At 42.1% G+C, this 122,679-nt stretch overlaps 5 protein-coding genes across 6 annotated transcripts; 1 reads left to right on the forward strand and 4 right to left on the reverse strand.

Annotated features, from left to right (window-relative positions):
- Window positions 1–4,699: 4,699 nt before the first annotated feature.
- Window positions 4,700–17,475, reverse strand: LOC111153854 (sperm autoantigenic protein 17). Its single transcript, XM_022513122.1, has 5 exons — window positions 17,368–17,475; window positions 16,065–16,245; window positions 10,462–10,532; window positions 8,063–8,149; window positions 4,700–4,864 (listed from the first exon to the last, which is right to left on the reverse strand). Exons 2-5 carry the CDS (start codon window positions 16,216–16,218, stop codon window positions 4,730–4,732), a joined length of 447 nt encoding a protein of 148 aa, XP_022368830.1. The 5' UTR covers window positions 16,219–16,245; window positions 17,368–17,475; the 3' UTR covers window positions 4,700–4,729.
- A 148-nt stretch (window positions 17,476–17,623) lies between these two features.
- Window positions 17,624–56,885, forward strand: LOC111153910 (sialic acid acetylesterase). Its single transcript, XM_022513219.1, has 10 exons — window positions 17,624–17,726; window positions 21,676–21,837; window positions 29,930–30,105; window positions 39,584–39,722; window positions 43,287–43,464; window positions 44,870–44,979; window positions 45,529–45,662; window positions 52,746–52,900; window positions 54,108–54,297; window positions 55,705–56,885. Exons 1-10 carry the CDS (start codon window positions 17,660–17,662, stop codon window positions 55,954–55,956), a joined length of 1,563 nt encoding a protein of 520 aa, XP_022368927.1. The 5' UTR covers window positions 17,624–17,659; the 3' UTR covers window positions 55,957–56,885.
- Window positions 56,886–58,603: 1,718 nt separating this feature from the next.
- Window positions 58,604–70,198, reverse strand: LOC111153867 (transforming growth factor beta regulator 1). Of its 2 annotated transcripts, none has more exons than XR_002641046.1 (9): window positions 69,852–70,198; window positions 68,013–68,083; window positions 67,130–67,362; window positions 66,381–66,517; window positions 65,942–66,088; window positions 61,607–61,704; window positions 61,252–61,362; window positions 60,730–60,958; window positions 58,604–59,997 (listed from the first exon to the last, which is right to left on the reverse strand). XR_002641046.1 is itself a non-coding variant. In XM_022513141.1 (9 exons), exons 1-9 carry the CDS (start codon window positions 69,999–70,001, stop codon window positions 59,852–59,854), a joined length of 1,236 nt encoding a protein of 411 aa, XP_022368849.1. In that variant the 5' UTR covers window positions 70,002–70,198; the 3' UTR covers window positions 58,604–59,851. The 2 variants fall into 2 exon arrangements, 1 of the variants encoding a protein (XP_022368849.1); XM_022513141.1 differs by having other exon boundaries at window positions 60,730–60,872.
- A 3,576-nt stretch (window positions 70,199–73,774) lies between these two features.
- On the reverse strand, window positions 73,775–80,154 carry LOC111154032 (pannexin 3). Its single transcript, XM_022513385.1, has 4 exons — window positions 79,974–80,154; window positions 78,626–78,768; window positions 75,952–76,166; window positions 73,775–74,414 (listed from the first exon to the last, which is right to left on the reverse strand). Exons 1-4 carry the CDS (start codon window positions 80,152–80,154, stop codon window positions 73,775–73,777), a joined length of 1,179 nt encoding a protein of 392 aa, XP_022369093.1.
- Window positions 80,155–110,931: 30,777 nt separating this feature from the next.
- Window positions 110,932–111,898, reverse strand: LOC111153858 (olfactory receptor 8A1). Its single transcript, XM_022513126.1, has one exon. The coding sequence runs from the start codon at window positions 111,859–111,861 to the stop codon at window positions 110,932–110,934; it is 930 nt and encodes a 309-aa protein (XP_022368834.1). The 5' UTR covers window positions 111,862–111,898.
- Between the last annotated feature and the right edge of the window lie 10,781 nt (window positions 111,899–122,679).

Consider the following 122,679-nt stretch of genomic DNA (forward strand, 5'->3'; position numbering starts at 1 on the left):
TTAAAAAACAATAACAACAACAACTTTGTAGACTCTTTTTTTTTTTTAAGATTTTATTTATTTATTTGAAACAGAGAGAGAGAGAGATCACAAGTAGGCAGAGAGGCAGGCATAGAGAGAGAGGGAAGCAGGCTCCCCGCTGAGCAGAGAGCCCGATGCGGGCCTCGATCCCAGGACCCCGAGATCACGACCCGAGCCGAAGGCAGAGGCTCAACCCACTGAGCCACCCAGGCGCCCAACTTTGTAGACTCTTATGGAGACTTTAGCTTTTACTCTGAGTGAGATGAGAAGTCATTGGAAATTTCAAGCAGAGGAATGACAAGGTATGTCTTAAACTACCATAGGACGTTCTGGCTGTTGTGTTGAAAAGGGAAAATGGGGGAAGTAGGGAGACTGATGGTTGTGACAGTTATGAGGCTTTAGTGTATTGATATATTGGTTCCAATTCTGCACTCCTTTTAATATAATTAAATCTAGAGGCAGGGGAGGCATATCTTGAAAGAAATTATAGGTTCAGCTTTTGGGGGCTTCTGAAGTTGATTAGAGTCAAACACAAAAAACTTGCAAAAAGTTTTTAAGAAAAGTCTACTGGCAAAAGTATTTCCAACAACTAAAGGAGATAACGATGTGCAAGATGTGAACAGAAATTTGGGCTCTCAATTTTCTACAAGCAGGAATCAGGTTCAGAAATTCACTTATTGGGGTGCCTGGGTGGCTCAGTGGGTTAAAGCCTCTGCTTTTGGCTCAGGTCATGATCCCAGGGTCCTGGGATCGAGCCCCACATTGGGCTCTCTGCTCAGCAGGGAGCCTGCTTCCTCCTCTCTCTCTGCCTGCTTCTCTGCCTATTTGTGATCTCTGTCTGTCAAATAAATAAATAAAATCTTAGGAGAAAAAAAAAAAGAAAAGAAATTCACTTATCCACCAAGAAAGACGTATTTGCCAATGCCCTTTACCAGTGACTAAGGAAGATGATGGGAAAAGGATAATTTTCTAGACTAAAGAACCAAGAGTTATGGTGAATAGACTGGAAAGTTATTCTTGAAGAGGAGAACCTGTGCTTAATCATGGACCATTATCCCCTTTTCCCAAATATAGGAACCTGACAATCTTCACTCAATGGGATTTCATAATTGTTATGGACCAGTGACTCCTCTTCGCTCCCATTGTTTTATTTTTATTTATTTTTTTTCCATTGTTTTATTTTTTGACTAAGAGTATTTTTTTGTGGTTGTATTGTCTCTGCCCATCATTTGTTGCATGCTGGGTGTATGAGAAGAAGAAACTTGCTTTTTTTTTTTTTTTTTTTTTTTGTCAGAGAGAGTGAGCACAGGCAGACAGAGTGGCAGGCAGAAGCAGAGGGAGAAGCAGGCTTCCTGCTGAGCAAGGACCCCGATGTGGGACTCGATTCCAGGACGCCGGGATCATGACCTGAGCCGAAGGCAGCTGCTTAACGAACTGAGCCACTCAGGCATCCCAGAAACTTGCTTTTTTAATCCATAGGCTCAAGAACAGGCATATTTGGACCTGATATAGATCCAGAATTTCAAGAATTTGTTGGCTCTTTTAGAGGTCTTGGGAATAGGAGTGAATTATTTTGTGTATATTTGACAAGGATGTGAATAGTTATAACCAAGAGAGCAGACTGTGGTAGATTAAATTATTGGTTCTTCACAGTTCTTCATTACCCTGTAGTGGTGTTATGGATATATGAGGACTTTGCTACGGTTGCGTGGTGAGCAGTGTATTTTCTCACCTCTTGACTTTGGGCTTGGTCAAGTGGTTTTCTTTGGTCAGTGGGATGTCAGGGGAAGTAATATGGGCAAAAGCTTGAACTATTCTATGTTGGCTTTTCCTGCTTGGGCTTCTGTGACTGCCACAAGAAGAGCATGCCTTTGGTAGCATTTTTAGTATGGGCTCTGAATAGGACACATGAAGCAGAGGTCCTGCACTTGACTCCTGTTCTTACAGCCTGAAGCAAACCTTCCCCAATCAACCCATGAACCTTCAGCATACAGCCGATCTGAACCTAATCTCCAGCCTACCTTCAGCCTACCTCAACTAATGATCCACAGACTCATGAGAAAAAAATAATTGTTTTAAATCTCTGACTTTGGGATGGGTTATGAGGCGTTAATGTGGTAATGACTGAGCACTAAGGAGGTAATTGCAATGATTCATGAGAGAGAAGGAGAGGATGGGAACTAGGACGAGGGTGGTCACAGTAGAAGTAGTCAGATTCTAGATGTATTTATACATAGAACCCACAGGTTTAGCTGATTATAAATAGAGTGTGAAAGAAAGAGAGACATTGAGGATGAAGTCTAGGCTCTTGACTTGAGCAAACAGGAGAATGGAATGGTCATTTTCTGGGATGGAAAAAACAGAGGGACTTGAAGACTTGGCATAATATTAAGAGAGATTGTCAGGAGCAGTAACATGGTATTGGCTGTGTTAAGTTTGAGTTGCCTCTAGACATCTATAGGGATGCTAAGCTGGCCATTGAATATACAAGTCTGGAGTTGGAGAAAGTGTATACAGGTATACAGTGTATACAGGTGCACATCTGAGAGTAGCTAGTCTGTAGATGGCTTCTAAAGCCATGAGACTGGGTAAGATCAGTAAGTGTGATCACTTGAAAAGGGGGCCAGTGACTGAGCCTGGGGACACTTTAGAGTTTCATGGTTGGGGAGTTGAAGTTACCAGCGAAGGAATTTGAGAAGGATCAAGCAGAGAGATAAGAGGAAAACCAGTTAAATGATAGTAAAGTGTTATTAATATGTGTTGTTATATGACATCTATTCTTCCCTACTCTCTTCTCTTTTCTTCCTTCTTCTTCCTTCACCAAAAATGTCACCACCACTAGATTTGTGTATGTGTGTGTGGATATGTGTGGAAAGCACAGTGTTAATCACTTTATATATAGAACAGAATTATTAAAACGTTAACAGGTATATATTTTTCTTTTTTTCTTGCTATATACTCGCTAGGGGGAAAATCAAATCTCCTTTTTTTCTTCTGGATTTCTTTCCAGGATGGAGAAGCTAAGTCTTTGTATTAATTCTGGGACCCCTTCATAATCCTGCAAGCAGGATGGCTTTGAAGAGCAAGTAGATTGGAGGCTGATGCTTTGAAAGGAATAGGGGAATGAGCAGCTGGGATGCTGGAGGAAGGTTGATTAATTTTTTTCTCCTTAAGCCTGGGAGGCAGAGGGCTGGGGGTTCGGCTAGGAGGAAGAGGTCCAATGGGCATTAGAGACTTGTGTTTAGCTAGCATGCAGCTCCCTAGTGGCAGTCAGACCTTGGAAGGGGGGATGGGTCTCCGGAGGTGAGTGGAGATTGGAGATTGAATGCCACAACCTTGAAATTGTTTTCACAAGTCATCTGATTTGAGTGGAGAAGATCACTTGGGTGAACTTCTGTTGTACAGCCTGATAAGGGCTCAGGGATGGTGGTGGGGGGAAATGGGGCACCTGAAATAAAAGTGTTTTGCAGAAAGAGAATGTCTGAGCTTGAGACAAGGATCTAAGTGTTGGCAGGTGTACTCTTGTTACGCATAACATGGGGCTGGTTTTAGAAGCTCCTCAAGCCAGAGCCAGACATTTTACTGAGCTTTGGGGAACAATGGCTGTGTGACTGTGAACTTAGAGAGGTGTCGTCCTAGAGCCAAAGCTTGGGACACCCAGTGTGTGCAGACAGGAGTCTGAACCAGCCAGGACGTTACCATGTATCGCTCATTGCTGTAGAAGGTAACAGCATTGGTTAAACAAGACTCCACCTCCTCTGTTTTGTTTTGGGAAGAGAACTGCATCTTCTGGTCTAAGTCATGAACCTCACGGTGTCTTAAGATATTCAAGGATGAGAAGGTCTAAAAAAGGAGAGACTAAACTTTCTAAAAGGGGCTTGAATGATTCACTGGAAAAAAAAAAAGACATAAGGCCTCTGAGTTTATGACACAGGTATTTACTATTCATGCTTTGGGGAAAACTTGGGAAGTTCTAGTATTTATGGGAGAGTATTTATGATGTTATGATGGCTTCTGTTTCTTTTTTTTTTCCCAAATATGTATTTGTCTTATTCTGTGTGGTTCTGGAGAGCAAGATAATAAAAAAGTTTTAGCGGCATGGGTGTAGGAACAGATATTCCCTACCAAATCCCAGCACATGTTTTGGGCTCAATACGTTTTTCAGTAAATGACTCCATGCCTGCCTGCATGACAAATGAAAACATATGGATGAAACTTACAGGGAGACAGATTTTGGATTCAGCTTATCTTTTTAATAATTTGAGTTATTCATAAATTAAATGGACTATGTGGGAAAGGCAATAAAATTCTCTATTACTGGGAGTGAAACAGGAGCAGAAAGACCATTTTTCAGGGAGGTGATAGAGGATTTATTTGTTAGATAATGGTTAGACCACATAAGCACTGAGAGTCCTAAAAACTCAGATATGCCAGTTCTAAAACTTTAAATCCAGGGGTCTTCATACAGAATCTTGGGAGAAGTATAAATAAGACTCATGAACTCAGAGAAATCTTTAAGAGGCATGTGTTCAATGGCATGTTTATTAAACAAATGCTCATGACAGATTTTCACAACAGCAACAAATGTTATTTCACTACATCGAATCTCCCTTACTAAGAAAAAAAACAACAATCACAGCGAGGTTGATGGATCTGGATGTTTTTTTCATGTTTTTTTCTGGGGAGCGGGGGAGTAAAACCAGTCTTCTCACTCGTTTTCTTCTCTTTTCCCTTCTTGAGCCTTACCCGATTTCATTTTCTTCACCTCCTCTCTGGCTAAGTATCCCCGGAAGGCTGCTTGGATTTTGAGAGCAGCGTTCTCTCTTTCTTCTTCAGAAGTTTCCTTCATGGAAAGGAGAAAAAGTAAGAGACTTCTTAAATATCCAGTATTTTTTTTTAAATTAACATACAATGTATTATTAGTCCCAGGGGTCCAGGTCTGTGAATCGCCAGGTTTATACACTTCACAGCACTCACCATAGCACATACCCTCCCCAATGTCCATAATTAAATATCCAATATTTTGATGCCATAAAAATAAGTGCAAAAATGTAATCAATATAGGGATGTAACAGTCGAGATCTGTTGCTTCCTAAGGGAATTTTATATACTGTCATGTTGTGTATGTTCCAAACGGTGAGTGCCAAAATAGCAGGAATTTTGTTTTCTCATTCTTTAATATGCCTCTGCAATAAATGATCAGTGCCAACTTCCCCCCTCAAAATAGCTCCTATTTAACAGTTTCCTAAGTAATGACATTTTTTTTGGGAAAATAAGTAAGAATCCTTGAAGCAGGGTAAAAACGTCAAGAATAGTAAATGTGCTGTTTCAAAATAATGATTACATGAAATTAATTTCTTAATTTTTCAATGATTAGCTAATCAGAATCATACATGTAAAGTGGACTGCCAAAGAAATCCTTTTAGTCCAATAATGTCAGTTTTAAGGTGGTTGGCTGAACATCTTCATATAGTTTTTGTTTTTGTTTTGTTTTTTTAAAATTTAGGTATGGGGTGCCTGGGTTGCTCAGTCCCTTGAGCACATGGCTCTTGATTTTGGTTCAGGTCCTGATTTCAAGGTCCTGGGATCAAGCCCTGTATTGGGCGTCATGCTCATCAAGGAGTCTGCCTGTCTCTGTCTTTCTCTGTCTCCCTGCTCTCTCCTCTCAAATAAACAAATAAATAAACAAAACCTTTCAAAAAAAATAAAATTTAGGTATTATTTACCTACATTATAATAAGTGAGACACACAGATCTTAAGTGTCTAATTCAAAAGATATATAGTTTTTTAAAAATTATTTATTTATTTATTTATTTATTTGTCAGAGAGAGAGAGTACACAAGCAGGGGTTTGGGGGCAGCAGGCAGAGGCAGAGGGAGAAGCAGGCTTCCCATGGAGCAAGGAGCCCCATGTGGGAATCAATCCCAGGGCCCCAGGATCATGACCCAAGCCAAAGGCAGATGCTTAACCGACTGAGCCACCTAGGTGTCCGATATTTAGTAGTTGTTGTTGTTTTTTTTAAGATTTTATTTATTTGGCAGACAGAGATCACAAGTAGGTAGAGCAGCAGGCAGAGATAGAAGGAGAAGCAGGCTCTATGCTGAGTAGAGAGCCCAATGCAGGGCTCGATCCCAGGACCCTGGGATCATGACCTGAGCCGAAGGCAGAGGCTTTAACCCACTGAGCCACCCAGGCGCCCCTGATACATAGTTTTTAATATATAGTTTTAAATTATAACAGTGATACATATACACTTAAAAATTTAAACATCAGGGAGCCTGGGTAGCTCAGTAGGTTAAGCGTCTGCCTTCTGCTCAGGTCATGATCCCAGAGTCCTGGGATTGAGCCCCATGTCTGGCTCTCTGCTCCGCAGGAGACTGTTTCTCCCTCTCCTTGCCACTCCCCCTGCTTGTACTCTCTCTCTCTGTGTCAAATAAATAAACAAAATCTTAAGAAATAAATAAATACTTAAATGTCACTCATAGTGGAAGTTTTCTCCCCCTTTCCAAATCTACTCCTAAGATGTAACCATTACTATGGGTTGAGTATATACAACTTTCCAAAATTTCTCTATATAAAAAGTATTCATATGGGTATATACATGGCTTTTTATTTTAAAAATGAGATCATACTAATTACAGTGTTCCCAATTACTTTTTCCTCATAACTATATATCTTGGTTCTCTTCTCTTTATTATTATTCAGTAGGTAACTGCCCATTCTTCTTCTTTTTTAATGACACCATGTATTACATGTACTAAGCAACTTGATTTATTTACTCAGTCTCCTGTTGATGGACCTTCAGGTTGTTTACACCCCTCACCCCATTAAAAAAACAATGAGGCAAATGTAGATCTCAAACTTCTGAATGCAAACAGAATGGTATTAAATCCTTTGAGATGATGCCCCAGTACGAGCAAATGAATTATAATGAAGCTGGAAATCAATAGGATCTCAATTCAAAGTCATGAAATGCTGATTAAGGGCAACTACTAAAGATATAAGGAAATGACTCCCTTTCTTCCCTGACCTCCCATTGCATCTTATGGCAATGTTAGGCCGATTGGGTTGTGTTGATATAATTCTGGAATAATTTATAAAGGTTATAGGTAAAAGTTAAGCCTCCAGCTGGGGAGGAGGTAAGGTATTCCTTGAAGAGGATGCCTACTTTGGGTGTCAGTTAATGGGTGACTAATGGGGACATTAGAACATGAAAAGGAACTCAGAAGTTTGGCCTTCAGCACTGTAGAGAGTGAGTTCTTTCTCACTAGGTTTGGTCGTCTTGAGTCTGGACTATGAAGAGTATAGATAGTGATATGCTGGTAAATGCTTAGATATAGAGTCTCCAGAAAAAATGTCTGATTTGCAGTATTGGCCATGATCTTCATACTCCTACCATGGCTGATTTCAAGCTACCAAGCAGACATTGCTGATCATGGGTTGTATAGAGATGTGCACAGTTGTCTCTTGAGAGCTGGATGTAGCACACTCCTGGGCATAGGTGTCTTTGAAGGTGGGCCCTACTTAAGTCTTTATTGCTTAGAGGCAGGCTGCTTATCAGGAAGTCATTTTGTAGACAACAGTGCATGGAAGGTGAATAAGACACATTGTGTAAAGCCATTCTGTTTGGTGGTATGTGATTCTCTGGGTTTCCTTTTGTTATCTCTGAACCTTTGTCACTGTGTGGTGGTGAGAGCATCAATTAGTGAAAAATTTTCAATGTGGAAAGTGAATCTAAAGGATTAAGAGTGAGGCAGTGAGTTCTGTCTGTTTTTCCCTTTGGGGAGATTTCCCCATTCATTGACATTCTTGGAAAAAAAAAAGATTTAATTTTAAGGGGAAGAAGGAGTTTTCCTTTACGATAGGCATAGCTAAAAATGATCTACCAGTTAGTTTATCACTGATGCCAGTTATCTAGAAAGCAAAATCATAATTTTAGCAATATGGGTAACAGACTGGATTCCTATTTGGAGTATAATTTTAAATTGAGTGATATGATTCTTTGTAGGAATCTAATAGTATATGGAAAACATAACTTACTAAGGCTTTGACTGGTGTCTCATCCTCTTTCACAGATGTGCTAGACTTTTCTTTTTCAGACTCACAACTCTCAGGTGATTCATGCTCCTGGAAGAGGGGTGACAGGGCCAAAGAGTCAATCCAAAATAGTAAAGTCTTGGGTCAAACCTCTTAAAGTCATTAAATACTGCTGTATGTTATTGAGAAGTAGTAGGAATTAAATACATACTGATTTTTTATTTTTTATTTTTTTTAAAGATTTTATTTATTTATTTGACAGAGAGAGATCACAAGTAGACAGAGAGGCAGGCAGAGAGAGGGAGGGAAGCAGGCTCCCTGCCAAGCAGAGAGCCCGATGCGGGACTCGATCCCAGGACCCTGAGATCATGACCCGAGCCGAAGGCAGCGGCTTAACCCACTGAGCCACCCAGGCGCCCCCATACTGATTTTTTAAAAAAGGAAAGTAGGTTGGAAAAAAAGAGAAATACATGAAAATTTTCAAAGGAATATGCATAAACAAATGTGACCAATTGGTGGATTGGTGAATCGGTGAAAATGCAGATTTTTTTGCTTTTGGAATGTGTGTAACACTATTTCATATGAAAAACAAGTTATTGTCTTATACTAAAAGGTGTTAAGATGCTGTAATGAATCTTGAACAAAGTATAAAAAAGAAGTGCTGTTAGTTTTTAAAAATAAGAGCAAAATATATGCTACTATGTCCCATAGTGTGAGTCAAGTTTTGATGGTGTTCCCCAGTAGATTTGGGGAATTTGGGGAAAGTCAAGTTGACTTTTTAATGGAGTCTGTAGATTCAAAACCATGTCAAAGAGTTAAGTTCTGCTTGGGGAACCATTTAAGTAAAAAAAGGGAAATCAGCTCTGCCTATTTTGACATGGTTGTTGAAATTTTCCACCAAAATATAGAGGCGTTGCTAATTCACAGCCTATGGGAAGAGTTTCTTTAATCTATAAAACAGAAATTTGAAGACATATAAGCTAATTAGTAAAGTCTTTAGAATTCAAAAGAGATGAAAAAAACACCTTGAAATTGCTATGTGACACAAAGATTTAAAACTTTCTGACATTATTCCTTTGATTGAAATAAAACATGAACACAGAGAATCTTGTTAAATGACTAGATGGAAACAAACTCAACACCCCCATATCTGGCAGGCACAAATGGATGGAACTTTACTTTTGAACTCACGGAATTTAAGTGACAGGTATTTCCCCAGGAAATTCCCCAAATCTACTGGGGAACACCATCAAAACTTGAACTTGGCTAATTCCCTTTAATTCTAATATCTGATGGTGCTTTGTGGCTAACGTAATATCTCAGTTGTCTAGAAGAGTGCTTCTCAGACTTGAATGTACCTACAAATTACTTTGGGGGAGCTTGTTAAAGTTCAGCTTCCAACTTGCAGATCTGGAGTAGGGCCTGAGACAAAATTTCCATCAAGTTCCCAGTTAGTTGATGTCAGTGATGCAGGGATGCACACAGCTTTTCTCAACCAGTGTTCCTCTTCTGGACCACAGAACACAGAAAGTTTTGAGTGACTTGTCTCATAATTCTCTCAAGGACGGTATATAATTAAAGCCATTCAAGGAAAAAAGGAGGGACACCAATTTCTTACATGCAATCAGTGCCTTTGGCTTAGGCAAAATAATATTATTTTATTTTATTTTTAAAAGATTTTATTCATTTATTTGACAGAGAGACACAGCAAGAGAGGGAACACAAACAGGGGGGAGTGGGAGAGGGAGAAGCAGGCTTCCCGCTGAGCAGGGAGCCTGATGCAGGGCAGGGAGCCCGATGTGGGGCAGGGAGCCCTATGCGGGGCTCCATCAAAGGACCCTGGGATCATGACCTGAACCACCCAGGCACCCTAGGGCTTAATTATTTTGAGGAACCTTGGCTGAAAAAGGCTGATTCTGAGAATGCTGCTAAAGAGAAGGTATGTTCAGTCTCTGAACAGATTAGCTTTATAGAAAAAACTCTCCCATTATGAATTTAAATTCTAATCAGTCTTTTGTAAGATGTCAATGATGATGAAACAACTGGATGGATGGTGTTTTATGAAATGCCATTCATGAATTCAACAAAAGTTTATTGAAGATCTGCTATTGCTAAGCATTGTGATACCCAATACAATTTGAAGAATAAATGAGTAATTATTCTGTAACTTTCAAGTTCATTCTTCCTGTTGATCACCTTTCCATTTCAGCTAAGTATCTGTCCATGATTCAAATAATTTAGAAAAAAATTTCTCATCAGAAAGAACAGCACAATTAAAAAGGTTTAATAAGATATTTGTTTGCCTTTCATGATGTTCATGATTCTGGGAAGACTGCAATATTCTCTGTTTTGGTGGCAGGGAGAAGAAGATAACCAAATCCATGAGTTTCCTGGGTCCATACCTTGAAAGCATGGTTGTTATAGAAGCGGTCATCTACCTTAGTCCCCCATTCTGCTGGGTCAAAGTTGGTTTCTAAATAACAAAAATATTATAATTTCAGACTTATTTTGAGTTCATTAAAGTAAATCCAGAATAGTAACACAAAACAAGTTTTCTTTTTCAAACCACAGGTTCTTTACTGCCAGTTGAAAATATTATTATGTATATAACCTAACATTGTAAACATAACCAGTGATCACAGAATATATGATGATGAATTAATAAACATTAGATGAGCCCTTGGGGATATTTAGAAAGGCAGTAAAAAAATATAATTTCTGCTTTATAGAATTTATAATATGGGAGAGAACAAATGCCAATACTTAAATACAAATACAGAAACTCATAAACATGTATCAGTAAACACAAGAAAATGTATAAAAATAAATGCTAAATAGCAAGGAAGTTTGGAAAAGTGAAGAATCGGAGAGGTTTTTAAAAAATGAAGCATATTATATAGTTAGTAGACATAGGCTGTATTTATATTCAAGCAGAATTTTCCTTTAACTTTTCGTTATAAACAATTTTAAACTTAGAAAGTAGAAAGAATAATATAGCAGAATCTCATGTGCACATTATTCACATTCAACAATTATAAACTCATCATTTATCTTATTTTATCTGTAATTTCACTCAATTTCCCTCTCTTTCGTCTGATTATTTTCAAGCCTGTTCCAGGCACCCTATTGTTTTATCTACAAATATTTATTTTAAAGCCACAATACTATTATCACATCTAAAAATACTAACAATAATGCCTTAATATCAGCTATCCAAATTTTCCCTATTGTCTAATATATTTTTGGCTTTTTTTTTTTTTACTGTTGATTTGTTCAAATCAAAACCCAAACAGTAGGCACACACAGTATTTTGTTATGCCTTTCCCATCTCTTAATTGAAAGAGATTGTCACCTATCTCTCAGCCCACATTTTTTCCCTGCAATGTTTTTGTTGAGGAAATTGAATCATTTTTCCTTTGGAGTTTTCCACAGTTTAGATATTTCTGATTCCACTCCCATGATGACTTTTAACAAGTTCCTTTGCTTTTGAATTTCCTGTAGCTGGTTCAGGATTTATTTATTTAGGTATTTATTTATTTATTTATTTGGCAAGCGTACTTTATAGATAGCATAGTGTAATTGTCAGGATATAATATCTGGTTGTATCTCTTTTTATAATCTTTAAAGGCCCATTGATGATGATTGCTTAGATCATTTCTTTAGGGGTTGCAAAATGGCAATGTTGTTATTTGATCATGACTTCTTTATTTCTGGAGTAATCAGTAAAGAAAAACTTACCCATAGCAACTATTTGGTTATCCTGACATACAGTTCATCCAGAAAAGGCATTTTAAAGTTTTGATTCTTTCCCCTTATCAACCAGTTTACAGAATAATCATTTGGTTCCTTAGGATCCTCTTAAGGAGGTTTTCTTTGTTTGTTTGTTTTGATCATTATGAACAAATGAATATTTAAGAAATTGGATCAACTTCAATCCCTTGCATTTATTCTTCTTCTTGATGCTCTAATTGTCCAGACTTGGCTGGTAGGAGCTCATTCAGGTGTTCAGATGCTCCGGAGTGCTTTGGAAACAACTCTAGCAATCTTTGACAGTTTCCTTCTTTTCTGGGACTAGATGTTCAGGCTCAACCTGCATATTTCCTCCCCAATTCACAGAATTAGGTAGTTCTCTAAGAAACCTTGGTTCCTGGGAAATGGTAGCTAGAGGCCACAGTCTAGAAGCTAAGTGCTCACCAGTACTGGGTTAATGATTGTTTTGTGGCCTTTTAAAAAATGCATACAGTTAGAAAACATTTTTTCATTTTTACAGAGAAAACATGTCATTGAAGTCACACTGATATTTTTCTGTTCAAATTTAGGATTATTAACTTCCTTCATTTTTATATGTTTGTCATTTTTCTTATGGTAAAAATCTTAGTCCTAATAACAGTAGGATAGTGACTTATTTGCTATGTCCCACAGTGTATAAGAACTATAATTATACTATAATTTTAATTAAACTATGATATTATTAACAATGATTACTGAAAACAATTCAAGACTTCTAACTTCATTTTGTTTTTAGGCTATCTCCGCTGAGGGATGTATAGTCAAATTACTGTGTTATAAAGTCACTTGAAAAAAAAAAGAATTAATTCTTTTCTGTGTGGTTATATCTACCCAGTCAATACTAGCTAGGTTTGTTTGTTTCATTTTCCTAATGAACTTTAGAGAGTCAACAATTTTAAAAATTTATTTCCACTTTAAAGTATGTTAAACATTTATGATTTTCAGTTCAATATATATTCAGAGAATTCTAGTTTTTTTTTTTTTTTTCCTCAAGATTTATTTGACAGAGAGAGACCTAGTGAGGGAGGGAACACAAGCAGCGGGGGTAGGAGAGGGAGAAGCGGGCTTCCCGCAGAGCAAGGAGCATAATGTGGGGCTCCCGTTGAGCAGGGAGCCTGATAGTGGCTCAATCCCAGGACCCTGGGATCATGACCTGAGCTGAAGGCAGACGCTTAACTGACGGAGCTACGCAGGCGCCCCTAAACATACTTTTTCCTATGTTACTTTTTTCACCTAATGTATCCTGAAGATCACTCCATGGCAACATATAGAGATCGTCCTCACTCTGGTTTTGTTTGTTTTACAGTTGTATATAATGGATGTCCTCTAGTTTATACAACAAATCCCATATGATGGATATTTGGCTTGTTCCCTCAAAGAATGATGCCATGAAATGGGGAGAATTTGAATTTCTATGTCAAATTCTCTCCCTTGGTGTTATATCATTTTGTATCTCCTCCAGCAATGTATAGGACTGCCTATTTCTCCTCCAGCCTTGCCTGGAATAAATTGGCAAACTTTGGCTTTTTGCCAGTCTGATGGGAGTGGTCCCCACTGTAGTTTTGATTTTTGGCTTCTGTTGCTATGGGTTAGTTTTAGTATGTTCTCATATGTTAAGGGCCATTTGCATTTTGTGTGTTTGCTCATATCTCTAGACCATTGTTTTATATAAGGTTTATTAGTTTTTTCTTCAGTATTTTTAAAAATATTTTATTTATTTATTTGACAGAGAGAGGTCACAAGTAGGCAGAGAGGCAGGCAGAGAGAGAGGGAAGCAGGCTCCCCGCTGAGCAGAGAGCCCGATGAGAGGTTTGATCCCAGGACCCTGATATCATGACCTGAGCTGAAGGCAAAGCCTTTAACCCACTGAGCCACCCAGGTGCCCCTAGTTTTTTCTTCAGTATTTTTACAAACCTTTAATTATCAAGTTTATTAACCTGTTGTGATATAAATTACAAGGTTTCCTCAGTTTGTCATTTGTAGTTTCATTTTTCTCATGGTGATTTTGTCATGGAAAAGTTTACTTTTATGTAGTCAATCCTATTAGTCTTTTTCCCTAATTGCTTTTGAATTTTTAAGTAATTATTGATAGCAATTTAGCTAGCAATTTTTTTTCCTCTCTTATATTACAGAGAAATTCATCCATGTTTCCTTCTAGTATTTGTATGGTTTCATTAAAAAATAATTTAAATCTTCGGTCAATTTGGAATTTACCCTGGTGTATGTTGCAAGGAACAGATCTAATTTTATCTTTTTCCATCTTTATCTCAACATAGTCTACCTTATAAAAAGTCTACCTTCTCCCTAGTGATCTCAGATACCACTTATATCAAATGCTGATACGTTTTCTATCAGAAAAAAATCAAAGTTAAGACTAATAATTACCTATGAAGAATGCTGGCAAGGGAAATCTTGCATCATGTGAGAGACTGGGCTAGAGGACTTTTTCTTCCCTTTTGGAGAGACTACGTTCTGATAGATGTATCATTTGGATAATTCGCCTTTAGTTTGCGTAAATGGAAATGGGTATGCTTTAAATTTTTTCAAATAGTTTTGTCTAATTCTTATTAGTTAGAGACTAGTAAGCTGAGACCATTAATCTGAATCACAAATTTCTTTAATTATCATGATCAGTAACAATGACTCAAATGTTTTTGTAATGGGGCATTTCTGAGATCTAAAATTAAAGAAATGACTAAAGTCTTCTTAATCATGAATTTGTAAAATTAATGTTATAATAACAAAATTAAATTAATGCTCATTAGAATTCACCTCTTACCCTAAAAGATTTCTCTTAATAGCTTTTTAGAGGCACATAAGTTTTAAATTGTGCAACAGATATTCACAATGTGAAAAGACCAGCAACATTCAGGAATTTGGCAGAGATTCTAGGCTCTGCCAGGGTTCAGCAAAGAAGATGGCGGAGCTGTGCAGTGTGTATGGGAGTTGCTTGAATTAAAAACTTGTGGGAGGGGGCGCCTGGGTGGCTCAGTGGGTTAAGCCTCTGCCTTCAGCTCAGGTCATGGTCTCAGGGTCCTGGGATTGAGCGCCGCATCAGGCTCTCTGCTCAGCAGGGAGCCTGCTTCCTCCTCTCTCTCTCCCTGCCTCTCTGCCTACTTGTGATCTCTCTATCAAATAAAAAAATAAAATCTTTTTAAAAAAAAGTTAAAAAAAAACTCGTGGAAGGTTTCCTTCTTCTGGAAAATGATTTCAAATCAAATGCTTACTTACTTGTAGTTTTCTTGTTACCTTTACCACTCTGTTGGAATACTGCAGTCAAAAGTAATGATGGAAACAGCTTATACAAAGTGGTTGTTCTAGTCAAAAAGGGGTTTTTTAATAGAAATGTATAGCTGTAATAATTCTCATTTTGACTACTGGATCAGGTCTTGATAGTTATGAACCTTCAAGAATGGGAATTTGGACATTTTATTTCTGGAAATGAAGAAACTGCTTTGGCTCTCAGCCAAAGAGTCACTGTGAGTATGAATCTGGGCAGGACAGGACCTTGGGAGAATAGAGAAAGGATATAAATCACCTTCCCAAGCTGGAATTTCATTTTTTATTTTTTAAGTAGGCTCCACATCCAGTGTAGAACCCAATGTGGGGTGTGAGTTCATGACCCCAAGATCAAGACTTGAGCCAAAATCAAGAGTCAGATGCTTAACTGACTGAGCCACCCAAGCACCTCTGGAATTTCACTTTAAAAGTAGTGTTTCTCTGTGACTTTTTGCAGGCTAGTTTCATATACCCCAGCAAACACCAATCTATTTAAGGAGCACGGAATTATTATTATTATTTTTAACAATACTTATAATACTTTCAAGTAAGAAGAGTCACCATGTAAAGAAAACCACAAACTTTCCTCCTAGGAGGATGAGACAGTCAACTGCCTGGCATGCACTGAAACAGCCTGTTGGAAAATCGAGAGCTGGACTGGATGACCTCTTGAGGTTTCCTTCCACCCAGTGTGTCCATGAAGAATACAATGAAGAAGGTCTGTGTAACCAACTGGTAATTTTCAATAATGTGAAATAACTTGATTTATGAGATCTTGTCATAAAGGCACATGTTTTCAATAGCAAGAACGGTTATTTGAAGCTACCTGCCTTCTAAAAACTTTCTATGGAATGAGGACTTAAGCCAGTTTCACCATAACCAAATACTCAGTCTCTTACTTAAAAAAAAAAAAAAAGCCTATTTAAAAAAATCTTACTCTCTCGTTTCTCTAGAAGATTTTCAAAGTATGCTGCTGCAAAAGCTGGTATATTTTCTGGTTGCTCCCTCAGAATCTCGCGTGTCAGCCCTTCAAGAAGATTTCCAAATCCTTGTGGAATTCGGTAGTGGGTGTTGGAGAATGGAATCGACATCTCCTTGGAAGGAACTGCCTATTGTACCTAGAGATTCATTAGAGAGTACTGTCTTTAAATTTGTCTGATTTTACTTATATAATCACAATTATGACAACAAATTATTCCTGAGCTCCCAATTTTCTGGACTTCAGTTCTTTCCCCCCAACACAACTCCAATCCATCACTTCTTCAAGTTTTGAACTCTCCATCATTAATTAGAATATTACAAAAACAGACTCATTTACTAGGCCAAGTCATCTTTTTAAATTACAAAAATTACAGATTTTTCACAACGTTAAGTACTTTTTCTCTCTGTCCCTCTTGTCTTTAAAAGGTGAGGGTAATTTCTGCTATCCCACAGGAACTTAGAGAGAAGCATTGTTAAAAATTCATCATAAATCGCTGTTTGGGGTCTAAAATTTTTAAAAAATTGAATTAAGAACTAACCTTGGTTCTAGAAATTATTCTAATTCGTTGAATGAAGAAGTTTAACACTTAAGGTCTTGCCCTTTGTTTCCACTTCTGAAGCATGACCTAAAATGCCCCAAAGCACCTACATACTCTGAAAGGGGCAGCAGGGTCAGAGTGGGGCGGAGGCAAGATCACGATTTTGCAGTCGGAAGGTCCATGATTTTGGGATTCTTGTGTTTTCTGGTTTTGTCTTGACCAGGTCTTATCTTCCTGTCTTGGAATACAAGGACTGGATTAAGGACAGCTGCCAAGCAGCGGGTTGGGCTGCTGAGTATGCAAACGACACTCAGGGACCCGGCCTTTTCGTGAAGGTGCCCATTTTTTGGCAAGTCCGCAAGCCGTAGTAGGGGTCTAGGTGAGGGACTAGAAGGTTTGATGAGGCCCAAAGTGCGGAGGATGTTTTTCTGTTTTTGAGGGAACAGGAGATGAGGCACTGAATCATTGTCGGGTTGTGAGAAGGACAGGTAACCCCCTGAACCACTGTGGGGAGTGGAGGGCGACTGGAGGGGGGACACGGGTCTAGTCGGCGGCGGGACGTCGAGGATCTGGGATTTCAGACTCTCGCAGAACGGGCTGCCTTGGCGCCCAATCTGCCTTCGCGATCCCGGAATGTGTCTGGGATCTGAGAGAATGAGAGAGGCGAAGGGAAAAGGCGAGGTGTCGGATTTGGAGAGGAAGTGGGGTAAACCGCCTCACCTCTCCGTTCTCTCAGAGCTGGTGCCGATGGTTCCGGTTGTTATTTCTCGTTGCTGGGTAACCGTTTTTTTTTCTTTTTTTAATTCAACTACGGCGGCCGGGAAGGGGTGAGGCATGGCCGCAGCCGGCGGCCAGCGGCCGGCTTCGCGACAGAACAGCCCGGGAGGGGTGGAGTCAGGCCTCCCCGCCCCGCGCAGGCCCCCCCCCCGCTCCCCGCCCCCCCCCCCCCCCCATCTCCGCCCCTGAAGTCCGTGTCCAGAGTCCCGCACCCGGGTGGCGGATCTTCGCCAACATGGTAGCGCCGGGATTTGTGTTTGGGCTGGTGCTGCCTTTAATCCTGCCGGCCGACACGAGTGCAGGTGAGGCGGCCCGGCTCGGCCCGACCCCTGCCCGTCCGCCTGCGCGGGCTCCCGAGATGCAGCGTCCTCTGCAGGACCCGCGAACCGCGACCCTGGAGCCGGCCTCGGGACCCAGGCCTAGGCCGTAGTGTCTGCGGTCGGTCCGCTTCCTCCACACCCTTGCACGGTCCTGATGACCGGTGTGGCTCAGAGGCACATGTGGGCGTATCTTAAGGGGGAGGCCCAAAGGTCCCCGACCGAGGCCCTCGAGGTCTTTGAATAACCGCAGGGGAAGTCGAAGGGGGGTGGCGAAGCTCATTAGATAATATTTGGAAACAGGTGACTGAGTCATCCCCAACATTTCCCTGCTGCCCCCTCAGTAGTACCCTTGGGGAGGGTTTGCTTCAAGCCTGGTTCCTTAGGGGAATTATATTTGACTAGTTTAAGTGGTGATTAGGATTAGGAAATACAACCCCCTCACTAGCTAAGAATATTTAAGGCTTAGCCTTGATTTCTGGCGCAGGTTACGGATTTCGGTGGTGGGATAATAGGCACGGCATCGGGGAGGAGGGCGACTCACTTTGACTACTGTCCAGGGCGGATCCTGTCATTTGACTACTCCAGGCTGGACACCGAGCCACAACCGTGGAGAACCAGAGGGTGGACTCCGCCCGCTAATGTCAAGTACAGTGATAATGCTGGACCCGTTGTTTCCCTCAAACCATTCAAACAGTGGACCCCAGAGATCCCTGCTAAGATATGAAAGTTGAAGTGAGAATGGGGACAGGGTGCAGAGAAATGACTCTTGCTCCGCCTGCGAACCCAGAAGTAGCCAGACTGAGACCGCCCGCAGCCCATCAGTAGTGTCTGGGGCTTTAACAAAAGTGTAGACCAGCACTGCTCTGTATAGCACTTTCTGACTGTCGTTCCCACTCAGTGACCTTCGAGTCCAGCCTAGGAGAGGAGAGTAAGGCCATTTTCAAATTAGTTTTTCTTTTAAAGGCTGTTAACTTTAATGCCAATACGTTATTCTGTCTTCACCTTTGGGTCTTACGGTTCCATTACTTTGATTTACAATGACTGTATTTTTCATTAATGCTTTAAATTTTCTTTACTTCTTATTTGGTTGCATATCCTGGCATCTTTCTTTCCAGTCGTTCCCCCTGTGCCCATGTTGACTGTGTAAAATAGTTGAAATGTATAAAAATATATGAGCAATGAAACAAAAAAATTCAATACCCACGGGTGTTGCACCCAACTTAATAACTAGGTCATTGCATTTTATTGAGACTCCCTGGGTGTTCCTCTCCAATGCATCCATCAGAGGTAACCTAAACACTGTCCTAATTTTGTCAGTCTAATTTTAATGACTACTTTTAATGTCCCCAGAATGCTAATTCCTGTTGTCTACTCCAACACCCAAATGAAGGAAAAATTGAAGACCTAAAAAAAAAAAAAATTCAAATGCCAAGTGCCTTGTATTTGACAAAAGGAATGACCAGCCCCGCCTCCTTTCCTAGTCTCCTATTTTGTCCATTGCTCAATTCCTTGGTAATGTTCCACTGTCTACTCTTATCGGCTTGGAATGTGAGCTTTATAAGGGCAGGGAATAGGACTTTTTTTTTTTTTAAATTTACCACCAGTATCTAACTGCAGCAGAGTGGAAATTGCAGTAACTTTGGAATCCAAGGTGGCTTGGTTTCTAGGCCTGTCTTAAACCACCTGTGTGGTTTCAGATTGGTCAAAGGAGTTGATGATGTGCAGTGTACTTAGCACTGTGCCTGCCACAAGTAAGCTCCCCAGTAAAACGTAAGCTCCCTGCTTCTAGCGGGATTGTTGTCAGTTTTCTTTTTCTTTCTTTTTCTTCCTGTTATATTCGCAGTGCTTAAAGTGGTGCCTGGCACACAGTAGGCATCAATAAATATTTGTCAAATTAATTAATTAATACTCAAGCTATTAACTGCAATTACCTAAGCTACCTGGGTGTCAGTCTGGTGATCAGTACGTAACATGATTGTACGTTGGGGTGTGAAAGATCCTTTCTACCTCTAAAATTCTTTAACGCAGGATGACTGAGTGGCTCAGTCATTAAGTGTCTGCTTTTGGCTCCAGTCATGATCCCAGGGTCATGGGATCGAGTCCCACATCAGGCTCCCCGCCCTGCGGGAGGCCCGCTTTTCCCTCTCCCTCTCCGCTTGCTTGTGTTCCCTCTCTCGCTGTGTCTCCCTCTGTCAAATAAGTAAATAAAATCTTAAAAAAAAATAAATAAAATTCTTTAATGCAGAATAGAGCCAGGCACAAGGAGGTCCAGTAAATGCATGTTGGCGAAAACAGACAGTCTCAGAAAGATGTGTCCCCTGTCTGGAAGACAATGGCTGCACTCAGAGAGCCCATCAGTTTGCACAGGCTCATGTGGGAGCAGACAGCTGGTTTCCTTCATTCTGTTCCCCCCTCCCCTCACCCTCTCTCTGCTTAGCTCTTAGCCCTTTGGTTTCCAGTTTTTGTTCCATATGAAGTACCTACCCAAGACTAGGCCCTCCCACACATGTGCCTCTCCCCTTCCCTCCAGCTTGCTGCCAACCTGCTTATGCAATTGTGGGGTGGGAGAGTCTCTTCTCGGAGCATTTTGCTTGTGGTAGCTGTGCCTCTCCAGCCCATTATCCAGCCTTCTGGATGATCTTTGGTTGTCATATCAGTTGTATGATGGGACTAAAAGCTCATGAGAGAGAGGGAGAGCAGAGCATGGTTAGCGACTGGGCTGTTACTCAAAACACAGGACAAATAGGCCATCGGGTCTGTCTGGGATAGACCCCATTAACTGTGCTGTCCTGTTAAGAGTAGCCTAAGGGGCCATCCTTATTTGTAGCTTCCAGGGAGGAAAATGTCAACCTTGTTAGTTCTCATTCTCCTTCCTGCCTATCATTTTTGCTTAAAGCCCTTAAAAAAATCCATAACTTTGTTAATTATTTTCTTCTAGGGATTTTAGTCTGTTTTGCTCAGACAAATTGGGACATAACTTAAGTTTTTTTTTTTTTTCCCTTGTTAAGTTTTGATGAGGAACTCACTGAGATAATTTGGATAGATGCTTGTTATTAATAAAATACTTCAATATAGGCTGCATGTTAAAAATAGGAATGATCTCGTTAAAGTGAGTTCTTATTCAGTCTTGTTAGTGACTCTAGAATAGAATCTGCAGTTTCAAGTGCTCTCCCTCTTGTTCTTTTTATATAATTTAGCTTGTGAGATGGGTAAAATTGAGACAGAAGACCTTTGTTCTGACATTTTGACCTTCTATTTCTCACTGACCTTATTATTTCATCTTAATTTATCTGTACTTGCCTTAGAGGGAAGCAGACATTGTAGATATTCATAAATGCTTATTTAGAATTTTCAGTGGGTTGTCCAAAAAAAAAAAAAAAACCCCACAATACAGGGAATTCTTTGTGGGAAATCGACACTGGTAGGATGGAAAAGGGGAGATAAAGAGTGAGGGGAAAGATTAGGGAAGGCTGTGTTGGAGGGAGACAGGTTTCTTTATTCCCAGCAACAAGGAGTGGGCATGGTAATAGAAAGTAGGGGAAGGAAGTGGTTTATTTTTCTCATAAATACCATCTGTGGGGTGTATAAGAGGAGCATGTTAGCAATTTGGGGGGAGAAAGTGAACCAGCAGGGCCAAGCCCCAGGGCAAAGTCAGATCAGGAGCTCTGAGGGGGAGGAGGCTGGTGGCACATGGGTTGCCCTAGGCTCTTTGAGTTTTTCTTTTATTGGTCACCTTGTACTATGCTGTCTATTGTTGGCAACCGTTCTTGTTAGGTCGCTTACCTAATTGGGAGGAATAAGATCTGGGCTTAGAAGAATGAAAAGGGCTGGATATAGTCAAATTGTCCTGTATGAAGACTTTCTGTTCCTTGCTGTTTGAGCAGGTTCAATTGGTGATGACGCTTTTCTAAGGGTTTGTTACATTTTTTAGATGTCACCTTTCGCTTCGCCTCATACATCAATAACTACATGGTGCTGCAGAAGGAGCCTGCCGGGGCAGTGATTTGGGGCTATGGCACATCGGGAGCCACAGTGACAGTGACTCTGTGGCAAGGTCAGGAAACCATCATGAAGAAAGTCACAAGTGTGAAAGGTAAGGAGGCTGGTCCTCTGTTCAGCTTTTGTCCTCTTCTGCCACCTGCTGGATAATCTGGAAATGAATGCTTAGGCTCCAGCTCAGGTTATCGCAGCCATCCATTATCCACCATCCCTAAGAGCTCAAGTATTTACCATGTGTAGGGCCCTGGGGATACAAAGGAAATCAAGACAAAGTCAAAGCCCTGCCATCCATGGTCTCATGGAGTAATGGGAATAGACACCAAGTCATAAATTGCAGCGTGATGAATACTATGGTGAAGGTGTATATAGGGTGTCATGGGATTCAGAAGAGAAACGTCTGACTCAGACTGGATGGTAAGAGACGGTTCCTGCAGAAACTACCATTTGAACTGAATCATATATGAAGGAGAGGCGGCATGGAGGAGGGATGAAGAGCTTAGGCTCTGGATTCACTGTCTGGCTTCAGGTTCTGACTCTGCCACATTATCACCATATAACCTCAGGCATGTTATTTAATGTCTCTGCATCACAATTTCCTTATTTTTAAAGTGGGGATAATAATGATATTTAAGGGTGCCTTGGTGACTCAGTCAGTGAAGTGGCTGCCTTCGGCTCAGGTCATGATCCCAGGGTCCTGGGATCGAGTCCCATATCGGGATCCCTGCTCAGCAGGGAGTCTACTTCTCCTTCTCACTCTTCTTCTGTGCTCTCTGTCTCAAATACATAAATAAGATATTTTAAAAAATGATATTTAGTATTATTGCAAAGATTAAATGAATTAACCCATGTAAAGTACTTAGAACAGTGCCAGGCGCACAGGAAGTACTGAATAAATGTTAGCTGCCACTATATTATATTTAGTCGGTCAAATATTTATTGAGTCCCTGTGTGCCAGATACTGTGCTGGGTAGTGGTGATACCATGATTAGCGAGATAGATGTGGTCTTCTTCTTCTTCTTCTTTTTAAAGATTTTATTTATTTATTTGGCAGGGAGAGACACAGCAAGAGAGAGAACACAAGCAGAGGCAGAGGGAGAAGCAGGCTTCCTGCTGAGCAGGGAACCTGATGTGGGGCTCCATCCCAGGACTCTGGGATCATGACTTGAGATGAAGGCAGACGTTTAATGACTGAGCCACCCAGGCACCCCTAGATGTGGTCTTCTAAGGAAGCTTACAGATAGGGGAGGAGAGAGAAAAATAATAAGCAATGACAGATAAGTGCGTTAGGTGCCACAGTCTAGAAGTGCAGTGTGCTCTGGGAGTGCCTAGAGGAGATAATTCACTTGGCCTGAGGTTTATCTTGAAAGACGAGTAGGGCAAACCAGGTAGGGGAATAGCCTGGATGAAAGCATGGAGGTGTGAGTAAGCACGGGTCCTTGGCGAGATGGCAAACAGGCTGGTTTGCTTGAACGCTGGGGTGTGTGACTGCTGGCAGATGATGGGGGAGAAGGTTGGAAATGTAGGAAGGCTTGTCTGTCACTGCTAAGGAGTATATATTCTGGTTTGGATTTTTAGATTTTAAGCAGCAAAATAACTCAGTTGGATTTGTATTTTAGAAAGATGACTCTGGCAGCACGGTGGAAAATGGATTGGAGATCAGTAAGAGTAGAGGTGGTGAGAACTGGTAGGCAGTTATGAGATTCTGGCAATAGACCGTGAAGGCCTGACCCAAGGTGGTGGCTGCAGGGATGTTCAAGAAGTTGAGAACCAGAAGCTTCCATGAGCAGACAGGTCCTACAAAGGATTCTCTGTCTAGAAGGGATAAAGCTGTGTAAGATAGCATGGGAAGAGCATAGCTGGAATTTACTGGAGGCAGGAAGTCACAGTCAGGGCTGGGTCAAGTGGAGACTGGATCAGATCTTGGTTAGAAGTAGCAATATAGCTATGGAGTATTCAAGGTGAGAGGCAGACAGGTAAGGAGGGTACTCTGGGGAGCAGTGGGGTGAAGGTGGGAGTTGGTGGTTTGAGCTGTGAGTTGAATATATGGATTACTGGGAAGCTTATGGAAATTCTTTTGGCCCTTGAAAACAAAGATTGCTGAATCAGTTCTTGTCAATATCCAATTCAGAGTGATCCAGACCCTGGTGCAGGCTCTTTGTAGTTAATTTCCATTCAATGAATATTTTTAACCATTATGTACCAGCCGTAGATGCAAGGCGAGTGCTTCTAGTTCTTGGATTTTAAAACTTCTTGAGGTAAGAATGTTATTGGGTGAGACTAAGGGTTAAAAGGGAAGCTTAAGCTGATTGAGAAATTGTTCTCTGTTAGATTTAAATGCTACTGGTGACCTATAGGGAATTCAAGAGATGAGTGGTGCTTTCTTTCTGTGTTGTGTCCATCTCAGAAATTAGGAGCACAGAGTATTTATTGAGCATAATCTCAGTAAATGATGTCGATTTATAAATCCAAAGAACCACTGTAGTTTAAATATAATAAATAGGATTTCCTTGGTGCCAATAATTAACATACCAATAAATATTTAGAAGACAGAGGCTACATAGTACTATAATGGTAGACACAGAAGATGTATATATATTTATATGTATATACATATATACATATGTATGTGTGTACATATATACATGTACATGTATATATGTTTATACTTTATATATATTTATCAGGCTCTCCACATTTGCTTGGTACAAAAAAAGGTATTTATTTAATGTAGATCCATAAACCTCCTTATAGGGGCATCTTGATCTTTGCCCATATATATAGCATTTTCAGATTTTTTAAAATGTTCTTATGCATTATTTTAAGTCTTTTCTCCCCTCATGGCTATCGTAAGACTAATATTTGGAATGGCCAGAGATGGGACATGAGGGTAGGTAGTGACAACAAGGCGTGAAATGTAATTAATTAGGGGGTGAGCCTTTCTTTTCCTTCATGGTGACAGTGAACTTGCTCACTTATCTTGAGTTCAATCCTATAAATATCAATCGAAGGTTTATTGTGTATAAAACACTGAAACCCTAGAAAATATGAAGTAGAATACAAATTGTGCCCATCCTGCAGGAACGCACTCTCTCATGCTTTACTTTCACATTCGGTACTTTAGGTTTCAGTAATGCTTCTGTTGCTTTACTGCAGAGTGATGTGTCATTTGAAGTTAAAATATCCAGCAGCAGCCTAAGGGAACCGAGTGATTCATGGACTATTGACGGTAATTTCGCAGGAAAAGGGGGGATGTTATTGGTAGCAGTGGGGGTAGATCTCTTTATTAGGCTGTCCACGTTTGCTAGGTAAGGAAGAAAGGTATGCATTGAATGTAGATCCATGAACTACCGATAGGGGCGTTTCGCTCTGTTCTGCACAAGAAGCAAAACAGATAAAGTGTTATTTGGAGTAAAGGATGTAGACATATAGGAAATTTTATAGGGCAGCAAAGAAAATGCTTCTCAAAGGAAACACTACAGGGTATATCAGAGGGTTGATTTCTATCTGAATTTTCATGAGGGCTCTGGGATTTTCAGCTAGACTACCTCAATTTGTCACTCGATCTCTGTTAATATTTACCTTATTACCTATAATCAATCCCCTGGGTGCCCGCAACAAAATGGATTTAACAGCATGAAGGTTTTTGTCCAGCAGACTGACACTCAAGCTTTGGGAAAATTAAAAACTTGAGGGAATGATTGGGAATATGGGTCAGGTACTGGGCCTATTCAGACCATCTTGTCAAATGATGCCTGATGATTCTTTCAGACCCAAGGAATAAAATGAGGGGGGAAAGCGTGTATCCTCTCACTCTGATGCACATGGGGGATGCATGGGGGGGTGCTAACATGAGGGTGTGTCTGGATTTGTCTTCACGACTGTGGTAAGCAGAGATATTTTCTCTAACTTAGAGAATTCCAAAAAGCTTAAACCCCTTAGAGAAGCAAAAAGCTCCCGGTTGCAGTGTTAGCATGCATACTCCTTTTCTATGCTACATCATAAAGAAACTACCACAAACTTAGGTGCTTACGAGAACACATATTTATTATGACCCAGTTTCTAGTGATCTGGAAGCCTGGGCCATCACTCAGCTGGGTTCTCTGCTCAGGGTCTCACAAAACTGAGACCAAGTGTTGGCTGGGCTGTGTTCTCGTCTGGAAGCTTGACTAGGGAATGATGCCCCGCTCTTCGAGATTGCAGGCAGATTCATGTCCTTATGCTGACAGCACTCGTGGAAGCAGTTCTGTGGCTCCAAGTCTCCGATCTTGAGACCTTCTTTATTTTTTTATTTTATTTTTTTTTTTTTAAAGATTTTGTTTATTTATTTAACAGACAGAGATCACAAGTAGGCAGAGAGGCAGGCATAGAGAGAGGGGGAAGCAGGCTCCCCGCTGAGCAGAGAGCCCGATGCGATGCGCGGCTGGATCCCAGGACCCTGAGATCATGACCCGAGCTGAAGGCAGAGGCTTAACCCGCTGAGCTACCCAGGCGCCCCAAGACTTTCTTTATTTTAAAGGGCTCACCTTATTAGGTCGGGGCCCACCCAAGGATTTCTCCCTTTTCATTAACTTAAAGTCAGTGGATTAGGGACTTTAATTCCATTGGCAAAACTCCTTTATCTTTAACGAAGTCATCACAAGAATGACGTCTCCTCCCCCATGCCATTTTCTGTTGGTTAGAAGCAAATCACAGATTCTGCCTGCATTTGAAGGGGAGGGGACTACATAAGGGTGTGACTTATTGGGGGGGGGTGTCACTATGTCTGCCATAGCATGCTATCATTTAAACAACTTGCATAAACAGTTTTATTGCTAGAAAAATAGTCAAGCTTTTTTTTTTTTTCTTTTTACATTCATATTTGGTGGTGGTGGAGATGAACTTTATACAGAATAAATGTAGGTTGTCAAGGGGCATTTTGGGCACTGAGATCTCCCAGTCACTTCCACAAATCACTGAACTGATTTGCGGCTGGTGAAGTGCCAGGGTTTCTGTGGGGGAAGAAGCAAATAAGGCTGCTTCTTCCAGCTCTAGGCTTTCCTTTTAGGAAGGGAACGGTCATGGATAATTTTCCTTTTTCTCTTGGCATCTGAGATTTGGCACAATAACCCGAAAACTAATTACCATCTGATGTGAATAGCAAAAGGGAAGAAAGCATGAAAGCACTTTATGACTAATCATGTCTTTAGACAAATTCCTTTAATTTTTTTTCCCTTTGATGATTTGTTCTTCCGATTTTTGAGGTGGGGGTTGGTCAGGGAGATGGAGAGAAAAAAAAAAAAAAAAGAAAAGAGTTCTTTACTTAAGCCCTTGGCCCGGTATGTAGAGAAGTAGGAAGAGAAGAGGGACAGGAAGAAATAGGCCACGAGATACGCTCACCATTGGACACGGAAACACAAAGCCCTAATTGGTTTGCGTGGCTTTCTTGGTGGTGTAACTCAGCGCTGGCATTTACTCTCTGTGGGTTACCTGATGGCATGCCTGGCACACGGTAAGCACTCAAAGACACTCTATAATGAAGGAAGGACATGAATCTTCCCCCATGGGAGAAGAAAGAATGTGAGGAAGCAGAAATTTGAATGCAACAAAAATGAGAATGTACAGAAACCTGGGCCTGGATTGACAAGTGAGGTGGTAAGATGGCAGGTGATGAGGGCCCAGAAGAAGGAACCAGAGCAGCTGTTGCTCGGAAAGCCCATCAGGATCAGCGGAAAGCCAGCTGGGTGGTGAACTTCCAACTCTTATTAGTCAGTGACTCAGTTGTATTGTTTGGCTTCAACCTCATGGATGTGGTGGGTCAACACAGTTTCTAAAAACTCTAAGTGGATTTCATCATCCTGTGGTGAGCTCCGCTTTATCCAGCCGTTCTCTGTGGGAAATGGGGTGACTTTTGCCTTCGTCATTCTACCCTTGCCTTTAGTCTAAGAAGCAGCCTTCGCAGGGGTTGCCTTCCTTTGTGTGTACTTAACCAGGGAGGGAATCCGCGTTGTTTTAACTGAATTGTTTCTGAGTTAGTTTGGTCCCTAGTCAGCTCTCTGCAGTGGGTCTGGTTTCTCCTGCATTCCCGGCCAGGCAGCTTCACTTAACCCTCATTATTGTGTCAGAGTTTATTTATTTTTATCAAGTGGGAGAGGGAAACTGCTTGAAACTGAGAGAACTTGAGGAGAAGGGTGGAGGCAGTTCTCCAGGGTCTTTGAGGGAGCTGAGAGCTTTCCTCAGGAGAGCAGTGCTTGGGGATAAGTGTCAGGCCAGCATCCCTAGTCCTCTTCAGACTATTTAGGTTCTAGAAGGAGCTCATCCTCCTGCTGTCGTAGGCCGATGTTGCCATCTCTTGTCCAAATGTCTCCCCTTGCCCTTATTTGTCTTTTTGTTGCTGGGCAGCAAAACGTTCTAGAAGGCCCGGTGAAGACCATTTTGTTCACCAGCCATACTGTATGACTGAGGCGAAGTGTAAATATCCAGTAAGCAACAGAGAGTAGAAGTAGATTGTTTAGTAGTAGAAAGCTAAAAAATCATCCTGCCTAAGTTTTTTGAGCTCCTCATCAGTAAATGAGTAACATTGGTGGCAGAAGGACAGAGCTTCGGGAAGATATGTCCGTGCAAGAAGCCTGGAAAGACCTTGGCAAGACTGTAGTTGGGACAGATTGGAGTGTCTGTCTGCTCAGAAGCATGAGCCATATGGCACATATCACACCTGTGCGACACAATCTGCACTAGCTGCCCACTGTTTCCCAAACAGTGATTTTTCCGCTTTAGGTGAATTATACATTTAATATGTTGCTGTCTGGCTATTGGTGGTGTAAAAACGATAGTGAACATTTGGACCTGGCTTTAATTGACCTCCAAGGGACGGGAGAAGCAATCTCAGTCAGTTTTCCTTTTGAGAGGAACACGCATGCACCCTTTTGCTGGTGCCTTGAGCCTTTCGGACACTTTCCCCAAGACTCTGAGCAATCCTGTTATGGCCCGAGCTGTTACTCATCTCCTATCATGCATCTGGACCCCTCATGCTCCTGCATAGCTTTTGCTGATTTGGAAGAACCTAGCACCGTGTCTAGCACACAGTAGGCACCTGGATAGTATTCTTTCATTATTATTTTGTTTACAGGTTGCTGTGATGACTTCAGGCTGCTCCATTTCCAGTTCTTACCATTCTTTCCCTTTGAACTAACATTGATCCGATGGGCACAGATTAGAAATGATTTTGTATCCTTTGGCATTGTGCCAAGAATATTTATTTTAAAATGATCACTTCTCTATGTTCTTTATTTTCTCACTCACATTTCTTCAACTTTGTGCATGTTGTTTGGTTCTCCGAGGCATAATTTTGCCATTTTGAAGATATTTTCCTTAAGTTTCTGAGTATGATGTTGGCAGTGGTGGTGGTATGAGTGGGTGAGAGGTAGGAAGGTGGTAGGGGGGTGGTTCTTAAGGAATATGCTATGAATTTCTGAAATAGGGTCTTGGATAGCTTTCTCATCTCCCTAATTGAGTCCGAAAACCTTGTGTCTGGTAAATAACTCTGAAAATAATTAATTGGGCACGTCTGAATAACTTCTTCATAGAGATTCATTTGTATGCTCCTACCGTTTCTTTGTATGTCACTTTCTCTGCTCACCTGTGAGTCTGGAGAACCCAGACCCAACGGTCGCGTTAATCCTTGGATGCAACATGGGGAGTGGGCCGGGGAGTGATGATAAGGATGATACCATCAAGTAAGGGGAAAGTTCCAGATTGTAAATGATTTTCTCTAACCTGTGTTCATATTTGATTATATAATACAGACTAGTTTGGGGCACTGTGTAAATCCATTAGATTACAATTCTATTAATATTGGCAGTTGGCTGAGAGTTTCTATTTAATGTTTTTTTTTTTAATTAAACTCTCTGAATTTTAATCTCAGTATGTTTTTGTCTGTTCTCACTTAGCATTATAACCGGGTGATTTATTTTTCCTGTAAATGCTTCAGTTACAAGGAAGGAGGGACTGGTACAGATTAAGGATAGAAATGCCACTGCTTTTGTTATTTCTATTTGCTTGTGTGAAATTTGGCCAATCTTCCTGTCTTTGAATTCAGTTCATCACAATGTCTGGGTTTAGCCACAAATGAGTGTGACGCATGGCAGGACTGGGCTTTAATTTCATTTTAATTGATTGATTAATTCCTTGGAGCCTCTTAATGCTTTCAGGACACTCTAACAGCTGGATGGTGGTTCTGGATCCTATGAAGCCTGGGGGACCTTATGAGATGGTGGCACAACAGACTTTTGGGAGAACGAACGGCACCCTGAGAGTTCATGACGTCTTGTTTGGAGATGTCTGGCTTTGCAGTGGGCAGAGTAACATGCAGATGACAGTTTCACAGGTAATTTTCAGAAGTTCAGTGTTAATAATGTTGATGATGATGAAGAAGAAGAAAAAAGAAGGAGGAAGGAGGAGGTAGAAACCCTCTTTTTTTACCAGAGGCCAAAATCTGTTCTAAGTGTTTGGAATGTAATAATTTGATTTAATGACTCGATGAGGTGAATATCATTCATTTCCTAGATGGGGACACTGGCCAGGGAGGTTAAAATGACCTGCTTAAGGTCAGCAGTTAATAGTAGAGCCAGGTGACTCCAGAGCCTTTCTTAATCACGCCTGGTGCACTGTAAGGGAGTGGGGCATTCTTTCCTCCCCTTCCTGCGCTAAAGGCAGAAGCTGGAGTATCTCATGGTCAGGCAGATTTCATATCAAATTGAAGAAAAAGTAGATTACTCTTCTTCTTGATAGGTTTTAGAAGATGAGCTTCTGGAGAGAGCCTGGGAAATCAAAACAATTAGATTTTGTTTTAAGCTATGCATCTAGTAGAATACACGTCTTTTGTTGTCATGGAGATTTAACAAATTGAGACCAAATGTTGGCTTTGCCTTTCATCAGTTGTATGACTTGGAGCAAATCACTGTATTTCTGAGACTTTGTTTTCAAAACGTACTTTTTTAAAAAATTTTTTTATTTTTTTTAAACATATAATATATTTTTATCCCCAGGGGTACAGGTCTGTGAATCGCCAGGTTTACACACTTCATAGCACTCACCATAGCACATACCCTCCCCAATGTCCATAACCCCACCCCCCTCTCCCAACACCCCTCCCTCCAGCAACCCTCAGTTTGTTTTGTGAGATTAAGAGTGACTTATGGTTTGTCTCCCTCCCAATCCCATCTTGTTTCATTTATTCTTCTCCTACCCCCTTAACCCCCCATGTTGCATCTCCACTTCCTCATATCAGGGAGATCATATGATAGTTGTCTTTCTCTGATTGACTTATTCAAAACGTACTTTTTAAAACAATCATTGTTAAAATGAATATAACATCATATTTATCATTTTAACCATTGCCAAGTGTACAACTCTGGGGCATTAAATATATTCATGGTCCTGTGCATACCTATCACCAGTATCTATACTCAAGATTTTTTCATCATCCCTGGTGTAAACTCTGTACCCATTAAACAAGAACTCCTCCTTTTTTCCCTCTTCCACCCCTGGTATCCTCTGTTCGGCTTTCTTTCTATGAATTTGCCTATTCTTTTACCTCAATTTTCAGTGTATAAGTCTCTTACCTCCTTGGCTAGATTTATTCCCAAGTATTAAATTCATTCGTTCTTTAGTTCATTCATTCATTCATTCATTTTCTGCCTAGAAACCATCTTCCTTTCTTTTTCTTCTTTTTTAGATGCTGTTGTAAATGGAATTATGCAATCTTTGTCCTTCTATGTCTCACTCATTTTACTAAGTATAATGTTTTCAAGGTCTATTCGTGTTGTAGCATATATCAAAATTTTGCCCTTTTTTATGATGCATTTTGTTTATCCATTCTTTATCCATTCTTCTGTTGGTGGATGCTTGGGGGTTTTTGTCTTTTGGCTGTTGTGAATGACGCTGCTAGGAACATCGCTTTACAGATATCTGTTCAAGTCCCTGCTTTCAGTTTTTTTGGATATATACCTATGAGTGAATTTGCTGGATCATCTGTTAGTTCTATGTTTAACTTTTGAGGAACCACCAAACCATTTTTCCACAGTGCCTGTACTATTTTATGTTCCTACCAGGAATCTGCAAAAGTTTCAATTTCTTACACATGTTACTTTCTAGTTTTTTGTTAATTAAAAAAAATTTTTTTTATTATAGCCATGCTAGTAGATATGATTGTGGTTTTGATTTGCTTTTCCCTAATGATTAATGATGTTGAGTGTTATTTTCTTGGAGAACTGTCTAAGTTCTTTTTACTTATTTTTAAAAAAATTTTATTATTTTTTGTTACATTATGTTAGTCACCATACAGTACATCATTAGTTTTTTTTTTTTTTAAGATTTTATTTATTTATTTGACAGACAGATATCACAAGTAGGCTGAGAGGTAGGCAGAGAGAGAGGCGGAAGCAGGCTTCCCATGGAGCAGAGAGCCCAACGCAGGGCTCGATCCCAGGACACTGGGATCATGACCTGAGCCGAAGGCAGAGGCTTTAACCCACTGAGCCACTCAGGCGCCCCCATCATTAGTTTTTGATGTAGTGTTCCATGATTCATTGTTTGCATATAACACCCAGTGTGCCATGCAATATACCTTCCTTAATCTCTGCCCATTTTTCAATTGGGGTGTTTGTTGTTGAGTTGTAGGAATTATTTATATATTCTAGATATTAATCCCTTTTCAGATATTTGATTTGCAAATAGTTTCCCACTCTGTAGTTTGTCATTTCACATTCTTGAGAGTATCCTTTGATACACAAAATTTCTTAATTTTGTTGAAGTCTAGTTCATTTATTAATGTTTTGTTGTCTATGCTTTTGGTGTCATACTGATGAAATTGTTGCCAAATACAAAGGTTTTCCCCAGTGTTGTCCTTTAAGAATTCTATAGTTTTACTATAGATCCATTTTTTGGATTATTTGATCCATTTTTGGGGTTCAGTTTTTATTGGGTGAAGGTATAAGGTGAAGGTCTAACTTCATTCTTTTGCAAATGGATATCCGGTTCTCCCAGCATCATTTGTTGAAGACTAGCCTTTTGCTATCACACTCTTGGAATTCCAATTGACCATATATGTGTGTTTATTTCTGGGCTTCCTCTTTTATTCCATTGATCTATATGTTTCTGCTTATGCTCATACCATACTGTTTTAATTACTGTAGCTTTGTAGAAGGTTTCAAAGTTGGGAAGTATGAGTCTTCCAACTTTATTCTTCTTTTTCAAGATTGTTTTTTGCTAGTCATGGTCCCTTGCAATTCCGTATGAATATGAGGGTATACTTTTCCATTTCTGCAAAAAAAGGCTACTGTAATTTTGATAGATACTGTGTTGAATCTATAGATTGCTTTGGGTAATATTGACATTTTAATGGGGTTAAGCCTTCTTGATATGAAGGGATGTTTTCCTATTAATTTACATCTTTATTTTTTTTCAGCAGCATTTTACAGTTTTCAATGTACACATTTCTTACCTCCTTTGCTAGCTTTATTCCTAAGTAATTATTTTTGATACTATTATAAATTAATTTTCTCATAAGACTGCTCATTGCTGGTGTATAGAAACAAGTGAGTTTTACATGTTGGTCTTGTACCCTGAAACTTTGCCAAATTAGTTTATTAGTTCTGGTAGCTTCCTTGTAGATTTTTTTTTGGGGGGGGGTTTCTAGTGTAGGAGCATATCATCTGTGGATAGAGATAGTTATACCTATTTGGATGCCTTTTATTTCTTTTTTCTTTTCTAATACCTCTGGATAGAACTTCTAGTGCGATATTGAGTAATAGTGGTGAAAACAGACATCCTTGTCTTGTCCTGGTTTTAGGGAGAAGCTTTCAGTCTTTCACCACTGAGTGTGATCTTACTTGTGGGTTTTTCATAAGTGCCTTTTATCATGTTGAGGAAATTTCTCTCTATTTCTAGTTGTCTGAATTTTTTTTTTTAATCATGAAAGTATGTTGAATTTTGTTAAATGTCTGGGACTTAGTTTTCATGACTGTACTATAATAGTGATTATATCTGACTTAATTTACAAAGATTAAATTATTGTCTTTGTTTCTAAAAGGTCTTTATAAATTGAAAACTGCTGTCTAAAAATAAGATGTCACTATTTTTTAAACTTTTTATTATAAAACATTTCAGGCACACACAAAAGTTAGGAGACTTATACACACCTATATACCCATCATGTAGATTGACAGTTGTGAATATTTTGCCATATTTGGTTTATGTATTTGTGTGTGTGTGTGTGTGTGTGTGAACTATCTCAAGGTAAGCTGTAGACATCTTGATACTTCACTTGGGTGTCATATATGAAATTAATATATGTTCATATGTCAAATTAATATGTTTAAATATTTTTTTCTTTACACAGAAAGGAGAGATAATAGGCCAGTGATGATTATTTTTGCTCAGTTTTTTCATACCTAGGATTTCTTTTGTTGGCATCAATTCTTCTCTCTTTCAGTCATGGTTTTTGAAGAGTAACTGTTCTTAAATTTTGAGACCTCACATTTTTTCTCCTCCCTTATTATATAACTATATAGAGGCTTCACTGCTAGAATATTGGGTGGAAAAGCACTGGTAGGCTCCCAAGGAGGGATGGGGCACATAAAGTCCATGGAGAATCAAGTGGGACAGAGCAAGGGAAATTCTGATTTGCCAATATGTCCGTCAGTGATGAAATTCACTTTGAAGGTTCATGTCTTCGTTGCTCTTAGAGAATAGGGCCCCTCTGATTGAATGAGGTCTCTTAAGTAAAGCTGGATAGAAAGGACACTGGAAAGAGTTGCCAAGGGAAGCACGCCTCGTACTTTGGTATTCTAGCAAGACAGCAGTGGTAGCACAAAGCCTTGGTGCTCTATGTCTTTAGCACTCAGCTTCCTTTTTAAAATCTGCTCTACTTTCCAAATGAAACCCCAAAACTGTCTAGAATGAGGAGGCTGGATTTTGGGATAGGGTGTGATAGGTTTAGTGCTTTGGGCCTCGGAATGGTCATGGCTTCATTGGTTTGGTGGAAGCTATCTGACTTAAAAATAAAAGTAAGGGAGGGGCACCGGGGTGGCTCTGTGGGTTAAAGCCTCTACCTTCAGCTGAGGTCATGATCCCAGGGTCCTGGGAGTAAGCCCTGCATCGGGCTCTCTGCTCATCAGGGAGCCTGCTTCCCCCTCTCTCTCTGCCTGCCTCTCTGCCTACTGGTGATCTCTGTCTGTCAAATAAATAAATAAAATCTTTAAAAAAAAATTAAAATAAGGGAGACTGTTGTGGTTTCATTTCAATTGGAATCAGGGCTGAACAGTGTATTAGCAAGTTCATAGATATATTGAAACTATATCTGCTTAAAGTATTGCTGAAAGAGGAGTAAAGATTTTTTTGTGCAGTATCAGAACTTAAGAGAAATTACTCTGACTTAAGTTCTTTGACACATTTGAAACTGGGATTGATTTTCTTTGCTTATCTGTATATTCTTATTTTTCTATAATGAATATGAAATAACTAATTTTTAAAAGAAAGCTGTAAGAACGGAAATTGGTATTGACTTAACTAATCTCTTAAATATTTATCAAATGCGCAGTTTACAATGAAGAGTCCTATTATATAAACAGGAATCTTAGGAATAAATTCTTTAATTTGCATTATGGGTTGGCACGGATATGTTCTGCGTACTTTGATTTATTTCCTTTAATTGGCTAAGAACTTGAAAACATTATTGTCTTCCCAGGTCTTCCTAAAACTTAATTTCTTCTCAAGTTGATTTTTATTTTCCTGCCTTTCTCTCATTATCTACTTCTCCCTTTTTTAGAAATACTTAAATTTGAGATTTAAAAATCTCTATGATGACACTATAATCTCAGTTCATTTATCTTAAAAGAAAATTATAAAATTGAGTCCTTTCACATACTTTGATTTCTTGTTTTGCTCCTATTTCTTCTACCCCTGATTGCTTTTTTTTTCTTTTTCATTTGTTAACCAATCACTAAATAGTGCTACTAAAAAAGGTCCTACTCTGGACATATCTACTTCATTTTTTATTAGTTTTGTAATTCAGAATCTAAATTCTTGCATTTATGTTTTCATAACTGATATCTTATTTACTCTTGCTTCCTGCCCTGCTTAAATATATGGATACCTTTGAGTTTAAATGTTTATTAAGGTGAACTTTAATGGGGCTCCCTTTCAGCACCAGTGAGTGGAAGCAAAATTCAAGTTTCATATCTTAAGAGAAAGCATGGTTTTGTACAGAAGTGGGATTGCTCCTAACTCCCTAAGGAAAACAGTACTTTCCTTAATGTTTTAATTGTAGTTCCCTGTTTGCACAGAAAGGCACGGACCAAATGTATTTGTATCTATACAGTCAGGTTCCCAATAGCAGTCTATGCCAGGGGATCTCATCCCATTTTCTGTCAAGCTGAATGAGATTTTGATATTGTTAAGAGTGAACACATTCACTCTGCCTAGAATTTACTCTTATGCATCTTCTGTATTAGACCAAGGCTACAAGCTCTGGCATCTAGGAAGATAGAAAAAAGATTCCCTCTAACACAGCCAAGAGTTAATTTTTAAAAATTTTTTTTGTTTTAAATCATACACTTAGTTTGTAAGACAACATTTTAGGTGCTGACAGTATCCAAACCAAATTCTCCAGTCTCTTAACACTGTGTAAAACTTTATTTTTTTGATCAAAAGAGTGCTTTATATGATTTATCCCTTTTTCTCCTTTTCATCTAAAGACTCCCTACATGGACACACACACACACACACACACACACACGTACACACATGTACACACACAGTGTCTATCTCTTCTTTTTGATCCCCTCCACGTGACTTTTCCGAGGAGGTAAGATTTCTACTATAACCTACCACTCTTCACATTCAAATGAAGGGAATGGCAGATTGTATGCCCATCTTGTTGTTAGGGTAAAGTAGAATTTTAAGATTGAGTGTTATTTATAACACTGAGTGAGATGTGTATAAATGGAGAAAAGTCTAAATGTTCATCTGTCGCCTCCTAAGTCAGGGTAGGTCTTAAGACTTGGATATTTCTAGTTAGGCTCAGAAGAAGATGGCCACTGTTAGACAGGAAACCCAGTTTTCAATATCCTGACATTCTTACCTTACACATGGAGAAGTCAAAATCCAGAAGAAAAGGGTTGGTACCATATCACAATAAAATATTCATGGGAATGATGATGGCTGGCTTATTTATAGTTATTCCCTCAACTTTAAACCTGCTCTATTATACTGTGGTGGAAGGGACTATAACTTACAGAATCCAAAGTCTTTTTAAGTAAAGTTCACCCTTGTCCCCTGCGCCCGCTCACGCGCGCGCGCACACAGACATACACACACACACACACATATTCTTACACATGTGCCTTGCTTCCTCATGCAGACCCCATGCCAAGATTCTCTGAGGAAATAGATTCTTGACGTTTCTTCATTAATTCAAGAATGTGGCATAAAGGTTACAAAATGAACACCGGGGAGCAGCTGCTTTGATGGTGAACTGCGGGTCCCTTGAGAGCCAATGGTTTTCCCTCTCAGCCGAGGCAGCCTTAATGACTTCAAATACCTTGGTATTCATTTACATCCTCATTTAAATACTTGGTAGAAAAATAATTACACTGAGGTGTTTGATGAGATGAAATTTGATCTCAGCAGATGGAGGAAGGCTTCCCCTTTCATCAGCGGGGAAACCAAGTGTCATTTAAATGAAAATCTTCCTGAAATCTCTTTATTCCTAAATTTGCTGCCAATATCCCCGAGGAAATGCTTCCATCAAGAAGGCTTGGTGATATTGGGAAAGGGTACCAATTTCAGAAGTAATTGCCATCAGGTAGAGCAAGAATTCCCCCCATCCCCCTGACCCCCATTTTTAACACTTGCTGTGGCTTTCGAGTTTTGGCTTGAGATAGGACACCAATGTGAGTTTGAAAATGGAAGTTTTCCCCAGCCGAGGGTTGGGGACCAAGTACCATGCACTTTGTAATTTGGAGGGTGCCAGCTGCCCAACCCTGGTGGCCTTGTGCTGCTCTGCAGGGCTCGCAGCGGTCTACACGACAAGTAGCTGGTTCGCCCATACCACCTCCCCGCGCTGGCATCTCCCTGCGAGGAGGCACTTGAGTTCCCAGTCAGTGCGGAAGCTAGTGTGGGTGGAGGGAAGGGAGGCAGTTTCATCCCCTGTTCCCATGGCAGCGACGTATGATCCTCCGCGCTGAGAGCGGAGCTGATTTCAAGGGAGGTGACTTTTTACAGGTACTTGCCGCTGAAAAATACTTTTCCTGCCAGAATAGACTGAGAGCACTTGAGCCTGTTTTCACTCTTTACTGTTTATTTTACAGTATGCTTGCCAGGCAGGACTCGGAACAAACAGGGCTGGATTTCCTATGGAATTTTCCCGCCACCATCTGTCATCTCTGTCCTGCTAGCGAGGACCACCAGTCACCCTGTCCGGCTGGAGCAGCTGTCACCCAGTGGGCATTTCAGGCTGTGGCTCCCTGGGAGACCCCAAGAGACATTTCACTTGCAGCTGGCCCTCTTATTGGCCACAGCAGGCTCCGTGGCAAGTCAAAAGGCAGTTCAAGGGACAGCCTAATTCAATGAAGTGCCCTGTGGGGGCACACTGGCTGCTTGGAGGCAGTTTCTCTCACGCTGTGGGCTGGAGGGCCAGCTGTATTCTCCGTGGTGGGTGGGAGGGAGAGGGAGCCAGCTGCACACTCTGTGGCCAGCGGCCAATGGAAAGTCTCCCAGCCTCCCATGCCTCGCGCTGTGGCGGTCCTGTCAGCTGGAGCTCTTGTTCCCGGAGGCCAACAACGAGACCAATGATAACTGGGCTTCCTGATGCTCCTTTTAGCCCTTTGTTTTGGTAAAACCAGACTAGTCCAGGGGGATAGTTTCTTGCCAGAGAGAAGGCAAGAAAAAAAACCCCACACAGATAACAAACCAAAACAATATATTTATAATATGTTCTTTGTAAATTAAATTTAAAAAACCTAACTAGAAAATCAGGAAGGAAGGAAATAGCACTGTTGTGGAAGCTCACAGAGGAATGACTAACAAAGAAGCTCCTCTGTAGAACGTGTTCTCATCCAGAAAATCTCCAAGCCATTCCCGTCATACTCTTGGCAACTGGGAAGGTTTCGTAAAGGGATTTGGGGAAAAGTGATGTCTTTGGATGGACACTTTTCTTTGTCTGGTTCCTTGGGACTACACTTAGCATTCGCACCTAACACCACCACCTTTCTCAAACTACTCTGCCTCCTCCCATGCTTTTCTTGGGTGATTTGCCATGATGAGATGAGAATATAAGCATTTGAAACGTTTCAGTGTGTTTCAGTACTTTTACAGTCATTTCTCAGGTGTGTTCCTTTGAAAACACTTCTTTTAGGTGCTGTGGATTATGCAACTCTACCTCCTCCTGGTCTTTTGGGCTCCATTTTGAAAAGAATTTGATGCTATGGTTTTATGGTATGAGATACCTTTTCTGAATAGAAGTATTTTATTCTTATTGTATATTTTTATATTATATGGTCTAATTGATAGTTGACCTTCTTCAGCCTAAACCTCATGTAATTCAGACTTGCTCATTGAGATCTCAAATTTCACTGTATTCCTCTTTTCTTTGGGGACATGATTCATCATGGTCTCTGTTCATCAAGGTGGCTCAAGGTGACTTAGACCAGCCCATCACTGGTTTTGGTGACTTATTTGATCAATCTTGGTATATGAAGGCTTAGAAGGAGCTCTGAGGGTTGGCAGTGTTTACTTAGAGGTAGTAGGATAGTTGACCACCCAGTAGGTGGGTGTAAGAAATGACATTCCTGTTTCTTTTCTAGATATTCAATGCCACAAGAGAGCTGGCCAACACTGAGGCCTATCAGTCTGTCCGCATCTTCTCCGTGTCACTTATTCAGGCAGAGCAGGAGCTGGAGGACCTTGCTCAGGTTGACCTGCAGTGGGCTAAGCCCTCCTCAGGTAAGGGATTCTGGAACGTGTGCCAGCGCCTACATAATGGGTCCGTGCCCTAGGTGGAATCTGTAATCCTGGGTTCGTTTCTGATCTATTTATTGTGATTCAACCATCCCTTTACTCATTTCTGTTGACTTTCCACCCAATTTCTGATGGTAGCCATTTCATGTTTCCTCCCAAGATTCCGCCAGTGACTCTCCCTCCTTGCTCTGAGCAGATGACGCTTCCTTGAGCTTTGCTGAACACACTGAGGCCCTTCAGCACGAGCTCTGTGAGCATCTCTCCCCACTGCCTCAATGTTCTTCTCCTTTTCTCTCCCTTCCTTTGTTTCTGTGTCTGAACGCAATGGGCTGGTGTCCTTTTAGGGTTTCCTCTGATGCAGGCACTCACCCCCTCCACAGCCTTCTTTTACCCTTTGAGCTCTTGTCTTCCATGCCCTTGTCCATTTAGCACAGAATCCTTATTTCCTGCCTGTTCTGTATCAGGCTTTGTGCTGGGCCTCAAGGATACAGCGGTGAGCAGGGCAGAAACAGGCCCTGCTCTCAGATTTAGCCTTTCTTTTATTCTGACAAAACAAAGGAAAACTGAACGTAATAAACATCCTTCTCATGATGCCTCACCTCTCTCCTTTGCTTTGTTAAGCTTTTCTAAGAACAATTTTGTTCTCATTCTTTTGACTGCCTTTCCTTGTGTTCATTCTTTGTAATTTGGCTTCTGCTTCCACCTCAACAATGGACTTACCTCAAGGCTACCACTGTTCTTCCAGTTATGCTCTCTGGACGCCCTAGCATTCGACACTGCTGACCACTGCTTTTAGAAACTCCACATTCCAGGGGCGCCTGGGTAGCTCAGTTGATTGAACGTCTGACTCTTGATTTCTGCTCACGTCATGATCTCAGTGTCCTGGGATGGAGTCCTGTGTTATCCTCCGTGCTCAGTGGGGAGTCTGCTTGGGATTCTCTTTCTCACTCTTCCCCTCCCCACCAAATAAATAAATAAATAAATCTTAAAAAAAAAAAAAAGAAACTGCACATTCTTCATTTGCATGATGTCTCCTCTTCCTAGTTTTCCCTCTGACTTTCCCCCCCCCCCTCTGCTTTCTTCCGTCCCTTCCTCCAAATGTCCCTTGTGCTTCTTCTCATCTCTTTTCTTTTTTGTCTGTACCTGCTTTACTTTGGTAACCTCTGCTCCCACATTTTCTTTTTTTTTAATTCAATTAATTAACATGTAGTGCATTATTAGTTTCAGAAGTAGAGTTCAGTGATTCATCAGTTGCATAGAACACCCAGTGCTCATGACATCATATGCCCTCCTGAATGTCCATCATCCAGTAACCTCATCCCTCCCCTCCCCTCCAGCAACCCTCAGTTTGTTTCCTGTGATTCAGACTCTCTTATGAATTGTCTCACTCTCTGATTTCATCCTGTTTCACTTTTCCCTCCCTTCCCCTAGGCGTCTCTGTTTCTTAAATTCCACGTATGAATGAGAACATATGATAATTGTCTTTCTCTGATTGACTTATTTTGCTTAGCATAATACCCTCTAGTTCCATCCACATCGTTGCAAATGGCAAGATTTCATTTTTCTGATGGCCGAGTAATATTCCATTGTATATAGATACCACATCTTCTTTACCCATTCATTGGTCATTGGGCATCTGGGCTCTTTCCATAGTTTGGCTATCATGGACATTGCTGCTATAAACATTGGGGTGCAGGTGCCACTTCAGATCACTACATTTGTTCTTTGAGGTAAATACCCAGTAGTGCAATTGCTGGGTCATAGGGTAGCTCTATTTTCAACTTTTTGAGGAGCCTCCATGCTGTTTTCCACAGTGGCTGCACCAGTTTGCATTCCCACCAATGATGTAAAAGGATTCCCCTTTCTCCGCATCAACATCTTTCGTTTCCTGCGTGCTCCCACATTTTCAAGTGTTAATTCATTCAACAAATATTCGAGAGCCTGCTGTGTGCTAAGCACTGTTCTAAGTGCTTCGGGGATAGCAGCGAATTAGACAGGCAAGAACACCTGATCTCATGGAGCTTCCGTTCTAGTGCGGGGGAATACAGGAAATGAATAATAAAGTCAGTACATTATATACCACCCAGTATCACACTATCTAAATTCTCCCTATGAGAACTCAGGAGCTGAATTGATTTGGGTTAATTTTTGGATAAATCTTTTGGTCTATGAACTTTCCCTGTGTGTTATCCAAAGCTCAGGAATCAGTTAGATCTGGGTAATGTATTTTACTTTGCTACCAGCTCCCTTTCACTCCAAACTTGGAGACCAAATACATTTGGGTATGATAGGGTAGATGGTGAGCAAACTAATGAGACAAAAATACATAAATGAAATACATCAGGGAAAGGAGTGCATGTAGGACTGTTGGGGCTGGGCTTGGGTTTTGGTTTCCAGTGGAGAGTGGCCATGGAGGTCCCATCTGAGAAAGGCGAGGCAGTGCAGATATAGGGGAAGAGCATAGTAGGTCAAGTCGCTCTCATATTCGAAATTTCTGCCACCTCTCCTTCTGTTGTCACGTCTCTCTGACTACAGCTGGGAAGGACTCATGATTAGATGGGAGCCACCTGGGTAAGCCAGGGCAGTCTCCCCATCTCAAGGTCCGCAACCCCTGTCACATCTACAAAGCCCCACAAACACATAAGGTAACATAGCCACAGAATGCAGCCATTGGGGTGTGGACATCTTTGGAGGCTGTTCTGCCTTCCACACAGTCTCATTCCCAAGCATTTCAAGTGGCTTTCCGGCATTCTGCTTTCTTTCCTCCAAGATGTGATTCCCCCCCCATCTAATCTTTCACTATTCCCCTTTTGTGGTCTAGGCTCTAGTCACATCCGTTCAACAGTTTTCCTACTCCACGTGCCTTTTGGCATATTGTTTCCTCTGTCTAGAACGCCAGCTCTGCATCCCCCACCTTTCTCCTCCTATCACCTTTTCCTTCTCCCTGCCCATCAGTGGGTCCACCTTTATACCCATAGCCACCGGACACCAGCCAATGAACATTTACTGACCACCCCCACCCGTTAGGTAGTAGACACTGGGGATGTAGAAGGGAAGAAGATAAGGTTCCTGTTTTTGACTAGCTAATAGTTTATGGGGGGGTCAGGGAAACACATTGCAGAGAATATTATGGAAGCCCAGGGGATGGGTCAGTCTTATAGGCTTTTTGTGATCTGCCTTCCATTTGCTATTCTTCATCTTGCTGTTGAAACCCCTTACCACTTGTTTGTACTTCTTGAGGCACTTAACTATATCTTGCCATGTATTTTGTGCAGCTGAATGTTTGACTTATTGTGTAGAATGTAAGAGCTATGAGGAGAGCCTTCGTGTCTCTTTATTTACTGTATCCCAGCCAGTAGAAGGGCCTTTGGCACTCAGTTAATTTTATTTCATTCGAAATTGGTTTGAATTCCCAGGATTACACTGGCAACGTTTGGAGTGCCAGCACTGTTTGGAGTGTGGGTGTTCTGCAGTGCCAAGCCGGTGACCTACAGGCAGCAGTAGAACTACCGCATTTCTGACTTCTTTTCTTGAACTTTTCCTCAACAGAGAACTTAGGCCATGGGATTTTCACGTACATGTCAGCAGTGTGCTGGCTCTTCGGGCGCCACCTGTATGACATCCTGCAGTACCCCATCGGGCTGATGTCCTCCTCATGGGGTGGGACACCCATTGAAGCGTGGTCTTCTGGAAGGCCGCTGAGTGCCTGTGGTGTTCCAGCGCGAGGGTAAGAAAGTATCCTGAAGTCCAGGAGAAAGATCCAGGAAATTTTATAAGAAAGAAGGACAATAGTTTTCTTGGGAGAATCAAGGATTTGCTGAATGTCCAAATAGGTATTGAATGTACATAACTTATTCCACGAACACGTCAGGTGTTTTTCTCACTGTCCTTGGCACCAGCCTCATCTGAGGATATGTCAGGAAGCCATTACGATCCTTTTCCTTAATGGCTAATACTTACTGAAAGCTTTCTCTATGTCGGATACTGTTGTAATCACTTTCTATGCATTAACTCGCTTAGTACTCCCGACAGCCTCTAGAAGTGTGGATACTATTAACCTAAATCATATGTGAATAAAGTTGCCGAGTCTCAGGTTTAGTAACTTGCTCATGGGTACAACTGGCAAGGGGCAAAGTCTGGCTTCAGTGTCTCAGCCACAGTGTCTCAGAGCACTTCAGTGCTCTCAGCCACCATGCTGTATTGCCCATAAGAACAAAGAGTCTAATAGGAAAAACAAATATACACATGATCAAAGAAATTTATTTGATTATGAAATACTTATGATGAAAGCACCATCAGGAAAAGCAGGACCCAGAAGAAGATGTGGAGTTGGGGAGAAAGGAGTAGTTAATAAAATCCTGACACTGATATTAACACAGATTTACAGGATGTGAAATGCTTTCTCAGACATTGTTTCATTCATTCTGGGAAGGCCCCTGGGGAGAGGATGGACTTGAGCTCTTGGTGTAGCTCAGGTAAAGACACACCTGTGGGGGAGGGAGGACAGTCAGCTTTGGAACTGAGAGAATGGGAGGGATCTCAAGCCAGGCTTCCCAGATCCCTGGGGACAGGAAGGCACTCCACCGACTGTGCGGGGAAGTGGGCATTATTCTCATATACAGCTGCCACGAGTATAAACGCATCGATGTATTTTACAGAGAAATTTAAGAATGTGTTCAAAGCCTTGAAAAAATATGCCCTTTGACCCAGGAATTTCACTTCTGGGGATTTATCTTAAGGACATAATTAAGCTTCTATGCAGTAATTTTAGCTATAAGGAAGATCAGAAGAAAAATTAATACAAGTGTCCATCCACTGAATGCTGGTTAGATAAAATGTCTGCATGAGACACTCATAATAAAACTCTCCTCCTCTCTGGTCTTAGTGACTTTATCTGGAAACTGGGATGGCCCCCTCTGGACTCACAGAAAGCTGACTGATACATTTATCCCAGGGAGAACCTGGATAGATATGAAAGTTGGAGGCTGTTCACATGGGAAACAGAGCGGTTCAGTCTGATTCTGTGTGGTTTCATGAGAGGTTCACCCCAAGTGAAAGCTGGATAGACACAAGTATTGGGATCATCATGTCACTAGCGCTCTCGTGACACTTGTGGATCTTATCAATTGCAGGTTCACTCAGTCTGATTCTGTGACGGGTCCCAGTAAGCACTCTGTTCTCTGGAATGCCATGATCCACCCACTGCATAACATGACTCTGAAAGGGGTGATATGGTACCAGGGTGAGTGCTCATTCTGCCGTCTCTCCATTGTATCAGTTAGCTTCTGCTGCATAACAAAGCACCCCAGCACTGAGTGACTTAGACAATAATAATTTTATTTGGCTCACCATTCACTGGGTTGTATGGGTAGTTTTCCTGTACAGACTGCTTTGGTTAATTTCTGTTGGGATGTCTGATGTGTCTTTGGCCACCTGGCAGGTGTCTGATGGCTGGATGACCTAGGATGGCTTCTCCTTCCTGTCTGTCTTTTGAGACCAAGGTTTGGGGCACCGTGGTCTCAAGTGGCCTCTCAGCCTTGAGCAAATTAGTTTAGCCTTCTTTATCATTGACATTGCAGTGTCAGGGTTCCCCGTGCATCGAGAGAGAGAAACCCAAAGCTGAAATACTCTTCAAGCCTCTGCTTGCAGCCTTTTTGTAAGACCCTTTTGGCCAGTCCAGAAAGACTGCAGGAAGGCCCACTCCCTAAGGGTATGGATAGAGGTTGGGGAGCAATGCGTGGCCGTGTCTGCAACCACCCCAAGCCCCTCTCACAATCTGGACTGTTTTTAGGGGAGTCCAACGTGGATTTTAACAGGGACCTGTACAATTGCACATTCCCTGCGCTCATTGAAGACTGGCGCCAGACCTTCCACCGGGGGTCCCAGGGGGAGACAGAGCGTTTCTTCCCATTTGGATTTGTCCAGGTATGTGTTGAGGGAAGGAAGGTTTGGGCATCAGTGTGGGGGTGTGCTGTGGAGGTCTCTTTCCTGGGATCCATATTCCTTTTTTTGCCCTCATTGTCTGGTCAAGAAATGAGTGTAAGACTTAATTCATTTCAGTTCACAGATGGGCAAGTGCATCTGCAACATAAGGTTAATAAGTGATTAATACTTATTAAAAAAGGTATATATGTGCATTAAAGCTATTTAAAAGTAAGCAAAAAAGAAGCTGAAACATTTTTTGGTCACTCAACCTCCACTTTATTTATTTTATTTTATTTTTATCTTTTTTTATTATTATGTTCAATTAACCAACATATAGAACACTCTTTTTTTTTTTTTAAGATTTTATTTATTTATTTGACAGACAGAGATCACAAGCAGGGAGAGAGAGAGAGAGAGGTGGGGAAAGCAGGCTCCCCGCTGAGCAAAGAGCCCAATGCAGGGTTTGATCCCAGGACCCTGGGATCATGACCTGAGCTGAAGGCAGAGGCTTAACCCACTGAGCCCCCCAGGTGCCCCTCAATTAACCAACATATAGTACATCATTAGTTTTTGATGTAGTGTTCAATGGTTCATCAGTTGCATATACATTTCTAATTCCCCAATCCTGACATAGGCAGACCTCTTCTGCTCATGTGTTTTTGCAATGAGATCCACACCATAACATTGTACCATAGCTTGCTTCTGCCTTAATGTTATATTGTGAGCAGTTTTTCATGCCAGTTAATATTAATCTTAAGCACAACTTGTAATAATTGCAGAGTACTTTGAAATACAGCTGTATTCTAATTTATTTAACTAGTTCTCAATAAATGGGCCCTTAGGTTGCTTTAAACGTCTTGCTTTTAAAAGCAGCAGCATGCTTATTTTCCTTGTGGCTAAATCATCGCATATGTACTTAATTCTTTCCGTAAGATAAATTCCCAGAAATGAAATTGCTAGATCAAGTTGAACATTTCTTAAGGCGTTGAACATGTCCTCAAGTTTCTTTGTAGAAGTGTATAAATTTGGATTAATTGTATACTCTCAGCAGGTATGTGTGAGAATGTCCACTTCCCCACAGCCTCCCTAACCAGTGCTGCCTCTTCCCCACCAACAGCGAAGTTTTGCTCTCTCGCTGCCCGCCCACTGCTCGTGCTCTTTGCTTGGAGCAACCTTCCTCTCCCACACTTTCCTAGCCAACTTCATGCCTCAGAGCTCAGCCTGGGTATCAGGTTAGGAAGCTTTCTGTGAGTTTTTAGCATCTGGGGTACTTAGCACCCTCTCCTTCCCCATGTTACTTTCATGTCAGTTGCACACATGACCTCCTTTTCCTGGATCACGTTTTCGTCCCAGTACCTTACTGGTTGGCAGTCCATTAAATACGGCCTAACACATGAATGAAAAAAGATGTCAAGAGAAATCATACTTTTAATTAGTGGCAACTAGTTGGAAAGATTCTGCTCTCCTCTTGCTGAAAAGGAAGAAATATATTTAACCAAGTTCATAATGGTGTCGCCTTACCTGTTCCTTTGGCCCCTCCAAGACATAGACATCTTAGCAGGGTGGTCATTCTGACTTGCCTGGAATATAGGAAATAAAACAAGTAAGGTGTTGGAAAAGCAGGGCCCAACTCACAGTGTGATAATGGAATAGGCTTTAATATTTGAATCAGACACACGTGCGTCCAGCTGTCTGGCTCTGCACGGCCCCCAGATCCCTCGCGCTCGCCGTCCTCACATTTCCCCCACCCTGTCCTATTTCACCATACCTTTTTTTGGATAAAGATTTTTATAGACTTTCTTTCCACTTATAATTACTTTACAACCATGTTCTTTCTCCTTTCTCACATTTGTTTTGACTTCAAAACAAGATGATTCTACTCATTATTATCAAAATAGCAAGCCCTGTCATCAGCTCTGTGTTTCTGTTGGTGGAAACTCCATTTGGACTTTTGAGGTTCTTTTTTTGTCTTTGCTGTGTAGATGGTGATTTGAATGTGACTTCAGCCAATTCCAGCCATGCGTCGTATGCTTATTATACGCCATGAACTGTGTAAGGTACTAGAAATAGAGCGTGAATCAGAGAGACCTGGTCCTTGCGCTCAGGCCTTTCTGTTTCGTGAGACTAAGTCCCTTAGTCTCCCGGCTTTAGCTGATCATCATCGACAAAAATCTGTTGGTTGCTTGTGGAAAGCTGAGAATGCAAACGTATACCTTCAAGGGGACATATCAAACATGACAAAATAGTGGTTCAGCACGTGGATGTGGAGCTAGTCTGCCTGGATTCAAATCCAGCTCTGACTCCAGCCATGTGATTTTTTTATATTTATATATAAATATAAAAAATATATTTAAATATAAATTTTTAAAATATTTAAATATATTTTTACATTATATTTAAATATAAAATATTTATATTTTATATTTTATTTAAAATATATTAATAAATAATAAATATATTATTATTTAATATATTAAATATATTATTTAATATATCATTATTAAATATCAAAAATAATTATTTAATATAATATATTAAATATATTATTATTTAATATATTATTAAATATATTATTATATATAATATATTTATATATATAAATTATATATATTTATATATATAAATATATAAATAATAAATATATATTATTTAAAATATTTTAAATATAAACTTAAAAATATATAAAAATAATTTAACTTATTTGACAGAGAGCAGAAGCTGGGGAGCAGGTGAGGAAGAAGTGGCTCCCCGCTGACCAGGGAGCCCGATGTGGGGCTCCATCCCAGGACCCTGGGATCATGACCTGAGCTGAAGGCAGAGGCTTAATCCACTTAGCTACCCAGGCACCCCTGAAATATTATTTTTATTATTATCTTTATTATTTTAGATATTACGTGAGTTAATCCATATAAAACCTGGCCCATGCCAGGTAATGTTAGTCTTAATTATTATCAATGTGAGAAGTCAGAACCTCTGGAGGGACAGTTGGTCTGTGAGGAAAGATGAGTTTGTACCGGTGTTGAGTTTGAAATGATGGTGCTAATAGCTAGAGAGACGTTAGAGAGGGAGGACTGGAGCTCAGTGGAGTTAAGATATGTGTGTGCGAGAGGTAGTAGGAAGGTGATCTGGAGCGTGGGAGGAAAGGAAGACCAGGAGGCTAGGAAGTCCGTGGGAGTATGCTTTTGTACGAAGGGTCTGGAGGAACGGTGGAGTGGACTGCAAAGTGCAGTATGCTGTTGTAAAGTGCCCTGAGTGTGGCCACTTTATTATTCTGTGGCCAATCATATGCCTTCATTAGGAGCAGTATTTCTACTCATTGCTACTGGAGGCTGAACAGCACCCTAGTAGGTAGATCTCAGATCAGGGAAAACAAGAATTTCTTTTGGGTATGGAGTGTGCTGGTGCCTCCGTGTGGCTGCTTTGGAGTAGAGCAAGCCACGAAACGGGCCTCCCTGCTGCCATTTTGAAACAACTTCCTGGGCTGCCGTGGCTGCATTTAGCATTTCTCTCTCTCTCGTGCTTCAGGCTACTACTTACCCTAGACTCTTTCTGGTAGCTTTGTTGCCGTGATCCTCATCGTGACACTGGCTGGTGACCACGGTTCTGCTCTCAGTCTTCTGGGGGTGGTGTGGGAAGGAGTAGGGTCACTCACTGTGTCTTCTCACCAAGTTCCTTTATGAAGCTTCAGCAGCTTTTATCATTTCATATGTTCAAGCAGATTTGCCTAAGAGATTTTAATAAGAGAACTGGAAGTGTCCCCTTAGTTCAAGATCGTGTCCTTTCTTCTACCATTGCAACCTCTCCAGTGTTTTCCTGAGGATTTTCTAGAAGGTCAAGAAGCAGAACACTTCCTGTGCTCAAGGCTCCATTTGGCCACATTTGTCGGGATGATCTCAGCTATTTGCTGGCTCTGAGAGTGAGAAGGCTGGGGGAGCAGTCTCTTCATGACGTATCTCCCCTGATGGGGACAGAAATTTGCAAATGGCATCCAATGATAGTGTGGTTGCTCCACCACACCATTTTCCAGCTTGTGGCCTGACTGCCTGTTAGATCATGGCTGTGAAAGAGGGGTGGTGGGTTGATGCTTCTCACTGGCTGGACGGGGGCTAAGAATAAGGTGTGGTCTAATTCAGAGAACAGGGTGATATAAATATCAGAGAAGTGAGGAAGGAAGCGTTGGGGCCACATGCATCTGAGTAATATTAAAGAATTTTCCCAGGAGCTCTGTCCTCTGCAGGAGTAGGAGTCTGTCAACTTTAAGTCGAGATGAAAGCGTTTACTCAGGATGTTACAGAGTCAGATGCCCTTTTACTGCCTTTACTGCTCCTGCACTAGTCTGAGGTGCCGTCATCTCTCCCTTGAAGTCTTGCCTCCTTCCTGGTCTTCCTGCTTCTACCTTGTCTCCCCTTTACGATAGTCTCATCATTTCAGTTAAAGCCATCCTTTGAAATGTAAGCTGCATCAGAAGGCTCCGTGGTTCCGCCACGCAAGCGAGGTCAGCAAAGCGACAGGCGGTCCGCCCCTGCCGCCCCTGCCCGTCTGCCCTCACGCCCTAACTCTCTTTGCCTCACTCGCTCCACGTCAGCTGCACTGGCTGCCTTAGTCTTCCAGCACACCAGGCATACTCGGCCCTAGGGCCGGCCATTTTCCTTTCCTTCTGCCTGGAAAGTTCTTTCCCTGGTATGTTAGTTTTCTGTTGCTGCATAAAAAATTTCTGCATATGTAGCAGCTTAAAACAATGCTACACACATTTCTTATCTCACAGTTTGTGTGGGCGAGGAGTCTGGCATGCCTGGCTTAGCTGAGTCCTCCGCTTGGGGCTGCAGTGAAGGTGTTGGACAGAGCTGGGGTCTCAGCTGAGGCTTGGGGTTATCTTCCAAGCTTAGGTGGCTGTTGGTAGAATTTGTTTCTTTGAAGCTGTAGAACTCAGGGCAGCTGACTTCTTGAAGGTCAGCAGGAGAGAGTCTCAGACTTCTCTTCTCAGACTTTCCTTTTTTAAAGAATTTGCTGACTGAGTTGGGCTCTGCATTTACTCTTCCTTGGGTTATCTTGAAGTCAGCCCATAAAGGGCCTTACCTACATCTGCAGAATCCCGAGATGGGTGTTCTTTCTCTGGGTCCCATCCCCTATCCAGGTGGTTGCCTGCTTCTGTCATTTTGTCTTTTAGGCTGTCTTATTCCTGCCCATCCCATTTCTGCTGCTCTCCTAGGTCAGGCCTTTTCTCTCATGTGTCTAGAATGTTTTGGTAGCTTTTAAACCAGTCAGCCTCTCTGCTTTTGGGTTCTTTTCTTCACGGGATCATTTGCATGATCACTAGATGAATCCTTTGAAATAGTCCTTTAATCATTTTCAGTGGCTCTCTAATTTCTAAATTAAGGTTGAATTCATACAGAATTAACCATTTTAAAGCATTCAGTTCAGTGGCATTAGTACGTTCACAGTGTTCTGCAACCGTCACCTCCATAGTGATCCCCTGTTGCTTGTGGGGGAGTTAGAAACTCTATCCAAACACTTGCCTCACCGTCTTAACAACATTGTCTTTCCTACATAAACCCTTTGGTTCAGCTCGATTACTCTCTCTCTTGCTTTCAAAATTGCCTTTCTCTTTCTTGGGTTTGCATATTATAAGATTCTGACATATCCTGTTTGTAGTGACTACTCATATTTTCTGGGCCCATCCAAGGATTTTTTTTTTTTTTTTTTTTTTTTTACATATTCTGAGGCCCTGTTGTCTTGGAATAATAAACTTTAATGCAAAGTACTTGCTGTCTGTGCCTCCATTGTAGCATTTAATTCATACTACTTTATATTACTGTTGACTAACATTTCTTATGTACAGGTCTGTCCCCTCAACAAAGCTGGGAAGTACTTGTACCATTTAGCTATCGCTATGTAACAGATCACCTCAAAACTCCATGGCTTAGCATAACATTTACTATAGCTCACATGTGTGGGTCGCTGGGGGGCTGATTGATCTTGGCTGAGCACCACCGAATTCTTTCATATCTCTGTGGGTCAGTGGCAGGTGGGGGCTCTCACTTAGGCTTGGCTGGAGTGGGTTAGAGGAGGAGAGTCCGTCCCACGGCACTCTCCCCTCAGCAGAGAGCTGTGGGCTAGCCCAAGCATGTCATTCTCCTGACAGCAGAAATGTGACATAGCAAGTGGAACCACACGGGTCTCTGGAGGCTGAGGCTAGGAACTGACGTGTCCTAACTTCTGTTTCAGTCTGTTGACCAAAGAAAACCACCTTAGAAAGTGGTGGGGAAACCCAGTCTTTCTTTTCCTGGGAGAAACCCCAAAGCCAGATGGCAGGAAGGTGTGGCTATAGGAAGCGGGGAAGAATTGGGGTCTTTGCTGCAATTTACCACATGCTCACAGGCGCTTTCCTCTCAGGTTCCTTATAGCACTTGAACATGTTTTAGATCGATTTGTCAGTTACCTGTTGCTGTGTAACAAACAACGCCCAAACTTAGTGGCTTTAAAACGTCAGCCATTGTATTTGCTCATGATGCTATGGGTGGGTCAGGCAGGGCTCAGCTGGGGCGGCTCGGCTCTGCTCGATGTGATGTCAGCCTGGCTTGCTCCTGTGGCTGCAATTTGAACTGAAGGCTCAAGCGTTCACGTGACTGTCCCCTCTGCTGAGCCCACAGGGTCATTAACCCCTCTCCCTCCTAAGGATCTTCCGATGTCCAAGGCCCCCGTCTCCATGTAGTTTCTCCAGCAGCACAGCTGGACTGTTTTTACCTGGCCATCCCCAGGTGCCAGGAAAATGAAATCAGAAGGCAAGGGCACTCGGGACAATGGCTCAGAGGCCGAGGGTGACTTCTACTGCATTCTGCTGGGTGGAGAATATCATAGGCTCAGCCCAGATTCAGTGGGAAGAGAAATAGGCTCTGCCTCTTGATGGGTGGGACAGCACAGACACACTGGGGTGTCGGGGGAGGGGTATTTAGCCACAATGGTAAGAAGCTCACTAAGTACTTGTTGGATGAGCATTTGAATGAATGAATGAAGCAGAAGCAGAGTCTGCTTATGAAGAAGACTCTAGGACAGGATTCTGATGCAACATTCTCTGCTTTCTAGTTATCTTCATATCTTTCTGCAACCTCGGATGACACATTCCCCCAGATCCGTTGGCATCAAACAGCAGACTTCGGCTATGTCCCCAACGCAAGGATGCCCAACACTTTCATGGCAGTAGCAATGGATCTCTGTGATAGGAAGTCACCTTTTGGCAGGTACAGGTGCTTCTTGGGCTTTGTTTGAACAATACTCCCTGTTCTTTGTCTGTGGCCTTCACTCTGACGTTCACTTATGAGGGGGCAAAGAGTGGGTGCTGTAAGGACTGGACCTTAGGGGCATTATCTGTTCATCATTTACACTGGCATGGGCTGCAGTAACTAAAACCCTCCACGTTTCAGTGCCTGGTGCAAGGACATTTTATTTCTTGTTCACACCACATGTCTGAAGAAGGTCAACGGAGGTCATCGGAGAGGCTTTGCTGGTTAGAGTCATTCACAGATCCAGAAGAACAGATTCCAAGTTGATCTGGGTTTCCAGGCACCTTAAAGTCTCCCCCTGGTGGTGAAAGGAGCTTTTGCTCACATCGCATTGGCCAGAGCAGGTCATCTGGCTTTGCCAGGCTTCGAGCTTCCGGCTTGGGGCGAGCAGGAAGTGGACTTCTTCCCTGAACTCAGAGGGGCAGTGACGGGATATCTGTGAATGGCTCCAGTGACTACCACATGCTAGCTGTGGGATACAGGGGGATCTGAAGTGAAATGGGGCCCAACTCATAGTGTCTGGCTTATAGTAGGAACTTGAACAAGTATTTATTTTTTTATTTTATTTTTTAAAGATTTTATTTATTTATTTGACAGAGAGAGATCACAAGTAGGCAGAGAGGCAGGCAGAGAGAGAGGGGTAAGCAGGCTCCCTGTGGAGCAGAGAGCCTGATGCGGGACTCGATCCTAGGGCCCTGAGATCATGACCTGAGCTGAAGGCAGAGGCTTAACCCACTGAGCCACCCAGGTGCCCCAAATATTTATTTTTGAACAAATGAAGATTGATTGATTGAATGAATAAAACCTGGAGGGGACTGAGTGATGAACGATGGATTCAGATGAAACACAGGACTTTCAGTGGCTAGAATTTTGCGTCAGCTCTCCTCCAGTGCCTTTCCTCCCTCCCTCAGGGACCTTTATTCCTTCCTTCTAAGTCACCTGCTTTTTCATGGTTTCTCACCCATAGGAGGCCCAGAGCCCCATTTATGGTCACAATTCACCGTGTCTCCTAAACTGACAAGCCACTGGTCACTGGCTATTAGATTTAGTCATCTTCATTCTTACCTTCCTGAAGGGTGCTTTGTGTAATCCTTTTCTCTTTTTTCTTTTTTTTAAGTGTGGTTACTGTTGCGCTCAAGTTCTCTGCTTGTTCTTTCTCCTGTAGCATCCACCCTCGAGACAAACAGACAGTGGCCTACAGGTTGCACTTGGGGGCCCGGGCTGTGGCTTATGGTGAGAAGTTGATCTTTCAAGGACCACTGCCTGAGAACATGGAACTCCTGGCTGACAAGGGGCTGCTCAACCTCACATATTCACAGGAAATCCAGGGGCAGAAGCAGGACAAGATATTTGAGGTGAGAAGAATGTTGAAACAGTAGGGGTTCGTCCTGTGTCGGGAGTCAGGGTTTTCTCCACACCGAGGCCCATCTCTAATTGTAACATTTCTGTGAGGTAGAGCTTGGCGTTTAGTAGGGTGGAGTTTATCTCAGAGGAGTGACTGAGTAGCTATTAATTCTTTCACTTAGTGGTAATTTGATAGGACAGTCCAGGAAAGGAATTCACATTAAATATTCCTTTTGTATTTCTGCTCCCAGAGCAGCCATCTTTGCTCTGGTAAGGGCCTGGGGCTTTCTGTGGAGGTTACCTATTGAAAGATTCCTTACTCCTGAGTATTTCCCTCATCCTTGGATGTCTTTTTATATCACACGATCCCAAATTCTAATATATTTTTGAATTTAGTGTTTCCTTTGAGAGGCTTAGCTTGGGGGTTTGTAAGTCAGTGTGAATTAATGTAATGAAACTACTTTCTTCTAGTATCTAGTGAGGGTCATTCCACTGTGGAACGAGGGCAAATAATTAAAGAGCCTGTGTAGGGGTCTTCCGTGGTTGGGGGTGCGGGTCGAGGCAATCCTCTTGGAACATGGAGATGAGTGTCTCTGGGAACCTGAGGCCATCAGGCTGGATGGGGCGGGGGGAGCAGTGTATGAAAAGAGGGCACTGGCAGGAATGAAAGAACACGAAAGACCGACTTGAATTATACACTAGCTTATCTAGGGCTGTCCTCCTCTGGCGTCCCAGCTGCAACACCCACTGGCCTCAGGTGCTTGGGCAGCACTTACCTCCCTGAGCTTCCCTGGACACTGGGGCTAAGGTAATTCTAGTTCTCCAGAAGTCTCCATGCTGAGTTCGGTTCTCCCCTGTAGAGAACCGAACTGTCAGCAGCTGGCAGTCTGCCTGTCATCCAGACCCAGAATCCTAGTTGGGAGCAGGACAGAATTTCACCTATGGGTACTGGATAATTTATGTCCCCTTCCTTGGATTGTTTCTGGTTGGAGAGAGGCTTATTATCCAAGGTCCCTTTGTGCCCCTTCCTCATTCCCTAGCTCCTTTGGGCGGGCCAGAGCGCTCGCAGCAGCTGGACCGCTCCACGGGCTCAGTTCCTCCCTGCTGTGCCATCGGGTCAGACGCGGATGTTGCTGGGAGCCTTCTCTAAACGCTCTATGTGATGATGCCTCCTTGCCTCCCTGTCACTGAACGGTTTATTGATAGATTGATTTGATCACATGAGCATTTCTCATCACACTATGGCTGTGTTGACCAAACCCAACCTGAACTCGGGTTTGTTCTGGTTCTTGTAGGAAAGGCATCCTTGGCTGAGCGTGGCTCCTTCTCTCCCTCCTAGTCTGTTTAATGAGGAGTTTCCAGTCTCTTGGAATGGCCTCACTGACCCAAGTATTGCGATGTTATCATTCCCTTGTTAGGTCTCATGTTGCCGTGACCGTCAGTGCAAGTGGCTCCCAGCTCCCATGGACGCTTTCTCAGCCCAGACACTGGCCCTGAATATCCGTTCTTGCCGTGGCGTTCTGGCTGCTGTTCGTTACGCCTGGACCACGTGGCCTTGTGAATATAAGCAGTGCCCCCTGTACCACCCCAGCAGCACCCTGCCAGCCCCTCCCTTCATTGCGTCTCTGACGGACCCAAGGCGGGGCAAGCACAGCGAGCTTGCTGAGTGACGTAGTGGCCTCATGACCCTCATCTTGGCCTTAAGTGTGGGTTCTTGAGATTTGGGCATTTAGGTGTTGAAGTGATGACAACTAATGCTTTTCAAGGCAACTAATAGCAAAGCCGCCTGGCCAGCTCCCAGCCAGCACATGGTTGTTTCTAGATTCTGAATAGGAGACAAGCCAGCGCTGGCAGGCAAACGAGATGCTTGCCTTTTGTCCCCTAGACAGCCTAGTGTCTTACTGGACTAATTCCCAGCTACAAACAAATGCAGCCTGTGTCATTCGCTTGCCTTGTGGAGATCGTGCGGTGTCACACTTTTGTCACCTTACGTACAGCTTTGGGTGGAAATACACGGCTGGAAGAGATTTCAAGGCTCATTATTTATGTGTTCTTTACAGGATCTGGCGAGTGGTTACTGAATCTCTGTACAAAGTTTCTAAACTTCCCAACAGTTTTTCCTTATGTAGAACTGAACTCTTTCTAGCCCTATTTGTGTTCTCGAAGCCAAAAACAGTTCTGTTCCTTCAGTCTAAATAATGATAATGTGACTGTCTGAAACCAACCAGCCCCGTGTGCAGGCATGTGGGATGGCGCGGAGGGGCTGCCTGAGGGAGGAGGAGATGGGGGCGTTGGTAGCGGCCCAGGAACGTATGTGGGCAGCCAGGGACGGGTGGGGGAGTCACAGGCTCAGGACATGACAACAGAGGTTCCTGAGAAGCAAGCAGGTTCAGTATAATCTCAGGCTTTTTAAGGTAAGAGGTTTACCTATAAAAAGGATAACCCAGATGGAAGAAAAAAGAGGCTGAAAATAAAGCTCCATGATAAGCATATAGAAAAATAATCCAGATGGGACAAATGTGAAAGCGCGCTCTGTATGGACTGTTAAGAATCGTAATGCTATTTATTGGTTGATTAAAAACAGCTAACAGCAACTTGATAACTGTGTCATCTATTGGAATCTGGAAATAAAAATATAATCATTAGTGGCAATTTATAGCCCATCAAAACCAGGTTAGGAACAGGTTTGTAAATTGTCCTCTGAAGCATGAGTAGCTTCCTCTCTCTTAATGGGAAAAAGAACTAAAGCACGAAGCACCTGACCCCAGGGGGCCCCGGTGTAGCTCCGAGCATCCCCAAGTCAGTGCCAGAATTTATTTTGTAAAAAACCAATACAGCTACACAGTCTGCAAGGAACTTTGGCTCCTCAGAGGGCTTCTTGGTGTGCAGTTAACTCCCAACACCCATGCCTTGACCTCGTATGCATCTGACCTAAGGGGAACTACAAACCTAGGAACAGACTCCTGAGAAAAAGTAAATCTGCCCTCCCCTCTGCCAACACACATGCACACGGGCTTTTCTAATTTGCAGGTAGCTCGACATGGCCAGGACCCATATGCCCAGGCTCCTTCCTTCCCCAGTCACCAAGTGCAACACAGGGAAGAAATCAGCTTCAAGTAGTAGATAAATTAATGAGAAATCATGTGAAACTTCATTTTTAATGGCTGAATCATTTAAAACATTCTGTGGGAATTCAGTTTATTTTTCAAATGAAAATAACTTTTTAGTATTTGAAAAATGAAGTTTATAATTACTGCAGATTTGGACTCTAACAAAAAAGAATAAACAAGTAAGAATCACCCCCAAAATTCATCATTTGGCAAAAAACATTTAATATTTTGGTAAACATTCACTTGATTTTCTTCGGTTATATTTTACACACTATGCATCATATTATAATGTTTTTGACTTACTCTAGTAAAATATTTTTCCTATGTAAACTGAGTATAACTTAAGTGTTTCAGTTTGTGGGAGCCCCCTACTTCAACCAATTTTCCATCAGTGGACATAGAGATTTCTTCCAATCTTTCCCTGTTGTAACAAATACTGTGAGAATGTTATGTGCAGACATCATAGTGCACTTACCTCCTTGGGACTCTTAATGTGGAGTAACAGTTTTAAGGAAAGTATGTTTAAAATTTTGATACTTACAGCTTAATTCTCCTGAAGGGGCAAACAGTTTACAGCCCAAGGTATAGTGCCATTTAGCCTCACTCCCATTGACACTGGATATTGTCAAATTTAAACCTACTGGGGGGGGGGATCAAGTTTTTAAAAATGATCCGCAGTAAAAACATTTTACATTTATTCCATGTACCCCTTTTGTGTGTATTGATGTGATTTTTATATAAATATACATATACACACTATAGTCGAAACCCAAATTTCAACATTTTGACATGTGATGTCTTCTACTTAGTTCTAATTGTTTTATTTAATTTAAAAAACAGAGGTCTTGGCTCCCTAAGTTTAGGAGCAAACAATGGGTTGAGATCTGTATTTAGAACCACTCCTCTAGGAAAGATACAAAGTAAATACTCAGATTAAAGCAAATAGCATGGTAACTTATTTAAAAAAAAAAAAAAAAGTCTTTCTTAAAGTGAGGGTCGCTTTTGAGGGGGTGCCCGCGTGGCTCAGTGGGTTAAGCCTCTGCCTTTGGCTCAGCTCCTGGGTCCTGGGATGGAGCCCCGCATTGGGCTCTCTGCTCAGCAGGGAGTCTGCTTCCCCAGCACCGCCGCCTGCCTCTCTGCCTACTTGTGGTCTCTGTCAAATAAATAAATAAAATCTTAAAAAAAAAAAAAGAAAAAAAAGCGAGGCTCGCTTTTATGTTTTACTCCAACAGCACTACAAGGAGAAGGTATTTGCTCTATGTAAAAGCAGCAGCTGTCATTTCTGTGGAAGTGTACATGTCCAGCCAACTCAGGCAGCGACAGAAGGAAAACATGAAAGCATTAACAGCTTTGAGTCTCCCCTTTATACCTCTGGTTTGTTGTTACCCAAATTTTATCTTTTTACACTGTAAAAACTATACAAACTTATAAAAGGACTATAGGGAAGAGTCATAGAGTTAACAGAGGTTACTCTAGTTTCTGAGTTCCGTGGCCAGTGTGCTTTGCTCTCAAAGCGGCTGTCCGACCCATCTACTCCTGGGAAACAGGATCCCCCTTCTTCTTGTCCCCAGTCAGCAGCTAGGAACTGCAGCACAGTGACGCCTGTCACCACTCCTTCCCCGTTCTGCCCCTTCTGGGGTCCTTCCATGACTTCCTTCCAGCCGGCTCGGGGAACCTGGTGGGGCGCATGGTTCCACTGTGGTCCAGGTCGGGTGAGGAGGGTTTGAAACCTCCCCCTCAGCCCCGTAAGCAAGGCTGACATGTTCGGATGTGTGGAATACAGTCATGTCATTAGCCGGCTAGCGAAGTGACAGGGTCAGCCTGTCGTGCAGATGGATGGGGGCTGCCCCCCGACACGATGTATCTGTGTGATCATGTGGACTCTGCGTTCAGCGACAAGCACATTCTCGGATAAAGAACAGCAAAGTGGGAAGACAGGATTACTGAGGACCTTTTGATTCCCTTGAAGGATGTGGCGTGTGAAGAAAAAGATGAACGGCGGGCCTCCGCCTGGCCTCTCCAGCTTGGGGACAAGCAGCACTGGGCTGTGAGCATACTGACATGAAAATAAGGCAGCTGCTTGGGTAGCAGGGGCCGGGACATCGTTCCTGGAGCTAGGATCAGAATCCAGGCGGAAGGCTGTCAGACTCCTACCTCTCCCTCCTGAGTCAGCAGCCTTCTCTCACACGGGCTCACAGAACACTTTTACTCTACCTCAGGCAGAGCTAAGTGGAAAAAAAAAAAAAATCCTGATTACAACAAGATGAAAATAAGCAGATCTGTAAAGAGAAATTTATTGCTAAAAATAAAGCAGCTGAAGTTTTTCCCAGGGAACACTGTCACCACAGGAGCCTCCATGACAAAATGTGCTATCTCGTCACTCCTGAAATGCAGTCTTCTTCCATATTCGGAATTTTACTTTAGTTAAATGACATGGTATGCGATCCCCTCCCGCTCAGTCTGAGGACGGAGTTGGGCTACACTGTGACAGAGGCTTCAGGCGCTGCAGAAGAGTGTCCACCAGGGGTTCGTGCGTCAGGAACACGGGTTGGTAAGAAGACACGAAGGGTGTGGGCTGAAGCTCTGGAAGGTCCAAGGATCCTGGAGAAGAAAATCCCTTCAGTTCCCTGCTGCCTGGGAATCTCAAGGGATTGCTCAGACACATGGATGTCCTTTCAATTCCCAACACCCTTACACCTGTCAGCCAAATCTTGCCCTTGTTTGGGAAGACACGACAGAAACTTGACTTTCACAATGAAGGAAACTGTGGCCAAAATAGATTCAGTGATTTGCCTCAGGTTATACAGTAAATTACAGAGAGAAAGAGAGAGAATTTGAATTCTATTATTTCTAGCACAGAGCTCTCCCTATAGGACCCGGTGCCAGATCCCTCATTGTTCCACCCATCAGCGGGGGGAGGTGGGGGGAATCCACCAAACAGGTGGGACCAAGGCCATGACCTGGTTTCCTCCACTTCCTTTGAAATTTTACTCTCTAAATTTTACTAAAATTTTACTCTCTAAAATTTACTAAAATTTTACTAAATTTTACTCTCCCCTGGAGCTCTGCTTGGGTCTTACTCAGGTTAGGAAAAAAGCCTAATTTCTCTGCGGGCCCTGCCTCATCCTGATGGCGGCCACTCCGTGTGACTGCTGCCAGCACTGCCGGGGAGCCCGGCAGGCCAGCCCGTCCTCACGCCGGGACTCTGTGGTCGGGGCGGTGAAGTTTCTATCCCTTAATGCCCAGCAATTTGCAGTACTCGACTCTGAATGAAGCGTAGAGGTCAGCCTAGAAATAGTCCATTTTCAAACCAGAAAGGTAAAATTAAGATACCTGGCAGGATGGGATCACTGTGATCTTCACCAAAGGCCTGTCTCTGAAAGGCTTCGAAGCTTATAGCTGCATCAGTGTCTGGCAGTCCTTGCGGTGGCTGCCCGTCTCCAGGTTTCCACACCTCAAATTTCACCCACTGGTAACTGCAGGATCCAAGGGCATTGTCATAAGGGATGTCTGTGAGCCGTACAGCCCATTCTTACTTCCAGAGATTGCTCCCCATATGTATCTAAAAATCATATTAACAAAGTAACTAAGAGAAGATCGGTGTCTGCAGGGACACGTTCTCCTGCAGGACTTCCCAGTGCCTTTGCTGTCATGGTACTCAGAGAAAATGGTAACTCTGGTTCCGTGGGGTGCTGGCTCCCGCTCACCTGAGGCTGAGCGCCACCACTGAGGTACACTGGCTGAGGAGCAAGTGCGCTCTGCACAAAGAAGTGGCTCAGTGAGCGTCAGAACTAGCAAAGCAGTAACTGCCGCTCACGGTGCTTCTCTCAAGAGAATGGATTTGACCACACTTACTTGACGCATTTTCGAGCTCCTGGACAGCTCTGGATCAGGTTGTGAATAGTCGGATGAGAAAACCCAAAAAAGTCAGCTCCAGAAGGAAGCAGGTTGGGCATTAGTTTCCCCCTAAATAGGAGAGGAACGATTTGTAGTTTACGAGGGGAGAGGGAGATGAGAGTGGGTTTAGGACTGGGGTATGAATGTAGAGAACACACTTTCTTGACGTGGATACTCTGTGGTAAGAAACAGAAAGGATGCAGGAATCTGCAGAGAGCTATCTACAGATATGGGGTCTCCAGACATTAAACAAAAGGGAAGTCTTACTGTACCACAAGTGATCTCTTTAGGCTGTCTCCAAGCTTTAACTTACAGAGCAGCACTTATGGCCTTGAGCAGTCCTGCATGACAGGCATCTGCAGAAGAGGTGACGATGGCGTTCTGGGGGTCATCTTCAGGAACGATTTCAAACTGAGAAAGACCAAAGGGCAATGAGCTCAACCTTGGAGAAGCAAGTGGTAGAAAGTCATGCTCCTCCTCTAACTACCTCTTCACTCTAGGTCTTGAAGCTGATGCCCATGACATTAGCAGGTGGGCACAGTTTCCTAGAGCGCAATTCAAAATCCAAACGAGTCCAAGAAAACACAAAGTCCTCTGGCTGTTTCAGTTCTATACACCTGCCTGACTGTTCTCCAGCAGTCAACACTTCAATTTGTTACGTCCTTTTCCTATCCACTTACTTACATCTATTAAGTACAAATACAAATGGTATTTTTAAAAAATTTTTTGAAGATTTATTTACTTATTTGACATAGAAAGAGCACCACTTTCTCCCTGCTGAGGGGAGCCTGACATGGGGCTACATTTCATGACCCTGAGATCATGACCTGAGCCGAAATCAAGAGTCAGATGCTCAACCAACTGAGCCACCCAGGCACCCCACAAATGGTGTTTTAGAAATTATGAAATAAAATAAGATCATGTAATCTTAGCTTTACTTTGTAGTATCTAGGAGGAACATAGCCATTTTTACTGCAAGGCTCATTTATTTTTTGAACTGCAAAATATCTTGACTATGAAAAAACCCTCTAATACTAAAATTATACTAATACTGAGGAATTTTTGCCAAGAGATTATTTTTGTAACAAATACTATCTAGCCAACTTAATTCTTTGACCAATTTTCTGTAAGTTCAGTGAATTTTTGTTAAGGAAAAAATTTTTTTTAAAGATTTATTTATTTATTTATTTGACAGACAGAGATCAGAGGCAGGCAGAGAGAGAGAGGGGGAAGCAGGCTCCCTGCTGAGCAGAGAGCCCGATGCGGGACTCGATCCCAGGACCCCGAGATTATGACCTGAGCTGAAGGCAGCGGCTTAACCCACTGAGCCACCCAGACGACCGAAGGAAAGTATTTCTGTAGTAAGTTCTGTTTTGCCAACTAAACTCCTTGACCAGTGTTCTACAAAGTAAACAGTATCCATTTGTTTCAAAGACACACAGATGGCTAACAGACACATGAAAAGAGTTCAACATCACTCATCATCAGGGAAATGCAATCAAAATTACAATGAGATACCACATGACACTGGTCAGAATGGCTACAATTAACAACACAGGAAATAATAGCTGTTGGGCCAAGATATGGAGAAAGGGAAACCCTCGTTCACTGTTGGTGGGAATGCAAATTGGTATAGCCACTCTGGAAAACAGTATGGAGTTTCCTCCAAATGTTAAAAATAGAACTACTCTGTGATCTAGCAACTGCACTATTAGGTATTTACCCAAAGGATACAAACAGTGATTTGAAGGGAAACACGCACCACTGTCAACAGCTAAATAACGGAAACAGCCCAAGTGTCCATCAACTGATGAATGGATAAAGAAGAGGTGGCATGCACACACACACACACACACACACACACACACACACACACACACACACTGGAATGTTACTCGGCCATCAAAAGAGAATGAAATCTTGCCATTTCCAACAACATGGATAGAGCTAGAATGTATTATACTAAGAGAAGTAAGTAGAAAAAAAGACAGATACCATATGATTTCACTCCTATGTGGAATTTAAGAAACAGAACAGATGAGCATGGGGGAAAAAAGGCGAGAGACAGGCAAACCATAAAACAGACTCTTAACTAGAGAGAACAAACTGAGGTTTACTGGAGGAGTGGTGGGGAGGTGGTGCTGAGTGGGGGACAGGGATTAAGGAGGGCACTTGTGATGAGCGCTGGGTGCCGTAAGTGATGAGTCACTAAATTTACTCCTAAAGCTAATATTAATTACACTGTATGTTAACTAGAATTTAAACAAAAACTTAATAAAAACAAAAACAAAACAGTATCCAGCTTTTTAATGTTTAATCAAATCATTCCATAAGATTAATTTATTTTCTGTGTATTTTCAATCATGTGATTAATCATTTCTTAGAATCCAAAACCTACTTTACCTACTTTCTGCAGCTGTTTTCTTCTGCAGTTTTTACTTCAATTTTACTGTGTCAAATTCAGAGCTCTTTCAATTTTCTCAATAATTTGTCTTGTGAGTTTTAGTCAGTGGTTTTGTTACTTCAGCCAGTGACATATGTTGCCAACTGAAGATACTGATGGTTTGTATTTATTTCTTAGCCTTGCATGAAAAAACTGCAAGCAATTATTTTCAAATACTCCAGGAAGACGCTTTTATTTGGTATTGGCCATGTCAATTCCAACCTTTTATATTGTGCGTACACTATTCTGTTTTGCACAAAGAGCAAATAAAAGGCCCAAATCTCTTATTTTGGTCTTGGAGAGCGTTCCCTGTTTGCATGCATAACTCTACTTCATTCTTTTAACTGCTACATAATATTACACAAGGTGGATAATTGTTAATTTTTAACCATTCTCCTACTGATGTTCATTTCGGCTATTTCTAATTTCTTGCCATTGCATACAATGCCATGCTGTATATTGTTATACGTAACTCTTTTATTCACATTTGCACATTTTTCTAGGAGATGCTCTAATACCTAGCAGTATTCTGGGTCAAAGGACACACGTATTAAACTTGTTAATATTGCCAAGTTGCCTTCCAAAAGACTGAAAACAGTTTCACACATACTAATGCATACTTGTTTTTCCACACCCTGGCCAACACTAAGTTTTATCACTCTCTCTGCTGTTCACCTATGAGCAAAGTAAGACCTTTTTATTTGCATTTCCCTCATTGCTAATGAGGTCCTTTCTTACCAACCGTCTGCACTGTTTCTATGCAATACCAGTTGTATCTGCTTGTTTTTTATATTTGACCACAGGAGCACTATATCTGGATATTAATTCCCTGTTATATATTTTCCTCCTGTTTTTTCCTTGAGTTTTAACTTGGATTATTAGGCCTTTTGTCGTTCATTAAATTTTTAATGGTCAAATCTGTTACTATTTTCCTTCATGGCTCCTACTACAGTTCATGCTTTGCTAAAGAAAAGCTTTTACCTCAAAGATTATAAAAATATTCTTCTATATTTTCTGTTAACATATAGTATAAAACATTCTATAAAGTTACAGTAATTAAAAGTCCTAGTAGCATTTATAAACAAAGAGATGAAGAAAAATCATGTGGAAGCATACTCAAGTATTCTATGCATTATATGCACACTAGAGATACCACTTCATGTTAGTTGGAGAAAAAAAAAAAGAATTGAAACTCATGATGTACCTGAAAATTATGTCAAGAGGGGTTAACAAGTTTAAAAAAAAAAAAAAAAAAAAAGGAAACTAAAACCCCACAAACCTTTCTTCTCAGAAATAGTCCAGCAGTTTGTCTTTCAGGAAATTAAGAATCAGCTTGTCAATATCCATTATAAGGCTATTAACTTTTGATTACACTTGCACTGAATTTATAAATCTGTTATAAAGAGGGTATATTGCTACAATATGACTCTTTCGGTTGGAGTACTTTCTACACAGAACTCCTGCGATGGCCAGGTCATCTGAACACTCACGTGCATCTAACAGTGCTCTAACCAGGACTGGGTCAGGGTGCTATTACCACATGCATCAGGCAGGCTCTCAGCTTCTGCTCAAAGGTTCTTTCCTTGCCTCTACCTCCTTCCACCTAACTTTCTAGTGATCTGTAACATAATCAGACAGTGAAGCATGGAACTCTGAAAATGGTCTGTTTTTCCCAATGATCAGAGGTGATGGCTGGGGAAAATGAACTGCCTTCAATCACAGCAGTGGGAAGGATTTCATAAGCCTAAGGTTCACGTCTCCCAAGCCCTTAAGAGTGTGTGCAATCAGAAACTAATATGCAGTCTCTTTGCTTCCTCTGTTTCAGTCCTTCTTGAAATAGTGGAGTATCCAAGTCCTCATCCTGGTATATAGGCCTGCACCTCGCACATAAGCAGACTCGCTCAGACTCATGGTCACCATAGCAACAGTGCAAGCGGCAGGGTTCAAAGGAAAGGGCGTCAGGAGTAAGACAGACAGATTCAAATCCCAACTTAAGCACTTATTAACAAAGGTCTGACTTAGGGCCAATCGCTCTTCTGCATCTTGGAGTTACCCAGATGGTTATTATACAGTATGTATTCTAAGTGCTGAATCAGGTAATAACTATTTGAGTGGCTGCCACACAGAAGGTTCTCAAAGACAGACAGGAAGAAAGAAAGAAAGAAAGAAAGAAATGAAAAGGGTGGTTATTCGCAGAGCAGGTACCTGAGGCTGCAAGCCGCCATCCTTGATCTGGCAGGTGTATAGACACTTCTGATCTGGGCATTTGACGCTGGCATATGTCCGCGTACTGCAGTAGCCCACGGGATAGATGGCACTCTCGTCATGGAAGCCAGGTCGGTCGGTGATGATCTATAAGAAAGATGCCCCCAATCAGCACATGAGGTAGCTGGAGAGAATTGAGGAATCCAGTGGACTGTGGTAGCCTTTAAGACCACTTTGGGGCTGCAAAGAGTGACTCGAATCACAGAGAGTGTGTTGGTTGGGCAGCAGACAAAACTGACCTTGTTTCCTAGGGACTGGAATTTCTCTGGGATTGGTCTGGATCAGCAAAGGGCTGCAGCTAATGGGAACAGGGAGGGAAGGCTCAACCCCATTCCCGTATTTCTGATTCTCCTCTCTATGTATCGCTGGTCTCACTCACCTCCCCCAGGCTATATACTGTTAGACCCCCCAGTCCGATGGGGAACACAGGCCGTCCTGAGGGATCCAGGGCAATGGGCTGAACCAGCTTGCGAGCACCTCCCTCCATTTTCTTTTTCTTGGATGTTTTCTTCAGAACTGAAACGCAAATCTGGGGTCACCCACTTTAGGCCCCTCCCAATGCGGAGGGGAAGGGAAAAATTTACATGTGAATGCTAAGAGCAATAAGCCAATCCTCCTTCTCTGTACTCACTGAATGAGCACACAGGACTTTCCCTCAAAGCCCAGAGTATCTTTCTAACCCACCCACCTGGCAGTCGCTAATTTTAATATTAGTGCTGAGGACCTAAAAGGCTTGCACTTTTTAAGGCCTCTTACCTTCATTTATCAGATCAGAAATCTCCCAAGTCATTCGCAGGCTCAAAAGGCCACCTAGCCCATTTCCCTGCCTCTGGGAAAGATAAACTGAAGGCACCCCAGGGAATCAGGGGTGTGTGTGTGGGTGTGGGTGTGTGTGTGTGTGTTTGTGTGTGTGTCCAGAGCCTGCTCCCTTCATTTATGCAGGTCTGTCCAGAATTCTTCCACCCAAAGTGGCTCTAATACACTTGCCTTCCAAGGCTATTAGGGCCGGTTAAGGGTCAAAGGAGGGTTTCAGGACATCCGTGGTCATTTGTGTCTATCAGTTAGTTCCAGGTCTTTGCCATTAGTCACTGGGCCACTGGGGCAAGTGATACCCTCTCCCCAAGGTACCTTCCAGTTTGTTGTTCTCTTTGCCTTTTTCTTTTTTCTCCTTCTTGGATTTCTTCCCAAATGGCTCCTCAGCCCCAGTGCTGGGCCCAGAAATGGACCCGGCTCCCTGTACAGTTCCCACAGAGCTGGCCAGACTGTAAGTCAGGGGCAAACTGGTGCCGTGGGAAGGAGCTGCAGCCTGTACCTCCCCTTCAGTTAGAGCCTGAAGCTGAAGGAGCTTCTTTAGCAAATACCTGAGGTGGGGAAGGAAAGGGAGCAGAGGTATGAACTTCTGGTTTATCTCAGTTCAGTATTTCATTCACTCAAGCATTGGAAAAGCCAAAGTTATATACAAAGATTATTACACTTATAAAAACAAGGTTCCTCTTGGGCCCAGGGAATAATGAAGCTCCAGAGGACAGTATGTTAAGGAGCCAAAGAAAAGGACTGTAGCTTATCTCTCTTGCATCTACACAAGGGTTCCTCTCCTTTGATGTTGACGGTGTTATGGTACCAAAGGGCGCACACCACGACCTGCTTATGTATATGTTTTATACGTACCCACTGTGCTTTGCAGAGAGCAGTACATACTGAGTGTTTGCGGAATGAGAGGCAGTTTCTCTTATTCCTTCTCCTTTATAATTGGGGAGTTATAAGAAGATAGCTCCTTAGATGTGGCAAGAGGGCTGTGTGAGAAAGGTGAATAGAGGAGCTGTCTCATCCCCAGGGTCCAACAAGACTTGGGTAAATGGGAACCAGTACTAGAGACTGTTTCTCTGTACTTGATCAGTAGCCAATGGGTTGTATAATGCACAAAAATTCCACTGGAGAAAAATTCCCAGAAGAGAAACACCATATCAATCACTGAAAACATGATTGTGAACACAAAATGAAGGCAGCTCACCGTCTTTCTTCTTTCGCTTTAAGAAATTTTTCCTCCAGACGAGCAATTTCATCACAAATAGCAGCATTTTCCTTTAAGAAAAATTTTTGGATATAATCACATAAAAAGAATAAAAGATCAAAGTATTACGCTGGGAAGAGGAGCTGTGTTTCTTTTCTTCTTTTTTGAAAGAGAGCTCACATGCAGGAACGAGATGGGAAGGAAGGTGAGGGGAAAGGGCTGAGGGAGTGGAAAGAGAGAGAATCTGAAGCCGGCTCCATGCCCAGCAAGAAGCCCAACACAGGGTAAAATCAAGAGTCAGGTGCTTAACAGACTGAGTCACCTAGGCACCCCAAGAGGAGCTATATTTCAAACCAAAAAAGTCTGTGTTGCTGGGTGAGAAGGATGAGCTACTCTACCCTGCAAACTATTAAAAAAACCTACAGGTAAAGGTAGAGTAAGTTCCACTATGGGTAATTACAAAACTTATTGATCTGGGGCATATCTGAGTGAAAAGCGGGTGCTATTAATTATGATGCCAGTACAGTATGGTAGGCCATGGTCTCCTAGGCAAACCAAGATGTAGGATCACCCTGATTGGGGTAGCCTGTGGCAGAGAAAAGGGCATACTGCTTAAATTTAATCCTTACAAGTATGAGAAGTACCTGTTCCTGAGTGCCTTGACTTATAAAACCAACCTAACTCAAAGCATCCCATGTAGTATGAACCTTAAAGAGAAAAACTGGACAGAATAAAATCACCTGTAGTATGCAAAATTCTTAAACTTCATAAGCTACTTATGTGTACTCAAGTATCATCTTCCTGACTTGATCTGTTTCCCAAGCATCAGTTGTAAAGAAAATGCTCCCATCTGGATGCTCCACAAGTGAGACCTCAGACTCTTCACAAAGCCTACTTCATGTCCTTGGTGGACCCAACATCCTAGGAACAGAGACTTTAGGTACCTCTGACATGGAGGGGATAAAAGAAGGGGAATGGCCAATGAAGTATCAAGTCCCCTTAATTCTATTTTCTTCATTTCTCTCCAGAGCACAAAGCAAGTGCTTTTGGAAAGAATGTTCTCATTTCCAAACCTTCCCTTATCCTTCCAAAAATGCTGAGAGATGTTCAAGGCTTTTGGCAGAAAGAAGAGGTAAGGTGGTGACTCAGACATGGAAGCCCATTGGAGGACTCCATTCCCTATTGCCCAGCACTGAGGCGAGCTCCAGCAAGCCAGAGTACCCCACCACAAGTTGTGGCAGGCACGCTAGTTCTCTTATTCAACACACTCAGTGCCCCGACAGTAAAAGAACAGCAGAAATACTTGGGAGACTCAAGGAATAAGAAGGGGTAAACTGTTGAAAGCTTCACAAACCTGTTGAGGGAAGAGGTCAGTTATGCTGGGGTGCTGGGGCCTAGGCTGTGTAGTGGAAGTAGTAAAGAAACGAGGACCAGGGTGTGTAAGCTGGATTCTGACACAGTGCCCTTGAGCAAGTCATCTCTCTGGGTTTCAGTGCGGCCATTTCTAAAAACAATGCCTCACTCTAGGGTTCTCCTGAGAATCAAACGCCTTTCCAAGAGTTTTGCGGTAAGAACTACAATGACTGAGACTTATGGGCACTTTACTTTCCTCACTTAATCTTCACAACTCTGAAAAGCAGTTGGCTCTCACGGGTCAGGAAAGAGAAGAGTACAGAAATTACCTAATTTGTTCAAGGACACAAGGCCACTGGCAAGTAACGTGTACTGCAAAAGCTAATGCTACTGTTCCTGCCACTCGGGAGGGGAACGGCGTAGGGGAAGGATGTCGCGAATCAGGAGTGTCGAAGCGGAGAGGGGCCGAGTGACGGTCAGACTCACAAACACGGTGGCTTTGGCCGCTTTGCGCAGCCGCAGGTACTTGAGCCGGTACTTCTCGTTCTGGCTCTTCTTCGGGAGCTTTTTCATCCTGGCCTTGCCGGACTGCAGCGGGGTACGAGGCGAGGAGGCCGGGCCGCCCAGCAGGCTCATGGTCCGGCCCCGCTACGGGGCCTTTGGGGCGCAGCCGGCATCGGCTCCCAAGCGGAGAGGCGCCGGTTTCGTCTTGTATGGGCTGCCGGGATCCGGCCTCTTAGGAATCTATCCTTCCAGAACGTTCGCAAGGCGGACGGCGGCGCCAGAAGTCCGGCAACCGACCTCGGCCCGGGACCTCCCCGCACTTCCGCGTCTGTCTCGGAAGTGAGCCCTGGCCGGAAGTTACGTAATAGCGCCGGCCGCGTGTAACTTCCGGGCCCGTGAGGCTGCGGTGGTCGCCGCTCTGCTGGTCCGCGGGCCGCGGGAAAGGGGGGCGGGTGAGAGGGCGCTGTGACTGCACGCTGTGCGCTTAGCTGAGGAGTCTTTGGAGCTAACGCCTAACCCCCTCCCGCTCAGTCTTCCCGGCGCGAACGTCACCCGTGCTCCCTCCAGCCCGCTGCGTTTCAGCGCCGGTTTTCCACACTTCCTAACACAGTCTTCCCGTTGTGGGAAGCACCTGAACCCAAGAGCTGGGACTGCGGCGTTCTTGTATGAAGCTCGCAGAAAGGTCTCTTGAGAGCCTTTTAGGGCAGTGATTTGACGAGGATCTGAGACACTAGTGAACAGAAAACCAGGCCGGTGCCTCCTCAGGTTGGAATCTAATCGGGAAAACAAGGTCCAACACGCAGTTTTGATAACATGCTAGGGCCAAGGCACTTGGTAAACGTTTCCTTGACGACACTAAAAGTATGTGTCTGGACTTGTACCTATGTTTATTTAGCGCTAACTTTGTAACCAAGGAGTCTCCGAAGTCATCAAATAAAGAGGGTAGACAATTGTTTAGGAAGCAGTATTGGTGACGGCTCCGGTAGGAAGATGAAAGGCTTGTGTTGCTGCTTATTCCAGCAATGCCGCTAACCGGCGGAGTGAGCCCCTGCGTCACAGGTCTTCCGTTTAAGAACGGAATCTCCTGTTTGGTATAATGGAAACTAATGGGGGTTCTGAGCTGGAAGATACTCCTAGTGATGTAAACTATAATTACAGTTACATGTTCCAAATGTAGACTTCTAGAGTTGTATATGGAAATTAAGGAAAGTGCAATTAGACAAGTTCAGTAAATTGCAGCAGGAAAATGTAACGCTAACGGGTCTAAGTAACTTAGAGAGTTCAAGAAGAGAGGTTTAGAATTGATGACCCAGGTATGTAATTTCTGATAACTAAAAAATAGTGACAGGGCCTGACAAAATAGTTTTAAAGTTCTTTTATGTCCCTCCATGTTGAAAGCTGCCCTTTGTTGGACTTGTCTGGGTTTTAATAGAGCAACTCTTCAGGGAGCCAATGTGCTTTCACAAAGGCAGCCGTAACAGAATCATTTTGGAAACTGCCAGGAATATTTTCAGCCTACAAAATATCCTCAATCCTACCTTTGCTAATATAGATTGGTTCTTGGAACATGAGAAAAGATAACAGTGATAGGAAGAGATTGTCTTTTTTTTTTTTTTTTTTAATCTGTTTGCCAACTGCATGATTTACTTGCTGTCCAGCTGTATTTTGTCCTTGCAGGCTTTTTGATCTGACTTTATTTTCACTATTCCTCTTCATATACCAGTATCATAACTAGTGGGAGGAAAGTGTGATCATTGCTTTAGTTTTCAAGCTGCTCTGGCTATGGATTTCAGTGGAATTTGCATTAAAATATTATTTTTCATCACTAAAAAACATTTCCTTACAACTCATAAAACACTGTGCAAATTTTAGATATTTAGAACATATAGTACAAAGAAGATTTTTAAAAATCCACAATGTTAAAAAAAAATCCACAATGTTGCCACATAGGCATAAAGATCTTCATTCTTCATTCTTTTATTTCACTTGAATAAAGTGAATAACAGCACATAGGGTGAGCCACTTTTAACATGTGTGTTTAATACTTTCATGCATTTTGATGTAAGTTGGATAATACAATGTTTTCTTCTTGTTCACTTACCATTATTATAGTTATTTTGTGGTGTTATTATGACTGCTTTATAAGCATAATTTCAAACTGATACTTAATATTCTAGTTATGGCATAAGAATTTTACATGTTTACTTCCATGTTATTTGGATTTTTGGTCATCAGTTGCTGTGAAGCGCACCTTTGTGCACAAAGCTTTTTTATTTTTATTTTTTTTTAAGATTTTATTTATTTATTTGACAGAGATCACAAGTAGGCAGAGAGGCAGGCAGAGAGAGAGGGGGAAGGAGTATGTGGGGCTGGATCCCAGGACCCTGGGATTATGACCTGAGTGGAAGGCAGAGGCTTTAACCCACTGAGCTACCCAGGCGCCCCACAAAGCTTTTTTTAGACAAGATTATTTAGGGGCTGGGTCTGTGCGCTCCAAACAATGTAACATTGTCAAGCAACATTCAGTCACTTATTTATTCAGAAGAGTATTTATTGAGTGCCCGCTATGACACAACTTTTAGGAAACTTGTTTAAGAGGAAAAGACAGGCCAATAAATGGGCAGTGTTAATACAGTCTACTAACTTTTATCTCAGAGGTAGATATTGAATGATATGGTAGCATATAGTTAGGGAAGAGGGGAGGAGATTGGAAACCATCCTGAAGAAAATATGGCTGGACAGACTCTGAAGGAGAGCTGATGGCTGGCCAGTGAAGAACAGAGGAGGGCATCTTGGGCAGTGGAGAAAGCACATTCAAAGGCTCAGCATCATTAGAAGCAAGGGAACAATGTAATTTTTCTGCTTACCTATATGAAGAGGGGTCTAAATGGCTTATACAAAAATTCTCTGAAGAAATATGCAACTCTAAAAAGAAATATCCAATGAGAGACAACCTGGTATTGTAGCCTGAGCAGGGCCTCTGAACTCAGACCAAGTTTCCATTAAGTCCAGACATAGGAATGGAAGCTAGAAGCTAAGACAGGGTAATGAGTCAGAGAAGAGAGAGAAGGGGCTCAACAGCACTTTACTGTCATTCCCTTATAGTTCTAAAGTGGTTGTTATTCAGTGATTGGCTCTAAGTGGAGAAAGCATAGCATCCCCTGGGATATTAGAAACACATCTGGGCCCATTAGGAGTTGTGAGTCCACAGTCCATAATCCCAGCCCTTGGCGTCATGAGTCTCTGATTTAGATGATGAAAACCACCGTAGCTCCACCCACAGCTGAGGCATGGCCCTAACCTTGTTCTATGCTGGCCTAACTCCCAAGAGCAGATAAGTTCCTGCATCAGTATCTTCTGGCCAACTCTGCGGGCCACACAGGGTCTGGGCAAGTCAATGACTTCCACAAAGCAAGCTGGCAAGTTCCTAGGATTTCAGGCCACAGCACAGGGTTTCCAGGGATTTCATATTTTTATTCACTTTATTCACTTGGAAGATTGCCTCACATATTCTTTGGGTTAAGCTGAGTGTGCATCCTAGAAGGGTCATGGAGTAAATATACGGAGAAGAACCTGCCTCCATAAATAGCCTTTAGAATTTTCTTTCCTTGTAGAATATTTAGACTGCTGGTTTAGTTTTAGTTTTTTTTTTTTTTCTATCATAGGATGCTCTAGACCTAATTTCTTTTAGTTCTTTGACTCTTCAGCTCCAACTTTCAGATTTGTTTTCATGCGTTGATTTTATCTTCTCACCTTTAGGAAAACATAATACAGGATGTATGATTCAGCTGAAACCACACTTAGCATTTCTAAAGTGGTATTTTTGTACATTAGTGTGTGAGGCTTGTGAAGAAGGAGATAGAGTTTTACTTACCATAAAATTTTCTTGCTCCATGGGTTCTTAACTATGGGTTTTCATCACCGATTCTGTGGGTGAGATGTTTAGGTTTTGAGGGTTCTAAACCAGCCAATAATGTCATGAAATCGACCACTGTGTCAATGTTGTGCTTCTGGGTGGTCATGTCCTTCAAAACACATAAGACACTCAACCAGCTAAAAGAGATGAGCTCAGAGATGTTGGCTCGGAGGAAAAGAAGGATCACATTGAGGTCATTAATGGGGCATCCCAGCATCTTTCTGCTCAGGAGATCAAAAGCTGGGAGCATCTCATAGATGGAGAGGAGTCGTTTGTCCCACCGACACAGTCGTGTGAGGTTGTATATTATCACTGGAACCAACAGCGTGTATATTGTTAAACTGGAGAGACTAACAATTTGCAAGACCGACAGAGAGGTCAGCCTGCACGTGATCAGTTGGGGCATGTGGGTCTCATCACTTAGCAGCCCTGTCTTGACGGAACAGCTGAATTCCTCTTGGAAGAAGACGTCCAGGTGGAAGTGGCCAAGGTACAGGTAGATGACTGAGGTGAAGAGGAGCAAGAGTGAGTTCCTCAGCAGGTAGGCAGCCACTAGGGAATGTGAGCGCTGCTTACATGCCAGGTACCGCTCTAGCAAGGGGAATTCGAAGTATCGTTCTTTCCGAGCCCTGGGCAGGGGAAGAAAGGAGGTAGGGTTAGGAGAGATCATTTGGAATGACATCCTGAGAGAGCCATGTGGGGAAGTAATGGAATCTGAGTACCCGACGTGGCGTTCTTGGCTCCCGTGATGATCTGCTTTCTCTGAGCATAACTCCTCCTCTCCCCAAAGGGTGTGTGAGTAGATTTTCATTCTCCAACCAGTGAGTGCAGTGTGGTCAATGCAGTGAGCGATCAGTGGATAACAAAGGGTCACACTCGACTTCCGCCCCACAGAGCACGCTAAACCTTCAAGCTAAAACAGGATCCTTAGGTAGCAATAGGCTTATTAAATTGGCACTGGCCTGGGAGTCTAGATAAACACATTCTAGTTCTTGGTCTGCATACTCTGTGGATGATTTCTAGGGCAATCTAGAAATTTTATTTTATTTTATAAATTTTATTTCATTTTATATTATAAATTTTATTTATCTTATTTTATAAAAACAAACATGCTAACAGGTGTCTGCAGAGAGCTGTGGTGTTCAGGCATGTGTAAGCCAGTCTTGGCTCCGAAGGAGCTTATGGTCCGGCTTGTGGGGAAGGGGCAGATACGATATGCAAACAGGAAATGAAAATATGCTTGATTTGCGGCTAAAATGATGGATATAAACCACGGTGTCAAAAAAGTTAGGAGAGAGGTAATGGCATGGCCCAAAGCGTTTAGAAAACTTTATGGAGAATACTGTCTTAGACATGGCCTTCAAGAGGTAGATCGAGTTCAGAGAGGTAGATGGAGAGGACATTTTTTCAGAAGATAGACTGTGTGCACAAACATGAGACAGAATACGGTTTCAGGTCATAGCTCAACGCTCCTCTTGGTGGGGCTTCGCTTGGCTGCCCGATTTAAAACACAGCCCTCCACCACCTTCCAGCTTTCCTGACCCCCTCACTCAGCTTTACATTTTTCCCCCTTCATACCACTTATCTTCTGCCATATAACTTGCTTATGTGTTGTGTTTATTGTTTGTTTCCCCTCAGTAGAATGGATAGGTGTAGCTTTGTCTCCCCCCCCACCCTTGCCCCAACACACACAGCACACATGGGGTCGGAGGCACTCAGAACAGCACCTGGGATGCAGCAAAGGCTGTGTGAATGCTTCCGTGAATGAACGGTTTATTCAGGAGAAGAGGAGGAGACTGCTGGTGGAGGGGGAGGTTTCTGTTACTTGGTGGTCAGAGGTGTGAAAAGGTAGTTGGTGACAGTGTGTGGAAGGCCTTGGAAAAATACTTGGGAGAATTTGGGTCTTCTTCTGGAGGCATGGGGGGAGGTTCTGAGTGGGGGAATGGTACATGGAAGTGGTACATTAGAGAGATTAGTCCCCCGTGACTTGGGGTGTCTTTTCTCCCCTCCCTGTAGAGAAATGATAGAAAGTGGGTGAGATGGTGTGTTAAACACGTTGGATTCTTGAGAAGGATGGTACAGAGGATAGTTTAAAGATGACCCTGCAAGGATACCGTGTTAGCGCGCAGCTGAGTCCTTCAGAAAGAGGTGGGAGAGGCCACTCACTTCTCCAGCTCATCCCAGAAAACGTGGGGGTCCGAGCTGTTCTGCCGGATCTTCAGCATGTGCTGGACCAGGCGGATGGAGCGATTGTAGGATTTGTCCAGTTCGCTGATGATGAAGAGCAGATCGGAGCTGAGGGCCGGCGCGGCCGCATACTGCCACAGCAGGACCGGCAGGTACATGGCCACCGCCAGGGCCAGCAGGGAGTAGGGGAGGGCCTGTGGGGTGACAGTGAGCAGAGGAGGGAGGCCCAGGGGGCAGGGGCCTTGTAGAGAGAGTTCTTAGTGAGGGGTTCTCATTCCCGCCTCCTGCCTTAGAAATGGGAGGCAGTGTGGGCAACGAGCCAACACAGGCCCAGGACTTAGGGCTCTCTGCTGACTTGGCTGAATATAGTGAAGCCTAGAGGAGAAGGGATGGCGGGTCTCTCCGCTCCCCAGCTCCACTCCTCAGATCTTGGGTCTGTGTAGGTGTGGAGGACCTCAGGGAGGACAGAAGGAGGGAGAGGGATAGAGGGAGGAAAAGAGGGAGACAGAAGGGGAGAAGGGAACAAAGAGAGAACATGACAACCCTCCCCTCTCCCCGTCCCCCACGAATGTTAGCCTGGGTCGCTAACCAGAGATCATGGCCGGCTGTGGTCATGGAGTCACATCCCCGGCGAGAGCGACCTTCATTCTCAATCTTCACTCTCCATCAACTTCTCTTTCTCTGACTGCTCCAAGTCCTTATCACCAGGCATCCAGAGTCTGTTAGCTTTCAAACCCCAACCACCAGAGGTCCTAACATTGCTGAGAAGGGGAGGTCCACTCCCACATCCTGCATGCCTTCCCTGACTCCTGTGCGGTGGTCTTTTCAGCTCTGCAGCCATGGTCACGTCGAACGACACCATCGGGGACTGTCTTGGAATTCTTTGGAGGCCACTTCTGTTTTGCATGCACACAAGCTGACACTTAGGTACGCGGGAGTCTTGTGTCCTCACTACATACTTTGCTACCTGAGATAAGCCACTATTTGGCCACAGTAAAAACTCTACTTGTTTCAGGCTTTTTGAAGCTACATTTGTGTGAGGTGTTTCACATGCGTATTTCATTTGACCATCAGGAGGATGCCTCTAGGCAGACACTATTAATATCTCTATCTCCCAGACAAGGAGAGTGAAGCATGAGAAGCTTAAGTGACCTGGACAGGGTCACACATCTCATGGCAGGGGGAGCAGGATCAGGAACTAGGCAGTCTGATCTGGGAGCTTATCGCCTTAGGGACTACTTGACTAAAGCTTCTGCTGAGGAAAGGATCTTTTTTATTTTAGAGGAGAGTTTGAAGAAAAAGAGGGAGGATGCATATTTGGTTGCACCTAGGTAGAGAAGAAAAGGGTGTGCGCATGTGTGTGTGTTTCTGAACTAAACACCAGAGACAGGTTAGAAAACTACACCCGTCCACTCGAGAAAATCAGAACCTTTTCATTCCTGTTCAGGAAATGGCATTTCTTGAAAATAAACGTCACCCCCAGAGATTTGGTCTCAGTGGGTTTGAAATGGAGCCAGAGAATCTGGGTTTAAAGGGCACTCAGGCGATCTTGACAGTCAGACCGTCTGACTCTTTTCTGACATTTGAATCCCGTCTGCAATATCTTGACCTTTTGGCCATCTGGATCCTGTTTGAACACTTCCAGTGACAGAGACCCCCATGAACTCTTTCCATTAAGTCTCTGGTTTTGTCTGGGTCCCAGACCCGAGTGGCCTTTGGAGGCCTTGTAGACTGTCATAGCTAGAAAATGTCATGAGTGACTTCTGATTCAACACAGTGAATTGGACCAACACATGACTTTGGCTCCCTCGTGAAGCCCCACGAGAATGACAATCAAGGGATTAAAAAAAGACCTAATTCTATCAGGACAAGGAAAACAGGTGACAAGAGCCAGCCGTAAAATGTTGCGAGCTGGAAAGCGGCGTGCTAGGAAGCAGCAGCGTGTGGCAGGATGGGGAGTTGAGGCAGGCCAAGCAAGCTGTTTTTGCACTCCAGAGCCAGAAAGACCCAAGAATTGCGGATATGAGGAACCTCTGAAAATGGGGTACAGGTGGGCTGTCAACAGGAATACTGAAAACACAGACCCGCAGATCCTCCCTAGAACATGACGCTCTTATCAAGCGACTGCCCTTTCCATCCCCTGGCAGAGGCTTATGGTTCACTCTCTGGAAACATTAAACAAAAGAGCTTCTGCACTTGTCTCCACTGAGGGCAGGGGAACAACACTGAGGACCATGTTAGTTGAGTGACTACTGAGTGCTCAGACCCACAGCTGTGTTCCGAGTGGGTCGGCAGCTGAGCTTAGAACCCACTGCTCTGTGCCTTCTCTGCACAGATTAAGGATCCCCCGGTGATTCTTCTTGGAACTGGCCCAAAAGAAAGGATCACATACACCCATGTTTGAGGGTTTCCCGATGAAATGGCCCAAAGGGTTCACTGTAATCAGTAGGCTGGTCAGCCAGTGTCACCCATAGGCACAAAGCATCCAACCAGATAAAAGATCACTGGACACTTGAAGAAACACAAGAGTCAATGACGAAAATAAAAAAGCAAGGGAGCGGGGTGGCTAAGAGGCCAGAGAGAAGACACTGATGGGGCTCTGGCCTGCCCTGCCCTGCCCCAAAGCGACCGGATGGAGCCTGGGCCCACCTACCTTGTGAGGCCACAGGGACTTCATCTTGTGTGGGCCAAGCTCGTCCAGTTCATGGTGAACGAGTGAATCCCAGCAGGAACTGTCCACGTAGGCGGCCTGCCGGATGGTGAAGTTACTGGGAGAGAAGCAGCGGATGGGAGGCCCTGGAACGGGAACACAGCTTGGAGGCAGCCCGGAGCCGGAGTGGAGGAATGGGGACCCAGGGATCAACCAGCAGAGAGCTTCCCAGGGGTTGCCACCACGGCTCTGCCGATTTCCGTATCTGGCAGGCACTTTCTCCGTCCCAGGCCCCAGTTTCTGGCTGCAAGGCCGAGTCACCACAGGTCTGTTTGGCTCAGGCCTGCCAATGTGACTGGCCTTTGATGTGGGTTCTTTCCTCTCAGAGCTCCCCCTGGACTCCCAGACATGCAGGCAGCGGGGGCGCCCACTCTCCAGGGTATGGGGGTAAGACCTTCCTGAGAGGACTGACATCTTCTAGGTTCTAAACTTTAGAGGGTTAATTGCCTGGGCTTCTGAGCCCACATCAAGAGGAGGGGTGAGCAGGCTGTGCAGAAAGGAAAGTGGGCTTGGTTGGGGGAGAGTTTTGTTTTCCCGTCATTCTCTAGAGAGAGGCAGAAATGGGAACCAATGGTTCTCTCCATCTTGTGGGAGAATGAAGAGGCAGTGAGAGGTTGATATGCCTCCTTGGGAAACACAGTAAGCTAATCGCACAGCCAGAAAAGAAAGCCATAAATCCCAATTCTCAGAAGTCTACCTTTTCTTTAACAAAGGAAATCTGCTGAGTTAATGTAGTGCCTAGAACAGCAGACATGTGTCTGTTCATGTTTGTGTGTGTGGCCACAGTCTGTGGGGAAGAAGAAATGGATTTACTTAGCACCTATATGTCAGGCTCTTAACATAAGTCCTCAAATCGGAAGCCTTGGAGGGGGAAAAGGAGAGTAGGAGAAGGCTGAGACGGTGAGCGGCTCGTCTGAAGCGTGGCGGACTAGAACTGTTAGCGGTCCTATGTCCTGAAAACACAGAGCCCCAATCTCTCTCATCCATAGGAAAATGAAAATGAAAGTTTATTTTATTGCAATGACTTAAAACATTGTGAAATACCACGATTAAAACTAGATATTTTTATTACAAAAGTTGGGAAATGATTTTCAAAATTTTCAGTGCCTCGGCTCTGCTGATGCCCTACCCATCCCCCCAACCCCTGCCCCACATCGTCTGCCTTTTGGGTAATGCCCAGGCCAAAGTCACCAAAAAGCTGGACATGGTGGGAGCTGTCTCATCTCAGAGCCCATGCAAAGAGTGAAACGAAGTGGGGTCTCTCGTACACTGGGTCTTGGAGGCCACTTACCGGCGGAGAACTCTTGGGCGAAGACCAGGGACATCAGCAACAAGGGGAAGCCCACAGCTATGAACTTGACCATGCGGTCCAGGGGAAGTTCCAGGCGCAGTCCTTTGAGGCGGGGGCCTCTGCGGTCCGGTAGCAAGGCATCTGACAGCATGTATTCTGCAGCTGCGTGTGCGAGCGACATGGTGCCAGGGACCTTCGGGGTGCAGTGGCGGAAGGAGGGGTCCCAGAACAGTCGTGGGGGAGGGATGGCAGCTTCAGGCAGCTGGCTTTGAGCAGAGAGTGACTGCAGCCCCAGCCTCACGGAGATATGTGCTAGGAGCAGGCACTGGTTCTCTAAATAACCGGCCAGGCCCTGAGCCAGGCATCTGGTAATTAGAGGGAGGCACAGCTTAGTGGGTCCTCACTGGAGGAGGGTCGGGCTTCAGCTGGGGCTGGTGCCAGGCTGCTCTCTCTGGATTGTCCCCTAGCAGATGGAGTCCGTGGTTTTATGCTGCCCTCTCATTAATAAAGTATTTTTGGTGGGGTGGTGGAGAGAAGGAGGGTGGTGGAGCCGGGCCCCCCAAGTAATTGGTGTGGAATTTGGGTGGAGATTGCTTAAATCTGTTGAGGGCCCTCATTTTGTGGTTAGGGGGGAGTGGAGCCCCTAAGACCCAGCCAGGATTGTTGCTCCTACATAGTATTCTTTGTCTCCACGATGAGTTTTGCCTTGGGCCCAGGCTCTTTCCCAGAAACTACTCTATATTTGCTGTTAAATTTGCCTCTGGTCTTCTCCCACAGTTTCAACCACATACGTACAATTTCCATCTATTTACAATTTTTTTTAAGCCTCCATCAGTTCTCTAGAAAGCTGGGGGATGGGGGGCAGTATTGAATAGTGGAAAGAACATGGTCTTTAAATTTTAGAGGGAAAAGTCTCCCACCGGAGACCTAGCAGAACTCTTTTTTTTTTTTTACGTGACTTGAGGCGAGTCACTTTTGCTTCAGTATTCTCATCTATCAAACGGTATTATGTTGTAATCTTAGAATGTGAGGGTGATTAAGAGTATTTGTATGTGAAGGTGCTTTGTAAACTGTAAAGTGCAGGGAAAATGTCAACTCTATTTCAATTTGCTGAACCTGGGTGGGTGGAAAAGCAAACACTGGGGCCTAGGGTACTCTTGTCTCTAGCACTATCTTGAGACTTGGCAATTGAGGCCTTGACCTTGGCCTTCACACTGGGCCCCTTTGGTGGTATCCTTCTCACAAGGCAAGAGTCCCTGGGGCTGAGGGGAAGTGTCCATTCAGAGCACGTGCACCGGCTGTGGGCCACTCTCCTAGCACTAGGACACTGTAATTCCCTGTTGAGGTGGCCCTGGCCTGCTTCCAGGGCTGGTATGGGCCTTCTCCTCGGGTGCATCCTCCCAAGGGCAGATTGTGCTGCTGGTGTGCGCTCCTGGGCCTAAGAAATGGCTTGTTGTAGGGATTTGGTTAGAATTTAAAAGTTGTGGGGTGCCCACACAGGCAATCGTGTGAAGCTTCTTGCAATGTGGGACTTAGGTGGTTTGGAAGGAAGGGATCTGGAAAGTCTGGGGATTCTAAATTCAAATCTGGTATTCCTGATGATGACAACAGAGGGTGTGTGTGTGTATGTCTGTGTGCGTGTCAAGGTAGACAGAACATATTTTATTTAACATTTTGTTAGCTTGATTTATAACTTTTAAGTGTTTAGATATATGGTCTGTGGGCCTCTATTTGAACTGCTTTTCCTGGGCTCACAAATGTGTAGGCTGGACCTGCCTGTCGCTTCACTCCCAGGCTAGAGGCCGACTCTGATTCAGAGCTGCCCTGTGTGTTAAATGGACTGACCCAGGCATGGGAACAGGACCTATTCTATTCCCCATTTTTATCTTTTCTATTCCCCATTAGTCTCTCTACACTCCCATTTCAATATCTTTTCATTGTGTGTGTTTTGCCAAATGTTCATTATTGGTTTGTATATATGTATTTTCTTTTGCCTAAATCAGTTTACATTTTGTTGGAAGGTATACAGACATTAGTAATCACATATCATAAGTGCACAGTTCAATGAACTTTCTTCTGATCAAGAAATAGAACCTTACTAATACCCCAGAAGCTACCTTTGTGCTCCTTCCCAAGTATCATTTCCCAAATGGTAACCATTATGCTAACTTCTAATAACGGACATTAGTGTTGTCTTCTTTGTACATTCTAGAAACAGCATCAGATGGATATACTCTTTTGTGTCTGGCTTCTTTTGCTCTACATTATGTTCTTGGTTTTTTTTGGTGGTTTCAGTTTGTTAAAATTTGGTCAAAGATTTTGCATTTATATTTACAAAAAAGAACAAGCTTGATCTAATTTTCCTTTCTTGGAAGGACTCTGGCACGTAATTCCGGCCTCATGAAAAGAATTAGAAAATACTTCTTTTTTATCTGTTCTCTGAAAAGTTTGTGCAAGATCAGTGTCAATTCTCTTCACTAAATATTTGCAAGAATTCATAGGTGAAGTCATCTAGGCATGGGGTTTTCTTTGTGGGGAAGTTTTAGTTAATGGATTCAAGTTCATTAGTAAGTATTTGACTATTTAGATTTTCTGGTCTCTCGTCTATTAGCTTAAAGGCACTAGTTTTCTATTGTTGTGTATACAACTGTCCTAAAACTGAGGGCTTGAAACAATCATATATTCATTTAATCTCCTCCTTTGCCTGTTGACGAACATTCATTTTGCTTGTACTCCTTATGCCACAGAAAATGTACATTTCCCCTTGTGGTCCTTCAAGAGAATTCAATTGGAATATATATCGAGGACCTAGAAGTTTTAGGTCATAGGGCAGCATATCTTGTCTTGAGTACTATCATATTGTTCTCTAGAATGGCCACAGTACATAAAGTTCATCTCAAAGAGTCTGTAGATCAGAAATCTAAGAGCAGCTTGGCTGGGTTGTTCTAACTCAAGGTCTCTCATAATGTTATAGTCAAGATGTTGGACAGGGGTTGCACAACCAAAGGCTTCAGCGGGACTGGAGGATCCAAATCCAGGCTCACCCAGTGATTATACTGGCTGGAGTCTTAGGTCCTCACTGGGTGTCGGCAGGAGGCCTCCATTTCTTACCCTGGTGGCTTCTCCATGGGGGCAATATGGCAGCCGGTTTTCCAGAGCAGATGCTCTAACAGATAGATCAAACAGGAAGCTGTAGTGCCTTTCAGGACCTCACCTCTGACACTGCAATGGCTGTTTCTATTTTTATTTTTTACTGTTCTATAGAAGGGAGCCATGAAATCCAGCCCATATTCAAGGGGAGGGGAATTAGGCACCACATATTGAAGGGAGTGTCAAAAAATATGTGGAATATTTTAAAAACGCTACAGGTGACTAGTTAAATTTTTGAGGAAATTGTCCATTTTTCATCTAAATTGTCAAATTTATTTTGCATACCAGTATTTACGATATCCTTTCATTATACTGTAGCAATAGCTTGTCATGAAAACATTGAATATAAAGCAAAGTTGAAAGCTTATACAGTGAATATCTGTAATATTTCCATCATTAGTATATGTTACTCTGCTTGATTTTTTTACACATCTATCAATCCATCCCTCTATCCACCCATCAATCGATGTTATTTTTCTGGGTACATGTCAAAGTAAATGACAAATATTCGCATACTTCTCCCTAAATAATTCAGCATGAATATCACTAATTATACTTAAAGTTTGTTTACAGTTTGTTTCTTTCAAGGTAAAATTTACATACAAGGTGCACAAAACTTAAGCATGCATACACTGAGTTTGACAAATGCAGACACAGGTGTAATGCACACCTAACTCAAGATTAGAATGTTATCATCACTCCAGAAAATTCCATTTTATTCTTTTTTAAGGATCCTTATTTTCTGGTGAAAATCTCCACTCTTTCGTCTGATTCATCCATCTTATTAATCAGAATTATTTTAAAATCCTTGTTGCCAACTCCAGAATTGGGACGATCTAAAGGTCTGCTTCTACTGTCTCTTTTTTGCAAATGGTCTTACCTCCTTGTCATTTTTGCACTACATGCTGAACACTGAAAGAACCAGAGATGGCTCCAGATGATGCTATTTTTTGTCACAGATGCTTCCCCTTTCTTTCCTTAGGTACACAGGGCAAGATGCTCATCACTGAATCTGATCAGGGACTGAGCTGAGTTAGGCCAGCGCTGGAGTTTTAATAAGATTCATTCCACAACTTAGTTTTTTTTAATCTTAGAGCCTGATCTTTCCAGATTTTGATTGGGAGCCTGTTGGGTCTTTGTCTCTTAATCTCTGAAAGACTGGAGAGTTTTCATTATCCTCTTTAGAGGATTTCAGCTTAATTCTTTAGCCTCCCACTGCCTGTAGTTAGTTTCACAATCTGGCCCCTGTTTTGAAGGAGAGACAGGTTGAGTGAATTTGTATCAGTGAGTTGAATGCAGGCTCCCTCCCTGTGCAGTGTCTTTGTTTCCTAAATACCACAGAGCTGTAGGAGATGTCACTGTTGGTCTAGTCCACCAGTATGTGGGGAATGTCCTGTGGGGAAGTCTGGGTGTGTGTTTAAAGTCCCTCACATCTCCAATTGTCACTCCACCTTCCTAACAACTGCTGAGGGCTCCAATAGTTCATTTTAGCCCCAACAGAGCCCCTTTGCTTGGACCAAGGCCAATGGTGAGGTGGCAGCCACAAGCAGAAAATTCCTCCAGGGTGAAAATTCCTGGAGATTGTCCTCTTACCTCGAAATGGGTGTGTCCCCTCTGGAAGTTTAATTCATCTTGTCCTTATTTCTTCCAAAGCTTCCTGATATCCTGATAACAAAACATAATTTTTGTAGTAAATATAGCCTTTTATTCCCTGCCCTGACATAATCCACTTTACCTAAAAGTCTATGTACTACAATTTTTAAAATAGATTTTATTTATTTGATAGAGACACAGCGAGAAAGGGAACACAAGCAGAGGGAGTGGGAGAGGGAGAAGCAGGCTTCCCACTGAGCAAGGAGCCTGATGCGGGGCTTGATCCCAGGACCCTGAGATCATGACCCACGCCGAAGGCAGACGCTTAACAACTGAGCCACGCAGGCGCCCCTAGGTACTACAATTTTAACATTCATAAGTGATTTTGTGTTTTATATCTTATTGTTTGTTTCTTTTTTTTTTTTTTACACAACCCTATGCCTCTAAAGTCAATTCATGTTGCTATGTTCACAGCTAATCTGTTGTTTTTACCTCCTCCTTTGCCTGTTGATGAACACACATTTCACTCTTACATGTGCCTCAGAAAATGTACATTTCCCCACGTGGTCCTTCAGGAAAATTCTGTCGGGATATATATCAAGGACTTAGAAGTTCTGGGTCATAGGGCAGCATATAGTTACCTTGTCTCAAGTCGTATCCTACTGCTCTCTAGAATGGCAGTGATCACAAAGTTTCCTATATTCCCTCATCTTCACTGACAATTAACATCCTCCAACTTTTTTGTTTTTTTTAAAGATTTTATTTATTTATTTGACAGGGATCACAAGTAGGCAGAGAGGCAGACAGAGGGGAAGGGGGAAGCAGGCCCCCCGCTGAGCAGAGCAACCGATGCGGGGCTGGACCCCAGGACCCCGAGATCATGACCCCAGCCGAAGGCAGAGAGGCTCAACCCACCGAGCCACCCGGGCATCCCAACATCCTCCAACTTTAAAGTTTGTGTCTGTTGAATGTAAAGCACAGGTTCTTAAAATGTGGTCCAGGAGCCCCTGAGAGTACCTGAGGAGCTTTTAAGGGGTACGCAAGGCTGGAACTATTTTCCTAATTAATATTAAGACACTATTTGGTTTTTAAACTTCCATTCTTGGAGGACAGTGTAACGGTGTTTTCTGGAGGCTGCATGATATTGATCCTTCAGTGGCTTCTTCTACAGCAAGCAATCGGAGAGGCAACAATCTGAGCATGAATGCATCAGACCCATAGAAAAATCTCAGAGCTTTTGCTGAAGGCTTTGGACCCGCTTCCGTGATGCCTGCCGATGTGGAGGATGCAGGAGAGAAAAGGCGTAAGACGCAAAGACTGTTAATAGGGACTACAATATTGAATTAAGCCAAAAAGAAAATTATCCTATCAGTATCCTGCATGCTAGACTATGGGAGAAGTAATGGCTGATGAATAATTCACAAAAGGACAGTTTTAATAATTTAATGTCTACTGTTGAGCCAATCAACCCCATCACAAACACCACTACCAGTAGGTTTCTGAAGATGTAGTATATGGGAGTGTGAGGCTGAGAAGTAAGAAATACTAGAGCAGGGGCGCCTGGGTGGCTCAGTGGGTTAAAGCCTCTGCCTTCGGCTCAGGTCATGATCCCAGGGTCTTGGGATCGAGCCCCGCATTGGGCTCTCTGCTCAGCAGGGAGCTTGCTTCCTCCTCTCTCTTTGCCTGCCTCTCTGCCTACTTGTGATCTCCGTCTGTCAAATAAATAAAATCTTAAAAAAAAAAAAAAAAAGAAATATTAGAGCATTCAGCATGCGCACCCCCCCACCCTCCCGCCCTGGTGGTGCTCCCTAGAAGAGGAGGAGCCAGAGCCCTGGCTGCCATGGGGAGTCCCAGAGAATGAGCTCTGTCCCTATACAGGTATGTTCTGCAGGAATTCTCTTCCAAGCGGGAGGCCAGCTATGAGCATCTGCCCCACTGAACTGTTGCCTGTGTTTTACTCATCTCACTACACTCTGTTTGTTAGCAGTAAGAAGGTCCAGGCCGTGTTTCAGAGATCAGCATGGCTAGAGGAAATGGCCAAGGCCTGGGGAGTTTTTCCTGCCTACAGACTTTTCATACATTCGGAGATCAAACTTTTTGTGCTGCATTTCTTGGGTCTGGACGTGTATTTTGCTTCAGAAATTTAATCTCCTTTTTCATACAGGCGATCCCAAAATATTCACCAGAACATGATAATGTAAAGCTGACATTATCCCAATCCAGGGAGTGCAGCGTGGCGTGGTTCTAGTTCTGCCATGTACTGAATGACAAGTCCTGCCCTGATCTACCAAGTGAGAAGTCAGAATATCAACTCTCAAGGTGTTCTGTAAACCCAAAATGGGATAATGCATATGGAATTTTTTTTTTCAAATGCTCAGTTGCTATTGAAATATGAATTGCCATCAGGCAGCTGGAAATTGACTTTAGATTTTCCCTGGACCTGAAGCTCTATGATCCAATACAGCAGGAGAGACTAGTTACCAGCTAAGTCAGAGGGCAGTCATTGGGGTGACAGCACGTACAAGGGGTATAGTCTGCACTCTGACAGCCCATGCATATCAGTATATTTCTTTTTATTATGTTCAATTAGCCAACATCAGTGATGGGTATTAAGGGGGGGGCATGTGTGATCATGCATATTGGTATTAATGGAGATTGACTCATTGAATTTTAATGCACACAGATGTAGAAGTTAGAAGACCATGAAGAATCTGTTTTACATGCCTGCATGTGGTATATGGATGATGTAGCCAAAGACGAAGGAAAGAAATAATAAAAAAAAAAAGGAATTGCATATATCCACACAAAAAAGATGTGTTATCGGTTATTTAACTGTGAAAAATTATATATGTTTGTGAGTGTACGTTTTGAAAATTTTGAAAAAGCAAAAAAAGAAGTAGGATATAGTACTTTGTGTATTTATGCCAGTAACTAGATTTTCTTTGTACATGAAACTGAATCCAATAAGTTGGTAGTTGGGTTAAGCACCATGATGCTGGAAAGTCAAGGATCTATGAATCTCTACAGTGTTCTATTAAAGAAAGATTAGATTATATCAACTGAGAATTTTCTAGCTTGAAAAATTCAGGATCAGAATAATTTTATAGCTTAAAAATTGGGTAGATTAGGCTTGGAATGTAGTTTGTCTTGAATAAAATCAGGGAACTAAGAAAAAAAGATGAGATCTATTGGTCTTTCTGTACTGAGAGGAGCTCAGGAAAATTCAGGTTAGGTCAGGGTTAGAAGTAGTGAAACTAGAAATAAAATATAATATTTTTATAGATCAAAAGAAAGATAATTTGAGTGGGGAACCAGATGTCCCTCCTCTGTGTATCCTTTATATTGGGGTCCCAAGAACTCTGTCTGTTCTTTTTTTTTTTTTTTTTTAAAGATTTTATTTATTTATTTGAGAGAGAGACAGTGAGAGAGAGCATGAGCGAGGAGAAGGTCAGAGAGAGAAGCAGACTCCCCATGGAGCTGGGAGCCCGATGCGGGACTCGATCCCAGGACTCCCAGGATCATGACCTGAGCCCAAGGCAGTCGTCCAACCAACTGAGCCACCCAGGCGTCCCAACTCTGTCTGTTCTTAAATTCCCATCTCATGTCGTACTCCACTCCTGAGAGTGAAGTATGCAGAAATATTAAGAAGAAGGACATAGAAAGTCATGGGGACAGCATTCACTCTGGAAAAAAGAAAATAGAACCAATAAAGAAACATACTTATAGTGCAGTAGACAATAAGTATTGAGAAATTCAAACTGTGATGTATGTATGTTGAGGGGATAGGAAAGAAGAATTGGAGGTTCAGCAAGTTTAAGAGAACTAAATCCCAATCAAATCTAATTGGCAGTAATTACCTTAGCAAATAACTCATAATAACTATAATGAGTTAGACACTATTCTGGGCCCTCAATTAACAAGTAATATCTAAATGAAGTGAATCAACAAAGATCACTGTAAGCATATTATTTAGAAACTCTGTTTCCCATCTTGACTGTGTGACCCCGAGCAAGTTATATGACCACCGGAAGCTTAAACTCCCTTAGCTACAGCTTGGGAATCATTATAGTAGCTACTTCATAGAATCATGAGGTTTAAATCACCGTGGGACCTGGTAAACAAGTGTTCAATAAATTTCAACTCTTGGGTTGTTTATTATTATTATTTACTTGTTCACATCATGGTATTTAACCAAAGCGCTGTTATCTCCACAGTGGCAAAGTACTCAAGTCTTAGACATGTTTTCTAGAAGTGTGCGTCTTCATTGTTGGGAATCTAAACTGACAGACATCTGTGTCTAAGATGTATTTCCTAAAATAAAAATAATTTAAATTCTAGTTACTTTAGTTGCCTTACTTATATAATTAATGCCATTTGCATAATTCAGTAGAGTTTATGCATTCCTTTCACACATTTAAATCATTTAATCCTCATAAAAATCTTGGGGGCAGATGGTACTTATTAGCAGGAATTGTAATATGTTTTTTATCAGTGAAGAAACTCAAGAGCAGATAGATTAAGAGATTTGCCCAAGGTCACAGAACTGAGAGAGGACTTGGAACTTGAAACCGAAGAACTTTTTTTCCCCTTGCCTCTAGTTCAGTGGTTCTTAACATGTGGTGCCCAGATCAGCATGATCAGCAACCCCTGGGAATTTGTAATAGAAACCGTGGGGCCTACCCAGATCTATCAGAATTCTGGAGATGAGTCCTGTGATCTGAGTCTTAACAACTTTTCTAGGCGATTCTGGTGTACATGAACATTTGAGAGCCACTGTCCTAAGTTTGTATCCTCTTAAATATGTACACTGGTGTCTCTCAGGCACCTTATTCTTGAGGGTTTGCTCTTTGCACAGCATAGGGGAAAAGAGGAATGCTGTATTATTATAATTTTTTCATCTTCCAGGAAACTAAAGCTCAAAAAGTTACTCAAGTTACCAGGTAGCTAGCAAGAGACAGAACTGGGCCTGGGACCCAGGACTTCTGGCCACCAGTCCATCCTGCAACATGCCGTTTTGCTATAATTGACTTTTGTGTAGGACTTTATATTTTAAAGTAAAATGGATTTACTGGATTTCTGGAGATAAACAGGAGAGGGATCTTATTACTGTTTTTTTTTAATTTCAAAAGCATTTTAAGACTTTTTTTTTAAATTTCAAAACCAATGTATGCACATGAAAAAAAGGGAAAATATAAGTAGGTAAGAAAAAAAAAGAGAAATTAAAAACACCATATTTCCTCTATTTAATGTTTAATATTTAATATTTAAGCATTTTTAATTACTTAATGTCTACCTTCCAGATATTTTTTGTATGGACACATGTGCCTTTTTTTCCTTGAAATGAGACCATATTATATACACTGTTTATAACTTACTTTTTTGTGTTGCATTTTAAAATACATGGTTTCATATGATTCCCTCCACTCCTCTCCACTAACAATACCCGTCTTAACCATGTTCCTTTAGGCTTGGCTCAGATTTCAATGGTAAAGACAGAGAAACCCACATTGTATCATAAACTTTATACCTTAAATTATGGTGCCAGAAATGGCACCATTTATTCATAAATATAACTCTTTGAGTTATGTTTATCATCCCATTTTAAGATAAGGGGTTTGAAAGTCAGAGAGAGGTTAATCAACTTTTCAACTGTCATTCAGCTAAGAAGTGGCAGAGGCAGAATTTGTACTGAGATCAGACTGATTCCAAAGTGTATGATCTGAATAATTAGCGGAGCCATATCATTTATCATGGAACTAGGATATATCTGATGATTCTAGAGGGATGTCAGCAGAAATGTCAGAGTAGGGAACTCCCCACATCCTTATATACACAAGAGCAATAAATAAACTGCTGAAAGACTTTTGAAATTAACTTTCTAGGAACTCTGGATACCAACCAAAAGCTTGCAGCAACAGAGACACACAATTAAGGGAAAAAAGCTAAATCTCAGGAGGACAGCTTTGTGGTATTTTAATTTATCCTGGATGCATCTCCTGCTCTGGCTTGGTGTTGGCCTTGGAGACAACAGCCTGCATTCCTGGCACAAGTACCAGTGCTGGAGGGAGAACAACAGACCCAATTCTCTAAGAATATGGTCATTAGTTTTGACCTCTCTGATGGTTCTCTGAAAGGCCAGCTCAAAGGTCTCTACTTTAAGTAACCTGGACTTTTCCCAGGGCTAGGGTGGCTGTAGGGGAAGAGGACATGTGTGAGAAGTGTTTAAAGGCAAATACATTAGTGACTGTAAGGATAAGAGTTGCAGCAAACTTGGGAAGAAAGACTAGGGAATAAGATGTTTTGGGAAATAGAGGCTTTGAAAAGTTCCTGTATATTCCTGAGAATCAAGAAGGGCACACTCATGCCCAGCACGGGCACGTGCTCAGAACAGATCTGAGAAGATCCTAAGTTCTCACCTCTGACTGCTCTTCAGGCAGCATTATTTACAAAAGTCCATCAACAGATGCATGGATAAGAGAAATGTAGTATATCCATACAATGGAATATTATTCAGCCATGAAAAGGTTGAAATAGTGACACACACTATAATGTGAATGAATCTTGAAAACATTACACTGAGTGAAAGAAGACAGACATGAAAGGCCACATATTTACAATTCCATTTATATGAAATGACCGAATTAGGCAACTCAATAGGGACAGAAAGCAGATTAGTGGTTGTCAGGGGCTGAGAGTAGGTGGGAGTAGGGAGTGACTATTTATAATAACAAGGCATTGCAAATGTACTAAAAACTATAGTATACACAACCTAAAATGCTTAAAATGGTGAATTTTACCTCAATAGAAACCAAAAATAAAACAGAAAATAAAAAAGCAGGTGGCTCTAATAGTTTTGAGATGCCTTTGAAATGATGTCTCCATGGCAACAGTCTCTGAAGAGACATCAAGTCAGAGGATCTCCTCCTGGGGTTGTTATCATCCAAGCAAGAGCCCTCAAAGGTTCTTAGAGAAAACTCAACTTTTAATGAACCCCTGAGGTCTTATTTGTGTTCAAGTCCCAAGGAGACTATGCCTTATGGGGCTTATGTGAAGTTTGTGATAATGAATTGTTTTTCTCTATTTGTAAATTTTGTACAGTGAGATTGAGGAGATAGCTTGGGATTTATTAATGACACTGAAGGACGTATAAAAATTCTAAGCAAAAATCTATAAATAAGATACCAACTGGCACTGCTGAGATTGGTTGAATAGGGGCCACAAAGAAAAATAAGCAGTCACTGATAAGTGTGCATATATACTCATCAACATAAACAGGCCTTGAAGAAGATGGGTTTTGGTATTTGTGATATAATTTCATAATTTCTCCAAAGGGACTCCAGCCCTCAACTCTGACAAGAAATACATCTAACTCTCCAACTTGCTGAGACTTGAATTTCCTCAAATCAAGATTTATTGGCTAAAAAGTCTGTCCTCATTAAAATATAAATGTACCTAATAAGGAATGTGGAATACAGATTTTCACATACCAACTGTATTAGTCCTTGAAGGAGTGAGTTTATCAGATCCCTTCCACAAGGAATGGAATTCAGAGCAGCCAGGGCTGGGTGTTTAAGAACAGAATTGGATATATAGGTATACCCTATAAAGGGATATATATGTATATAGTATACATGTGTATATAGTATACATGTATATATAGTATACATGTATATACCCTATATATCCTATAGACCTACATAGGTATATAGGAAAAGAACATAGGTGCCTTTGTTATACGACTTGTGATTTTTGAGTTTTTAAAAAAAGATTTTATTTATTTATTTGACAGAAAAAGAGAGATCACAAGTAGGCAGAGAGGCAGGCAGAGGGCAAGGGGGAAGCAGGCTCCCTGCTGAGCAGAGAGCCCAATGCAGGGCTTGATCCCAGGACCCTGAGATCATGACCTGAGCCAAAGGCAGAGGCTTAGCCCACTGAACTACTGAGGCACCCCTGAGTATCTTTTTAAAAAGATTTTATTTATTTGTCAGAGAGAGAGAGAGCGAGTACAAGTAGGGGGAGTGGCAGGCAGAGGCAGAAGCTGGCTTCCCCCCAAGCGAGGAGCCTGATGCTGGGCTCAGTCCCAGGACCCTGGGATCATGACCTGAGTTGAAAGCAGACACTTAACTGAGTAAGCCACCCAGGCATCCCCATTTGTGATTTCTTAAAATGCTCAGAAAGTCCTTTTCTTCTTTAATCTCTATGTTTAAAACTTTCTCCCTTAAAGCCAGGGCTTTGGATTAAGGAATGGTTACTAAAATGCATGACAAAAATGTATTGCCTGGGAAGGATGTTTCATTGAGCTATGTTTACACAACAGGACATCAGATAGCTGATATTACCAAGCACAATTTAGCCATGTCTTTTTCAAGTATTTGTTCAATTATCACCTTTATGATGAGGTCTAACCTCACCATCTTACATAAAATTGCAGCCCATTTCCGTCCCTTTCTATCATCTTTCCTTGCTTTATTTTTAAGGATATAAAAAATTACAAAAAATATCTTTTATATTTATCCATGTACTTATAATTTTAAGTGCTCTCCAGGTTTACATTTATTTTATATATACAAGGTTACATTTTTCAAGGGCTCCCCAAATTATCTTTGTCATTCTGCCTAGAGAAATTCCCCTAACATTTCTTTCAGTGCAGTCAACTGACAACAGAATCTTGAAGCTTTTGTACGGAAAAAATCTTGATTTCACCTTCAATTTTGAAAGATACTTCCATTGAATACAGAATTCTAGACTGCTAATTGTTTTCTTTCTGCACTCTAACCATGTTATTCCATTATCTTCTTGCTTGCATTGTTTCTGATGAGAAATCTGCAGTAATTCTTATCTTTGTTCTTTGGTCTATAATGTGTTTTTATCCTTTGGCTGCTTTTATTTTTAATTTTCATTCATTTATTTATTTTCTTTGGCTGCTTTTAAAATGTTCACTTTATGATTGCTATTTAGCAATTTGATTAGGGTACAACTTTGTGTGGTTTTATTTGTGTCATTTCTGCTTGAAGATTAAATGAGCCTCTTGGATACATGGATATATAATTTTCATCTAATTTGGAAAAATTTCAACCATTACTTTAAAAAAATATTTTCCCCCCTTTCTCTTGCTAGGACTCAAACTATACCTGGTTAGTTAGAACGAGGTTAGACTGGTTGCTATTGTTCTAAAGGTTACTGAGGTTCTATTAATTTTTATGTCAGTCTTTTTTCTGTCTTTCTTCCTAGAGAGTTTCTATTGCTCTGTCTTCAAGTGCCTTGATGTTTTCTTCTGCAGTGTAAAATCTGATGTTAATATAATTGAGTGATTTTTTTTCCTCTTCAGATATTTATTTTTAAGTTTCTAGATATTCCATTTGCTTTTTCTTATACCTTCATTTTCTTTTAGCATCATGTTCATTTTTTCTTTAAATTATTGAGAATATCGAATATATTTAAAACAGTTAATTGTAAAGTTCTTACCTGCAAATTCCATCATCTCTGTCACTTCTGGGCTGTTTCTATTGACTTATTTTTCTCCTGGTTTTAGATCACATTTTTCTGCTTCTTCCATATCTAGTGATTTTTAATGGCATGTAAAATTACAGATTTTATGTTGTTGAGTGCAGAATCTTATTGTATTTGTTTTAAGTGTATTGGGCTTTCTTCCAGCAGGCTTTCTTTTAAAATTTGAAGCTTTTCTGGATACATCTAGAATAGCCTAGGGTATGCCCCATGTATTTATTGAACTCTCTTCACTCTGTCTGGGAGGAATTCAAATGATTCCAGGCTGCATGAGCTCTGGGAATTATTCTGCTTAATATTCTCTGGTAGTTGGTTTTGTCCTAGATTTTTTCCCCCCCTTCCTCCCTCCCCCAAATCTGGCCTCATGGAATTTAACTGTATTCAGATTTGGTATTGAACCAAAGTCTCAAGTAGACCTCTATGCAGGTTTCTGGAGCTCCCCTGAGCAGGCTCTCTTTGCTCCGATACTCTAGTTGCTTTGGGCTCCCCACCTGCCAGCATCTGTCTCCTCAGTTCAGCACAATTACCAGACTATGTTTGCTTTGCTTTCCCTGCACTCCTGTTTGGAAATTGCCTCTAGGAATAAAATCAAAGTGATCATATTTATCCCCCCCCCCCTTTTCCCCCTGGAACTATATTCTTCTGATGTTTTTTGTCAACATCTGAAAAGAGTTGTTTCATATATTCTATTTTTCTAGTCTAAGGCATAGGGCAAATCTGAACCCTAGTACTCCCTCATGGTTGGAAGAGGAAGTTTCAACCCCAATTTTTCTTGAATTATCTTTTCTGTATACTTTTCATGACATCTCACATGGGAAAAGTTGAGCATTTTTTCATGTGTTTAAAAGGAATTAATATTTCTATTTTCTTTGAAATCTCTATTCATGTCTTTTGTCCATTTTCTCTTGGGTTGTAGGTCTTTTTATCCTCAATTTTTAGAAGCTCTCTATATTACAGACTTTAGCTTTTTGTCTGAGATATAAATATACACATTTGAAATTTCCACTGTTTATGGTGTGAGAAATGGATCTAATTTTATTATTGTTCATATGGCTATCCAGTTGTACCATCACTATTTAAAAAAATGGAAACTCATCTTTTTCCTACTGGCTTGAGATGCTACCTTCATCAAATATTAAATTTCTACTTGTTCTCAAGTCCATATGCAAGTTTTATTCTTCTCCAGCCATGTACCATTCTCTTCATGTGCTATTATAGAAGCTTTATAATGTTTCCATATCTTAGGGTCAGCTCTTATACATTGTGCATTCCCCACCAATCCCCACAACCCCAGGATTTTCTGTGCTATTCTTGTTTATTTATTCTTTCTTATAAACTTTATAATCAGTTTGTATTCTCCAGAAAAAAAAAAAAACTGAGGCTATATTTATTGAGATGTTACATTTGCAAATAGAATTAGAATTGATATATTTTGGTTGACTCTTCCAAGCCAAGAACATGGAATGTCTTCCTATTTGTTAGAACTCATTTGTGTCCTAAGTATGTTTCTATCTTTAGCCAGATAGGTTTTATAAAGTTCTTGTTGAATTTTTACCTAGGAATTTTATTTTAATTTTTCTATTATAATGAGGTCTATGATTGCATGTTTCAACAGGCTACTATTTGTATATGAAGTATGTTGATTTTTTACTTTATTCCTGCAATTTTATTGGTATTATTTTTAGAATACTTTCATTAATTCTTTTGAAGTTTTCAGATATATAATAATTTCATCTGCACATACACATGGCTTTACTTCTTTCTTTCTGATTCTTTTGCCTCTAATTCTGTTCTCTTGCCTAATGGCATTTTCCTCTTCCCTCCTATACAATATTAAGTATAGTGGGCATCCTCTTCTTGGTGTAGGTTTTAATGGGAATGCATTAGTTTGCTAGGCCTGCCATAACAAAATAGTATTGATTGGGTGGCATAAACAACAGAAATTTATTTCATCACAGTTTTGGAGGCTAGAAATCAAGATCAAGGTATCAGCAGGTTTGGTTTCTCCCAAGGCCTCCACTTGGCTTGCAGATGGATGTCCTCTCCCTGTGCCCTCCCATGGTTTTCCCTCTGTATGCACACACCCCTGGTGTCTCTCTCAGTGTCCAAACTTCCTCATTTTATAAGGACACCAGTTGGATGAGGTGTTGGATTAGGGCCCACCCTAATGGCCTCATTGTAACTTAATTACCTATTTAAAGGACCCTTTCCCAATGTAGTCATATTAGGGCTTCAACATATGAATTTGGAGGGGGAGGGGCACAAACCAGTCTATAACAGTAATGAATATCTTTACATTAAGAATGTTTTCAATTCATTTGAAGAACTATCAATTTCTATTTATTTAATGTTTAGACATAATGAATGAGTATGGAATTTGGTAAAATGCCTTTTCATGTGCTCTTGGGCCCACCTCATCACATCCCCTCAGGTACTTCAGATACTAAATGTTCCATTTTCTTCCTTGTACCTTTAATATTCTCTTCCCTACTAACTGTTTTTCTCAGTGTACAAGCAGAAGATCACCTTCCTTACACTAAAAATGTTCCTCCCAATACCCTTTCCCTCTCTTTTTCTTTTACTGTAAAAAATTTAGATGTATATTGTATATTGATGTATATTGTACTTTCCATTTCTGTCTACATTCAAGGGCTGGTGTTCATTTTTAAATGTTATGGCATTCCTTTCCCATCTCTCTCTCCTAATACCCAGGCACCTCTGTGCAGATATACCTGTAAATCAAAATCTGGGTTTTCTGTGCGTTTATGAACTAATCGTCAGTCTTTCCTGGGCTACAGGGAGCTCCTGAGCAGGATCTTTGATTTCCGTCTTTGAATTTTAGGCATGTTGCCACCAGGTGGCAGTAGATAAAGGAATCATCCAGTCTGAACCCATATTGAAGATGTTTAGGCCTTTGCTGATTTTTAAACACCATCTTCAACCTCTTTTTAATGGAAATATAAACATGTATATATATATGTATTTAAATGTGTACATATTTATGTGCATAAATATGTACTTATTTACATTTTATATATACACATATACATATATAATTTATTTAATGGAGGAATATATATGCATATACATAGTAAAATAGTGTGTGTGCGTGTATATATACATATACATACATATTTTCTCTCTTTTTTTTTTAAAGATTTTATTTAGTCATTTGACAGAGAGAGATCACAAGTAGGCAGAGAGGCAGGCAGAGAGAGAGAGGAAGGGAAGCAGGCACCCTGCTGAGCAGAGAGCCCGATGTAGGGCTCGATCCCAGGACCCTGAGACCACGACCCGAGCCGAAGGCAGAGGCTTAACCCACTGAGCCACCCAGGCACCCCATATACATACATATTTTAAAAAGTAAAATAAAATCAAGCACTACTGTCATGTGGAAATGTTACAACCCTATCCAATATCCAGCTCTGTAAGTTGTGTTATGGAATTTTGGTCATCTTTGAAGACAGCCAGTGTGGGGATTCCTGCGTAGCATCCACTCTGGGCTCTGGGACCAAACTGGGGAGTGGAAAGAGTAGGCACCTGCCTCCATTGTTCTGAAGTAAGCAGTGCCAAGGTTGAAGTGAAATTGTGCACCATATTGGTTAAATTGTGCTTCACGTATGATCTCAAAGGCCATGATACCTTGTTTCCTATAGTATCTAGGTGAGTATTTGAAGAAACCACTTCTTGATTACTACTTAGGCCTCTGATTTATCTACATGTAAAATAAAACTCTTTAAAATATCATCTTATGGCTGGGTGCCTGGGTGTCTCAGTTGGTTAAGCGTCTGCCTTTGGCTCAGGCAATGATCCCAGGGTCCCGGGATCAAGTCTTACATCGGGCTTCCTGCTCGCCCGGAGCCTGGTTCTTCCTCTGCCTGCAGCTCCCCCTGCTTGTGCTCTTTCTCTCTCTCTCTGTCAAATAAATAAATAAAATAAAAAAAATCATCTTATGGCCACAGTGATACAGGCAAAGGATATTTTCCTCCTTCATTTGGAGAGGAGCTTCTAGGCACAGTCTTAATTGGAAATCATGGTCTTTAGCTCAGAATTCCTGCCAGGCTAACAAAAAAAGAAAGGAACTAGGCTCTTCTTTTCCTGGAATAATAGGGAAAAGAAGGATCTAGGTTCAGGATTGCCCCCCACCTCCACTATCAGCATTTTCCTTTCTAGAAGCAGCAGGGGAAGGGAACATAGGACTCAGCTCTGATGTCACTATTGGGAGAGTGACTGCATTTCACGTCTTTTGGTACCATTCCCAACCTAGAGTCCCACAGTGGAATGTTTTGGATGTGGATTTTGGTTTGGATTTGTCCCCTCCTCTTGTTTGGGTCTGGGGTGGGGGAGAATGAATCAAGGGAGGAGGTCTTCCCAGGTATCAGTCTTTTTTTTTTTTTTTTAAAGATTTAAAAAATTTATCTATTTGACACACACAGAGAGAGAAAGATCACAAGTAGGCAGAGAGGCAGGCAGAGGGAGAAGGGGAAGCAGGCTCCCTGCTAAGCAGTGAGCCCGATATGGGGCTAGATCTCAGGACCCTGAGATCATGACCTGAGCTGAAGGCAGAGGCTTAACCCACTGAGCCACCCAGGTGCTCCCCCAGGTACCAGTCTTAAACCTGGTTCAAGGTCAAGTTCTGAGTAGCCTGGGCAACTACTCAGTCTCTCTGAGATGCTGTTAGTACTGGATTCTGGTGCACAGTCTGGCACCACCCCACTTGGCCTGGAGATATGCTGAGGACCTATGGACATTTCAGACCTGCAGATGAATTTATAAGGGAAGAGCACACATAAGTGTGGAAAGGGACAAGAAGGGATAGCCATTACTACCTCCCTCCCCTTCCTTTGCATGGAAACTAGACATTCTCTTGATTTGGAGATAAATTCTCATTCTGAAGGTAAGGAAATGGCTCGACCTCTAATAAGATTCTTCTTTTCTAAACCGAGAGATTACTGTCCAGAAAAGGGTGGCTCAGGCATGATTGCTAGATCCCTTCAGAGTTCACACATAGACCAGAGCTGCAGGTCATTTACCTTTTCTTGATCTTAGGGAAGTGGTGTGTCACTCCATACCCCTTCTTCTTCTTATTTTTCTTATCTTTAGTTTATCCTTCAAAGATTTCTTTTATTCATTTTCAGTGCACCCCAAATAATTGAACTCATTAATCATCATCACTACATAAACTACAAGACTTTTATTTCGTTCTTTGTCATTAGTGACCACTGTGTTTTGAGTCTAGTGGCTTGTGGTCACTGTGGAGGCTGTGTTCTCTAATGATTCCTTCCTGCACATGCTTGGTTCCCACGTTACAATGTTTGGAAGAGCCATGGCTTGACCAGAGGCCCGGACTGACCACAGTTTATGATGACAGCAGCAACAACTCTTACAGGTGTGTTGTAGCCCCTTCCTCTGGCTCTCCTAAAATAGCCCCTGTGTTATGCCTGGTGGATTTTGTAGTCATGGGCACTAACTTTGTAGTCATCAGTCTTAGTATCTTTATTTCAGGTTTTTACTCACTTTATCTCTGTAGGCATCATCTCTGATGGGGGGGGGCAGGTCCAAAGTTTCAATACCTACAGAGTCCATTTAAAACTGATCACTCTCTCTTCCTCTTCTTTCCTTTTCACCCTTCCCCATTTCTTTAGCACTCATGCTCTTTTAAAAAAGATTTACTTATTTATTTTAGAGAGAGAGCATGTGAGAGAGCATGAGCAAGGGGAAGGACAGAGGAAGAGGGAGAGAATCTTAAGCAGACTTGGCACTGAGTGAGGAGCCTGATGTGGGGCTCAATCCCATGACCCTGAGATTATGACCTGAGCCTAAATTAAGAGTTGGACACTTAGCTGACTGAGCCTCCCAGGCACCTCAGCATCCATGTTGTTCATAAATTCTTTTGGAACTTGAGTGTAGGGTAAACTGTCCAATGTGAGTGTGCTGTTTTCTAGTGGGACTCTGAGTGACATTGTCTGAATTTTCTGGGCAAGCCCTCATTTCCTTGACCTAGATTCTAACCTTGCCTCTTACCAGTCCTCTCTCTGGGAAACATTTTATTTCCCACCAGCCGCTGATGGTGGCCCTACTCTGTATGTAAAGATCACCAGGAAGCAGGAAATGATCAGCCGCTGACAGTGGCCCTACCCTACTCTGTATGCAAAGGTCACCAGGAAGCAGGAAGTGATTCCTGCCTACCTTCAAGTATTCCTTCCTGCCTTTGCTTTTCTAGCTCCTGTGCCTTATTGGCCCATGGCTAGGGCCTCTCTCTTCTCCCTGCCTCACCCAAAACCGGATTTGCTCTGCTCTGTGGATCCCGTGCACTAAATCCGGTCTTGTATCCTTGCCTGCCCCAGCAGCCCACAGGACAAAAAAGGACAGGACACAGGAAAGCTCAAGATTAAGAATGACAGTTGTACATCTCTCTGCTCCTCTCCCTCACAAACAGCTCGTCTCCCAAAAGAACTCCCAGATTGGATTGGGAGATCTCTGGGTTGCTCTTGACTTGAGAAACACTTTGTGTATTTACCCCAAATTACACATGGGTTCCCAGCAACAGATCCAAACTCTGACCAGTGGAGAGAAAGGCTAAAAGGGAAATAGTCTTTTAAAGAGGTTGTATCTTAAGATTTCTTAATTATTTCTTGGGGGTAGTTTAAAAATTGAAGGTATCACAGTATTCAACTATATTTAATGGAACTTAATAAGGGAGTCTTTGAGATGTGACAGGAAGGGAACCTGCTGTGGGCAAATGATTGCCCCATCTGTGAAGGGGCCACCAGCTCTGGCCTAACTGGTAACTGGGTACCTATTCCTTCTGTACCCCAGGATGATGAAAAATGGGAGGAATCCTTTCTCTTTGTCTGCATTCCCTCCTGACTCATCCCCAAGAGAAAACATGAGTCCTGAGTGTGGGGGCTAGGACACAGGACTGGTGAAGTATGGCCCCACCCCCTGAGCCTTCCCTTTTTAGGACAGGCCTGTCCTCAGGAATTTCCTCGTGTTCAGAGTGGCCTCCCTTTGCACGGAAGACTACTAGGGCCAGTTCTGCTGGTTTGTAAAGTTAATCTGGGGAAGTAGGTAGGAAATTACAGAGTCCTTTTATGGTTACAGCTCCAACCTGTTTAGTTTATCTTTTTAAAATAATGCTCTTGTAAGACAAATTGCTTACGGACTTCCCCTACCCTTTTCCGCAAAGACATTACTCTCTGAAAGAATAATCATCTCTGGAATTTGGCCTATTTGTACTTTTTTTTTTTTTTTTTTTTCCTAAAGATTTTTTTATTCATTTATTTGACAGAGAGAGATCACAAGCAGGCAGAGAGGCAGGCAGAGAGAGAGGAGGAAGCAGGCTCCCTGCTGAGCAGAGAGCCCGATGCGGGGCTCGATCCCAGGACCCTGAGATCATGACCTGAGTCGAAGGCAGCGGCTTAACCCACTGAGCCACCCAGGCGCCCCCTATTTGTACTTTTTTTTGTGGGGGGGTTTACTATAGCAACAAAAGAGCCTGGAAGGGAAAAAAACAAGTGTAAGTTCACACTGAGTATTTTGTGGAAGCAAGAGGGGAGGGCTGTTCTCACCCCACTAGGAAGATGGTGGAGGGGCTCATGACAGTCACAGGATGTGAGAGCTGTTCTCCAGCCTGGAATACTCTCTGCCCCCCTCCCTTCCCTTGGGTGCTCCAACAGGCAAGCGGTGATGGTGCGTCCTATCAACTTCTCAGTGTTTGGGCTGGTCTTGTTTTGTGTGGCTCCTGTCTTCTTTCTCAGTAAGCTCACCACTCAGAGTGTGGAGGGGAGGAGGATTAATTATCAGCAGCCGATATCAGTCAGTGTTCTCCAGATAAGCAGAATCAATAGGATTTATCTTATCTACAGGTTTTTTTTTTTTTTAAGATTTTATTTATTTATTTGACAGACAGAGATCACAAGTAGGCAGAGAGGCAGGCAGAGAGAGAGGAGAAAGCAGACTCTCTGCCGAGCAGAGAGCGGGATGCGGGGCTGGATCCCAGGACCTTGAGATCATGACCTGAGCCGAAGGCAAGAGGCTCAACACACTGAGCCACCCAGGCGCCCCCAATCTACAGATTTGTTTTAAGGAATTGGCTCACACGGTTGTGGAAGCAAACAAGTCCGCAATTTGTAGGGCAGGCTGGCTTGCTGGAATTCAGTAAGAGCTGATGTTGTAGTTTTGAATCTCAAAACTGGTGCACACCAGCACGTGGAGACTAAGGCAGGATTCTATGTCTTGAGGCAAAACTCCTTCTCCAGGAAATTTCTTTGCTTTTAAGGCTTTCAACCAACTGGATGAGAGCTACCCACACTATGGATTAGAGTCAGATGATCATAAATGTTAATCATATTTACAAAATATATCCAGGGCAACTTCTAGACTAGTGTTTGATCAAACTACTGGATACTATAGCTCAGAGAAGCTGACATATAAAATCAGCTGTCACAGTCCATCCATGGTCAACTTGGCATCTAAATGTATCTCCTTGAACTGTACTTAATCTCCATATAAAGACAATAACAAAGCCATACTTCTTCCCAACATGATAAAGCCAAACTGACACATAAGATCAAGAATCACACCACTCTTACCCAAAGCTCTCTTATTTAACTCTTCAGTACACTCACTGATTTAGCCTATCACCCACCTTTTCCTAAATATACTTTTATTTTTATTTATTTTTAAAATTTCTTTTCAGTATTTCAGAATTCATTGTTTATGCACCACACCCAGTGCTCCATGCAGTCTGTGCCCTCCATAATACCCACCACCAGGCTCACGCAACCTCCCACCTCCCTCCCCTCCAAAAACCTCAGATTGTTTCTCAGAGTCCACAATCTCTCATGGTTCATCTCCCCCTCCAATTTCCCCCAACTCCTTTCTCCTCTCCATCTCCCTATGTCCTCTGTGTTATTCCTTATGCTCCACAATGTATTTTCTATACCTCCTTGTCTTTTTTTTAGCTTTGCTTTCCCTACCTGGAAATCCTTCTCCCCTTGTCTGCCAGACACCTTCTACTTATCACTTAGGACTCTGAGAAAAGAGTTCTTAGCACACTGTAAAACTTAATCATGTATTTCCATAGCAACGATGTTAAGAAATAGGACATGGTTTCCAAGTGAAGATTGAGTATAAAACAAATAAAGGCCTGGCCAATTATCTGTCATAAAAATAAAGACACACCCCATATTATACACTATAATCATTTAAAACATAAAACCAATTAAATAAATTGTATAACATAGGCAATGAATTAGTCCTTAGCAGACAACAAAGTGTGCATGTGTGCATGGACGTGTGTGTGCGTGCATGTGTGTGTCACATAAAAGGAGGACTACTATAACCAGGGTTCATTTAAAATAGAAATGTCAACTATGTTACATGTTAGCCTGTAAACAATAAGGATGTCAGCCTTATTTGAGTTTGAAAATAATTTGGGTGACGTATTAAATTATTTTAAGAAGTTTCCCAGTAAATTTTGAGCAGATTCATAGATATCTAGGTTGCAAGCAAATGTGATTAGAGTTGTTTTGCTCACATTAGAGCATTAGTTTATCTTTTTAAAATATAGTTCTTGTGAGACAAATGGCCTACAGACTTCCCCTACCCACTTCCTCAAAGATGATGCTCTCTGAAGGAATAATCATCTCTGGAATTTGGCCTATTTGTCCTTTTTTGGGGAGAGGGTATATTACACCAGTAAAAAGAGTCTGGAAGGGAAAAAACAAGTATAAGTACACATTGAGTATTGTGTGGAAGCAAGAGGGGAGGGCTGTTCTCACCCCACTACGAAGATGGTGGAGGGGCTCATGACAGTCACAGGATGTGAGAGCTGTTCTCCAGCCTGGAATGCTCGCTGCCCCCCTCCCTTCCCTTGAGTGCTCCAAGTGGCTATCTCTGGATACAGCCTGTGATGGTTCCTAACTGCAGGAAGCAATCTGACTCTGGTTAACTTCAGCAGGGGAGAAATGTATTGGAAAGATATGGGGTAATTGACAAAACTGTACAGAATCTAGGGAACCAAGTTTAGGAAATAATTAGGAACCATGGGAAGCCCCAGGGGCTAGAATCATGGTTATGACCACAAGTAAGGGATGTGCTGCTTTAAGTCACACCGGACATTGGCTCTCATCACTGGTTCCATTACACATGTATCACCATTGGTTGCAAGAGAGTATAACCTTTGTCTTTCCATTATGGACTCAAAATTCTCCTTGCTTCTTCATACCACTTGCTCTGGAAGCAAATCTAAGTGGGGGAATCTGATTGGCTGAGGTCTCTCTGTACCTTTTAGAGATCTGGAGAGTACTGTCTGGCCTTACTAGCTACCAACTGGGAAGAATTCCAGTCAAACCAGGAAGGTCTCCAGACAGACAAGGGGGTTCTGGTGCTGGGGAGCCCAATAACGACTACATTCTGAATTTCACTTCCTCAGGGAACAAGGTCAGACATACTGATAAAGTGACTTACATGGACACCTGTTAATTAAAGCAGTGCTTCTTGAAGTGCAGTCCCCAACTTATAGCATTAGCATCACCCGGGAACTTTATAGAAATACAGGTTCTCAAACCGGGCCCCAGAGTTAATAAATCAGAAACTCTGGGGTACAGCCCTGCACATTGTCTTCCTAAGCCTCTTAGGTCATACTGATGCAGGCTAAAGTTTGACATCCACTCCTCTATCAGTCAAGGACACATTTCAATGACAGTAGGGTCTCAGGCCATGAATCAATTACTCTCTCTCAGCCCACTCTCTCTCAGCCACGTGAAATTCAAAATTTAATTTTAATATTTGAAATGGAGCAAAAATTACCTCTATTCTGAAATTAAAGTAGTTTCTGGCTTTTTTTTTTCTTTTTTAAAGTGGGAGATTGTAGAGATGTTTTTAAAAATCTTTTTGGTGTCCCGATTTACTGGTACCTAAGCACTTGCTTCATTGCTTCCAGCCCAGCCCCAAGTAATGAAACTCGGTCAATGTATGCTTCACACTTGGAGTTGCCTTACTCTAAATTCCATGCAACGACAGGAAGTAAGGTGGTGGAGACTCCCACTGTATGATGCAGTGGCAGTTCCCCAGGGGGTAACTCGTGGGCCAGTGATATGAGTGGCAGGAGGAAGCCAAAGGATATAAATGTGACTGTACGTTGGCCACGAGCCTTCAGAGAGCATGTGCCCTGCATTTGTGTATGTAAGCCCCAAGATACTGCTGGGCACTGGGGTAGGGTGGAGAGGGGTGGGGAGGCAGAGACAGCAGGAGGGATCCCAGGATAGGACAACTTCAGGCAGCTGGCTCTGAGCAGTTATCTATGCTGCGAGCAGGAGATGCTTCTCTAACTGTCCTGGCCTCGGGTCATTAGAGGGAGGCTTGGCCTTGAGAGAGTCTTTGCTGGAAAAGGATCCAACTTCAGCTGAGCCAAGTGTCAGACTGCTTACCCTGAGCTGCCCTGAACTAGTAGAGCTCCACTGCTTTGTGCTAAACCCTCACAAAGGAATTTTCAGCATGGTGATAGGGAAAGGGAGGCTATGGGCCAGCGACTCTCCATAACTGGTGTGGGACTTTGAGCGAAATTTGCTTAAATGTGTTGAAGGTTCTCATTTTGAGGATTGGAATGAGAATGGAACCCCAAGACTCTGCTTGGGATTATTACGAGTGCATTTTCTTCTTTTTCCTAATGAAGGTTTAGCTCTGGTTCCGATTCCAAAACTGTGCATTTGATTCTAAAGAGCATCTTTTCTATACCTTTGCCCTGGAATTTTTCCAAGCTGTTTCAACTACATGAGAGCCTTCTGAAAAGCTCTGGATCGCATAGCAGGATACAGAAGTACAAAAGGCATGAACTTTGAAAGCTGCAGTCGAAAGACCAGGGATGGTAGTATCAGTTTTTTCACTGTGTAACTTTTGAGGAACTGAATACACAAACACGTAATGGCCAGACCTTGTGTAAAAATGGAATTCTTACCCACGACCTGTGGAGCAACCAGCCTGTGAAGCCAAACCACAGCCTGTGCAAGAATTAGCCCAGAAGGGGAGCCTGGGTGGCTCAGTGGGTTAAGCCTCTGCCTTCCGCTCAGGTCATGATCTCAGGGTCCTGCGATCGAGCCCCGCATTGGGCTCTCAGCTCAGCAGGGAGCCTGCTTCCCCCTCTCTCTCTGCCTGCCTGTCTCCCTACTTGTGATCTCTCTTTCTCTGTCAAATAAATAAATAAAATATTAAAAAAAAAAAGAAAAAGAATTAGCCCAGAATGGTCAGGATTCAGTTGCTGACTGCCAGCTTTGCTGCTGTCTGCCCTCTGTTCCAACCCAGACCAGAGAAAGCCAAATCCGCTCCTCCAGCCAATCACAGAGGGAGCCCCGCCTCTAACTTCCCCATGCCAATCACCTCCAATGAGAGCACCACTGAAGCCCTTCCCTTTTTTCCGCCTCCTTGACATCCTCATGAGTCTCTCTTCCAAAGGCAAGCCACAGTGACTCGTTCCTTGTTACAGCAAGCTCTGAATAAATAGCCTTTGCTTGTTCTCTTTCGGTGGTCTTTGTTTGTTCCACACTTTGGACAACTCACTTAGCTCTCTTTTTCTTATTTTTTTTTTTTAAGATTTATTTATTTATTGGAAAGAGACAGAGTGAGCACACGTGCGTGCGAGTTGGGGAGGGGCAAAGAAAAAGGGAGAGAAGCAGACTTCCCACTGAGCGCAGAGTGCAATGGGCTCCATCCCATGACCCCATGACCCCGTGACCCCAAGAGCATGACCTGAGCTGAAACCAAGAGTCGGAGGCCACAAGAACTGAGCCACCCATGCACCCCCTATTTTTCTTATTTGTAAACTCTATATAAGATGGTCTCACAAGACGGTAAGCATTAACTGCTGTTGAGCACTAAGATGCCATTTAAAAGAAAAACACTTTATTGAGGTGATTGATGTATTGAATGTATACAACTAGATGAGCTCATAGATAAGTATACATCCACGAAAACCATCACCACACTCAATGCCATGAACCTATGCATCGCCTCCAAAAGTTTCCTTCTGTCTCCAATCTAAAAAATTTTTTTGTGACACCAACACAACACAAGACTTACCATCTTCGCAAATCTTTGAGTATACAATGCCGTATTGTTACCTACAGGCAAAAAAAGAAAAAGACCCTTTGAGGTTCAGGCTGAGTGTCCTTCTCAGAGAACACATGAGAGAGGATGTTCCAGTGAACACTCTTCTTCTCTCTCTAATGGTATGAAAAATGAGTGAGAAGCTTATGCACTTACATGGCCTTCCTCTCTTTTTAAGAAAATTCCATGCCACACCCATAATAAGTAGGAAAAACCCCCAAGAAAGCTGAAATTAAAGTTATCTCAAACTTAGTATGCTTTCTGATAAAGAACAGTCTTTTGCATACAAATTTGAATTCACTCTAAAAAAAGATGCTTTGGGAAGTGCAATATGAAGGACAAACTTATCTCAACTGTAGGACTTACCAGTCAGGGAGAGAAGCAGCTATGGGCAGACGCATAGGCAAAGGTCACCTCCCTCCACTCCAGCCTTCTTAGACCTGGTGAGAGGCATCCTCAGTGTCTCTCTGGCTGTGCCTCCCCCTCCCCAAAGGATGAACAGATCTAAGGGGGACTTGCTTTCAATGTTGGGATGCCAGAATTCCCTCCTCGAATGCCTTTGACCTGCTTATAGGGCTTTTCCCAAGGTCCATCCCCTAAAAGTAGACCATATAGCTGGTTGTTCATCCCTAGACCAAAGGGATTACCAGGGGATGGCTGCGTCCGGGGGATATGGATGGAGATTGGACGCGAGGATATCCATAAATGTGTCTTTATGAGGCCCCTCACAGAGGGGGCTGAATCTGGTGGGAGGACATGGAGGGAGCACACTGTGGCCGTGGGCAGGGGGCTGGAGACCAGGCAGAGCCTTCCTTTAATATCACATTCTAGTGCAGAACTCTTAACATTCTGAGATTTCTAAATTTGAACCTGGCATTTTAGCTGGTTGTGAAGGTATATTTGTCAAGGTAGGAAGAAGAAAATATTTAACATTTTGTTAGCTTGATTATTCATTTCCAAATATTAAAAGAATCTTTTTCTAGGCCTCACAGACGTTGAGGGTGGGCTTGCCTGTGTCCACATTTAGCAGTCCAGTGGCCAGCTCTGAACCCTGGGCTCTTGGGCCGTGTTGATTTGTATGCATCTGGGGGCTAAGTCTAGAAAAAGGAACTTTTATTTCTATTTCTCTTTTCCCCACTCCCTACTTCCATGCATCTTGTCTCGTTGGGTATCCATTCCAACCTATTTATGTATATTTTATGTTATTATTTTTTCTTTCTAATTTGTTTGTTTGTTTGTGTGCATGTAATTTTATATATGTAAGTAATGTATTGTAGATCTCGCACAGCCCTCGAGCTCTAGGCTCCATCGCTCATAGCTGATCCTCTGCTTCTAACTGCTGCTGAGTCTCTGCCACAGCCTGTCCTTTTATGTACCCCGGGGTGGGTATAAAGAGAGGGTATTAATTTGCCCTGCTCCGTTTAGTAATTGGTTGAAGCGTCTCTTGACATGCTTGGTGGCCCTTCAGGTTTTGTCATGTAACATGATTGTCGTATATACCTTGCCCATGTTTTCTCTTGATGGTTTTCTTCTCGTTGGTTTGCCTGCATTTCTACTATATGTTAGTTAGATATCATCTTCCACTCTATTTCTATTATCTCCATCCCCTGTGTCCTTTGCCGAACAAATATCCTAATTTCTGATATATGATATTCACCAATTTATTTGGCTTTACGGTGTCTTATCTTCAGCTAAAAAGTATTTTCCTACCTTTTTTCTTTTTCTTTTTTTCCTAAACAGTGGGCTTCTATAAGTGGTAGCGATCTTATTTCTGAAGAAAGATCAGGAAAGAATGGGTAGCCACCTGGGAATGGCTCTTTCAATATCCATTCTACTCTCCTTCTGGTCAGGTTAAAAACTAATTATTACATACCCAGATGCCCTGGTAGCTGGAGCCCTGGGATGTGAATTGCCACTGGAAAGGTGGTGGGAGGGGGTTCCCCATACTTCACTGTGTCTTGGGATCACCTGAGGGTTGACTAAAGTACAGATTTTGGCTAATTCTATAGGCCTGGAGCCCATAGAGGACCTGGGAATTTGCATTTCTGACAGGTTTCCAGGTGATGCTCATCCTAGGTTCTGCTATTCATGAGTGTGAGAGGCAATTTTCATGGGGGAAGTGAGGAGAGGGGCAGTAGGACGCCTAGATCATGTCTATTGTGGAGTCACTCTGGGGGTCTTCTCACCCCTTCTCCAGTCATTCAAAAATCTGTAAGCAACTAGTTTCCTGTATTAGATTCCTTTCTCCTTGAGAAGAGTAGTTATTTCTGTTTCCCATAATAAACCACTGCTTGATATAATAGCATACCAAAAAGAGCTATAAATGACAAGAGGATGTCCATAAATCCTTTGCCCTATGTCAGGCCGCTGAGTTTAACCCTTTTACCCTTGATATCATTATAAGCAAGGGGAGCAGGAAGAAACTTTGTCCCAAGGCCACTGGATTTACTGAGTGAGGCTGGCATTAAGTCTATCAGTTATTTAAGCAGGACAAGAGATTTTGCTGCAAGGTGTCATCTAGGGTGACCACCTCCCCCAACCTGCTTTGTCTGGGACTGGACAGATTTTCTGAAATGTAGGGCTTTCAGTGCTAACGCTGGGAAAAGGCCTGGCAAACCGGGTCATGTTGGTCACTCTGGTATAATCTTCCCTTAGTCATCTTGAAGAAGTTTTCTACAAAGGGAAAGAGGCTAGGGCAGGCGATAAAGGGTGGGGACCTGAGAAATTATTTTTTGGAGGTACCTGAAACTGGAAAAGCATACATAGGTCAAACTTAAGAGGCTGTTCAAATGGAGTGTCAGCCTGAAGGTGAAGGGATAATGCGTGAGAGCCAACTGTGAGCTCTAAGTTACTAGATTCAGATTCCAGTGTTGTTTGTTTGCCAGCTGTGTGACCACAGCAAGTTACTGAACCAAGTTTACATATCTGTGAGATGGGGATAACAATAGTACCTATGTGTTGTGAGGCATTATTGAAATAACACCTCTAAAGCATTTAGGGGAGTTGCATGGCTCAGGGTAAGCATCTCAAAACATGTGCCTGGCTCTTAACTACTTTTATTGTTGCTATGAAATTACATAAAGGGATCACGCAGAGGTTCCCGGGCAGGAACAAGTAGAGAGGAGTGAAGAGAGAAGAGGAGGTCCGGATGAGCAAGTAGCTGTGTCTCACTTCTCAGTGACTTTCACATTCACCTTTCTTTGCCTTGTGCACTCCCTGGCACACACACACACAAAAGAATTGGGTTGAATAATATTTTCTGTAGGGAAGGTAATAAAACAATGGGTGACTTTCAAACTCAATGCTGAAAGTTTAAAATTTATGTTAAATTCTAGTTAAGATAGTAAATGTTTACCAAAGGGTCCAGGACAGAAAAAATGGATCTCAAGTGAAAGAAAACATGAACTTGAAGTCATCTGATTTCAAACAGAAAGGAGAGTCCAGAGAAAGAGGGAAGGAAGACGGAAGAAGGGGAGGAGGCATTCATCCAACCATGTAGTCAAGCACCCATTTCCCATCATGGTTGGGTAAGCATTCAGGGAGCTTCCCTCTAGCATTAAAACAACTTAATTTTAAAATTGAGAAAGAGTAACACTTAACCTCAAAACACATTTCTCCTCAGTGTTTTCTGCATGGCGGCCTTTACCTCCTTATTCCTCAAGCTGTAGATCAGGGGATTCAGCATGGGGATCACTGTGGTGTAGAACACGGAGGCCACATTCTCCTGAGCCAGGAAACTGGCTGTGGAGGGTTTTAAGTACATGAACGCAGTAGATCCATAGAACATCCCCACAGCCACAAGGTGGGAGCTGCAGGTGCTGAAGGCTTTGGACCTGCCCTCTGTGGTGCTGATGCGGAGGATGTTGGAGAGGATGAAGACGTAGGAAACAAGGACTGTTAAACTGGTGACTATGATGTTGAATCCAGCCAAAAAGAAGACTGTCATCTCAATATCATAAGTGCTAGAGCAGGAGAGCTTCATGAGAGGAAGGATGTCACAGAAGTAGTGACTGATGAAGAGCTCACAATAGGACAGTTTTAACATGAGGCCAGTCTCTATTGTTGAGCCAATGAGCCCCATGGCATAGACCACAGCCACCAGCTGGGAGCAGACTTGACGACACATGATGACATTGTAGAGCAAAGGGCTGCAGATGGCAACATAGCGGTCATAGGCCATCACTGTCAGCATGTAACACTCGGCAATGACAAACACAAGGAAGAAGTAGAGCTGTGACATGCACCCTGCATAGGAGATGGTGTTCTTCTCTGACACAAAGTTCACCAACATTTTCGGGGTAATAACAGAGGAGTAGCAGAGGTCCACAAATGACAGATTGCTGAGGAAGTAGTACATGGGGGTGTGAAGTTGAGGATTCAGACAAATCAGTGTGAACATGCCCAGGTTCCCTATCATGGTGACCAAGTAGATCCCAAGGAAGAGGAAGAAAAGGGGGAGCTGGAGCTCTAGCTGATTTGTCAATCCCCTGAGAATGAACTCGGTCACTGTAGAGTGATTTTCTGCAGCCATTCTCCTGTTTTGGAGGCCCTGTGGGGATGGGAGAGAAGAACCCATGAAAGGCTGCATCTTTGACTTTTGGATGAAGTTAGTTTTGAGCACTTGGGCTCAGCTGGACGATCCTGGGCTCTTTCTGGATGAATCCTCTCCTCACCTTGCAGTTTGCTGGGAGAAAGACCAGCCTCTGGGTGTTTCAAAGATCATGAGGATGAGAGGAGAAGGGGGGAAAGATCTGGGAGTTTCACCCCTTGTATACTTCTCAAATATCCTACAGCAATTCTGAAAGTATTGTCCCTGGATCAGCAGCATCAGCCTCATGTTAGAGATACAAACTCTCAGGTCTCACCCAGGACCTAACAAATCAGAAACCCTAGGGCAGCGGGAAGCAATCTGGGTTTAACACTCTCTCCAGGTGATGCTGTGTGCTTAGGTTTGAGAACCTTTAATCTATAGGTAACAAGCAGCATGTTTCATAGTTTGTACTTGGAGATGTATTTTGATTCAGAAATAAAATGTCCTCGTCATCTGTGCAATTCCCAAATAGTCTCGAGTGTGAAAGCACAAATACCCATCTCAAATCCACACAGTGTCAGGATAGTATGGCAATTACAATTGTATCACTGAGTGACAAGTCGGGGTCTGTAGCTGAAAGACGCAGATGAGGACAAGAGGCCCCAGTAATTTGACAGTAATGGCTGACAGGCAAGATGGGTGCCCTCGTGTCAAGGGAGAAAAACTAAAATTTTAATCAGGCCAAATGACCACGGGGAACAAAACCAGTCAGCACAGCCTGAGATGACAAGCTTGCACAAAATTCAGCAACATTTAAAAAAAAACCCTCGCAACACATCCTGTCATGCTCTTTAGCGGCTGCCACATCCTGAAACTGTTACCAGAAATAGTGAGCTGTGTATCCTGCCTGCCACTCTGCTCCTGAAACTTGCAGCTTGGGACCTGAGTCTGACCAATGTCCATAAAGGGCACAGAGCTTTCCCTAGGTTTTTGCTTCTTTGTATTCCAAGCCTGATCCTTCCCTGACAGAGCTACTTTGGTTTTGTAGCCCAAAGTCATGTCTCACTGGTTGCAAACTGCAGGGCAATGAAGCTTTTCCTTGCCTCTGATGGAGTCCTTGCATTCCAAGATATTTTTTGTTGACTACGAAATCAGTCCAGGGCCTGACGGCTTCCCAGGGGAATTTTTAACAAACACTTAAAGAAGAACTAATACCTATTCTTCTGAAGCTGTTTCAAAAAATAGAAATGGAAGGAAAACTTCCAAATTCGTTCTATGTGGCCAACATTACCTCGATCCCCAAACCAGACAAACACCCCATCAAAAAGGAGGATTACAGACCAATAACCCTGATGAACAGGGATGCCAAAATTCTCACCAAGATACTAGCCAATAGGATCCAACAGTACATTAAAAAAATTATTCACCACGACCAAGTGGGATTTATCCCTGGGCTGCAAGGTTGGTTCAACATCCACAAATCAATCAATGTGATACAACACATTAATAAAAGAAAAGACAAGAACCATATGATCCTCTCAATAGATGCAGAAAGAGCATTTGACAAAATACAGCATCCTCTCTTCATTAAAACTATCCACAGTATAGGGATAGAGAGAATATATCATATCATAAAAGCCATCTATGAAAAGCCCACAGTGAATATCATTTGCAATGGGGAAAAATGGAGAGCTTTCCCCCTAAGGTCGGATATACGACAGGGATGCCCGCTCTCACCACTATTGTTCAACATAGTACTAGAAGTCCTAGCCTCAGGCATCAGACAACAAAAAGAAATAAAAGGCATCCAAATTGGCAAAGAAGTAGTCAAACTCTCTTCACAGATGACATGAAACTTTATGTGGAAAACCCAAAGACTCCGCCCCCAAATTACTAGAACTCATAAAGGAATTCAGCAAAGTAGCAGGATATAAAATCAATGCATAGAAACTAATTGCATTTCTATACTAAAACAATGAGACAGAAGAAAGAGAAACTAAGGAATTGATTTACATTTACAATTACATTTACATTTACAATTGCACCCAAAACCATAAGATATCTAGGAATAAACCTAACCAAAGAGGTAAAGGATTTATACCCTAAAAACTACAGAACATTTACTAAAGAACTGAGGAAGACACAAAGAAAAATGGAGAAACATTCCATGCTCATGGATTGAAAGAATAAATATTGTTAAAATGTCTATGCTATCCAGAGCAATCTACACATTCAATGCAATCCCTATCAAAATACCTTTGACATTCTTCACAGAGCTGGAACAAATAATCCTGAAATTTGTATGGAACGGGAAAAGACCCCAAATAGCCACAGGAATTTTGGAAAAGAAAACCAAAGCTGGTGGCATCCCAATGTCAGACTTCAAGCTACACTACAAAGCTGTAATCATCGAGAAAGTATGGTACTGGCACAAAACCAGACACAGAGCAGTAGAAAACAACAGAGAACTCAGAGGAGAGAATACAGAACTCCATAGTCAACTAATCTTCAACAAAGCAGGAAAGAATATCCAATGGAAAAAGGACAGTGTCTTCAGCAAATGATGCTGGGAAAGTTAGACAGCCCCATGTAAAAGAATGAAACTGGACCATTTTCTTACACCAGACACAAAGATAAACTCAAAATGAATGAAAGACCTCAATGTGACACAGGAATCCATCAAAATCCTTGAGAACACCACTTTGACCTTGGCTGTAGCAACTTCTTCCTAGACACATCTCCAAAGGCAAGGGAAACAAAAAAGGAAATGAACTATTGGTACTTCATCAGTATAAAAAGCTTCTGCACAGCAAAGGAAACAGTCATCAAAACTAAAAGGCAACCTATGGAATGGGAAAAGATATTTGCAAATGACATATCAGATAAAGGGTTAGTATCCAAGATCTATAAAAAACTCATCAAAGTCAACACCCAAAAAACAAATAACCCAGTCAAGAAATGGGCAGAAGAGATTACAAACATATCTTTGAAGAAGACATCCAAACAGCCAACAGACACATGAAAAAATGCTTCACATCACTTGGCATGAGGGAAATACAAATCAAAACCACAATGAGATATTACCTCACACTTGTCAGAATGGCTAAAATTAATAAGTCAGGAAATAAAGAATGCTGGAGAGGATGCAGAGAAAGGGGAACCCTCTTACACTGTCCGTGGGCATGCAAGTTGGTAGAGCCACTTTGGAAAACAGTATGGAGGTTCCTCAAGATGTTAAAAATAGAGCTAACCTACAACCTGGCAATTGCACTACTAGATATTTACCCCAAAGATACAAATGTAGTGATCCAAAGGGGCACCTGCACCCCAGCGTTTATAGCAGCAATGTCCAGAATAGCAAAACTGTGTAAAGAGCTGAGATGTCCATTGACAGGTGAATGGATAAAGAAGATGTAGTAGATATATCTATATACATATCTATATATAGATACACACACACACAATGGAATAATACTCAGCCATCAGAAAGGATGAATACTTACCATTTACATCAGTGTGGACAGAACTGGAGGGTATTATGCTGAGTGAAATAAGTCAATCAGAGGAAGACAACTATCATATGGTTTTACTCATATGTGGAATATAAGAAATAGTGCAGAGGATCATAGGTGAAGGGAGGGAAAACTGGATGGGTAGTCATCAGAGAGGGAGAAAAACCATGAGAGACAATCTTAACTCTAGGAAACAAATTGAGGGTTGAAGGGAGGTGGGTGTGGGGATGGGGTAACTGGGTGATAGGCATTAAAGGAGGATATGTGATGTGATGAACACTACATCTGAAACTAATGATGTACTGAATGTTGGCTAATTGAATTTAAATAAAATATCAGTAATATCAATTTCAAAGGTGGTTGTAAAAATAACACAGGATAATGCATATTTAGAAATTTTTTTCAAGCACTCAGTTCACATAAAAGTGAGCTGTCATTAGGTGTCTGGAATTTGTTCTTAGTTTTTCACGGGACTTGAGGCTCTAAGACAGTGGTTCTCAATACCGACTGTATACTATAATCACCCAGAGCATTTGAAAGTATGGATGCCTGGGATCTACCCATAGAGGTTCAATTAAATTGATCTGTGTGCAATGTGGGCACGGGCACATAATATAGTACAGAGTAAGTGCCCAAAGGCCATTAGTGTTATGATGATGATTTTCAGATTGCAATATGAAACCAGGCCCCATGAGCTCCCTAATGACACGGTACTCAAACTGTCAACATATCCCTAAGAAGCATGAATCATCCTTGTTGGATCTGATACTTACAGACATCCCATCTCTAAGATATATTGCTTAGGCTAAAAACCTTGAGTTCTCATTCTTTCTATTGCTTCCTCATATAATTATTAACTTTTGTATAATGTCCTCAAAGGTCAATCTCTAACTCCTAAAATTTTGGGTATGAGGAGAAATGTGTTCTGAGTAGGATTTTTATTTCCATTTTCCTATGGAGAAAACAGGAACACCAGATCCTCAGTGGCTTGCTTGAAGCATACTAACGATCAGTGACTTAGAACTTAAACTCTTCTCTCCTGATCGTGAGCTCATTTCTTTTAGTCCAAGTGTGCAATCTTGTATATCTGCCCACCTACAGTGCTAAGCTTTACACCTGAGGTCTTAGCTTGTGCACAGCATTTTTTTTTTCTCATCCTCTACTCTAGGAAATTGGAGCTCTAAATGTTGCCCCAAATCATACAGTTAGTAGAGGCAGAAGTAGGCTACAACCCAGGACTTCTATCATCTCTTTTGCTTCCATTAAATTGTATTGTTTTGTTGTAGCTTACCTTTGGGTAGCACTTTATTATTATTTATAAACTTGATTTATTGAATTTTTGGAGATGCAGGATGGATTTCATTGCCTATTCAGGGGGCATTTAAGAAATTACAAAGGCAGGGGTGTTTGGGTGGCTCAGTCGGTTAAGCCTCTGCTGTTGGCTCAGGTCATGATCCCAGAGTCATGGTATCGAGCCCCATGTTGGGTTCCCTGCTGAGCGTGGAGTCTGCTTGGGATTCTCAATCTCTCTCTCTCTCCTGCCCCTCCCCCTAAAATAAATGAATCATAAAAAAAATACAAATAAGCAAAAGTAAAAACAGCATTTCCCCACTATTTGGAGACTAATACCGGCAGTGACTATCTTTCTAGATTTTTTCTATGTGAATGTATATATATATATATATATATATATATATATATATATATATATATATATATAAATAATATATATTTACATGTGTATAAGTATATATGTATTTTTATATATGTATTTTTAAAAAAACATTTTGTAATGTGCTTTTTGTACTTTATAAAGTACTTTATAATACATTGTCTCATTTGATTCCTATAATAATAATAACTCTGGCAACTAACTGTGTTTCCTTTTCTTAGACATAACAGTCTTTAAATCCTTAGGATGTGGTGTGAAGACAAGGAAATCTGCATTGCATTGTAAACCTCATATGTTAAGTTGTTGGTGGTATGGCATTTAACTTCACAATAACTAGTCTCAGAAGTACCTACTTTTTCCCCATTAGAGGAGAAAACAAATTTCTTCTGGATCACAATAGATTAAAAAAATCTTACATATCTCTTTGTACCCAATTTTTACCTCTTAAAACAGTAAGAAACATAGAAAATCCAGCTTGAATATACTATTACCAGAAACCAATGTGCTTTACAAAATTGCAGAGTAAACAGCCCTCAGTGTGGTGCAGATGGCGAAAATCCTAGACAGCACCAAGTTAACGTTTTACTCCTATAATCCTCTAATGATATGAAATTGGCAAACCATGATCCATGTATTTGGTGTCAGTTACTACAGGGATTACCTCTAACTTTACCTGACCATCAGAGGCTTGGGATTGCTGCCGATGAGAACGCAGAACACAAAGAAAAGACTCTGAGAGATGAAGGTAGACAAATGTTAGAAATAAAGCCTGCATTAGAAACAGGAGCTCATGGAAGAAATATTTTACTCATACAATTGCTTTAAATCCAATTAAATAACTGGGGTGAGAAAAAAATAACATGGTCTCCTGGAAATTTTAGGGGATGCCTTGATTCCTGTAGTAGGAAATAAAGAGTGAGAAAGGAGAGAACCATACAGATTTATATCTAGTCCAAAATGGATTCTGAGGCATCAGCACGGTTAGGAAAAATGGGGTCACTGAGACTGGGAGACTTGGGGATCTGTTTATGTAACACACAGGCAGAACCTCCTGGGATGCCGTCAGTCTGGAGCCTGGAGTCCTTGCTGAAGGAGCAATTAGAGTCTTGGTGTGAAGCATGGTTTGTCTCCCAGGTGTGTTAATTTTCCTTTCATCTGGAGTCATCTTCAGCTTGGGAAACCTAGAGTCTAATGCCAGCCTTCAAATCCCTGACAGCCAACAACCTAGTGATCCTCACCCCCCCACCCCCACTCACCACGCCATTTGTCATCACCACCCACATCACCCGTTACTACCATTATGGCTACTACTCAATGTTGCTCTTCAGTAGACATAATCAGTTAGGTGGAAAACGTTTATTTTAAATGTTTTTGAAACAAATGAAAATATTTTACTAAAACAAACCAGAGCTTCGGTAGAGGGATGTTAAATTTATAAGAAACACTAAACTTGTCACCCTGCTACCATACCTATAAATGGCCACTGTGGAATGAATGGCAAGAGGTTGAGGGATGTAAGAGGTAGAATTATAAGAACTCTTCATGCATATTCTCATTCATAAAGGGAATATGTTCATAAGAAAATTTACTTTTAGTGATTATATTCAGCGATATCTTACGAAAATGTTGCCAATGAAGATTTTTATTTTTATTTAATTATTGAAAATATTTTATTTATTTATTTGTCTGAGGGGGAGGGGAGGGCACACAAGAAGAGGAGAAGCAGACTCCTCTCTGAGGAGGGAGCCCAATGTGGGACTTGATCCCAGTACCCTAAGATCTTGACCCGAGCCGAAGGCAGACACTTAACCGACTGAGTCAACCAGGCATCTCACTAACAAAGATTTTTAGACGTTTAATTTTGAGATAGTTGCAGAATCATATGCAGTTGAAAGAAACAATGTGGAGAGATCCTGCATACCCTTCATACAGTTTTCCCCAATGATAACATTTTGCAAAATTATACTGCAACATCACAATACCACACATGCATGCGCCCATACATACCCCATGCACTTCATTCAGGCTTCCCCCATTTTACTTGTGCTCATTTGTGTGTGTGTGTACATTTAGTTCAGTGCAACTTTATCTCATGCACAGGTTCTTTATTCACAGTTCAGATAAAAACACTCACATGACCTTCATTTTCTGATTTTCAAAATAATGGTTTCTTATTATCCTCCAAAGGTAACCAGCTACTTTTCTTTGGAAAGCACCCCACTGTTCATAGCAGCAATGTCAACAATAGCCAAACTGTAGAAGGAGCCAAGATGCCCTTCAACAGACCAATGGATAAAGAAGATGTGGTCTGTATATAAATGGAATATTACTCAGCCATCAGAAAGGATGAATACCCAACATTTGCATCAGCATGGATGGAACTGGAGGCGATTATGTTAAGTGAAATAAGCCAAACAGAGAAAGACAATTATCATTTGGTTTCACTTATTTATGGAACATAAGGAATAGCATAAAGGATATTAGGAAAAGGAAGGGAAAAATGAAGGGGGGGTGGGAATCAGAGAGGGAGACAAACCATGAGAGACTGTGGTGTCCAGGAATCAAACTGAGGGTTTTAGAGGGGAGGGAGGTGGGGGGATGGGTGAGCCTGGTGATGGGTATTAGGGAGGGCACGTTATTCAATGGAGCACTGGGTGTTATAGGCAAACAATGAATCATGGAACATTACATCAAAAACTAATGATGTACTGTATGGTGACTAACATCACATAATACGAAAGAATCATTATACTCTCATCACTTTAAACATATTGTATGTGTCATTACAATTATTATCCTTTTGTTACTCAAATTTTCTATCTTTGGCCTGTGGAAGTCTCTCCATTTTGTCTCTTGAGTCTTTGACAGGATGCTCCTAGTCTTTAATACTAATTTTTATCTGTTAATGACAAGATGTTCTGAGCTCATCTCATACATTTCATTCTTCAGATCAGGAATCGACCAGTTCTCCAGGAAACATGCTTTCTTTTAGTGGTGAAATGGTATTTTAAGACTAGTAATTAGGTACTAGAGAAGCTCATTGTTTTTGGGCTGGTTATTGTTTCTAAGTCTTTCCAGAAAGAACCAGAAAATTTCAGGCTACATGGTTCTCAAGGGATCTCATTTGAAAAGGCCAATAATTTCACTGGTATATGTTTTAATACTTATTTTGGGGGCAATTTTCTTAGGTGTGATGATTCTTTTCAATATGTCACTTCAAAAAAATTTTTTTTGACACTAGGAAAAGATCCAAGAATTATAGTCTTTATTTTCTGTTCTGTCCCTTGCTTTGGTTTTCTCCTCTGGTGCTCCTACTCCATGTGGATTAGATCTTCTTTGGCTGGTGTTTGTATTTGCTGCTTTCCCATAAACGCTCTTCGTTTCTTTTCTCTCTCTCTCTCTTTTTTTTTTTTTTTACCCTTCTTTTCACCTTCTATTTTTCCTAAGGTATTATCTGTTGTGTTTACTCACACTTCTGCTAATTCTAAGTCAGTCATATTTCTTATTTTTTCCTTTTATTTCTAATAATTTCTTGGGCTCTGTTGCTAATTTAAAAGTTTTCTTAATTCTGACTTCTGTTGTTCTTTCATACCTTGTAATATTTTCATGCATTTTCATTCATTTTTAAATAATGTAATAGTATTAATTTATTTGTAGTCATGGGCAATGGAATGAGTTGTGTTGTGTTCCCCCCACCTGCCAAATTCATATGTTGAAGCCTTAACCCTCAATGTGACAGTATTCTGAGACAGAACCTATATAAGAAGGTGACAAAGGAGGCCATAAAAGTGGGGTCCTGGGGCGCCTGGGTGGCTCAGTGGGTTAAGCCGCTGCCTTCGGCTCAGGTCATGATCCCAGGGTCCTGGGATCGAGTCCCACATCGGGCTCTCTGCTCTGCAGGGAGCCTGCTTCCCTTCCTCTCTCTCTGCCTGCCTCTCTGCCTACTTGTGATCTCTGTCTGTCAAATAAATAAATAAAATAAAAAAAAAAGATTAAAAAAAAAAAAGTGGGGTCCTAATCTGATAGGGCTGGTGCCATTCCTAAGATAAGGAAGAGGCACCAGAACTCACTGTCTCCTCCACATGAGGAAATACTGAAGCAGCAGCCATCTGTAAGCCCGGAAGAGTCTTCACCAGAAATCTCCTATGTAGGTACCCTAATTTCCAGAACTGTGAGAAAATATACTTCTGTTGCTTAAGTGACCCATTTTGTGGTATTTTGTTATGGCATCCTAAGCAGACTAATACAGTATGCCTTTGTGGTTTGCTCCATATTTTCTGCAGGAAAATTTTTCTTCTTATCATTTTATATGGAATTTCTTCTTGATTCTTTTCTACTGTTTGTTTTTATATCAAATTAGTTTTTTTCTAATTTCATATCTATAGAATTCCCTATTCTGTCGTTTTTGTGAGGTGTTAAAAAAATATGACTTTACCGTCTGAGATCTCTTGGCATTGTTCCGTTTCTACCTTTATCTGGGCCTTTTCACTCTTTTGTCTGTATCTACCCTTTTCTGTTTAGTTTCTATTCTTGTAGGGAGCTTTGGTTGCTTTATGTTGAGAGTTCATAGTGCACAAACTGTAGCCCCTTCAGATCTTAGTACAGAGTAATTTAAATTCACACACTATTGAAGAATGCAAAATTCCTTCCAGTTTTAGGTGCTATTTTCAAATTGGCCTTTTGAGAGATACTTGGAATACCGATTAGTTGTTTTGGAGTTTCAGGTTTGCCAGATGTCCCATTGCTTCCTTCTGTTTCTTCCTGCACAGATGCTGATACTAAGCAGATTTTAAGCTCTTGGTGGTTTGTGCCCATCTGCTTGTGTTTGGAGGTAAAGGGGATAACATATCACTTATTTTTGTCATAGGCTTTGTTAATGAGATTATGCTTTGCTATTTAGTTATGCTGTTTTTTTCCTTTTTTAAGATTTCATTTATTTATTTCATAGAGGCACAGTGAGAGAGCAAGCACAAGCAGGGGGAGTGGGAGAGACAAAAGCAGGCTCCCCATGAGACAGGGAGTCCAATGCAGGGCTCGATCCCAGGACCCTGGGATCATGACTTGAGCCGAAGGCAGCTGCTTAATGGCTGAACCACCCAGGTGCCTTTATGCTGGTTTTTTTTATGGGGGTATCCAGGAAGTCTACAAAACCATGACACAATCTTCCTCAAATCCTCCAAGATTTTCTATGTGCTTTTTCATTGTTTATATTAAGAAGACTAATCATCTGAAGTATATTTACATAAGTAGGATATATTTGTTGACTATATGAGAAAAATATAATCTTGGTATATGTCAAAGATAACATATTCAATAGGAACATTCAATAAATACATTCTTTAATATTCTGAATATGATACAAGTTTTTTTTATTTAAATTTTTTATTTTTTTAATTACTTTTTTAAAAACTTTTTTAAAATTTATTTTCAGCATAACAGTATTCATTGTTTTTGTACCACACCCAGTGCTCCATGCAATCCATGCCCTCTCTAATACCCACCACCTGGTTCCCCCAACCTCCCACCCCACACCTCTTCAAACCCTTCAGATTGTTTTTCAGAGTCCATAGTCTCTCATTGTTCACCTCCCCTTCCAATTTCCCCCAACTCCCTTCTCCTAACTCCCCATGTCCT

Source organism: Enhydra lutris, unplaced genomic scaffold, assembly GCF_002288905.1.
Source record: "Enhydra lutris kenyoni isolate GAN:26980312 unplaced genomic scaffold, ASM228890v2 scaffoldscaffold34, whole genome shotgun sequence".
Lineage (NCBI taxonomy): Eukaryota > Metazoa > Chordata > Mammalia > Carnivora > Mustelidae > Enhydra > Enhydra lutris.

Bases quoted from the DNA above. Each gene is read 5' to 3' on its own strand.
- LOC111153854 (XM_022513122.1), bottom strand. From the start codon at position 16,218: ATGTCGATTCCATTCTCCAACACCCACTACCGAATTCCACAAGGATTT. The intron at 10,533-16,064 runs GTAAGATTTTTT...TTTGTTATTTAG, and splicing joins TCTTCTAGAGAAACGAGAGA to AAACCAACTTTGACCCAGCA. The intron at 8,150-10,461 runs GTATGGACCCAG...CCCCTCTTCCAG, and splicing joins ATAACAACCATGCTTTCAAG to GAGCATGAATCACCTGAGAG.
- LOC111153910 (XM_022513219.1), top strand. From the start codon at position 17,660: ATGGTAGCGCCGGGATTTGTGTTTGGGCTGGTGCTGCCTTTAATCCTG. The intron at 45,663-52,745 runs GTATGTGTTGAG...TCTGCTTTCTAG, and splicing joins TCCCATTTGGATTTGTCCAG to TTATCTTCATATCTTTCTGC. The intron at 54,298-55,704 runs GTGAGAAGAATG...TTCCCTTGTTAG, and splicing joins AGCAGGACAAGATATTTGAG to GTCTCATGTTGCCGTGACCG.
- LOC111153867 (XM_022513141.1), bottom strand. From the start codon at position 70,001: ATGAGCCTGCTGGGCGGCCCGGCCTCCTCGCCTCGTACCCCGCTGCAG. The intron at 66,518-67,129 runs GTACCTTGGGGA...TTTGCGTTTCAG, and splicing joins AGAGAACAACAAACTGGAAG to TTCTGAAGAAAACATCCAAG. The intron at 61,363-61,606 runs GTAAGTTAAAGC...TCTCCTATTTAG, and splicing joins AAGGCCATAAGTGCTGCTCT to GGGGAAACTAATGCCCAACC.
- LOC111154032 (XM_022513385.1), bottom strand. From the start codon at position 80,154: ATGTCGCTCGCACACGCAGCTGCAGAATACATGCTGTCAGATGCCTTG. The intron at 78,769-79,973 runs GTAAGTGGCCTC...TTCCCGTTCCAG, and splicing joins CGCCCAAGAGTTCTCCGCCG to GGCCTCCCATCCGCTGCTTC. The intron at 76,167-78,625 runs GTAGGTGGGCCC...GTCACCCCACAG, and splicing joins AGTCCCTGTGGCCTCACAAG to GCCCTCCCCTACTCCCTGCT.
- LOC111153858 (XM_022513126.1), bottom strand. From the start codon at position 111,861: ATGGCTGCAGAAAATCACTCTACAGTGACCGAGTTCATTCTCAGGGGA.